The sequence below is a fragment of the Myripristis murdjan genome, chromosome 8 (assembly GCF_902150065.1).
Source record: "Myripristis murdjan chromosome 8, fMyrMur1.1, whole genome shotgun sequence".
Taxonomy (NCBI): Eukaryota; Metazoa; Chordata; class Actinopteri; order Holocentriformes; family Holocentridae; genus Myripristis; species Myripristis murdjan.
Genome location: NC_043987.1, coordinates 27,288,954 through 27,410,849, shown reverse-complemented (window position 1 = coordinate 27,410,849; position 121,896 = coordinate 27,288,954). Strand labels below are relative to the sequence as shown.

General features: G+C 43.7%; 2 protein-coding genes across 3 annotated transcripts; one reads left to right on the top strand and one right to left on the bottom strand.

The window, feature by feature from the left end:
* Positions 1 to 4,387: 4,387 nt before the first annotated feature.
* On the top strand, positions 4,388 to 72,795 carry mybpc2a (myosin binding protein Ca). Of its 2 annotated transcripts, none has more exons than XM_030058956.1 (29): positions 4,388 to 4,462; positions 20,439 to 20,474; positions 20,677 to 20,685; positions 36,506 to 36,589; positions 36,729 to 36,877; positions 38,667 to 38,784; positions 39,023 to 39,071; positions 44,993 to 45,049; positions 45,143 to 45,312; positions 45,561 to 45,693; positions 47,178 to 47,302; positions 50,783 to 50,888; positions 52,518 to 52,687; positions 55,328 to 55,493; positions 55,956 to 56,062; positions 56,222 to 56,251; positions 57,882 to 58,021; positions 58,275 to 58,434; positions 59,759 to 59,863; positions 60,027 to 60,215; positions 60,356 to 60,490; positions 61,396 to 61,563; positions 62,149 to 62,237; positions 64,387 to 64,582; positions 65,785 to 65,924; positions 68,727 to 68,886; positions 71,220 to 71,356; positions 71,796 to 71,982; positions 72,453 to 72,795. In XM_030058956.1, exons 1-29 carry the CDS (start codon positions 4,441 to 4,443, stop codon positions 72,485 to 72,487), a joined length of 3,372 nt encoding a protein of 1,123 aa, XP_029914816.1. In that variant the 5' UTR covers positions 4,388 to 4,440; the 3' UTR covers positions 72,488 to 72,795. The 2 variants fall into 2 exon arrangements, with proteins under 2 accessions (XP_029914816.1, XP_029914817.1); XM_030058957.1 differs by lacking the exons at positions 4,388 to 4,462; positions 20,439 to 20,474; positions 20,677 to 20,685 and adding exons at positions 27,083 to 27,130; positions 33,172 to 33,192; positions 33,489 to 33,506.
* Positions 72,796 to 105,408: 32,613 nt separating this feature from the next.
* On the bottom strand, positions 105,409 to 110,061 carry lrrc4ba (leucine rich repeat containing 4Ba). Its single transcript, XM_030058439.1, has 2 exons — positions 109,816 to 110,061; positions 105,409 to 107,462 (listed from the first exon to the last, which is right to left on the bottom strand). Exons 1-2 carry the CDS (start codon positions 110,059 to 110,061, stop codon positions 105,498 to 105,500), a joined length of 2,211 nt encoding a protein of 736 aa, XP_029914299.1. The 3' UTR covers positions 105,409 to 105,497.
* Between the last annotated feature and the right edge of the window lie 11,835 nt (positions 110,062 to 121,896).

Sequence of the window (121,896 nt, the reverse complement as noted above, 5' to 3'; positions counted from 1 at the left end):
AGTCTCAGCTCTTTCAGCGTGTCCGAGTGTGACTGTTGTCGGCCAGATTCACATCGAGTTTGTCAGCCACGAGAAAAACCGGCAAAACTGGGCTGAATGTGTGTGGTGTGACTCACTCCGGCATACAGAGGCCTTCAAATTATGCCGTTTTTAAGTGTTAATTACAGCATCACGCCAATCAGTGCAACATTTTTAAAAGCCTGAGAGGAATATGCCCATCATTAAATACTTCCCCAGACTAAAGCAAGACGTTCGATACCATTTTCACCTCTTTACGTCTTGTGGTTCAGCTCCAGTGGGTAGCATTTCATGTTAGCTTAGCATAAACACTTGAAGTCTATGGGAGTCATTAGCCTAGCTCCATCAAAGTGTCTTGGCATACAAAAAAGTTGTTCCTCCTGTATCCCCAGACGTGTACTTCAAATCTACATGACCCACTGTGTAAATTAGACAGCTTCGGAGTTGCTGTAAGGTTTATTTTTTCACTTTGACAGAGCTAGGCTAACGACTCCCATAGACTTTGAGTGTTTATGCTAAGCTAACATGAAATGCTACCCACTGGAGCTGAACCACAAGACGTAAAGAGGTGAAAATGGTACCAAACATCTTGTCTCAGTCTGGGGAAGTTGGAACAAGGGATTTTTGCCAAAAACATTGGACAGCACCTTTAACCCAGTGGCAAAATGTGATATCCCTCAAATTTTTGTGAATGTCAGATAGGCGATGTAGTCGCTGTGGCCAAGTTTCAAAGCTTGAAATGTGCCCTTTTATTATAGAACCTCAATCTGATCAATCAGTGCAGTTTTTTTTTTTCATTGAACACAGGAACACTGAAGCAACACGTATCATCCCTCCGAGGCGTGTTAAAATTAAACCAATGGTGTGTGAGATGTCATTTGAGATATGATTTCATGTGGTCAGAAAAACCAGCGCTATTAATCACCCGTCAGAGTCGGATTTCCCATGTCAAAACGTCTCAACTCTTTACCTTCTGAAGTATCTGCTGATGCTGGTGAAGCACACGAGCGGCGACGCCCCGATCAGCGCGCCTCCATGTCGGAGCAGATATAAAAAACACGGTTATTCATCTGATCAGCATGCCACACTAAGCATAGAAGGACATTTGTGCACATGAGCAAAAAGAGACAGGAACATTTTGTGGTAAATGCTGACTTTTCGATATACAGTTCCGCGAACACAGGGGGGGCACGGTGTTATTTTCTGTCCGGTTTCTTCATTGACGTCTTCGGAGAAATGAGGGGAGAGAAAGCCCGGTGAGAGCGCGTCCTCTGTGTTTTCCACACACTGTGATGGAGGGATGGTAATTTAATTTTTCTTTGAAAACCACAGGAGCTGCAATCAGGTGCCATCCATAAGTGACAAAGGTACTTCGCACTGTGCTGCATCAGGCTGAAGCAGAAAACAACCAATAGCCCAAAATCTTATTAAGATGTATTGATGGGACTGGGCATGAAAACAACTCGAGGTGCTCCTGACACTTTGGCGGGGAGGGCAAAAGTTTGTCAGATTTGCACGGGGCGGGGCTGGAGCTGGCCCAAATCAGAATTAAAAAACACTTATGGAGCCTCCTTTTTATCTGAAGATGATTTATTTGATCATAAACCTACAGATGGGTAATATGGACAAAATCAAATGTCACAATATCTTTGACTGAATACCTTGACATTAATACTGTAGGGATGACTGTGTGTGCTCTACTAAGATAAATACACACAAGATTTTGATAAATAGTCATTAGTAATGTGGATATGACAATCAAGCAGAAAATTGCATCCCTTTACTGAAATGCAGCCTTTAAAACCAATATTATAACGTCCAAATCCCAGATAATATCGAGTCTTGTATTGCGATATTGTTAAAATAATCAATACATCGCCTAGCTCTCGCACCACAAGATAAATTACAAAGGCACCAAAGTGTATTATCATTTTCATTTTCATCATTGTCGATGTCAGTAGTTTGCATCTTTATTCCAGAGGACAGTTTTTGGTTTCACATGGATGATTTCTCAGGGACGCCCGTGTCACTATCTTGACTCAAAAGCGGTCAAACTTAAAGATGCTGAATATTGGCGCAAAACATCAACTTATGGGCCGATTCAATTCAAACACATCGGCGGGGTGTGTGCACGCTATCAGAATTTTCCCTTGCGATGGTAAAGATGGATTTGATTTGATTTGACTATTGTTATCTGTATCAGCCTTCAGTAAAATCCTGTTTTGACTGAACTCGCATTTTAGATGGGTCCCTTCCACCAGCTTAATGAGGTGAAGACGGAGAGTAGGTGCTCCGCTTGGCTTTAACTGAGTGTTTAAACCCAGACGGCCCGACAAATGAGAGCGTTAAAAGACTCTGGTGTCATCCTTTACAGTGACTCACTGGATCATGTAGGACAACCATAGCTATTATGCTATATCCGCTTAATGTCCAATGCATGAATTATTTAAACCTATTCAAAGAGTTCAGTCATAGTATAAATCACTTGGCCCAAAGTTTTGCCCATATGATTTATCGCCGACGAGCTGTGGATGTATGAAAAAGACTTATAAAAGCTAGAATATGCCGTAGGCCTGAAGCCACTCCACATCTTTGTGTCCTGTCCAAGCACCCCTTCAGTATCTTCCTCGAGGGTAGTTTGTTCTCCTTGAACATCTGAATCTCAAGTTGCACTTGCTTAAAATAGCTGTTCCTCAATCTCTTTCTATCTTTCTGACTTAAGTTCTTTCTCCCACATTAAAGTTCAAAAGAGCGTTTATTGTTGTAGCCAAGGTTGTTTCTGTCTGCGCAGTTTGGGCGGACAGAAAACTTGTCCGGTGGCAGCAGCCTTGTGTAATGAGTCCGCACGCATCCTGATTTACAATGCAGAGAGGCCAGAATAGATTGGGCTACTGTGTACAGAGGGCTAAGTGTGATGTGAAAAGCTGACTAAATGCATCATTTAAGACCCATACAATGCCTCTCTGTGGCCTGCACAGGGCTCAGAAGTCAGACGTAATGCTGACCACACACCTTCACCCAGACAGGGGATTCTGGATCCAACACATTTTCTCCACGGGGAAAATACACGGTGTTTTCACACAATCACCCCTGTCACAGGCTGTGATTTAAAGTGCTGTTTAAGACCCAGAGATTTTCATCCGCACATTTGTCTCTTCAGTGGGACTGGATCCACTGACTTCTGCTGCCGCTTCCCAACCCAAATCATCATTTTGCAAACAAAAAGCTAACACTGCCGCACATGTTAAATATGTAGCTGGCTGTTCGGTGACTAGATGACTGGAGCTGGGGAGGGAGGGTTGGAAAAATGTGCCAAGAAATGTCTTTTTTCATGTACAAACAAATGTCATGAATTATTTTGAAGGAATTAGGAAAACGCCATTCACTCCTCCCATAGACAATCTTTTTTTTTTTTTTTTTTAAATCCAGAAGTCTAAAAAACACTAAAAAATTAGAGAGAAGTGACGTCATGACTTCGGAGGCCTTTGGGCATTTGTAAAACACACTGTCCCACACATGACCAATGGAAGAAGAATGAGGCCCACAACTGTTTGTACATGCAATTAAATACATACTTGTGTTGTCCATATTAGCATATCCCTGCTGTGCCGACCTAATCTTACAGCATAATGATTAAATTATTCAACAACACATGCATGATAAATCCTTTGTTGGGGCATGTGTGTGTGTGTCTGTGTGTGCATTAGTTCATGTGTGTGTTGGGTTGGAAACTATAGCACTCCAAGAACTTATGAGGTCAGAGACCTCTTTCTGCTGTCTTTGACCTTGTTCCTCTCATGCCTGGCAGAGGGCTCCCAGCCCCATAAAACACAGCCTGTTGACAGCCACAGCTACTGGAGAACAAATGGGATTGTCATAACCTAGGAAACATTGGGCTGCTGCTTTGCTCTCATTTTCATTTTTCCCCCCCTCGTCCTGTTCTGTCAGAAAGATATTTTAAATGTTGTTTCGGGCCAAAGTCATACACAAAACACGTCTGAGCCAGTCGGGCCTCTCCAGCGCCAATCAAGTTGTCAGTCAGCGCCGATCGCCAGTTCGTTAATGTTGCGGCTCCAGGTCCTAACGAGTTAATCGGTTGGCAGGTTTTCCCGAGGGGCCGTGCGCTTCGTTACGGCACTGAACCCACTTCACCTCTGTGGTGTCTTCCTCTCCTCCTCGTCATTACCCTTCCCTTCTCTCCTCAGAGCTCTGCAGCTCTTTCCAAGGTTTCAAGTGACAGCCGCTCTGTCACCCTTCCTTCCTTGTCCCATCCCACTGTGGGTGGGGGAAGAGAAAGAGAGAGAGAGGGGGGGTGGTTGTTGGGGTGATAAAAAGGCAAGAAGGTGGGTAAAGCAGGCAGATCCACAGACAAAAAGGGAGGAAGACGCGTTTTTAGAGGAAACATTATAGACAGAAACAGACATGCCTGAGCCCCAGAAGCCAGGTAAGCACGTCCGACCTGTGCAATGATGGTACCATTTCACTGATCCAAACCCCTTTTGGGAGCGGACGTCGTTTGATTTTGTGAGATGTCTGGTTGACTGGAGAAGACTGATAGGCGCTAGCAATAAATTTCTCAATCCCAGAAAACATACTTGCAGCATTTCATTTAGAAAACCCGTTCTGTCTGTAGGTCAGATGAAATGTCTGAGGTTTGGATGAATGAGGATGTGTAGTAAAGTCTTCTCCACTTTCCAGACTCTCCTCTTGAACCAGAGCCTTTCTGAAAAGAGCATTAGTAGATTGATTAGACTTTGACAGTTGTAACAAAGCACTGTAACTCTAAGATGTGTTTGGGGGAAACAGCAGTCAAGGAGGAGAGTTAACTCGGTCAATTTCAGTCAACAGCTACAGCTGTGCAGTGGCTGCTGCTCACAACAGCTGGAAACACTGCGAACAAATGATGTTGCACACAAATCGGCCTAAAAAACAGTCGAGCTCTTGTTGCTATTCAGTCACATTCAACTGAATCAGTATTTGCACACATCAACTTCACTCATCAAAGGCGAACATTTGTGATTTCACTTTGAAGCAAAATTGGAGCTGACAATGAAATTATCACTGAGATTAGACTTTTATGAAGTGTAGCTTTTCACAAAATTAGCCTTTTTTCTGCCCCCTTTGTAATGCTAATGGTTATTGACAAGAAAGTGTGATCACGTCTTCATTTCGCTCTCAGCCTGCGCCCATAAATTCACTTTGGCTGCCAACGCTCTCGATCTCTGTCTTGGCTCCCTTGTTTCTAGCTGAGAGGGAAACTTCTCCATGTTAACAAATGAAGGCTGAAACTCCCTGAGACAGTTTTTATTTTTTTTAACAAACAAATACATATGATGTTTTAAGAGGGAGAAAATGATCTGTTCTGTTTTTATTGTTTGTTTATGATCTGTTATTCACTTTATTAGATAAAACAGGTGTAAGCAAAAATGAAATGAGACTAACGAAACTGAAAGAAATGTCTGAAAATGCTGAAAAAGGTGTGGAGGCAGTTAATGATGATAGAATAGATAGGCTGTGTGCGCGGCACTAAGACACAAATCTGCATTTGGGGTTGATTGTGCTGAGCAAGGCAAGAATTAGTTTAATGAAGAGCCAGAAGTGAGCACGGCTCTTAAATAAGGCTCAAGGTTAGATATGTATAGCCTAGACAACACTATTGCAAAGTGATAACTGAATAAATGAAATACCCAAAATAATTATTAATAACGGTAAATCTGTTTCATGTACTCATCAAGTGCTTTTTGCTTTTTATTTACAAGTGTTTATATGTGCTCTGTCAGCAGCATATCGTAATCTTGATGAATGCTCGCTTTAACCTTTGATAACCTGAGCACTGAAACTTAGACCGTGCGATCATGGAACATTGCATCGCAATATCCCGAAATGGACCGCTTGTGCTGTATGTCGTAATGTTTGTGTATCTGTTATGGAGGGCTCTGAAGTATGCCCCGCTGTCTTTTCAACAGTAACCTTAAAGCTCTATAAATCACCCGGCTGCTTGAAATCTGAGAAACGAATGCTCCGACGGCAAAGGAGTGAGGACAGGAGGCAGGGAGGAGTTAACAGATGAAAGCGGCGAGATGAGCCAGATGATTTGTTAGAGGGACCTCTGCCAAGCCAGGTGTAACTACCTTGCATCGTATCTCTCCACCTCAGACACCTAATCTATCTGACCCTGATTGCCTTCCTCATTCTGTTACGCTGCCTCCCTCCCTCCCTCACCCGGCGTACATCTGCCTCGGCCGGTTCCAGGCTGCGGTCCTGTAGGAAGTTCATCACTGTTCACCCGCTGCTGGCGTGCGGAAACCTCGTAGCTCCCGTTTGGGTGACTTTTCATGTTTCAATTCAGCTGAAGGATTACATGCCTCTCTGTGGGCTGAGAAAATTCCACAGGCCTTGGGCTTAAGAAACTCTTTCAAAACCCCACTCAGTGATGCACGGCTGCCAAGCTGCAAAACAAGGCTGTTCTTCTTAGATTCGGACGAGTTGACACTTTGGAAATGCAAGGGCTCTCACCTGACACAGATCATGTGTGCTCATATGTTTGGGTATTTTACGAAAGGTTCAGTGGCTCGTGTAGAGATCTGAAATCGCTCTTTCTTAGCAATGCCTCAGCCTTCCTTTTTTAATCCTCTATCACCAAGTAATTCCATCCCAGCATCTGTACGTCTCACCAACGTGGAGCCAGTAAAGGATCCTGACGTCATGTGGATCATATTCCTATCACCACATTACTACCTTCCGTCATACTCCTCTTGTTCATGCGTTTCCACCCATCCCGAGCGGCTGCCCCTGCTTTGAACTCTCGGTTTCGGGGCGCCTCTGCCCCTGTCGATCAGCTGGTCGTAGCTCATGCAAGCTCGGCCCGTGGTGATGTGCTCGCCGCGGTTACGACTGTCTGGTACTCAAGAACCGCTTGGGATCTCTACGAAGCACGTACCCCAATAAACAGTCTTAAGAATAGTTCTGCTGCTTGGGAACAAGACCGTGGCCTTGAGGATCCATGAAGGGGAAGATGCCTCTGCAGGGGGAATCTGTCGACGCGGTTAACCCGGGGATGACCCGGCTTTTAGTGCGACACGATCACCCTGTCCATCTCTCACTTTTATTGTTTGATAAACCGGTGGACTCTTCGGCATGAGTCAATTATAAACCGAACCTCATGTGCCAGTCTCGATGCTGGCAGATGCAGGAAGCTGACGGTGGTATGCTGGCGCTGCTCCACCGCTGCGGGACTACAGAAATAATAACACAATTCCTAATTAAGTGTAATGCTGCTAGAGGCCAGCATCTTTACACAGCCCTGCTCCCCGGAGAAAGACGCTGGGCAACAAGACGTCCGGGGGAAAACCCACTTCCTTGTTTCAAGAGGGCACTCATTGATTAGTGGAAGGTTACAACCTCTTCCTTCACCCTTTAGGCGGCGGGGCAGAGACAAGCAGGCGTCCTGTGACCCTCCACCCCCTCCCTCCCCCTCACTTTCTCACAACTGGCCCCGTGTAGCGTTACCTCATACCGAAGCCGTCATCACGTCCCTGTGGGTGCGCACCCGTCCCTTGATGGATTACAGACAGATGCAGAGTCAAGCGTCCGCACCGGAACGGCTTACAAAGAGAGTGTGAAAAGTTAACCGAGCCCTGATGTGTTATTAACTAAGACTTTCTAAACGCACCCAAAGCGTTGCGCAGTGGATCCACAGCCTGAATGTGTTCATTTATCCTCTACTCTAAAGGCTTCCTCTGTGATTTGAGAGAGGCCTTGGCCTATTTTGAGCGCAGCTATGTTGATGCGAGTTGCAAGACAAAAGGAGATGAATGGAAAGCTGAGGTGGCTGACAGCTTAATACGGTATTTAAACCTGCCTTTGTTTACTGAATACCACTGATTCCTCATCCCTAAATTAGAGCTGCAGTTACCAAATGTTTTCTTAGGTTAAGACTGCTTTGTTCACATGATAATAATTCATTCATGCAGTCAGGAAAGTTAACAGCAATAAGCATAAAATCTCGTCCCCAGTTTCACACTGTTCCTCTGCCCGGCCCCATTATCATATCCGTTCCTTTCTCCTCCTCTGGTCATCCATAAATCTTCATCCTCACACAAGTGGTGGAGGGGAGAGAAGAAGAAGGGAGGAGGCGGAGGATGTGTGAGGAAGACATCACTGGTGGAATGCATACAAGCCATAATTCTTATCATTATCGCTATAAACCAGTGTTATATACGACCACGCCATCCCTCACATTCCCTCCACAGCCTTGCGTGTCTAATCCTTCAGTCCCACACCACAACAGGCTTAATGCATGACCGTTAAAGCACACATACAGTCTAAATAACACAGGGATGTCAGCACCTTTAAAGCTGCATCAGCTTGTCTCAGCGGGAGAACCATCATTAGTGACCTTTCTCTTTGAAGAAAGGTCTTCCCAGAAGTGAAATCACGATAAAATAGAGGCAGAAAAGTTTTTTTTCCTTCCCTTCTGACTGACATATCATCACATAAACTTATAGTTGCAACCCTCTAGCAATAATGAATCAACACAGAATGGCTACCAAACATCTCGTGAACCTCTGATGAAGCCAAAAATAACTCAAGACCCACATGTCATGAACACCGGTGCTGTCCTTCAGTGTTGACTGAAGATATTCAAAATATTTTCACACGTTCAAGAATAGCCCATTCTCTTCTAGCATTTGTTATTTCATACATTGCCTGCAAATATGGCAAGGTCTTGCATTTGTCACACATCCTCACTCTTAAACATTATTTAATCCCCATAAATCCCTAATAAATACATTTAAATAAATAAATGAATGAATAAATAAATAAATAAATAGGACTGGAGTGGCAATTTTTACCAATCATTGCCATTTGTAATAATTTTATCACCTCACAGCTATGCAGATTATTCCCTTTCCATTGCTTTTTATCGAAGATACGGTGTAAAACCAATCTTTATTGCGCAAAATGATTAAAATCCTATCAGTTATCCCTGAAAGCTGTTAAATCCTCACATGACCACTAGACTGAGACAAGCTGGCTACCCAGTGGTTAAATGCCCGTAAACACATATTTGTTATTTACTGGGTTTGAATAGTCTCTTTCAACCACTGTCTCAATCTGCTGCACGCCAGAAAATAAGGCAGAGTGTCCTAAAATAACCTATTTTTCACTAACCTGCTGTATCCAATCATCAATACCTCCAGTTTGCAAGGCGTAAACCCAAACCCAGTTTAATAAACAGCTCACACCCCTGATGCACAAACACAGTGCTCCAGTAAAAAAAAAAAAAAAAAAAAGGAAGTATCCATGATTGCTATAAGTTAGGAATGATTTCAGACAGAATATATTCCTGTTTTATTATCATTTTATTATACAACAGTACACAAGGTTATCCTAGACGAATGCTGGTGATAAAAGTTTTGTGGAAATCGGCCAACTTATAGCTGAACTTGTAGCTACTCTAAAGTTAAATGGTATAATTTTAAATGAAAAATACAGTAGCTGAGTATGAAACGTTTGGTGTAGATTTTTTTTTTTTTCCTGGAGATGTGACATAAAATATAATGTTTTGAACTACTACGATCAGTTTTGAGTGAAGTGGCGGTGCTGTGTGATGAGAGCCTGTGTAGGCCTTAAGCTAAAAAAAAAAAAATCACTACACAGCAGATGATTGCATGGTTGCTCACCTGAAAATGTTTTTTTTTTTTTTTTTTTGCTTTAATTAGGTTTCTTCTTATGCAACAGACGGCTGTAGAAGCAACTGCTGAGCTTCTGTGACGGTCCTCTGGAAAAAAAGAAAAAAAAAAACGTTAATGAGTTCTGATCCAAAAAACATGAATGGTGCAGGCGATGACTTTAATAATATATATTCCATCACCACTGGCAGAACGTCAGCAGGCTAAAGCAAAAAAAAAAGGAAAAAAAAAAAGTGGGTCATCCAAAATTGCAAACACCTTCCCAGATGCATTCCTGAATGGTCGGTCCATTTAAAATTGAGTGCACTTGTCCATCAGATGAAATAACCAACTCGCTGACAGTTGCAGTTACAGCTGAAAGGCCACAGTCGAGATGTAAATTGACATTTGGACGGTCCAAATTAACAGCCGCTGGAAGTTTCGCTACAATTGCTTCAGTCTACCTCAAGAAATACAGTGGGAGTTTATCTTAAATGGAGGTGAATGGAACAGAAAGGAGGAAAGTCCAGCCGCATTCTGTGCAACGCTCACGCCGAGGTTTCAGAGGATTGGCTGAGGTTCAAGGCTTAGAGGAGGATGTAGATGAACCGATCGACGGACTGGGGACAAAAAAAAATATTTGGGTGGCTTCTGAGGAAAAGAAAGCCAGCCTCTGTTGAATGAATAAATGAATTTTATTTATTTTATGTCTCGTCTTGCGACCTATTGCTTATGGGATTATAAGACAAATCATTACTATCACTTTCACTAACTGATGGCTGCCAGGTAAACACATTTTACACATAAAAAGACATTTCAGCAGCACTTGCATCACGTAAGCCAAGTCAGATATCAGTTCGGATCTGGGTTTTCACACCTATCGAATAACGTTAATTGCAAATCACGGTATAAAAGACATTAAAACACAAGGTGAATCTGGCTCCCAGTTTCATTCGGATCACAGTAATTACAGATCTGCCTGTGCTCTGTTAGTGGTCATTGTAATTTATTTAAAGTTGGAGAGAGGATCTTTAGATATTTTAGATGTGTCTCTTAAAGGTGGGACCTTGTCAAGTAGCATTCCAAGTTGACCAAGTTGCTATTAAAAATAAAAATGATAATAATGACAGTAATAATAATCAAAAATCACTGACTGAAGTTTAAATGAATGATTGTGAATTCAGATCAAAACCACAACCACTTAATGATCGATATTTGGTCTTGCTTTGACTTCGCATTATGATTTAGTTATCGACAACTTTTTTTAAAGATTTTTTTTTTGGCATTTCACTTTATTTTGATATTGACAGTAAAGTGAGAGACGGGAACCAGGAGAGCAACTTTTGAGCATAAGGAAATGGAAATAAGACTTGAAATGAAATGGTGCGAACTGGATCTTTGAGAGGCGTTGAGGTGGGCGGTACATTCGTTTATGTGTTTCGAGAAAAACCTCGCTTACTGTAATACACGAGGCAGACTGACGCATTTGTTTTGACACGATCTGAGTCGCCTTCACGAGCACAGAAACTACTGGAATATCCGTTCTTGTGACACTGGATTTACAACATCTGTTACTAATCTGCGTGTCGTGCTCCTACTTTACTGTCACTCCGAGTTTATCCCCTTACTTTCTCCTCGCCGCCCTCCCCCCCCTGCGGTGAGGTGACGTTCTGCTCGGTATGTATCTTTAAGTCATATCATCAGGATTGTCAAATTAACTTGGCAAATGACTGAGTTCTAGAGAAAGAGCAGAGGCTTAAGTGTACCCCAATACTGCCGACAGCATCACCCTTCATCCTCATCATAAAATGGTGAAACTCCATCAGTCACGCTCTGCCCCCAGCATGGATGCCAGCCAAGTGCCAATAATACCATTGATACTCATCCTCATGCTCGGCGTTATAAATAGAGTGTTTGAATATTAATCTTCCCTTTATATCCCTCTGCCAATATGCCCCCTTGGATCTATATTTGAATAATATGCAAATAAAAACACATCTCTTTCACACTATCGTATATTTTAAGTACAGTAGCGGCTTGGCCATGTATGAACGTGGAGCATAATAAAAGAATCGGCCGCTTTTAAAGGTGTTTAATTGTACTGACAAATACCCATATAAATTAGAGCATGCTAAAGTTTCAATTATACAACCGTTTCCCAGAAGCCGAGCTGCTCCAGAGGCAGAAATAATCTCATTGCTCGAGAGAGAGAGAGAGAGAGGAGGTGGAACCGAACAACCTCGGTTTCTCAGAGCACAACTTAACTAAATGATGAACTAAATGACTTCTGTTCTATGTAAGAACGTCAGCTAGCTAGCTTCCCGAGGTTTCCACAGACAAATCTGGCCAACAATTTGTGTGTTTTGCACTCCGGCGTCATTGCTAGACGTAGAAATCACCGCTGTTGATCGTGATAGCACAGATAGTTAGACTGATGACGCTTCCACTCATGGATCAAGGTTGTCTATGTTGATGTGGATCTGTAAACATTAGTTCATAACTGGTCATGATATTATCCTTTGGAGAAATGAAAGCACCATCCTGCTATATGATGCAGCCCACGGTTGAAGCGTTTCGTTATCAATAAGCACTGATTTCTGATTTCTTCTTCACGTTCTTTAATTCGCTTTCAAAAGCTCTCTAACTTGACAGTACCCATGTATAGGCTGGCATGGCGAGTTTTTACTTGGCAGGGTTACATAACCTAAATAACTAAGTATGGCTAGATTGCATTAATTTGGTTTCCTAGTTAATATTAATTAGCTGCTCTCTTACTGCTCGATTTCCCTGGGCTTCAGTCTAATGTCACTTTATTGAGTTGAGCGTCCTTGCGGGGAACGATCAAGTTACTCTTGAGGTTCCTTCTTGGCCAAGTCACCATCCAGTGCATCTTTGGCTGGCAAGTAAACATCTGTGATTTTTTTATTTATCCTCCTTTTCTTTTGTTTTTGGCCATTGGACATCCTATCGAACACATCAGGACGGGGACAACAACACAAAAGATTGCAAGAGTTTAAATTCGGCCTGAGTGAGATGATTTCTGCAACCGGAGCGGGTCTAATTGGGAGAAATATTTGATTAACCTAAACTCCAATCTGCTAACACGGGCCTACATGTGCACAGCTGATTTCCCTTGCTAACATACATTCTGCCTTGGTCTTAGAGTTTCACTGGTGGCTGGCAGACTTGCATGTCATGTGCAGCGGGGGCAGGAGGGGCGGGGGAAGGGGTGTAAAAAGGGCACCAGGCAGCCACAACACAATATGTGCATAGGGGACACGTTACCAGCAATTGGTCTAATGCCCCTGCAGCCCCGCAGAGGCGTCCACGCCGGCCCCGCTCTCTAGTTAACACGTCTACTGTTGCCATAGCTCACGGTTGTAGACACGCGCAAGTGACTAAATGTATTCAGCAGACCACCTACATGCATTGAGCAGACACACCGGTCTCTTAGTTTAAAGAGACAGCCGGCCAGCATCTAGCATTGAAAATACATATACATATATACACAGACAATTAGTGACTGACCCGAAGCCTGTTTTAGCTTTTGGTCAGTCAGCGAGGAAAACAAGAGAAAGGAAAGATTTTGAAGATTGAAATTCTTGGCTGGAGCTGACTCCTTCGGCTTATCCAACTATCCAACGAGCGGGAGACGTACGAAGGGAAGGAAGACGGGGAAATGTCAAGAGAGATTAACTAAGAACATTCCACAGAGGTTACCCTTCAAAAGGAAAAGGAGAGAGAGAGAGAGAGAGAGAGAGAGACAGAGAGAGAGAGAGGGAGTTTGTGAGGTGTGAAGGATGAGCACCAATCCCCAGGAATTGTGTACATGTGCTCATTGCTCGTCATTTATCAGTCATTACGAAACACATTACGGTCAACAGTTTTACTTAATACTCTCTCAGTTTTAATGCCGAGCAGGTCAGAAACAATACGACACAGTTTGCCTGCTCTGAGCAATAATCTCTGACATTTTCATGTGAATAAGTGTTCCTGTCGTGGATTAATATATCCCAGCAGAGATTAAAATTTACCCAGTTCATGAAATCCTTTGGTACACGGGAAGCAATGCTTTCCGTGTTTTCTTTTCGTGTGGAATACACTGAAGATAGACCAGGTACCGTCAGCACAGGCACAGACAGCCGAAAATGACTGAGAAGACAAAGCAAAGAGCGCCACCTACAGAAACTCAAACTTCATCTGCAGGAAATCCGAGGAGAACGATGTCTCCGCGGTCCTGGACGCACAGATTTACAGGTGATCGATGGAAAACGCAGTGCAAAAACAGCCGTGAATACTCAGAGCCAGTTAAAATACATGAAAACATGAAATAACATACTTTTTAAACACAGTAGGCTACAGCTAGGACTTGGTAATGAATATGAAAACTGTTCTCTGGCAAAAAATTAAAAAAATGAAGTTAAGTGACTTCTATCACTGCAAAAACTCAAAATCTTACCAAGATTATTTGTCTTATTTCAAGTCAAAAATGTCTTATTTCTAGTCAAAATATCTCATTACACTTAAAATAAGACATGATCACCTCAGAAGTAAATTGTTTTTAGACAATTGTCTCTTGTTTCAAGTGAAAATTTGCTTGAAACAAGTGAAAATTTGCTTGTTTCATTGGCAAAATGTGTTTCTTGTTTCTAGCTAATTTTCACTTATTTCAAGTGAATTTTCACTTTTCCCACTGGCAAATTTTGCCAATGAAACAAGCAAATTTTCAGTGAATTTTCACTTGAAACAAGTGAAAATTGTCTAAAAACAATTTACCTCTGAGGTGATCATGTCTTATTTTAAGTGTAATGAGATATTTTGACTTGAAATAAGACATTTTTGACTTGAAATAAGACAAATAATCTTGGTAAGATTTTGCGTTTTTAAATAGCAAATAACACTGAGGTGGTGGCTGGTGTTCAAGAGACAAAATCCACATTAGGAATCTGGCCGGGTTTTTTAAGCAGCTAATCTTTGCTTTATATTACCGAACATTAGCTAATATTAGTGTTTTGTAACCTTAACCCCGACTTTTTCCTAACCTTAACGGAGTATTTTTAGCGCTACCTCGCTAGCTAGAAAGCTAACATTTGTTAGCGAACGTTAGCTCGCTCAGAAACCGTCGTGGTCGGGGGACTTCTTAATCCTTCAAAAAGGGCCTTTACTAAGTTTTTGAAAACAAGTGTTGGACTCTTTTGAAGGCTAACAAGAAGTCGGGTGAGTTTATCGTCAATAAAGCTAGCAGCGAGGTTGTGGTATGTAAGGTTATAAATGATGGGTATCAACATTTTAGTAAACCTGGGTTGAAAAATACCAAACTTATCTTTTAAGTAATATATATATTTTAATTGGTATCTTTAACAGTAGAAGCTCATCGTAAAGTTGAATGCAATCTGACTTGAAAAGAGGTCTGCAAATACATATAGATTTACAAGTTTTTTCAGATTTGTCCATTATAGTGTCAAAAATAACTGACATCTGTAGATAAATCACTCAACTATAACTGAAGGTAAGTAAAAATCATTCATAAGAAAATGTGTTTTTCAAATAAATATTTTACATTTTTCTTAGAGGTTTTCTTCTTAACAGCTGAAAGGACCGCAAAAACAAAAACCTGTATATGAGAACCACAGGTGGGCTCACATGTTGTTGTACCTTGAAATAACTTTTAGTCATAAACTTGGAGAGTTCTTCAAAAACGAAAAAGTCGTTTCTGCCGCAGCATCCTTTGGTCGTGATGTCAGCCTTTTCCGTTTCTGCCATCGCTCATGAAACAGTGTTTTTTGGAGTCCAAGAGTAAATGTCAGGTTAAAAAAATATCTTCAATTATTCAGAGCCACTGGGCCGACAATCAAACTGTAGCAGTGCCGTGCATTTTTACTTAAATATATATATCACTGTGTAATTCTATATGTATATGTGGAGCGTTTCATGCTGTTTAGTGGTTGCTTACACCCTAAGCGCCTTACACAGTTGAGAATGCATAATTTTTTTCGTATGGGCGGCCCCGGTGAGAAACAAATCCCCAACCCAGGCTGTGCTCTCCCAACTCAGCTTTAAAGGGCAATGTAAATCTATTGTATACCTAAAAAAAAATCCCTTTTATCACTCTCTTTAGCTTTTATTCTACTTCTTTTCCCAGCACTTAGTTCTTACATGATCATTTTATGGCAATATTGTAAGGGCATTAACGCTCTTGAGAGTTTAAAATGGTATTAGTGATAAGCTTTGTGCATATTTGCCATCACAGGGAAAAACACAGCCTATAATTAAGCATGCACAGAGGAACGAGTGATGTGTATATTTAAAGGGAGTTTTGACAGGAACAGGGGTCACGGAGACCAAAGTAAATAAAATACTCATCTCTTCTTTTGAGATATATTTATCTCAGCCTCACGGTTTCTAACAGATGTTTCCGAAATGATTTGTTAAATATAAACCCAGTATCCAGCTTCAGCACTACCCAATCTGAAGAACCCAATCCTCAGGCTCTTAGCGAGAGGCTTCACACCATCATTGACCCCTGTTGACCTCTGTCATTCTTCCTCTCTTACCCCGCTGCAGTTTTAACCTCACCCTCTCCCTTTCCTCTCTATCCTGCTCAACTCTTTTTCTTCAGAAGAAAGTGGGAATCAGATTAAAGTAGGACAAAGAAACAGCGGGACAGAAAAGTGCTGAGAGTAGGGATTTGCATTAAGTGAAAAGGAAGAAGGAATGGAGACCGCAAGAGACATTATCCATTTAAGAGATACCTCCAAGACAGGGAAACAGAAGATGCTATGGAGTAGAATTATGTAGGTCAGAGAAGACTTGTCAGTAAAGCGTGGATGAGAACGGGGGATGGATCCACACAGTCAAAGTGTCCGTCAGCCGCGCATTACCTTTAGCATTAGCGCTGAGGTTCAAGGGTCAGAGTTGTCCTGGGTTGACTTAGCGCCGTGCTTAGAGCTTTTCCAGTGGAGCGGGACACACGGAGGCAGACGGGGCCGGCCCGTGATGCACAGAGTGCTGACAGCAACCCGAGAGAAGCCTCGGTAAACTGAGCTGAAGGAGAAACAGGTCGCCTGTGGATAATTGCAGCAAAAAAAAAAAAAAAAAAAAAAAAAAAAAGTGTTTTCCAAAGCTGCAGCGGGCTAGAATTTTCTATAAAATTACACCCGCCTTCTCTGCCTAAATGGAAAAGTGGGACTACGGCACAGAAGAACGTGCCATCCTCACTAATTAAGACGCTGCAGCTTTGCCCCAGCTGCTCAAATGAAATTTGAGTGTCAGACACTTTCTCCACCTCCTGGAAATAGATGAAATGTTTTCATCACGGACATTATCTTCAAATTAATTCTGACCAAAATCTCATCGATTTATTTATTCTGGTGCATCTCACACCTTGCCGCTCGGGTGATGAAGCTCTCCGGTCCAGACCTGAGAGACACAAGGGACACTCTCAAAGTCGACCACAAAAGCACTCAAAGCTCGTTTTTTTTAACACTTTCAGCTCTGGAATGGCAACACAAATAAAAACTCTATCTATAACATCAGCGAACGAGCAAAGACAGCTGGGGTCTGTCTCAAATTCAAACCCTTTCACACCCTTCCTTTATTAGGCACCTATTCTGGACAAAACTTTGCATATATTTAACAAGGAACCTAACAATGACACGCAGACTTCCATGCAATGCAAATCAAGCCTCTGGCAAAACTAGAATGTAAAAAACTAAAATGCAAGTTATGTTACAGTATGATTAGCGTTTTTGGCTTGCCGCATGGCCTTATGGGATATCCTGTGTTTTGAAGGAACCACGTGACGAGGATGTGCCGAGTGCTTCCTGCAGTTGAGCGCTCATATTTCCTTAAGAGGCTGTAGTTCCTAAAAATGCTGCTTCATTGCAACTGAGACAGACCCTGGATCTTATGCCTGTCTTCTCCCTTAGATTCCCATTTTTATTTTATCTATTTATTTATTTTTTATTATAAAGCATTACAGACTGGTTCATCTGCCACTCACTGCCATTTGTAGCCGCCAACATGTAAAATTGCTCAGTGTGGCCTCGCATTTTTCAGCTTTCTTTTGTACGGCGTTTCTGATGTTATGTAATCATTTGCATTTTGTGTCTAATCAGCTCCATAAACTCGTTCACCAGGGATGCAGTGAAATTCTTAAGCAGAGCCTCGATAGCCACTGTAAACGGTATGTCTAAATGGAAAAAATAGGCAAAAGCTTATACATTTATTTATGAAAGGATGATCCTGATAACGTGTATAAAATTCCTGTGTAATCATCCATAGAGGAGGCAGTGGTGACCTTCAAGTACTTTTGTGGAAACTCAATTTACTGCGCACAAAAATGTTGCTGGAAGTAATAGAGGGAAATGCATTGTGATTGCTGAGAATCCAGCTATCTTGCATCTTTGCACTGACACAGCACCGTGCCCCAGGGCAAAAACATCTTATACCTTCTGTTTGTTCACATCCCAGCTAGCCTGTGATGTTTTGTCATCAGATTTTCAAGTCATGATGTAAAAAAGAGGTTGTCAGGTAGAGTGAGAATCAGGCAATTTCTCCCCCTAGCACAAATCAGCAATTCTAATCCGGCACTTCAAGGTGTTTTTCCAGGTTATCATGTGGCCAAAATATTTATTTTATTCATTTAATATTTAGGAGCAGTCATTGGTGTCTTCTGAGACTGCAGCAGGAGTTGAGTTTGACTGTGTGTGTGTGTGTGTGTGTGTGAGACTTATTCAGCTTTTCAGCACATGTATTTGCACGTTAACATAAAAACGAATCACAGGTACAAGCTTTTGTTGGAACTAGTTTAACATCCCTTCTCCTTAAACTCACAGAAGCTATTATTAAGCCCTCTAAAAACCCGGTGATTATTCAGGTTTTGAAACCAAGAAAAAGATCCTGTACGTGCCATTATCAAGCAAGAATAAGCAGCAATGCACAAGATGCTTGCAGGGTAATTATTGGCATTTGTCTTAAATGTTTTAGCAATGCAAAATATGAAAGGCGGTGTTGACATCAGACCAGGGATTTGGCGGTTATTGAAATCCTTTCATATGAAATTTCCTGCTCAAGGAAAAGTGATATTCCTTCTGGAACAGCGAGACTCCAGTGGGGCCGCTCTTCCAGCATACACTTTTGAGTTTCAGAACATTTTGGTAAAATGCCTATATTATTAATCAGACATATCTGAAAGCAGTACAGGGCTGTTTCCATGGAGATTTTATGACATTTACTAAGCACCTCAGTTGTCTCTCTGGGTGAAGGTTGTTTCTCCTTTCTCCCCACACTATGGCATGATGAGTCAGAGAGAAAATCCTTCTAAGCAGAACAAGACCTTGTCATCAAGGTAAACTGTGACCCACTTTCCTGTCATTCCGGGCTGGGACTTGATGCAAAGGCAGAAACCCGTCCTGAAGAAAGTGTTTACTGCCTGGTGCGTCACCGACTCGCTCTTGGATGGAAGACTATGGGGGCAATGCAGAACTAAAGCTACGTTTTTGCTGAGAGGCGTTAACAGATCGCTGCCTGAAAAACAAACCTTATCCAAAATAGACGTGTTGCCCCCCTCCCCTCCCCTCCCCCCTCTGTGTGCCACACAGTGTGCCAGCCTTGAGCATAAGCAGAGTGCCAGGGCCAAGCCTTGATATCTTAGATTCACTGTTAAGTAGACTCATGGGACTTCAGTTCTGCAGCGTCAGTTGTGGCTTGTTGGTGGTGGTTTGGGAGACATGATGGTTGTCACGACGATGTCCACATTCATTTCTGCGGCTGAGCCTTTAATACACCCTGCTGACTCCAGATTCCCGGCTAAGTAAGCCAATGAAACCTTTTTTTTTGTTGACACTTGAAACAGAGGCTCTAAACGAGGGCACAGACCTCTGAAATTTTTGAAATGGGCGGTTAAGACGTGAATGCTGCCAAAGTTAAATTATCACTGTGCAGCTGTGTGCTTTAGTTTGTCTGGCAGACAGAAACTCATTCCTAATCTGCTATCTCATTAGACACCCTTGAGCTTCTAAAGTAACCTAGATCTGGGATCCTGGAACTTTGATGTACTTATCCTATCAAAAGCATTTTTGTCTTCAGGCCGCCCCTTTCAGAATTTTTTAAGCCCAATTATTCCTCATGATCTCTGAAAAACTTACTTATATTTATCTCAGCCTCACTGTTTCTATAAACCATGCCTCATTTGAATCATGCTCTATTCCCTTGCTGAAATCCAATATTCTCTCTTTTGCCAGAGGCAAACCCTGCAGAAATCGGTAAGAGGTGCACAAAGCAAGGTTGCCTGAATGCAGTTCCCCTCTGTGGATACTTGTGAATGTGTGTTTATGTTATTGGAATGAAACTGTTTATTTAAACGTGTATATTTTGTGCATAATGTGTGTTTATAAAGGAGCATTTCTTTCTGATTTCCATTTGTCTGAGAAGGACACAGACTGTTTTTCTGCTGAGTGGTTCCACAGGTTCACCCAAAACATTTTTGTGCACAGCAAAAATATATATTTAGAAAACAAACCATCGCAGATCACAGGACTGAAGAGGAAATACTGTCATTGCTGTGCAGAAATTATTTCAGGCGTTGTCTTGTGAGGATTCAGATGATAAGATGTGATTCTTGAAACAGTGCAGTGAGTCTCAGCTCTGAAGCAGCTACTATCCAGACGCTGTGCTGCTGGTGCTGCATGATATGGAATAATGAGGATGTAAAAATTAATTTGCATAATTGTTGTTTAATTGCAGAAGCCAAGGGCGATAAGGCTGCAGCAGCCCCTGCTGGTAAGTCTCTTCATGACATCTAATCCAAGCCCACAAGCTGTGCTCCTGAAATCCAATTTATACTATTGAGTTACACACACAATAATCAGCTATTATGCGGTTAAACTATAATAACCATCGAAAAACAAATATTTTAATATAAGCATCTCATAAAGATGATTTAATGTTCTAACAGATGTTTCTTATTTTGCTCTTTTTTCAGACAATAAGGGTAAGAAAAACACACTGCGGTGATTTGCATGTGTGTGTGTTTCTCCTGTAGATCAGGTGAACGTGTCTGTCGACTGTCATCATCATCATCATCCTCATCCCAAAATAATGACTAATGTCTTTCCCTTCATTCAGAGAAGCTGGCGGAGGAGGAGGGTAAGGCTCTGAGATGAAATAAGCACAGAAGTGATCTTCTGTGGTGATGGGACTGAGCGTGGAGATGCATGATCCTCACTGTGTCTGTCACTGCTAGTCTGGCACACACACACACACACACACACACGCACACACACACAGCTCACTCATACCCACACATACATTCATACACCCACTGTTAGTGCAGCAGTGATTTATTTTAAGTGTTTGTTCGCTCTCCTATTGAGGACGGCTTCTAAGTTTTCATGCCAGAGTGTTTAAAGGCAGTGCAGGTTTTCTTTTATTTGTGGGTAAGCACATGTGAGTGTGTGTGTGTGTGTGTGTGTGTGTGTGTGTGTGTGTGTGTGCCTGTGTCTTTGAATTTCTTATTTTAGCCTGGGTACACTTAATTCTGCGAATGCATACAGTACATGCAAATTAATTTTTCACATTTGTCCCTCAGCTACCATAATAAAAGTGTCTTGTTAGCAGTGTTAGACTTCTCGTTTATACCTGTGTAAGTGCTGCCGGCTACGGCTGAGGGCCAGTTTGCAGCGAGATAACATGTCAACGTTGCCAATGCAATTTTAGCTCCCCGTGAAAAGTTATAAAAGTTCCTCGCATTGTGACAAGCAGGGATGCATTGCAGGGAAATCCATGAAAACCCATGAAAACTCAGATTACCACTTTTTAAATGCTCAGAACGGGCTAACATAATTTCTAAAACCTGAAAGATAGTATAATGAAATATATCTGCAAAATATAGAATAGAATAGATGTAAACTCACTATGTATAATTTTTTATAAATTTTCCCTGTGGCAGGCCCTGATGCCTAATTTCACAGTTCACGCTAGGTATGTACCCGAACCTGAATACGATATTTGGAAGTACACAAATAATGCTTTGATCCCGAAAAGTTTTTCTGTCCGAAGTTTCTCCTCATTATTCGGGAGCTTTTTTCTAAAGGAAAAAAAAAACGTTTGGATGTGTGTTTTGAGCTTGACTTTGAGCCAATTACAAGAGATTAAAACAAAACGTAACAAAAAACATGTTGGTGCGTGTTTTGAGCCAATCACACCCATCACGTGATGCACTGTGGCCCAAAAAGCATTTTTCTCATAGACAATAAAGGGAAAAGAAGCGGCTATAAAATGGTGGATACATTTTTTTGAGTGTCACAGCCCCCGCGAAACGACTCGTTTCACCAGCAGACTTTGATCCATTCAGTCCGATTACGTTTGGAAAGTCTAGAAGAGCCGCACGATTAAATGATTTTATTCCCGTTCTAGTTAGCCGAGAGCTAAACTGGAAGTTAGCCGGCTAGCTCGGCGGAAGTCTCTAGTGTGCCCACTTCCGGTTTCTTCCTGAATCCGAATAACAAATCTGAAGTTTTTTTTAAAAAGCCCAAATCCAAACCCAAATAGAAATAGTGCAATGACTGTACACCCCTAGTTCACGCTGTGCCAAACTGAAGTATGACACTGTAAACGATAATAGCGTTCTTTAAGAAAAAGAAAAATTATCCGGTAACACTTTACAATAAGAGTACAACAATTAACGTTAGTTAACATTAGTTAATGCCGTAATGGTTAATTAACTGTTAGTTAATGATTATCATGGCATTTACTAATGTTAATAATATCTACAATAACCCTTAAATAACATATAAATTAATACCTTAGCATGAACAGCATTAGTAAATGATTCTTAGACACATTAGTTCATGGTTAGTTAACTGTTACTTAATGTTTATTACCTGTTACTTAATGTTTATTACGGCATTAACTAACGTTAATTGTTGTACTCTTATTGTAAGGTTTTACCAAAATATATCTATAGAATATCTGTAGACCTTTCACCTTTGACACTTTGCATAGGCTCTATGTATAATGAAATATATCTGCAAAATATAGCATAGAATAGAATAGAATTGAATAGAACAGAATAGATGTATACTCACTATGTATAATTTTAATAGTTTTTCTGTGGCAGGCCCTGATGCCTAATTTCACAGTTAACATTGTGCTGAAATATGATACTGTAAATGATAATAGCATTCTTTAAGAAAAAGAAAAATAATCCTCTGAAAATAGAGTTAGAACTTAAAGGAAAAATAGTCTATATTAATATTTTAGCTCTTTAAAAAACAGCTCTTGATGATTTAAAAAATCTATCTAAAACATTAATAATAAACGTCAGATTCTGATGTCAGTCCCCTGTATCAGAGAGAAAAAGCTTCTTTGGAGACTCACTGCCATTCGACAGTCACATGAGGTGAAATCCATCATGCAGCACACAGAGAGACCAGTTTCTCCACCAGCCATCGACTCAATAGACCAGGATGCAATGCAGCCACAGGACAAGCTGTGTTTTTCCAGCGAGTCTCACTATTCCCGGCTGGAGACGCGCACTCTCCTGCTCTTAATTTATCATTATTGCAGTTTCTCTCCCCGCCTACACGTGCAACCCACCGGCTTAATGCAACAAGCCTGCGCCTGTTCTCTGTGGGCTGCTGACAAGCATGCTGGGAAATGTAGGAAACCACTCGCCGAGGTGGAAGTAGACGGCGTGGGTGGAGGGGAAGTGGGCGCAACAAAGAAGTAATTTACAACACTTCATTACAAAAATAACTCGTGGAATGCTCTGAGCTTTGCAGACGGATGATACATAACGGTGTGAGGGGAGCGGATTGGATTTTGGGTGTGGATGGATTTTTCATTTAAGGCTTTGTATTGTCTTGTATTGTATTTTCAGCGTTGTGCGCTGAGCTAATGGGCAGCCTCGAATTGTTTTCTTGTAGATCATAACAGGGGGATCTGAGTAAAATATCAATATTACCCCACAGAATATAGTGTTTTCATTATATACACCACAGCACTCAGGCACTTAATGTTAATCAGTGGCTGAGGTAGAGCAGCTGTTGTGGTTACATAAAAGTAAGAAGAGCCAGAGCAGTAATACCAACCCTCTCATCGCCAGTGACATGCAGCTCATTGAAGAGTGATGCCATAATTAGTTAGAGCTAAATAAGACAAACTATAGTGTGTGTTTTTACGTGTCGGTGTTTCCTCAGGGTTGCAGCCTCATGTTGACGAGGTAAACAGGGACGTTTCCTTTGAAAATACGTGACTCCAGCAGCGCCGAGATGTTTTGTGACAGTTTAATTGCAGCTTGATTCAGATTGACAGTGTTTATGCTGTTTCATCGAGCGCGCGTTCATCATCGTGTCATCGGGGCTGTGAAAATGGTTTATTCCCTTTAATTGTGATTCTCAGAAAACTAGAAGGATCTTTTTTTTTTTTTTTTATGGGAAAACAAGTAGAGGTGTGATGACACAGGTCGTCTCTTTGGCCAATCAGAAACCAGTAGTCAGTGTGTGTGTGTGTGTGTGTGTGTGTGTGTGTGTGTGTGTGTGTGTGTGTGTACGCACCTAGTAGCATAACTATGGTCTGAAAAATGGGGAGGTTTTGGGGTGTTTTTCATAATGTTTCATAATTTTTCCATAATTTCAAACTCATGTCCTGCATTTTTACTCAGCTCAACTAGCAGACATCGCTTAAGACTAAAGGCCTGTTTCCACCAGAATGTTCCTGGTAGTATTTGGGGGGCAGGAGCTGCTACAGGAACGTGCTCTCGCTCGGCCCTCTCACCTGCCGTGTCTCCACTGAGAGGGCCAGGGTTGCCAGATCTGTGAGACAAAAGCAGCCAAACAGCAACTCAAAACCCGCCCAACCGGGTATAAAAACGGCCCAAAAATGAGCCTAATACCAGAACTCAAAATATGCCCATAAAAATCCATATATGTTGCTTTTAAAGTCCAACAGCATTGCTATAATTGCAAAATGCACTATAATATCTATAAAATAACATCATAAACAGTAAAGGCAATTTCCCCGGCAAAGGCAATTGAAAATCATTTCAGCTCACCTGTTAAACTGCTGGCTGTCTCCAACATAAAAAAGAACGGGAAAAAACTCCATGAACTTGAACTATTTACAGCGCTGTCCAGTTTCTTTTTAGACATGTTGAGATCCCTCGCCCTGGTCCCTGTCATACAGAACTGTATTGAACAAGGCCAGCATCTCTCTGGTGGGCTCAAACTCGTGGCAGCAGATTTCATTAGTCATTCAAAATATAAATCTTTATTCATAGGCATTATTCATCATCTGTATGCCACAGGTCTGCCCAAGCCCAACCCGCGGCAACACTTAAAAAGTAGCCCAATTTGGCGGAAAAAACGCGGACTTGGCAACCCTGGAGAGGGCCGGGTAGGAGGAAGGTTCCTGTAAAGTTACCAGGCGGTTGCACGACCATGACCGGGGCATCAAAATGCGTATTGTTAAAAAAGCCTGTTGCTAGCGTTACCTAACGTCCACTAAAGCTAACGTTAGCGCCCCTAAAAATGCCGGCTAAAAGTGTGTTGTTAGCGTTATCTAGCACGTTAGCGTTAGCTTGGTAGTGTTGGCCGTGTTGCTAGGGACGCCTGCTTTCTGTTGACATCACATCGCGCCGTGAGTAAACCCAGGAGTTTTTCGGGGCCGCTCAGAGTCCCTACCCTGAGGCAGGGCCGTTTTTTAGCCCCTGTAAAGGTTCCTGAACTCTCTCTTTCAGGGTAGTTCCGGCGGTGGAGACACGCGACAACGGCCACGGCCCCGTAAAATTAACGGGCCTAATACTTTATCAGTGTTGCCAACTCCTCAGTAAGGAAAGTAGCTATTGGCTGTCCTAAAAGTCGCTAGAAGTCGCCAAATGACATCATCGCCTAATTTGCATAATCGGCAATTTGCACGTGATTGTAATGGACGCTGCAGGAGAGGAATAACATCGTAGGAGAGTGAAAAAATGAGTAAAAAACATCCTAAATATGTTTTAGAACTACAAATTTACGGGAAGGGCGGGACCAACAGCGGCTTTGCGCATGCGCGATTCATCTGCTGCCTGGCCGCGGAGTGGTGGGTCTCCTCTCTGCTCCTCTCCTGACGCGCGGCTCGAGGCTGTGACCACCTGTGAGGACTTTGGGGCGGGAACTGCAGAGGAATGATACGTGCTTTCATGTCAGTCTCCAAAATACCAGAAGTCTCCAGTAACACCAGGAAAAGTCGCTAGATTTGTCGCTAGTCGCTTTTGAGAAAAAAAGTCGCCATGGGGAGTTGGAAAGTCGCCAGATTTAGCGAGAAAGTCGCCAAGTTGGCAACACTGCACTTTATATGTGCCACATTTCTGTAGCTGTGTCCCAATTCAGGGTCTGCATCCTTCGAAGTCCGGGTCAACCGAAGCATCCTCCCCCGTCAACTAACGGCAACGAAATGGGACGGTCTAGCCTTCGGAGTATTTCCTGGTTGCGTAACCGCCGTTACCGCCGTTTCCATGACAACAAACTCCGGAGACCGAAATATAACGTTTCTTTCTGTCAGACAAGACAGAACAGGGGTTTTGGCTTAACATATATGGCGTTGGATGTTCAAATGAGTAAAAAACGAATATTTATAATGTGAAATCTGAACTTTTCTCAGAACTTTGCGTGCTGCTGAACTTTTCAGCAGCACGCAAAGCATTTTGGGATACGGGAGGCCGAGAAGGATAGTCGCGGTGCAGCCTCCGAATCGGCTACCAACGGCTGGAAAGGAGGCCGCATTTGAAGTGCGCATTTGAAGGATCCTTCGGCTTTGGATGAATTGGGACAGGCCCTCCCGCAGTGTTGTGACGTAACTGGCCTTCAGATGTGGACTTCGAAGGATGCAGACCCTGTATTGGGACACAGCTTATATTTCTATACATTCTGTTTCTTTATAGATAAAAATAATATCAGAAATCAGAAATACTTCATTGATCCCTGAGGGTTAGTTGCAGTTGCTCAAATTCTCAAAAGAAGAATGTATATATCAGCATAAGATATAAGAGATAATTAGAAGAAATAAAAAAAAAGATAGAAGAAATTTAAAAATATGCGCATTAGAAATTTGCTTTAAAAAATGCATATTTATTGAACTATAATGGAGGAAACATTTATTCCTTTTTGGCATGCAATTTTTTAAAAGTGCACCCAGCGATCAAGGTGAGGGTTGGAGGGCAAAATACAAATTTTGAAAAAATAAGAGGGATATGTCACCCTGTTGCTCACCGAAATTACACCTGTGTGTGTGTGTGTGTGTGTGTGTGTTTGTGTGTGTTTATGGAGACTTCTGCATTGCTGTTATTTGCACTGACAAAAGCCCCATTTGTTATGGAGCTTTGGCGCCAAAGAGAGTTACAGCGCAAGACTCCACACTCGGTGCACGGCAGGAAGCTCATACGGGATGAACACAACCAGGTGAAGCTTTTTCCTCGATGCAGGTACACGTTCAGCCGTCTGCCGAGGCCGAGCAGCTGGCTCAATTCAAATTAGCAGCACTGTGTGAACTCGTCTTTGAGAAGTATATAGTGAATAATTGTGCACATTTATGGGGTCAGTGTTTGATTCTTTGTTGTTTAGTTTATGCTTCCCTGCCTTTGGAGCAAACCCTGTGTATCACACCCAGATCCTATGGCAGAAAAAACACAGTCTGTTGTCACGCTCGCTAAAACCAACATTCACAGGTTTGTCCTTCATTTCTCTACATCAAACAGTTTAAAACTTTGGTCATACGTGAACTTCCGTTTCCCCAAACATTGAAGTATGGATCTACTGTATTACGTGCAAAACGCAAGAACTGCTGATGACAGCCCGGCACACAAAGCGTCTATTTTAAGCGCTCTTTATTTTTAAAAACACAAAATCTGCTCCTGACAAACCTTGACAACTGATAATTTCACTCACTTTAACCATACAGTATGTTGTTTTTATTTTGATATCTTGAGAGGCAAAGAAAGAGAGTGAGAGCGTCTGTGAAGTGTTTGTGTGTAGTGTGTGTGTGTGTGTGTGTGTGTGTGTGATTCTCAGCCAGGGTGCCGTACAGTGATCTACAGTTGTTTTTTTTTATTATTATTATTCAAATGCGGAGAAAATCATTGTCAATCAAAACCTCTTACATTCCCTTCATTAAAATTCAACGCAATTAGCTTATAATCAAACTTTGTTCTCCAAATGGATGATATTTGGGTCAAGTCCAGCGGCTCATAGCGCTCTCCAGCCCTGCCGTCAGCACAATGCCTGAAACGTGCAAACGGAAATGGACACACTGGACGAGCGTGTGAGGTTTTGTTTGACATTTCCCGGTGATTTGTTGCATTCGGGGCTTTTGTTGTTTCGTCAGCGGGTTTCTGATCGCCACAAGAGCCGGAACAGCTGAGCCACATCATGATTGATTAGATGGGTGTGATCGTTTCTGTTTTCACCTCTACTTAAGAGTTTTATTTCCATTCTGTGTAATGTAGGATGAAAAAAATTGCTTTTTGTGTGTGTGTGTGTGTGTGTGTGTGAGAAAAAAATCCTGACCTTTCGAGTCCAAGCTGTAGCTGGAGCCGGTAATTGTCTGTGGGCGTATATAGTGCAGTATGGTGCAGCATGCATATCATACATGAGTGTGTGTCATGTGTATGAACGGGCTGAGCTAAATCGAAGCGTGTGTTGTAGCACAGCAGGGTTATTTGTTGGCAAGCATCCGAACATGTCTGTGTGTGTGTTTGTACATGTGTGTGTGTGAGTTTTGGGTGTTTTCTGTAGCGCCGGCAGCATGGAGAGAGTAATGAGTCTCTTGAGTGTAAAATGTATCCTGAAGTATGTAAAGATGGATTCAGCGGAGTCAATGGATAATCAGTGTTTCACTCTTGTTGTTCCTTAAAACAAGTTACCAAAAAAAAAAAAAAAAAAAAAAAAAAAACTGCTGGTGGGATGAGATAATCCCACTTATTTCAAGTGCAGTTTCACTTGTTTCAGGCTTTTTTTTTTTTGTTGGTTTAATTATGTAGAGACAAGGCAGAATAAGGCAGATCAGCCCCCTAGGATTAAGAAAGTAACACTTGATTCTAGAAAATTCTGGAAACAAGTGGGATTATCATTGGAAACAAGTGGGATTATCTAATCCCGCTGGCAGATTTGTGAGTTTGTCAGTCTAGTTTGGTCTCTGGTGCAATCTGTGGGATTAAAAGTCACTGCCACCAGTGACGAAGCAAACTGCAGTAGAAGGTAAGGGCTAGAGACGTGTGTGTGTGTGTGTGTGTGTGTGTGTATGGCTGCTGCCAGTCTTAATGTGGTGTTCACTGTGAGTCTTTCATAGCAGGTAGAACTTGTAGAAATATATATGTGTGTGTGTGTGTGTGTGTGTCTGTGTGTGTGTGTACAACACAGAGACAAAGTGGCTACACTAATATTGCAACTAATTTCCTCTCAATTTGTGTCCTTAACGTCAAAATCAAAGCATTTAATGTCGCAGTTAAAAACAAGTTTCCCTGTACAATGAAATTCTTGCTTCGCCTTTTACTCTCACTGCCGTTATCGAGGAAAGAAAAATGGGAATTCAAGAAAAACAAATATATAAAAAATCATCAGGGATAAAAAGAAAATAAATAAAATTTCCAAAGAATACGATGTGTAATATACAACAGACAGCATTCAGCCTCATGGCACTTCATGAAATAATAATTTAATCTATAGATTCGTGTCCATGAGCTTTACTTTTCACGGCGATGGACATGAATTTATTTTGTGTCCACAAGCATGAATTTTCTTTTACGGCTAAATTCCAGGAGCTTCAGCCAACAAAACAACTTTGTTAAGGTTAGCAAAAGGTCATGGTTAAGGTTAGGGTAAAGAAATGGGCTAACACTATGAAACTGAACATTAGTGCGTAATATAGTAGGCTATATATGGTGACTAAATAGTTTATCTGTGCAGAGTTCTATGTACAGACTATATAGACAGGCCCGTTTTGACTTCTCAGCAACAGTTTTACGCAAATATTGTGTAAGTGTGTATAAAATATGCGGTAGTAGCTTAGAGGTCAAGGTCAGCTTACCTCATTTCACTCTTGTTCATATTCAAAAAGTAAAAAACGGCTCAGTTGAAACTGGAAATTCACGACACAGAGCTGATTGCATCTTGTGAATAATTGACTGGCATGCACTAAAGCTATTGTATGTCCATTCAAATTCACTCACACTCAAAGTGCGACTGCTGGCCGACTGGTACGGAGCCGGTGTCTGCGGTCAGGAGAAGAGCAGCCAGACGAGACGATTTACCTGTATGACTGCACACCTGCCTTTAAGATCAACGCACAACACGGATCAGTCGTACAAACTACAAAGAAAGCAACAGCAGAAGTGAACGCGGCTGCTGCTGCTGCTCCGTGCCGTCAGCCTTCATTTCGTCCGGCTTCAAATCGAACGCACAAGCTCTGACGATACATGAAAGGAAAAAAACTTGCATCTCTGTCTATATTTATTAGCCTCACACGAGCTCAACTTCACTACAAAACAAGCAGCGTAAAAAAAACAAACTGGTGACAAAAACATTCTTTCTGTCCCTCCGCTGTCGCAAATGCAGATCAGAGTTTAAACGGTGAGGACTCCCTCTTTTTTTTTTTTTTTTTTGGTTTACCTGTAAGGAACACGATGCAGCTTTCAACCAATCGCTGACCTCCACTGTACTTGGATATACACTCACCTAAAGGATAATTAGGAACACCTGTTAAATTTCTCGGGAATGCAATTATCTAATCAACCAATCACATGGCAGCGGCTTCAGTGCATTTAGGGTGTAGTCCTGGTCAAGACGATCTCCTGAACTCCAAACTGAATGTCAGAATGGGAAAGAAAGGTGATCCAAGCAACTCTGAGCGTGGCATGGTCGTTGGTGCTGAGTATTTCATAATCTGCTCAGTTACTGGGATTTTCACGCACAACCATTTCTAGGGTTTACAAAGAACGGTCTGAAAAAGGAAAAAAAAAAACATCCAGTATGCGGCAGTCCTGTGGGCAAAAATGCCTCGTTGATGCCAGAGGTCAGAGGAGAACGAGCCGACTGATTCAAGCTGATAGAAGATCAACTTTGATTCAGATAACTACTCGTTACAACCGAGGCATGCAGCAAAGCATTTGTGAAGCCACAACAGACACAACCTTGAGGCGGATGGGCTACACCAGCAGAAGACCCCACCGGGTACCACTGATCTTCACTAAAAATAGGAAAATGAGGCTACAGTTTGCATGAGATCACCAAATTGCATAGTTGAAGACTGGAAAAATGTTGCCTGGTCTGATGAGTCTCGATTTCTGTTGAGACATTCAGATGGTAGAGTCAGACTAAACAGAATGCGAACATGGATCCGTCATGCCTTGTTAGCACCGTGCAGGCTGCTGGTGGTGGTGTAACGGTGTGGGGGATGTTTTCTTGGCACACTTTAGGCCCCTTAGCACCAACTGGGCATCGTTTAAACACCACAGCCTACCTGAGCATTGTTTCTGACCATGTCCATCCCTTTATGACCACCATGCACCCATCCTCTGATGGCTACTTCCAGCAGGATAATGCACCATGTCACAAAGCTCGAATCAGTTCAAGTTGGTTTCTTGAACATGACAATGGGTTCGCTGTACTAAAATGGCCCCCGACAGTCACCAGATCTCAACCCAAGAGAACATCTTTGGGATGTGGTGGAACGGGAGCTTCATGCCCTGGATGTGCATCCCACGAATCTCCATCAACTGAAAGATGCCGTCCCATCAATGTGGGCCAACATTTCTAAAGAATGCTTCCAGCACCTCGTTGAATCAGTGCCACGAAGAATTAAGGCACTTCTGAAGGCTAAAGAGGGTCAAACACGGCATCAGTACGGTGTTCCTAATAATCCTTTAGGTGAGTGTACGGGAGACCAGGGATGATAGTGACACTTTTTGTTTGAGCAAGTGTAACTCAGTGGTTCTTTGTGCTAGAGATCTCAAATTTTGACATGTGGTACCCATATTTGTCTGCTATAAATGACATACACTTGGACTTCTACTACACCATCACAGATTATGTAAATTAATGTCAAATACAAAGAGGTATGTTGTTACAACCTACACCAGTACCAGGGTGAGTTGTAACACTACTTAAGGATGGATGTAACAATTAAATTGTTATGCTTAAAAAAGATCCACACTAATAAATGTATGGAAGCACATTAATGAATAATAAAGAAGGTACCATAAACTTGTAAGATTACAAAATAATAATAATAAAATAAATAAAAAGTATAAGTTAAATACAATAAAATAAATAAATAAACTGGTGTGTGTTGTGTGTGTGTTTTGTAGCCTGAAACAGGTTAATGTGAAAAAGCATTTGAACACCTGGAGATCTGTGGAAAAATCAACAAACCACTTCTGAACAGTGTGGTGCAAAGCTGCACTAAGTACTTAGTAAGTACTAAAAGGCATTTGAACAGTTGAACTTTCTATTGAACAATAAACAAAACACTTTTTAAAGTGCAGAAGTACTTAGTAAGTAACTATTAACTAGGCAAACTGGCTAAGGCATAATACATATGTTTAATTAGACAGGTGAAGAACCGTTACAACCCTCCCCATGCCAGGCGGCCATTAAAAAGCTAACCATTATTAGCATTTAGCTTTAATGCAACACATCAAATTAAACTAGAGAAACTACTACTTGAGCTTATGTAAGTAAAACAATTTTATCTACAACACAATGGACACTATGCAAAAAATATTTGTGATGAAAATTTTTACTTTCTTACCTGAAAAATCGTTTTTTGGCTCCAGAACAGACAGTTTTCAACTCAGAGACATGAGGCTTCACCAGTGAGCTCAGTTTGTAAGTGGGCATGGACTGTATTGATGACATCACCACAGCTCGTTTCTGATTGGTCAAACTGAGAGTGTTACAACTATCCCTTTGTTACAACCATCCCCGGTCTCCCCTACTTGGAAAAAATAGTTCCTTTTAAGGGCCTCAAATGTGAATAGATGGAGTTGCCTCAGCTTAACAACCATAAAGTCTTACAGGACAGTTTTTAAATTTTTTTAACATGAGTGGTGGTGATTTGGAGCGAGTTCGCCTTGACTACTAAACCTACCATACAAACACCACACAAGGTCGGTCCTTTACAGGGGAACAATAGTCATTTCATTTTAGTGACTCAGAAGGTGCTCGAGCAGAACAGAAGAGAAGCTGCTGCGTTCACCGAGCGCGAGACGGCGACAAAATTTGTCATCTTTGCTTTGAAATTTGTCAAGTTGTTGTTTCCTTTTATGACTTTGGGAGTGGGAGAACCTAGACAACAAAACAGGGAATCAATGCAGTAAAACTCCGAGAGGCCTATTTAACCGGCGTTCATTCTGTTGTGCTTTATTTCCATTAATATTTTAAAAATATTATATTATTAAAAATGGCGGCTTTTCACCTGTAAATTCTCATGTCGTTCTCATTGACAGAGATGCCGCCTGCTGCAGAGGGTAAGCGCTTGCCTGGCTGAATGGTTTTCTGTGTGTGTGTGTGTGTCTGTGTGTATGTGTGTTCATCTGAGCTCTATTCATTTAATTGTAAAGATCAATTTTTCTCTTAAATTATTAATATCATTAATAGAGCCACAGCTGGCTGAGGAGGATAAGCGTCAGTTTGTCATAATTGTGTGTGTGTGTGTGTGTGTGTGTGTGTGCGCCTTATGTATGTGTATGTATGAAATGCTTGCATTATATTTGCATTACCACTCATTTGCTCTGCTTAACCTGTGCTTATTCTTCATTAACAGATGCCCAGCCTGCTGTAGGTAAGCGCTTTGCTTTACAGGTTTGTCGTGTGTGTGTGTGTGTGTGTGTGTGTGTGTGTGTGTGTGTGTGTGTGTGTGTGTGTGTGTGTGTGTGTGTGTGTGTGCGTTGTTCCAGCTTGAAGAAATTACGGGTGTCTCAGTGGATAGGCTTATATATTTAGTTTTATCCAATCACCGTTATACAGTTTTTTTCTTTCATAATCACATGCACACACACACACACACACACACACACACACACACACACACATCTCTGCAGTGTAAATGTGCTTCCCGTCACAGTCGGAGGAGGCCACAGCAGCACTTTGGGGTGTGTTTAACCCGTCATCATCCACAGCACTAACTTCACTTCACCGCTTGTTTCTTTTCACTCAGCGAACGAGCCGAGGGACGGTAAGGAACACACACAACACACACACACACTCTCGCTTTGTGTGCGTCGTCGTGTGTTACTGAGCACGGCGTCGACGTCACGTTGGGCTGACAGTCTGAAGCTACGCCTCACTGAACTCTGGGATTGCTCTGGCAATCACAGTTTATTCACTCAGGAGGTGAATTATTGATTGATGATCTCTGTGATCAGTCTTGCAGAGATCTGCCGTAATGATCTGATATAGTGATTTGGTTTAAAAAAAAAAAAAAAAAAAAGTCTTGCAGGTTATTGGCCACCATGCACTCTTCTCAGGATCATGTCCTCAAAGCATCTGAGAGAAATATTAAATATTAAATATTAAATATACTTGAAACTTTATTGATACTTCTTTTTTACGGCCAATTAAAATGGACAAAACAGCTGTTCTCAACAATATTTTTCTTTTTTATTATTATTATTAGCTATTTTTTTTTTTAAACGATTAGTTTTAGGGCTAAAGCATAATATTTTTCTTATTTTGCGCACTGGCATCATGTTTGAGCTTGAGAGGATAAAGGTGAACTGATATGTTTTGGTTTGATCAATGACAAAACGATATATACTGTGTGTATCTATGCTGGGTATATATCATGATCTGTGTGTATGAGTGGGTCTGCTAAGTCGTGGCCTACTGACATGTCAGCATAAGACTGTGCTGATTGATTTTTCATTACTTTTTATTTGCAATATGGTCACCGTGCCCTTCCTTCCTGTACATGTTGAGTCCACGAGATGAAATATGAGGCACATGAGGGACGTGAGATATTATCTCTTCTGTCTGGCATTGCACTGATGATGTATTAGAGATGTATTGAATAAGTAAAAGCCGTGAAATTATACTCGTGTTTCATCATCCGAGATGAAGAACAAGAATTTTTAAGAGCCATAAAACTGATCCGGCTGGGGATGGAAATCTATTCTAGGCTAGTAATACATTCAGAGGCTAGTAATACTCAGTCTGGGGCTAGTTTTCTTCATGGTGGTGTGATGCAGACTGTCCCGAATGACCAAAATGAGAACGGGGACTGCGGAGGGGTTACACTCAATTAAACCCTGCAGGCTGTTCTCCAAAATCCTTAAGTTCCACTCTCCGAGCCAAGGACAATGTCTGGAGTTAATTTCACCCGGCGACTCGAGTCCCACAGTGCAGCGAGTGTCCAGCGTAACAGTGTAAGAGTGTAAACAGTCAAAAATGTCCCCCGGGTGCCATTCCAGGATCAGCTTCACCCACTTAACATTCTAACCAAAACCCCCTAAATCATCCCGAACATCTGAACTTGGATCTGTCTTCAGGGGCACTTTTGATTAAAAGATCAAATTAACTGAGCCCATAAAAGCCGAGAGGGAGGGAGAGGTGCCGACGCTGCGGCTCTCTGGATTTATGGAGGCGGATGACCTTACTTGACACCTGACCCTGGATCCATTTTCTCGACAACTGCTCTCGTCCAGTGGATTTCTACTCAGGGTCCCGCTCGCTCGACTTGATTGGTGGTCCGATGTGCCTTTATCTTTCCCCCGCTGCTTGTTCGTAAACCCTTTAGTTTTCCTCAAGAAACCGTGACTGACTCAGAAGGTGAGAGAAGTGAGAGAAACTGTTTATGTACGTGATGTACAATTAACAATCGCCAGAGTTCTCCATAATTAAAGTGATTTCTAAACTTGATTGCTGAAGACGTAACTCATTAACAGTTTTGTGTTTTGGGGAAGAAAAAAAAACACACACGATATGTTAATTAGGGCTGGAGAAGGAAAAAGATGTGTTTCTTTGAGTGTGAGAGCACGTTGATCTAACGTGTGAGTGTTCCTCACCTGAAGTCAAGATTATCATAGGGCCAATTAACGCTTGTCTTTAACAGCACAGCACAGATACTGTACAGACTGACGTGTTCCCCCCGCTTTCTCTTTCTTTTTTCCCTCTGATGCAGAATTGCCTCCCGATGGTAAGAGAAATGAATACGTTAGTTGTCTTTGTGAAGCATATCCGCTGACAAGCAAACACCTTACAGAGGTTACATCAATTCTCTTTCAAAAGAAACAAGGAAACGGATAAAAGAGCAGCTCATTTTTATAGCCTAGATAAGAGCAGCGTACGGCCTCAGCACTTGCTCTGTCAGTGTGGCAGGAGATTGCACAAAGTCAGCCCTAATGTTATGTCTTCAGAGGTGATTTGAGCAGTTTCCTTATTCCCCCGGGGGCAGCCAGTTTCAGAGGCTCCTTGGCTCCTGTCACAGTGTCCTGAATGGCTCAGGCACTGTAACTGCAAAGACATCATGCTTTTGCCTCTGTTTCTCAGTTTCAGTGCCAGATAACCATATATTACCAATAGATACACAAGTTCGCAGGGTGGAGTGTCAATAGAAGATCCCTTGATTCTAGCACCAAACACGTAAGGGTTCCCAAACACCCAGCAAATCAGCGATTCATCATAAACGCCACAAGATTTAAGGAGACTGGATTTGGTGGTTTGCTTGGTCCATTTGTCCCGTGTTTGTCGTCTACTCTGTGTTGCATCTTTGATGAGCGGTGATCGGAGCGTGTTTTTCTCGCTCTAATTTGACCCCTGTGACTCCTCTAACACCCATCACAGAGAATTTACCAGGAGAGGAGCCTCAGCTGTCGGAGCTGACCGGCCTGTTCGTGCAGAAACCGGAGACCGTCACGGCAATAAAAGGTCTGACAAAAATCATCATAAAAATCCTGAGTTATATCCAAAATGAGAGGCACGGGCCACTAAACGCCCTCTTCGAGTTGGAGTGTGTGCAGTTCATCAATTTTAGTTAATTACTGTGTCACATCCTTGTAAATGGCAGGCAAGGACATCACCTTTGTGGCTAAAGTAGATTCCTCCAACCTGACGAGGAAGCCCGGCATGAAGTGGCTGAAGGGGAAGTGGCTCGACTTGGGCAGCAAAGCCGGAAAGCACCTGCAATTCAAAGAGACCTACGACAGGAACACCAAGGTGTGTGTGTGTGTGTGTGTGTGTGTCTTTCTTTGCATAAATGCATGTTATATTCAATGCTACATTGAGTTTTTCCATTTTTTAATGGGGTATGACCAGTATGGGTTTTTGATAGCCAGTGTGATTACTGCTACAGCCTAATCTCATAAAATTTTGTGAAACGAGCACAAAGATTATTTTCCCATTTCACAAATTCAATTAAGTGACAATAGCATGGAGCATGCATGCCATTTTCCCCTGTAAATCGGGAAAATAAGGTTATTTTTGGTTTGCATCAAGGTTATGATTAGGATTAGTCAACTAAAAGAGTTTGGTCAAGGTTAGGGAAAGACTTTAGCCACGTTAATAAGAAAAAACTTCACTCCAAGTAGAAATCCTCCTGTATGAGTCGGGAATCAGACATGGGCATCGGAGTTGAAGGAAAACTTCCACACCCTCACTTTAGTTGCACCACAATATTTCAGGATCAAACTACTGTGTCTAGTTGTGCCTCCATAACGTAATGCTTTCCTGGTGGGAAAACGTAAAACAGCCTCTCATGTTTTATATGTGGAGCACATACTGTATTTGCATTTTGATTATACTGACCCCAATACCAAATTCAATTCAGTCAAAATGAAATTAGATCATTTGAGTTGATTCTGGTTGAGGGTGACCCCCCAGATCAGGGATTTTCAAACGTTTTCACGTTCATTAAGGTGTGGGACCCCCATGTGAAGCAGTTTTGCTCTTGGGACTCTGATTCGAAAAGGTAATTTGGTTTGTGTTAGGTATAAAAAAAAAAAAAAATTTCATATGCCATAGTTGAATACTGGCAAATAGATTCAAAGTGACGAGATTAAAACATAATGTTAAAGTAATCGCTCATATAATTTGATTGTGTTTTAACAGTTCAGTGAATTAAAAACAACCAAAATAGCTTTCCATGTAATATGTTACCCCCATGCTCATGGCGTGGTGGAAGAACATTTCACATAAATTAATCAGGGCCAGTGTTTTTGAATCAGTGTGCATCCATTTGTCATCCATCATACAGTGGCATAACTTCTGAACGGATACGTGGATTTCCACCAAATTTGGTGGGAAGGTTAGTCTTAGTTGACGGGAGAAGTACTTAACTTTTCACACCTCTTGACCAAAAATGGGTGTGGAAAGTGACCATGGCATATCATAAAAAACATTCACACTTCGCAAAACTTTGAGCGCAACACCACAAAAATTTGATGCAATGTTTGTCCTGGTTTAAGCAACAAAAAACTTACTTCTCACACTGTTTAAGCCATGCCCGCTTCCTCCCAGGCCATTCCCACTTATGTTTTTTTTGCAGTCAGAGGCAGAGATTTGTGGGTGTCCTCTGACTTGGCGTGTAGCTGCCAACAAGTTGGCTAACACGAGGCCACGCCCACTTCTGGTTCTGCTTTTTATTACAGCTTCGGGACCAGAGGCATCAGCTGCACAGAGTATCATTCATTCATTTGTTTATCTGCTCATCTCACATCATGAGTGGACGAAAAACTCTCCACCAACAAGGTTTTTTACCCCCAGCTGTCTCACATGGTTACTTATCAGTTCTTCTCGCTGTAATCAAACAGCATCTTATCCGTCACATCAGAGGTATTGTCTTGATCCATTAGCAAACCAATACATCGGTCTAACCAGACTGTGCAGGCACTACACCCCGTGTGTATGTGTGTTCCCATATTTGCAGGTGCATGTGTGTGTGTGTGTGTGTGTGTGTGTTGATTTAATTGCGGTGTTCCTATCCCATCATCTCCTCCTTCTCTGTCAGATCTACACTTACGAGATGAGCATCATCAAAGTGGTGGATGCAGACGCAGGTGGCTATCGCTGCGAGGTCACCTCCAAAGACAAGTGCGACAGCTGCACATTCGAAGTCTCCGTGGAGGGTAGGTCTGCAGACAGACACTTAATCACATTATTGTCATCTTCCATTCAGCGGATCCACCATTACTACGTAACTGGCTTTGTCAGCCAATAACTCAGCGAGTGCGATACACATTAGATCCTATCATTTAGTGGCTTAGCGAGGTCATCAGTCCATTATTCCTTTGCCGGTCAGCCTGCTGTGTAATGAATTAACCTAGCCGAGCTCTCACCGGTCTTTCTCCTTCTGTCTGGTTTTAGCTGTACAAGAGGAGCAGCAGGCCAACATCCTGGAGGCGTTTAAGCGATCGTGAGTGTCAGTGTCAGCGAGGGTCTATTCAACATGTCACCCGTCGCACCGTCTCCCATATGCTCCTCTGTAGATCGCTGCCTCTGGGCATCTGTCAGTCTCGACGTGTATCTCTGCCTGTGTGTCTGTCTATCCCTCAGTTGTCGCTGACTTTGTAAGAGTCAGTCTGTCTAGCATAGCTTTCTCACTCTGTCACGTCTCGGCGCGTCTGCCGTCTTGGTGTTTCGCTTCACCTGGAGTCCCTCATGGCTCCGAGTCTTTTGTGTTTCGTCACATGTCTCGGTGACAGTCTCCGAAGGGACTGTTTCTGTTTTATATGTATGCGTTTTTCTCACTCTGTCTGTTTCTGACTCTCACTCCGTGTTTGTGTGAACTGTACCTATGCATGTTTCATGTGAGTGTCTATATCTGTGTTGTTGTTTTTTTTTTTTTTTTTTTCTCGGCGCTCTCAGCCCGTCCTTACTTTCCATATGTGTTCTCTGAGAGCGCAAACTCAGGTGAGGCATTCACACTGACACCTCGGGTCTCCATATTTTTTAATCGCTGTTTAAAATATAATCTCCTTCCCTTATTAGAAGTCAAGCCGAGCGGCGGAGGTAAGATGAGAAACACAACATGCAAAAAGACGGTGTCATATTGTGTTTTAGACAGGATGTCGGTGTGTTTATTTGCAGAGTGCTGATGAGGGAGAGAGAGGCAGAGCGGCTGATGTGATAAATGAAAAGGGAAAAGTTGGTTAAATGTGAATCACGCTGCTGAATAGATAATGGACGAATGTGTTCAGCGCCTCGTAATGTGGAGGCCAAGAAGCTCAGCAACCCGGCATCCATCAGGAAGCAAATATAGAGAATTTTGTCTCCTTCGGGACCCTCATCTGTGTGATTCTCATCCTGTGGGTTGCCTTCATCGGTTCTGACTCCACTCTTGGAGACGCACACCCCCTGTTCACCCATCGTGTCTCTGGAGTTTTCATTCCAGGCCGCAGTTTGTTTCATGTCTGAAATAGCCCAAGTTCTCCTTCACATGCCCCAGGCATATTTGGCTATTTTTTCGTCTTCATTTTGTCACTTTACTGTCTGGTAGGCCAACTGAAGAGGCTTCAAAGGGAACCAGTGCTTTTTCTATGGATTACATACAGTGTACCTGCAGCTGCTGAGCGTGTGTAAGGGACGGGCGATGCCACTGATTTTCTTTTGGATCCAATACCAAGTCAGACCAGGGCTAGTATACGTTTAATCACCATCTTATATACATAAAATGGAGAAATACTTGTGATATATGCTGTGAAAATGGGTAAATACAAACATAAAAACACAGGTTTGAAGGCTGTGACATTTGTATTAAACAGTACATTTTACACTTCTTTGTTTTCTGTTCAGTCACAGTAATTGTAAAACATGTTCAATTCTTTAACATCAACAAATTTTCAGTTATATTATTCAACTTTTCAAGAGTTATTATTCATATTGAGTCTAAACATTATTTTTCAGTTGACTGAAACAACTCCACATGAGGTTTAAGTTTCTGTGTTACAGCAGAGCAGCAGCACGTGTGTGTCTCTGACAGTGAGTGTGTGTCTTTTGGCGTGGAGGGTGTGTACACTGTGCACACTGAACACACAGGGAGGGAGAGGGTGGAAGGAAAAGTAGTTCCATTTTTTTTTCTCCTTAATTTTTCCAACATAAGATGCACATTCAACCCTATGAAAACTTTATATATTACAATGGCTGGTATCGATGGCTGGTATCGATATGATAAAAGGAAACTTCAGGATCAGAAGTGTCGATATTTTATTATCGATCCACCCATTTCGTGTGTGTGTGTGTGTGTGTGTGTGTGTGTTTGTGTGTGTATGTGTGTGTGTGTCACATTGTCTGAGGATGAGTTACAATACATTTTGGGGGTCATGGACACAGAGGACCGGTTTGCATAAAAAAAAAAAAATAAATAAAAAACGCAAGAAAAATGAAGAGAAAAGAATGCATTTCACCGTTGCTATGGCAACATGTGACATCACGACTTTTTTCGCAACCAGATTATTGTCGCTTTTTAAAATCTTAAATCATAAAACTCTGGATGATCAGACATCACCAGGATTAATCTCATTATTTGTCCCGCCCCTTCTCTTTTGTGAGAAGCTCGCTCGTTGTAAAACCGACAGCGACGAGCGCCGGGCAAAGCGCGCTAAAAATCGGAGATGCTGTCTGTGTCCACGGCCCGTGTGTGAACATGTTTGAACCTTCCCTTAGTTTGCATTCATATTGTCTTTGCTGCAACACTATTTGTACATTTGTGTGTTCACACCTTGCAGAGTAATGTAAAGTGAGTGTACATATTTTTACTTAATGTCCCACTAATGTTACATAAAGGGAAGTGCCAAAATAAAGGAAACAAGCGTCTTAGGGTGTGAACACACACTGCGTTTATTTACGGAGGCCCTGCCAAGATAGTCCAGTAATTTTAGGCCAAAATTGGGGTCAACCTAGGACAAATTGCAAGAGAAGCAAACTCAACTGATTTTGTATCCTCAGTTTGTCCTGAGTGAGGGGAAAAAAGTCCCAAGGAATCCCATTGGTGGAAAGTTTTGAAAATCACCTATTTATGACCACATATTACCAAAAAACAGTTTTTGACACACAGGGGAAAGGGGCTCAAAATTTTACTTCGTGTTCACACCCTTAGATAGGTGCTGGACTATCCGAAAAGCTTCAGGGAACCTTGGGACGGGTTGTACCGCAGTCTGAAACTCTACCGGTGGGTCGCAACACTTTTCTTCCACGAGAAATCCCGTCATTCGGGGATTTGACGGAGGTGGAAAAGACCGTCGCAGGTGCCGCTCCAGAATCTCCCTTAAGTGCTGAAGCGGGTTGAAATCTGCTGACCTTCATGGTGCACGGCTCTTTTCATGCTCACCCGACCGTTCAGTGATCACTTCTGCCCCGTGGATGAGATCATTATTGTCCTGGAAGATTCTGCTCCCGTGGCGATAGGAAGGATAACATGAGTGACTGTTATCCTTGGATGAACCATTCATCCATAAGAGGTGCATGATCACTCAGACGGACTTTGTATTTATTGGCATTTACCTTTCAGTGGAGCTGAGCCATGCCAGGAAAATGCACTCCACGCCGTAACAGAGCTGCCAGAACCATTCACAGTGGAAAACAACAAGCTCTCCAGCCTGTAGACATTTATTGGCGTGTGCCACACATAGCACTTGTCAGCTTGTTGAGAACAGAGTGAATGATGACTCATGACCATGTGACCGCCTTTTCCACCACTTCACTTGAAAAGGTGCATTTTATAGGTGTAACAAGCGCTCGGGTTTATGCACCGCGGACCAGCCACGGCGTGCCTCTTGGTGAAGTTTTCAAAAGATTATTCTAAATGAAACTGGATGCTCAGAGCCTTTGAAACAGATCAACCACTTCAGAGTCGGTTGTCTGCTTTTATTTGCATCGCGAGCCGCTTCACAGACAGATGCTGCACAGGCAAAGGGCTCTCGGCTTCTGTCTACAGTTTCCATGATGCCTTTGCCTCAGAATTTCAAATCAAATAATACCAAATCAAATTGCAATTATTATTATTATTATTTTTATAGATATTGTGATTGTGATACGATTCGCAATTTTAGTGGGAGTTAATATTTTTGCATCCTAAATTTAATTTTCACCGAAAAACAAATAAAAACTATTCAGATGATTTGGATGTGATTTTGGCAAACATGTTTTCTTAGATCTGGGGAAGATGATTTGTAAGCCAGGGCATCTCTGTAGCACCACTATACTTACATTCATTGACCACGTTTACATGCACACCTTATTCCTGTATTATTCGGATTATCCGCAATATTCCGGTGGAGCACGAGTCATGTAAACACACCGAACCCGATTAAGGTCATATTCCAGTTGGAGGAAATTCAGAATCAGACCCCTGGCATACCAGAATATTGTGCCATGTAAACACCTTAATCGGAAAATCCTCTGTACCAGAGTATTCAGTTACTGTCTGCGCATGCTCGATTCGCAAGGGATCCTTGGGCATCTTTGTTGCTATGGTTACTGCAAGCGGGGAGCACAACATGGCGAAAAGCAGCAAGAGCCAGGAGACTGCAGTCTGCCTTCAGCTAATGAAAGACTTAAATATCATGGAGTATATTGATGGGAGAAAACACAGAAATAGCGACTTCTTCTTCTGCTGCTGCTGTATTTCCGGCAGACCCGACACCTATAGGCGTACTGCTGCCCCCCGCAGGTTGAGTGTCGCATTACATACGCCGAAACACGGGAACATGCCAAGTAACATGTAAACAGAATATTCCAGTTGCTGCAGCGCATATAAACACCTTATTCAGAAAGTTACCTCAACCAGAATATTGACCTGAATCGGAATATGGTGTGCATGTAAACGTACTCATTATGGCATTTTGTCACACGTTTTACCTTTAGCAAAAAAAATAGAACTTTAAAAATATAACATTTTGCTTATCTGTTGAGCCCTACCTTCATATCAGTATCACCTCAGCCACTATACATTAAAAAAGAGCAACAGTCGCATTTAAACTGGGATATGGGTATATATGTCATTTTTAGGGCATATATGCAATATGGAGCATGATACATGGGTTATGATCCAACACATATCACAATACACTGCAGTACTCCACAGAACTGGATGACACTGTGTAGAGCTTAAAATACAATCTAGTGCATAACACCCTGGCTAGACTATTCAAATGTACAACATTTTATTTGATCAATTGGATGACAAAGTCACTCAGAACAATTAAAGTCAAATAATATTCCAGTTTATTAAAACAGGATTTGTACAATGCACTAAAATGTAGGTGTCATAAAGTCATCATGAAAATGCTTAAACAATATAACAATATATATCTGTGAGTGCATATAAATACATAATATGTATGCATATATATGTACAAACACATATATATATCCATACTAGGGTTTAAAGAATTGATACAACATTGCAGGGGTGAAAAAGTGATACTCAGTTGTATCAATAGTGTGTGTGATGATATGTTGTGTGATGAATAGTGTGTGTGATGATATGTTGTTGCTTTATTGTCTTAAAATCCAATCATCAAGGACTGGCATGATAATAACTGGCATCAAGGTGTTTTTTTTTTTTTTTTTTTTTTTCACTGTTTGTCACTGGGATTTCTTTTCTGAGCTGTGGTATAAATAAACAGTTGGACCTGCCTGTGATTTTCATACGTGGCCCTAAGAATAGTACACAAGTCATGCACTTCATTATCTCAGGGATTACTTCCATGTGGCAGCCTGTGTTTTTTTTCCCCCCCTCTTATTTACTTGTGTTTCCTTTATTTTGGCAGATACTTGTATTCCCTGTGATACATGTGCTTATTTGTGTTTGAACAGTATCTATTGCCGACATGATTATTCTCTGCCAAGCGTGCTCATATGTACCTGTCTGTTGTGAATGTAGGGCATAATGGTAGCTCGTAGTCTTCATCAAACGCTCTGCTCTGTGTTCTTACTCATTCATCCTATTTTTATGTCCAAAACAGAGGGAAAAAAAGGTAAGCTTTCTCCACAGGCATTAATTCATTAGAGCCCCACTTTATGTTGTTGTGTTTGCTTGTGTTGTCTTTGTTGGTTTTGTAATTGTCTCTTGTAATTCCAGTGCCTATTTATAGATCTGTGTACTGTGGAAGAATAGGGGTGTATTTCTGAATGTATTTTTTCGCTACTGCTGTTCCTCACTCTGTAATGGTATTTCACCAGTTTTGTAAACAGTGCAGGCTTTTCTTTTTTTTTTCTTTTTTGTTTTTTTCCAAATGTACCATGACGTTTAGACAGAGGAACATTAAAATGGTTTCAGAGTTGTTTATGGTTGAACTAATCCTCCAATTCTTTTGCTTTTTCTCTCGAACCCAGTGGTGATGCAGGTGAGGACGCCGGCGATCTGGACTTCAGTGCCCTCCTCAAGAAAAGGTAAGACGGATACCACTATGATGAGATGCACCATGTTGTCCACTTTAACACCCAGATGGATCCTCACTCTTTGATTTGATCTGACACACACAGGGAGAAGAAACAAGAGGGTCCTAAAGAGGAAGTGGATGTGTGGGAAATCCTGAAGGCGGCCAAGCCCTGCGACTACGAGAAGATTGCCTTTGAGTATGGCATCACAGACCTCAGGGGCATGCTGAAGAGGCTGAAGAAGATGAAGAAGGTGGAGCCCAAGAAGAGTGACGGTGAGGAGGGAGAGAGGAGACAGGAGAAGGGTTACTGGGCGAAAAGCAGACTCTGCACTAGGAGTGAGGCAGCAGGCAGGAAACGAGAGCTCTATAATGGAGTGGGTTGTAAATACCAAGAGCGTTTAAAGGCCTCCGGGGATGACAGGTGGAATATATGTTAGCATATGCTTCCCTCTGGTTGGCATCTGCGGAACGGGCACTGAAACAGCGGGTACGGCATACTAACGGAAGAACTTCCTTGTCAGCTTTCCTGAAGAAACTGGACCCAGCCTACTCGGTGGACAAAGGCAAGAAGATCCAGCTGACCGTGGACGTGGCCGACCCCAACGCTCAGGTCAAGTGGCTCAAGAACGGACAGGAAATCAAACCATCAGCCAAGTGAGCCACCTAACTAACTAACCGAGGGCGGGTTTTCTGTGTGCATGTGCAGTGTATTGAACCACGGTAACCCCATGTGTGTTTGGATCTTAAACCAGTGTGAAGACAAATGTTTCACAGTGTTGAAGTGTAGTCAGGACGAGGATTTACCCCAAAAAAAGTACATTTTATAGTTGAACGTAACAAAAACGTGATGCAAGGAGTGTATGTAAGCAATGTGGCAGAGCTTCCAGTGAGGCTTTTACACTTTTGGTGTGCCTCATGTAGACTTGACGCCGAGTTGAGATTCTTGAACAAGAACGCGACCGTTTTCAAATGAAAATACGCAGCAAATAGTATGAAAAATGCATGGCTTTAGTGCTACTGTTTAACACTGATGCAGCTAGGATACATTTTTTTTAAAGACCGATACTGATTCAGATTATTTTTTAAAAATTGTTATGCAAAAAATATGCAAGATCAGAAGAGTCCCCTTAGCAGAGTGCAGATCTCTGCCAGGTGTATCTCAAAACTTGGGAGAGCCTCATCAACCAATTATTTTGTCAAACACTTTTCAAATTACAAATTGCATGAAGGCTCAAATGCAAACTGCCTGATTCAAACATAATACAGTGCACTATGGAAAATATACCAGAAAACTCCCAAAACCCTCTCAGGTTTAGTTTTCTCTTGTTCTCCTTGTATCTGTTGGCTCAAGAGCTATTTCTGGTTGTTTGCTAGAGGTCATTTGGCTTTCAGCAGAGCCCACATTTCAAAAAGAAACTCATGCACACACACACACACACACACACACTCTGCACACAGCAATGGCCGTTGTACACATAATGTTTTGCAGTCGTGAATCATCATATTTTAACTCCCCGCTTGTCAACAGATTACACCGGCCTCTGACACTTTTTACGGTGTTTTTCTCCCGTGTGTCTGCTCTGTGCTCTGTTGACTTCCTTCCTCAGCAGTGTGTTTTATAAAATCAAAAATCAAGCACATTCTGGATTTTTTAACCCACGATCGGAGCAAACACGGCCACAATGGGATAAAAAACAAAACAAAACAACATGACTCTGATAGGACGAGCAGTGTGTGAAGACAGAGAGAGAGAGAGAGGGAGAGAATAGCAGCAGTAAAAAAAAAAAATGTGTGTGTGTTGGTGGCTTTGATGTTTGTCACCATGTCAGTACATTAACATCACTAAGATATGCAGTGTGTTCAGAGTGTGTGTGTGTGTGTGTGTGTGTGTGTGTGTGTAGGGGGGTGTTCAGCACTCAAGGTCCCAACAAGATGAGTTTGCGGACTCTTTGTCTTTAGTCTGTAAATGTGAGTCACTCAAGTGAAGCTTTTGTCCTCAGGCCTTCTGTGTCTGTGGCAGGATGGATTGAAAGCTGTTGTTCATTATTCTCTCTCTCTCTCTCTCTCTCTCTCTCTCTTTCTCTCTCTCTCTCTCTCTGTCCTCATACTTGTGACCTGCATCATACCTGTGTTTCCAGGTATGTGTTTGAGAGCGTGGGCAACAAGCGGACACTCACCATCAACAAGTGCAACCTGTCAGATGACGCAGCGTACGAGTGTGTGGTGGGAGAGGAGAAGTGCTTCACCGAGGTTTTTGTCAAAGGTACATGACTCATTGTCTTTGGAGGGATCCTTCTTTCGAGAGGGAGAGTTTTTTTTCTGCTCGGTTTAGCAATCGCTTGTCATTGGAGCGTTGTGAAGCTTGACAGCTCTGTTCTCTCCTTGTGTTTGTGTGTGTGTGTGTGTGTGTGTGTGTCATCTGTTTGTTTTCATGGCTTCATGCCACACAGCAGCGTGCTGCGCTCTGTTGTCTGCTCACTAATTTTTAATGGGTATATGCAGGAAGTGAATTTTTGATGTGGTGTTTGTCATGTATCGTTGTTGTGGTACTGTATATATTAATGTGCAATTATGAATATTGGAGTTTGACCGATATTGGTTTTTGAACGCTCAATGTACTGATGTTGCACTGCTTGTATAATGAAGTGAGTAAGCAGTAAAACATCTGTATTAATGCCAAAGCATTAAGTATTAATGCAAAAATTGTTGAATTGGAATTTTATGTAGATAATGTTGTTAGTGTTGTTCAGTTTATAAATTCAAGCTATCAGTTTCCCCCACATTATTGTTCTCGATAGGTTGGAAAAGCCTTTGAAGGATCATTTATTAGGGTTTCCACATGCACAGTCATGATGAAAAGTCATGGAATCTGAAAATGTGTTTTCCAGCTGTGGAAATGTTTTGCAAAATGATCTTATCGCCCTTAAGTTTTGGGAAAGATTTCATAACAATCATAATATAGACAAGCAAAACTAGAACCTGAGAAGGAGAAAATCAAGTTTTTTTTTGGTGTGTTTTTTTTTTTAATTCATCAAAATCAACTCAACTGTATAATTCTGGGGAACACACCAGTCAGAGTCGAGAGACATGGCTGTTGCTTTGAGACATATTTTCTTTCCCCTAGTTATAAAAGTTGCTTTACTCAGTTCAATAGAGAGATCGTTGTGGAAATTTCATATGTAGTGATGGAAAAGTCATGGAAAAGTTTTGGAATTTAATTGGCAAATAGTTGTAGAAACCCTGTTTATAACATGGGATGCTAAAACTCAGCATTAGAATAATCAAAATTAAACTAAACTATAATATACATAGCATATGTTTGCAGAATGAAAACAGAACATTACATTACAGTCTATTCAGGTTAAGGGCTTCCTATAGACAAGTGCAGCAGTGGACATCAGACATTGGCCCATATCAGTCTAACTCTCATGTTTATATCTGGTAGTTTTCGGTATGTTTGGGTGTGAGAGGTTTTAATGGATGTAATTGGGTCCATACCTGAAATATTAATCCCATCCTTTACTCCATGTGCTCACGACTGCTCATTCTGCTTTTACATTATCAGAGACCACAGAGGACGATAAGCTCTCACCTCAGACACTCTTCCAGTACGGCTGCAGTGTGTGTTTGTGTGTGTGTGGATGAGGGTAATAAGTTTACTTAAAAAAAAAAAAGAAAAGAAAAGAGAGGTCCCTGTTGCTTTGGCAAACATCTTGATCGGTACGTTTTATTGTTGATTTATTTTGACATTAGAGAAGGCAGTGGGGTGTTCAGCGGATGGCAGCTAGTCATAACTAGCAGTCACAGTATTTTAAACAAGACATAAAGTACCTCGGCAAACGCCCGGGCTTTTGCAGCGCGGCGCTACGAAGCGAGTCTCCTGTGAATGTTGTGTTGCTACCAGCGCGGCATCAAATTCAGCGCAGTGTAACAAAACTTTGTGAAATGAGTAGAAACTCTGAAATGCGGATTATTTGTTGTGGGGATGAACAGTGTGAAAATTGCATTCCTCCACCATGAAATGATTATGTGACAAAGCCAGGATGGAGTTAAAGAAAAAAAAAGAGTTAAAGGTAAAAGTATGCAGCCATCCACCACCACAACAACACACTTTCAACCAAACCACACCACTTCAAGGTCACACTTAGCCCTGTCACAATTACTACATCATCGTAATTAATTGTAATTATTTAAGGTGCTATCATTAGGGTTCATAAACATATTTCCATTCAAGTGTCTAGGTGATTTTAAGCCAGTGTTAGAAATGTTACAACAAAACAAAACAGAAAACAAATCAGGTGCATTTCCATCAGCTGGTCGGAGGAACATTTTTTTTTTCTCCCTTTAGCCATGAAGCATCGCTCAAAATGAGACCGATGTTCACTCACGCAAGCACATGCATGTGCCGAGCTCTGCGCTGAGCTGCGTAGGCACATGCATGCTTAGTCACACACACACACACACACACACACACACACTCACACATACAGTGTGCACATAAAATGCCTGGATAGAAACAGCTGTGCATTTCCCTGTTGCAATTTAGGTTTGAAAAATTACATAAAGCATACTTGTCCATTAATCAGCATTGTGTTGAGACATTTTCTCATTACATTATGTAGGCCTACACCATAGTTTTCACACAAATGAAAAGGGAGAGCCCAATAACTTTGTAAGATTTGCAATAAATAAATAAATAAATAAATAAATAAGAAATTGCTTGTAAATTGAAATTATTTATATGACATTTATTTATCAGCTAAAATTTCATGATTGTTACAGTCAAACTACTTCCAATATCTGGCTGTTTTTCCCTTCACGTAATCCTTTATTGGTGGGAAAAGTATTGCTCTCACTTTTCATGTTCAGAGCAGCGTTCTTGCATTTTTTAGACGCTGTGCTCGTTTCACAAAACACGGTGAGACCCGCTGGTCAGACTGTCCATGTTACAGTGCTGCTGTGACTCAGGCTCAGGGAGTCGCTGGGCCATTTGAGGCTGAAGAGAATATGGAGGGTCCAAAGGGGGACTGGATGCTGACGATGACAAATAGCTGCGGCTAGCAGAGCATCAAGCATCACACAATGTGACTCCCACTACCTCTGGAGACCTGAAGTACCCTCCACCTGCGCCGCGAGAGTGTTGTGGTGAAGTGGCGTTTGACGCTTCAGGACTGTTGTCGTGCTCTGGTGGGCATCCTATCAAATCCCAGAGTGGGCTGTTGCATGTCCCATATGTTCGTCTTTTTGTCAACCACCATTCATCAACAGAGGTGGGAAGACCACTGGAATAGGTGGCTCAAGTAGAGGTGCTGCTACTTTTACTCGAGCCAGAGTACTTGTCAAGAAACCTGTCAAATACAACAACGGTAGCAGAAATGACGAGGATTGTGCGCCTGTTCCAAATTGTCCCAGCTACAAAATTCAACCTATTATCTGCCCTGGTGTGCTCCATGCAAATCATTTCATTGTACAAACTAATCAGAAAAAACAGCAATACTCATTCTGCTCAAGTCCAGATGCTTTCCACCTGTGTTCCTCTTACTCCACCTCAGTACGTCCACCGTTCCTCCTCTGTCCTCGCTCTCCTCCGCGGTCAGAGTGACTGTGATGATTCCGCGTGTGAAAGGTTTTACACTGCGACGCACTTCTCGAGCGGTTCAGTGTATCGCAGTGCAAGCTGAGTGACCTCTGGTGTTTTGAGTCGGACGAGGTTTGACACTGAAGCCTGCCGTTTTGTCCTCAGAGCCCCCGGTCACCATCACCAAGCTGCTGGACGACGTCCACACCGTGGTGGGTGAGAAAGTCGAGTTTGAGGTGGAGGTGTCTGAGGAAGGAGCCAATGTCAAATGGTAAGGTTTGATCCTCCCAAAAATCAGATCATCAGGAAACAGATGAGCCATTCAGTACGTCTGTGTAGTGTGCTATTCACTGCACTCATCCAGGATGTGTTGTTCATATCAACATTTATGCACTTATTACGGCTACTCCTGTATACATGGATAGTAGGAGTGAGGAAAAATTCAATTCACTTAAGTATCAAGTGATTTCTTTCTTTTTTCTTTTTCTTTTCTTTTTTACATATTTTTTTAATTGATTTTCTCATTACTGAATCGATTTAAAGATATTGGTTTCATATGAAACTAGACTCCCTAAAGAACCCGTTGGTACCAAGCTTGTCATGCTAGGTTGTCGACAAGGCAACTAAATAAAGCTCCAAAGTTTAGCCATTTTCAGAGTGGTCCCTTGACCTCTGACCTCCAGATATCTGAATGAAAATAGCTTCTCTGGGCAGCCACGGGTCTCCCCTTTGCAGACAAGCCCACCTTATTCTAATCCCATACAGTTTGGGGCACAAATTATGCAGCTTTTGCATGCAGTACAAATGTGTTCTTGTGGCCTGTTGTAAAATGGTGTATTTGTGCATAATGGAGCCTAAACTGGGGTCTTGGAGTTGCATCAACTGAGTTTGACTGGAAAGCTGAGACTCCTGTGGATTCAGTGAGCCCAGTTATATTCATGTGCGGTGATGTTAGCCCCCATATCAGGACCATTTCATTGTAGTGAGAGCATTTTTCAAACTTGACGTCAGTGTATAAGTTGTGAGCTTTATGGAACTTATCCTCAAACTAGAGGATAATTAAAAAAAAAAAAAAAATCACGATAAATTGAATCACAATACTTAAGAATCACAATAGTTTTCTGAGTCCATGGAAAGCAAGCGTTATCAGACTACTGTATGTGAAACACTAATTAAAAGTGCTTACGGCTCTTGTAGGCATAACCCATCTACTGTATGTTTTTTTCAGGTTTTTTCAGGTTTTATTGTACCAACTGTACATGCATACAGATACTCTGTAATTACCCAGGAAACTTAATCCATGTGTGAGCTGACTCAATGCAAACCTTACATTCCTGCAGTAACATCGACCTGGATAAGCTCGTGTTCAAAATATGAATAATTCAGATAAGATTTCCAGGCAATATTGATTTTAGCCTCGATAATGAGGCATGTATACATCTTATGATTCTCACGGCTTGGCTGTAGCATGAAATTTTCTCAATATCCTGTTTTTCATGCGTATGGATCTGTTTTCATGTTATAGGTCCTGATGTGGTTTTTAAACTATTATCTAGTTAGGAAACTGGGAGATGTCAGGTCAACCTAAATGGGATATGCCAATTGCATTCATAAATTAAACATGCCTCAGAATGTCAGTAATTTTAGGATATGCAAACGTTTTTTTCTTCACTGTTGCATAAAGGGCAACTTTTAATTTTAATAATTATGTTGAAAATTACCCCTAATGAACATCCACTGGTACCCAAAAGTGCAGCATCCTTGCATCCTATTTTAAAGGGGCCCATTTCTCCTGTTGGATAATGCCCGAACACTGTAGTTGTGCAAAACATTGTAGGCATGTCCATCACCTGTGTGTGTGTGTGTGTGTGTCTCGGAATATGTTTTCTCTTCTCCCCAGGATGAAAGATGGAGTTGAGTTGACTAGAGAGACAGCGGGCTCTAAGTACAGGTTTAAGAAGGACGGCACGAGGCACATTCTGATTATAAATGAGGCCACCAAAGAGGACATAGGGATGTACCAAGCCCTCACCAACGGCGGGGAGTCGAAGGCGGAGCTGGAGGTTGAAGGTACAGTTTCTCCAGTCAGGATAAAGACCCGTGTTGAGCTCCTGAACACACAAACAGGTGGAAAGCAAGGAAGGAGGACACATGCAGCACGTACTAGTGTTAAATCTTCAACAAAAGGTCGACTTACAATGATTCAAGTCAAACAAACAATATGTACAATCTATATCAATCAATCAAAAATGACACTTACATTATAAGGAATTCAGGGAGGGAGAATCTTGTAACATGCCACATTAGCCTGGATCCAGATCCGCGAATCACACGTTCACTTTAAAAAGTGTCGAGTGATTCTGCAGGTCCGGTGTCGCTCAACTCCAAAAACCAACCGAGCCAATCAGCAGGCACATTATCTGATTTGATATGCGCTAATAAGGAATATAAGGAATAAATGCCAGAACAGATATTAAAACAGTGAATTAAAAGGTTACTATATATACAGTAACCTTTTAATTCACTGTTATATAGTAACCTTTTAATTCACTGTTTAAATATCTCCTCTGGCATTTATTCCTTATATTCCTTATTAGCGCATATCAAATCAGATAATGTGTGATATGCATGTGTAAACAGAATAATTCAAAGAACTTGTGATTTTTTTCTTGTCTTTGTGTGTGTAATCAACTTGTGAATTTTTATAGTGATATCTGAAAGTAAAATTTTGAACCCCTTTCCCCTGTGTGTTAAAAACAGTGTTTTTTGGTATTATATGGTCATAAATAGGTGATTTTCAAAACTTTCCACCAATGGGATTCCTTGGGAATTTTTTTTTCCCTCACTCAGGACAAACTGAGGATACAAAATCAGTTGAGTTTGCTTCTCTTGCAATTTGTCCTAGGTTGACCCCAATTTGGGCCTAAAATTACTGGACTAATAGCAAATAAACTAACACGCGAAAATGGATGATGAAATACCCCCTTGATTAACAAATTAATTTTACATAGAGGGCATGTCTTCTCAACGGTTTTTACTTCACTTCATCTTAAAACCCCGACAAAACCAGCGTGTTGGCATGGCGACGCATCGGTGTTGACGTTAAAATGACCTTAGGTCCGGGCAGACACGTCATTCTCTAGTGACTGGTTGGGGAAAACTTAGATTTTACCGCAGGCAAAGTCAGACTGAAGATGGAAATGGACTAGAACAGGTAGACGGTTCAGTCTTGATATCAAATCCTCCCACAAACAGTTTAAACTAGAGAGATGTTCAATGGAAAAAAAGGGATCTTCCAATGTAAATGCAATGAAAATTAACAAGACCAATAACTTAAAACACCAGGCCTGTAAGTGTTTCTACTACAGGCGTTGCAGCTGTATCAGTTCAACGAGGACCTAATGAAAAACCTACAGTGTCTCAGACACTATAGACAAGCCTGATAAGTCATATTTTATTTAATTCAACAGTATTATTACTTCATTTATCACTCCCTGGGAGCAGTAATTTGCTACACCACTTGTTATATTGCTTTTATCTGACACCCACAAAATTTGGCAGTTGTGCTCTGTGAGAAATTAGGACACCTCGGCTGCTTGTGCGTTTCTGCGCGAACGACCGTGGAAACCAAATAATGTTAATGTCCAATGGTTTTGTCATTCTCACTCTCTCTATGAAAAAAAAAAAAAAAAAAAAATCAAGGCACTTCCACTCTGAGAAAGTAAAGTTTTCCGCCATTTCCTCATCTAACTGGCAAGGTGGCAGTGATTATAGTTTTTAGACGGACAATTTAGCTGCGACCAAATATATTCAGTGTGATAACGAAAGCAACAATTTATTCTTTGGCGGGTGTCATCCTGAAATTGGGCCAGTAGCCTAACATTACTGTCAACACGCGACTGTACACTGTCAGAAATGGGGGTACAGTAGGAGTCCATCTCTGGCTCCTAAGGTACAATCTACACAAATGTCCCCCCCTAAGGCTAATAACTACACCTCAAGATAATTATGTGTAACCTTTTTCAGAGACAAATAGGTGCATATATGCTCCCAAGCAGTAAAAGCGACATATTATGTCCCATTTAAATAAATATCATATATAATAAATACCTAAATAAATAAATAAATTGGGTAAAATATCACTTTAATGTAGATTTTAACTTGCACCCAATGTCAACGGTACATAAGCAGTACCACGGAGCACGGTTTCTCAAATGGGGGTATGCGTACCCCCAGGGGTACACTGGAGCACTGCAGATTTTTTTTTTTAAAGTTAATTAAAAAATTGCAGTCATTATTAGCTTATGCTGTAATAAGTTCAATAAAAATGTAAATGTACTACGTCGTCAAGCGATTATGTTCGTTCACTGTGTTCGGGAAGTGAAAAAAGTGAAGAAGAAGAAGCAAAAACTGGCCTTAAAAAAGTATTATCTGTATCAGGTTACTTCAGACACTGATTGAGCTGGATTAGATTGGACTTTGAGCTTTTTTTTTTTTTTTCTTGCACTGGTCATGTGGTACTCGACTGAAAAAGATATTTCACAGAGCTGCCCCAGTGCCAAGCTGTTTTACCCTTAAAGGGACGACTTTGTGCTTTATTTTCTGAGCGTGTACCGAGTTACACAACACCAGTCAACACTGATCAGAGCCCCGCATGCCTTGTATTTTAAATAAATAAATAAATAAGATATGTGCTGCATGTGTCTTCAGAGAAGGAGCTGGAGGTTCTGCAGAGCATCGCTGATCTGACGGTGAAGGCCTCGGAGCAGGCCATGTTCAAGTGTGAAGTCTCCGACGACAAAGTGACCGGGAAGTGGTTCAAGGACGGCGTCGAAGTCCAACCCAGCAGTCGCATCAAAATGTCACACATCGGAAGGTACCGCATCAGATGACTGAATTAGCCATACTCACACACACACACACACACACACACAGAGAAAAATGTTTGCATGCACAGGATTCACACATCAGCACAGAAAGCATTGTCTCTGCAATTGCATCTCCACAAAGGCTGAACAAGGTTTTGGTGGATATTTGGCTCTTTTTTGGGAGAGACTGCAGTCTGAAAAGCTCTGACAGCAAAACACACACACACACACACACACACAACATAACATACACACCCCTGGGGTTTCTGTCAGTAATCCCTCCATTAGAGCAGCCTATGGCAGGAGATATGCCAAGGCAACGGCGGTCACACAAGGTGAAAGCCATTTAGTATGTTTCTCACTCCGCGATATTGCATTATGGAGTATGTTGCCAGGGAAACCGTGTTTTGCATAATTGTGGGTCACGATGAGTGTTGTCTCCTTGGTAACATCTGGTAACGTGTCCCCAGGACCCACAAGCTTACGATTGATGACGTGAAGCCCGAGGATGCTGGAGATTATACCTTTGTTCCCGACGGCTACGCTCTTAATCTCTCCGCAAAACTCAACTTCCTGGGTGAGACAGACAGACAAAACAAAAACAACACGAAACAAAACAAAACAAAACAAAACACCGTGTACTTGATGGATTTGCCGAACATAAAGCAAGTCATCTCCGAGTTTGAATAATGCTGATTCATGTGCTCTGCTTTGTTTTTCCCTCTTTTCCCCCCAGAAATCAAGATCGACTATGTTCCCCGCCAAGGTAAGAGTGCCGTTTGGGGCAGAAGTACTTCAACTTTTTTTTTTTTTTATTGACTGCACTGTATCACTAAAGCCCCCTGTATTTCCCATTCTCCTGCAATACGACCAAGCGATCCGTTTGCTGATTTATCGGGCGAATACTGATATGTTACTAAACCTCGAATATCAGACGGTGAGTTATTATCATGATTACCCAAGGTGATACGAGGCAGGTTTTCCCCCTTTTCTTATTCATCAGATTCAAAGATGCCAGTCTTTAAAATCTGCAGCAGAACCAGCCCAGCCAACTTTGCCTAAAAATAATAATAATTTCTTTAACAGTCAAAAGTCAAATGAACACGATCAAAGCACTCACCTTAAAAGTTGCAATGCACACAACAGGTAAAAACAACACCAGCACCATTTTGCACCGTTACTTATTAACTATGAAAATGTGAAACGATGGCATTTGCTTCTGCAGGAGCTGTAAGTCCGTCTTATTTCAACTTTTTGTTTTTTAACCCTCCTGTTATGTTTGGGGTCAGTTTGACCCCAGCCAGTGTTTAACGTCTCTAAATAAATGATGTTGATGCTTCATATTTAATGAGTTTTTTTTTAAGGAGTTTTCCTAATGTAATGGGCACTACCGGGTAAACATGAAATTCACATGATGATGTTTTCAATGTCCTGTACACACTTTGTAACACATCGGCTATAAATAACAAAAATCTGTGCTTAGAAATAATATAAAGCCATTAAAACACCAAAAATTAATATTTCTTTCCAATTTTAGGTCAATCAGTGAGATTTTATGGTGATTTGCATATTTTTCCATTGTGGCGTAATAGGAATACTGGATGTATTTAATTATAGTATAATTAATTATAAAAATTTTGTGGAGGTTTAAACTGCTGCGGTCATATTGACCCCAAACCTAAAAGATGTTCGTAAATTTGAGCATAACAGGAGGGTTAAGGAATCGTTTTTTTTATTCTTGCACTCCATTTTTTAAGTAGACTGCTCATAATCCCAAATAAACTCCGGTTGATGTCTTAGCTAGCCAACGTGCAAACCAAGACGTGGAAATAACTGAACATTAGGAACTAAAAAACCAAAATGATAACACGAACGGCCTAAAAATCCAGTATCTATGAGCGGTGAATCAGAAACCGCAGCATTCAGTAGAGAAAAAATGTTCGGTACGCAGGTTTGTGCCTTTGCCTTTTTGACCTTTCTCGACTTGCTGTGATTCAGATTTTTCCTGAAGTCACGATGCGTCTTGTCCCTGATTGAGTCAGTTCGGCCCTGAAACTTACGTCAGGCGAACGCAGACGGCAGGTTTTGTATGAGCAGCATGTCATCCACAGGTGCTGCTGCAGCTTTTTTCATGTTTTTCTATTTAAAAAAAAAAAAAAACAAGAGAGAAAAGGACGAGATAAATTCAACAACACAAACCAAAAATAAGTGACAATTCTGTAATGGATTTGAGATACCAATTATACTGCTGCTGGTATCTGCCTTCAAAAAAAAACCCATATTACTCTAACTCTAATGACAGCCGGCCCTTTCCTTTCCCTGTGATCCTCCTCCTCCTCCTCCTCCTCCTCCTCCTCCTAATCTTCCTCCTCCTCCTCCTCCTCCTCCTCTAACAGATCCTCCCAAAATCCACCTGGACACGAGCGGCGGCGGCAATAAGAACACGATTGTCGTCGTGGCTGGAAACAAACTCCGCTTTGACGTGGAGATCTCCGGAGAGCCGGCGCCCACCGTGTGCTGGATGAGAGGAGACCAAGTGAGGACACACACACACACACGCACACACACACACACACACACACAGAAGATTTTCACCGTTTACGTCACTATAAATTCACACACATCACTATTTTTGGGGGCATCCGTCGCCATTCACAGTGTGCAAACATTAGTCACTGGACAGCTGACTCACTGTGTTTTTGTGCATCACATTATCTTTAAGTATCATTTATCATTATATCTCCTCCTCTCTCTCTCTCTCTGTCTCTCTCTCTCTCTCTCTCTCCCAGGTGATAGCGGAGGCTGAGGGCAGAGTTCGGGTGGAAACGAGGAAGACCCTGAGCAGCTTCGTCATCGAGGGGGCGGAGAGAAGCGACGAGGGCAAATACAACATCAGCGTGATCAACCCCGCCGGAGAGGACAAGGCCGAGCTCTTTGTCAAGATCGTGGGTCAGTGGCGCTCTGTCAATTTCTCTTTTCTTTTTTTTTTTTCTTTTTTTTGCTTCATTTCCTCTCCCACTCTTCCGCTCTAGATATTCAACCCAGACCTTTGACAGACACACACACACACACACACACACGGGCACTTACAGAGCACAGCTGACAGCAGTCTCTTTTAATTCCGGTCAGCACTACAAATAGTTAAATCAATATTATCGCATCGCCAATATTGGCTTCTTTTTCTTTTTTTTTTTTTTCCAATAAAAAAAAAACAAACAGAAATCAGTCAGTGAAGTGTCCTCCGTCTCTGCTGTGACGCCTGAGATGCATCACTGCAGAGATGCGGATGATGATTCAGACGATTACGTGTATCTACTGAATAACTAATCAATGCCGCCCTAGCTGTGTGTGTGTGAGGCATTTACCTTGAATTGGTCCTAACGCAACAACTTTAACTGAATCAACACAAGCAAGCGTGATTATTTAAGATTTAATCCGATTCTTATGGGTCTGAAGTGTTAGTGTGAGTGTCACAAGGCCTAAACGCTGCGTGCGTCCGGAAAAGATACTTGGTCAATATGGTCGAAATGAAAGATATTAAATATTAATGCAGGATTTAATGATTAGATAGCATCAATTCAGAATTATTGATGTCGGTACTGGTTGTTAAATCCTTAGCATTTTTACAGTAAGGCTGAATGATACGGTGAGAAAAAAAATCAAACTGGTATTATTTTGACATATGTTGCAATTCATGATTCATGATTTTAGTTGGAATGCATCATAATTTTAATTTCCCCTAAAAACACTATTAAAATGTTGAAAATGAGATTTTTTTTTAATGGTTTTTGTACCAAACAAACGTATTTTCTTACATCTGGAGAACACAATTTGTAGACCAGGGAGTCTCTGTAGCATCGTAATAAATTTATAATGTTTTTTTTTTTATATTTTAACTTCGATCTGGATATTGCACTGAGACATATTCCGATATCAATAATATTTAAATTAATTTTGTGCAGCCCTATGTGACACGGCTGACATCATGATTTTACATTTAGGTCATGGACACACTAGAAACACAAGGTTTGAATGTCGCTGTGTTTTTTCTGTTTTTTTTTTTTTTTTCCCTGCTCAGCACTGCCTCTCCATGCCCATCCCTTCTCTAAAAAGCACATCTGCATGTTTTCTCACATACTGTACTGCCTCCAAAAAAAAAAAAAATAAAAACCCTCCCTCACACTCTCACACATTCCCGCCTTGTCTCGTTTCTCTCTCTGCTTTGCCTCTCCTCTCCTCTCCTTCCATCTCCAACTGTAACCTGTCTCTCCAGATGTGCCCAACCCTCCTGAGAATGTCAAATGCACGTCAGTTGGCGAGGACTGTGCCACGATCACATGGGACCCGCCTGCGTTTGACGGCGGAGTTCCCGTTAAAGGTACACACTCGCAACATCTGAGGTTCACATCTGATGTCTGCCTCCCAGGAGAAAGAGACGCACATTTTGGAATCCGCACTGTTTGTCACACTGCGGTGTTTTTTTGTTTTTTTTATCCTCCTTTTCGAATGACCTCTCCATGCGCCGATATCGCTTCCTCCAGGGTATCTGATGGAGAGGAAGAAAGTGGGCTCGGCCAGATGGACGAAACTCAACTTTGACGTTTATGAGTCCACCACGTACGAGGCGAAGAAGATGATTGAAGGCGTGCTTTATGAGATGAGAGTCTTCGCCGTCAACGGCATTGGCATCTCGCAGCCCAGTGGAAACTCAAAGCCCTTCATGCCCATTGGTGCGTTGCCATTTGTCATTAGCAGAATGGTTAATTAGCAGCGGCTTTTCGCACAGTGCTCATTTTGAGACAGCTTAACCCCACCTCCCATCCCATTTACACTGGGTATTAACGCATTAATTAGCCCCTCTCTCCTTCAGCCCCCACCAGCGAGCCCATTCGCCTCACGGTGGACGATGTGACCGACACTACCTGCGCGCTCAAGTGGCGTCCTCCAGAAAGGATCGGAGCGGGCGGCATCAGCGGCTACATCATCGAGTACTGCAAAGAAGGAAGTAAATACACACACACACACACACACGCACGCGGCGTTCGACGACAATATCAGCACGTGAATTCCAATTAAGGACGCACTGATTGCTTGATTGCTTGCAGGCAGTTATTGTGAGGAGTTGCGTACTTGTAATTGTGTTTTAATGTGACAAATAATTCGAAATTGAACGTTTAAAAATGATGTTTAACTAAAAAAGACAAGCCGCGGATCGGGCGTGGCGAGTCAGGCTTTTTAACCCCCCATGTTATGTTCACATTTTTGAACATCTTTTATGTTTGGGGTCAATTTGACCCCAGCAGTTTAAACTTCCACAAAATTATTATAATTAAAATTGTTACCAAAGTTTATGTGTCAAGTACTTTATGTTTCTTTGTTGACGACCTAAATAGCCCTTTAAATAAAACATAACTCCCCCCCACCCCTCCACACATTTATACATCCAGTATTCCTATTACGCGACAATGGAAAAATATTCAAATCACATTGAATATTCTCATTGATTGATCTAAAATTGGAAAGAAATATAAATTTTTGGTGTTTTAATGGCTTTATATTATTTCTAAGTAACGATTTTTGTTATTTATAACCAATGCGTTACAAAGTGTGTACAGGACATTGAAAACATATCATCATGTCAGTTTCATCTTTACCCGGTAGTACCCATTACATTAGGAACACTCATTAAACATGAAGCAAAAAAAAATATGTTAATCATTTATTTAGAGACGTGAAACATTGGCTGGGGTCAAATTGACTCCAAACATAATAGGAGGGTTAAAAACTGACAATCAGGATCAGTCAAAATAAATTTAACCAGAGCATCACTAATTCTGATTAGTTTCTTAAGATGATCCTCTAAAAATCTGATTTTCTGATCTGTTTCCTGCTTTCCCTGCTTCCCCTCAGCTGATCAGTGGGTGCAGGCCAACCAGGAGCCGGTGGAAAAGAACCAGTATCGGGTGAAGGACCTCCCAGTGGGAGAGAAGATGCTCTTCAGAGTTGTGGCTGTCAACATGGCCGGACGCAGCCCCCCCGCCACCCTGGGGCAGGCCGTCACCATCAGAGAGATCATGGGTCAGAGACATGCGCCGCACATTCGACCAACATAAACATATTGGACACATTGAACTAATATCTCACAGTGTAAAATGTGCAAGAGCCACAAACTGCTGTAAATTACCTGATAAACCCACACCTGTTAGATTAAATATTAATGCACCGGCAACAAAAACAAAACAAAAAAACAAAAAAAACACCAATATTTACTATGTCGCTTAGCAACCATGTTGTTTAGCGGCTGCTCAAGAACAATATTGCAAGACAGAAAAAAAAATTAATTATCATGCTCAACAGTGCCTCTTAGCTATTGTAAAATCAGTAAAAACCACAACTTCCTTCTTGTCGTTTACTGCTTAATCACACACTTCATCTGAGAGGGAACAATTTCACTCTGTGCATCTTTTTATATTGAAACTGTATTTCTGGATTTTCACACCAGTGTGCATGCACGTTCATACTGTACACACACACACACACACACACACACACACACCTTTCTGAGCGTAGATTCTGTAGATTGTACATATGTGCGCTCTCTCACACACCACCCACTCCTCTGCAGCCGACTCATCCTTTCCTTCTCTGTCTGCCGCCCCACAGAGAACCCAAAGATCCGCTTGCCTCGCAATCTGAGAACCAAACTCATCAGGACGGTGGGCGAGAAGGTCAACTTGGTCATCCCCTTCCAGGTTAGAGAGAGAGAGTCCCGCCGGGCTGTGGCTGCAGCTCCTCGCTTCACGTGCCGAGTTTCGAGCACACACACGCCGGATTCAGATTTTGCAGCGGCGGAGCAAACGCGGTTCTGTCGAGCGTGCACAGTACAAGTTGCTTAAAGATTATTAGGTCACTTTTTCTTGGCCCCGTATTGAACGGTGGTATCAAACATTTAGAGCTCTTTGGTTCAGCTTATTTGAAGAGTGGAGAACAAGGCAGCGGAGTTGGACGCGTGCCTGAAAACCACTCCCCGATCCACACGAAGTGGGTCGTCGCAGGGGGCTTTCAAGTGAACCCTGGAGTGGTGTGTTTGAAGTAAGAACACAAACCGGACTCAAAGATGGGAAAACAGCCAAGAGATGCCACATTTCATGGAGCTTATTAGCCGGTTTTCATTTACAGTTTCCCATATTTTTCTTTAATCTGTCTAAATGCACTGTGCATGTGTGTTTTTCCATAATTAAAGTATCTAAATAAATGCGTCATAGAGCCTCAGGGCTGTGATCAGATAAGACGCTTTTTTTTCCCTGCTGCTCAAATGCAAAGCACAGCTGTGTGCTTTGCTAGCAACACAGCAAGCGAGAACAGCGCAAAGGGCACAGGGATTGTTCCCTCATTTGACAACAACTTGCAAGCTGCCTAATTGGCAACACCCAGCTACCCCCGAGTAACAAAGGGAAAACACTGTTGAAATAAAGATGGACAAGAGAGAGTTTGCGGTGGCTGCGCTTGCTCTTGAACAAGAGGATGTGGAGCCCATTCTGAAGCAGGATGTGGGTACATGAAGTCCTCCTGGAGGAACAGAGCACCCACCGCCTTATCGTCTTGCTCAGGAGTTAGAAAGAGCCTGTTCTTAAAGCTTTTTTTTTTTTCCACGCTGATATCACCCTGTAATCCACAAAGGCAAAGTGAGGCATGTTGAAGTGGAGCAGGAGCGCCTCAAAACACAACGTGCAGAAAATATGGTGACCAAACCGTTGAAATCAACAGGGAAAATGCATTAGAGACGGTTTGATGATAGGAGATGATGAAGGATTTGGACCAACGAAACCCCTCGAATGTTCTGCTGTAAATATATTTGTCAAATTATGACTCATAAATTGTTTTCTGGCTGTAGTGCCATGCAAAAAAATATATATATATTCCACTCACCAAGGCTTGTACTTGGGGCTGCGCTAGCACCAGCCCCAGGAAACAGCAAGATTATGATATTCTGCTTTGCGGCATCCCTTGTTGTCATGGTTACTGTGAGCAGTCATGCCAGGCCGAGATATAGAGCCATAGATATTCTGGTAACACTTTACAATAAGAGTACAACAATTAACGTTAGTTAATGCCGTAATGGTTAATTAACTGTTAGTTAATGATTATTATGGCATTTACTAATGTTAATAATATCTACAATAACCCTTAAATAGCATATAAATTAATACCTTAGCATGAACAGCATTAGTACATGATTCTTACCCACATTAGTTAACGGTTACTTAACTGTTACTTAATGTTTATTACCTGTTACTTAATGTTTATTACGGCATTAATTAACATTAATTGTTGTACTCTTATTGTAAAGTGTTACAGATATTCTTTTAAAAATGCATAGATTTTCATCTAACATTCGTGGCGTTACTGTTTTTGAGCTCTTGCCCCAGAACTCGTATGAACCGTGTGAAATCTGAGAGTGTGATTGGCTGTCAGATGCCATCAGTGATTTAAGTTTTCCCACTGCAGATTACACTGTCTCCTGCAAACTGTCTCTGGCATAAACATGTTCAAATAAAAAATAAATAAAAAAATAAAAAATAAAATAAAAAAAAAAAGCGCCCAGTGTCATCAAGCTGTACGACTCACATGGTGCCTTAATAATCAGATTCAGTTTGTTACGGTACACTTGCCTGTTGGGATTCAGAGAAACAGCCACAGTCACATTGCTTTGCTGCTGTGTGTATTTGTGTGTTAGCAGTGTGAAACCCAATAGAGAGAATCTGCAACTTATTCCACCTCTGCAAGCTATTGCAACTTATTTCACTTCTGGATGAAAATATATATATATATATATTTTTTTTTTTTCTCAGAGACTCTTTTTCCCACTGAATATTTCCCTCCATTTTAATGCCTCTGCAGGGGAAGCCTCGCCCCGTGGTGACCTGGCTGAAGGACGGCGTGCCCCTGGAGGACAAGACGGTCGGGACTCGAACCAGCGACCTGGACTCCATCCTCTTCATCCGCTCGGCAGAGAGAGCCCACTCCGGCAGATACACGCTGTCCGTTCAGATTGAGAACATGTCGGACAGCGCCGACCTGTACATCCAGATTGTAGGTGAGTCCTCGGCCCGTGGGGCACGTGCACACGCCCCGTTACATGCTCCCTCATTAGGATTAGAGACCACCCCGCACGCTTCACACTTCACACTTCACACGGCACCGCTAATAACCTGTTTGGAAGGGGGGGGGCCGGATGATGGCATGAACCCAAATCTGTGACATGTCACGCGTTTTTTTTTTTTTTTTTTTTTTTTTTCTAATTTGATGATAATTCCTAATTTCATACTCCCAGGGATCTGTGACTCAAAGTAGCGAATCATCAAAGCGCTGATTCCTCTCTCCCTCGCATAATCCTGGCTCCTGCACTGCCACTGTGGCCGCCAGCTCATTCCTCGGCTTTCCGCTCGGCTCCCCGGGTCAGGGTGCCGGGGGTGGATTATTCGGCAGGGCTCCGCTGGGATTATTTGCGCGTAGATTAAGGTTCTGGAGTTTGGAGGGCCACTCTTGTCACTTCCTCGGCTGATGAGAAGTGGCGGCTCTTGTGATCAGACGCCCCGGCCGCTCTGTCACAACGCGGGTTGAGCGGGAGCCGGCGCGGGGAGGGATTACCGCTCGCTGTGTTTGTACTGTACCTCACCGCTCCCTCCGTGTGAGAGGGCACGCCAGAGCCAGATTAATGACAAATGCATTACTATGCCGTACAGTATTTCTGTTCCGCCCTGCACCGTGTGGGACTGAGCACAAAGGAGGATCGATGTTAAACATACTGTACTCTGCCGCTCTGTAATCCAGACAGCCACAGCACGCCGCCTCTCCCTTTGTGTCTGTTCCCCGTCTGCACTGTGTTTCTAGTAATGTATGCAGCTATCACTTCCTCTCCTTGAACCCCTCGTCTCCTGCTCGGCTAATCTGTCAATCTTCGCCAATCTCCACCTCTTGAGTGTCGATTTCTTTCCCTCTGTGGAACTTTCCTTCTCCAGATCTATTTATCTATCCCTCTCTCTCTCTCTCTCTCACTCCCTCTCAAAGCTTGCCTACATTTCTACCAAGACAGAGTGAGTTATCTCAACCAGCAATGCGTGTGTGGAGCTCTTTTCATTCTCCCGTCCCCTCTCACTTGGATTATCTCATTTTCTGCTCCTGATTGTCTAATCAGGCCGTCTTGTTCACAGTCGCACACAAATTCTCAAAACTCTATCTCAGCTGTGTGTCTCTCTCTCTCTCTCTCTCTCTCTCTCACACACACAAATCCTCCAGAGAAGCCCGGTCCTCCCATTGATGTGCACGTCACAGACGTTTGGGGTTTCAATGCCGCGCTGGAGTGGAAGCCGCCCAAAGACAACGGCAACTGCGAAATCATCGGCTACACCATCCAGAAGGCCGACATGAAGACCAAGGTAAGCTTGGCCGAAGGACGCGGCCTGCAGGTGTGTATTTCACACACCCCGGGCACCTGTGGTGGATGATCCCAGCTCTTGAGCGACAGTGGCTGAGAACAGCTGATTGCTCTAATTGGGTAAACTGATCGTCTCGACAAAACTGAAAAACAGAAAAACAGAAAACAGAAATATTTCACCTCTCGTATCGTCTGCATTATTGGGAAACTGCAAGCTTCCACAGTGAAAAATATGTAGACATTGTTTTGTAACTGGTGCAGTACACCAGACAAAAAAAAAAAAAAAATGATGTAAACTGGCTGCAGTTGTCCCTACTGGAAAATACGACAACACACACTGCACACCAACATCTCACCAACCTCCTTCTGTCTCGCGGAGATTGTTCCAGAACAGTGATCAAGTTCAAATGTTTTACAGTCGTTTCAATTTAAGACAGCGATTGCAAAAGTTGATAAATTACGAAAGAAAAAAAAACACAGTCAAAATGTAAATAGCGTGTATGTTATCATATTTTTGCACGGTTGAAGTAACAGCAGTGCAGGGATTCCTCCTCCGTCTCCATCAGCAAACAATTCTCACACTAACTCCCGGCTCTACTTGAAATTAATGACCAGCGGCCGCTCACAGCGATGAAGCGGCTGCCTGTGTGCGTTCGCTCCAGTCAGCCACAGAACGAGGCCGCTCTGCTGGGCGTCTTCAGCGGCTGAGCGAAGCCTCTGCCTCGGCCTCCTTCACTTCTCTACTTGGTTCAGACCGCCAGCCCAAATCCATTTTTTTGGCATATCCAGATTGTATCCAGATTGTTTTTTTTTTTAGATTTTCTGGACACCAAAAGCCCATTTGGAGGTGATTTGAACTGTAATTCCATGCACTGGCTGCTCAAATAAGGTTTCACACTGCAAAAAACGCAAAATCTTACCAAGATTATTTGTCTTATTTCAAGTCAAAAATGTCTTATTTCTAGTCAAAATATCTCATTACACTTAAAATAAGACATGATCACCTCAGAAGTAAATTGTTTTTAGACAATTTTCACTTGTTTCAAGTGAAAATTTACTTGAAACAAGTGAAAATTTGCTTGTTTCATTGGCAAAATTTGCCAGTGGAAAATTCACTGAAATAAGTGAAAATTAGCTAGAAACAAGAAACAAATTTTGCCAATGAAACAAGCAAATTTTCACTTGTTTCAAGTAAATTTTCACTTGAAACAAGAGACAGTTGTCTAAAAACAAGTTACTTCTGAGGTGGTCATGTCTTATTTTAAGTGTAATGAGATATTTTGACTAGTAATAAGAAATTTTTTACTTGAAATAAGACAAATTATCTTGGTAAGATTTTGAGTTTTTGCAGTGCAGACGGTCTTTTGCATCACTCGCAGAGCAACACACAACAGCGACGTCAAATCCAGATGGAGGTGCATCAGAGCGGCTGAGTGGCATCGCGATGTCCCGGCCTCCTCTGTCGCTGAGTTTTCCCGGTGCAGCAGAGGAGCGCTATCACTTGGAGGGCGAGATGATGGATCTCCATTTCTCATTCTTCCAAACTGGAACAGCGTGTCACCAGCGCACACAGTGTTATGGACGCCGTTACCTCAGCAACCCATGCAGATAGGTCGGTGATGTCTGGACACACAAATCCGATCTTATCACTTTCAAATAACAGTGTGGACGGTCTGTCATAAAGATCTGATTTGAGAAAAAAAATCAGATTTGCCTGCAGTGTGAGGAAAGCTGTAGCTCCTGTGAGCAGGATGCCGGCTCAGGTACAGCAGGTGGTCTCAGGTCGCCTTAAAAATTGCATGAAGCAGCAAAAGAAATCCCAGCTAGTGGGACGAGCTCGAGACACAAAATATTTATGTGTGTGTGTTTTTTTTTTTTTTTTACAATTGTACAACCCACAATAGTACAATAAAGTTTAGGCTGCAAATCAGTGAAATGTGCCTTTAATTTCTGGGAATTTCTTGCATGTGAAATGAATGTTTTGCCACTGATATATTGAATACTGTGTCACGATAATCTCGGCTTGCTTGCTAGCTAACCGTAGTGTGTGGTCATAAACATCTTGGTTTTTTTTTTGAAGAAGAAGAACAAGAAGAAGAAGAAGGAGAAGAAGAAGAAGAAGAAGAAGAAGAAGAAGAGAGGAGACAGGCGAAAGACAAGACAGTTTACCTTGGAAGCGAAAAACTTAATTGAAAACAAAAAATAAATAAAAATAAATAAATAAATAAATAAATAAGCAAAAATTTAAAAAACTGAAAAATACAAAACCATAATAACTCTCACACTTGGTCACTTGCTGGAAATTTAGAAGAAGCTCTGTCTTGGGCACAGAATTCCTAAGCTCGTTCATTTAGATGCTTTTTTATGTTTCAATTTGTTGCTATGGTTACACAGTTTAGTTAGGAGCTCGTGTGAATTTATCCACCGTGTCAGACAATTCACTTTTATTCCTGACATCACAGAGCTGACCTACATCCACACTCTGCACGTCCACAACACACATCTTTTTCTGGTATCTCTTCCTCCCCTGCTCAGTTGTTCATACGTCGCCACTCGATGCATATAACCAGCTCTCCAGTAGATCTCCATGACGACAGCGGGCTTAATTACCGGGAGATTTGTGACACGGTTGCAAAGTATTTATGTACCTTCATAGTCGAAAGGTGCGATGACTCAACAGGTAATGGAAACTCGATCTCGAGCAGAAGACCACGACTATAACCCTCCTTAAACCTCTGCTTCTCTCTCTCTCTCTCTCGCTGTGTCTCCCTATGTCTCTCCACCCCTCTCTCTCTCTCATCAGGAATGGTTCACGGTCTATGAGCACAACCGCAGGCCCAGCTGCACTGTGTCTGACCTGGTCATGGGGAACGAGTATTCCTTTCGAGTGTTCAGCGAAAACATCTGTGGCCTCAGCGACTCGGTCGGCATCAGCAAGAACACCGCCGTCATCGCCAAAACAGGTAATGAAATCCCCCGCAGAGCGCCGCCGACTGTAACGTGACAATATCGTTTTGGATGCCAAGGAACGTCCGATGCATGCCGAGCGCTGCGTTGTGCTCCGTTAAAACAGAAAGTGAATCTGCACTGCAAAAACTCAAAATCTTACCAAGATTATTTGTCTTATTTCAAGTAAAAAATGTCTTATTTCTAGTCAAAATATCTCATTACACTTAAAATAAGACATGATCACCTCAGAAGTAAATTGTTTTTAGACACTGGCAAAATTTGCCAGTGGAAAAAGTGAAAATTCACTTGAAATAAGGGAAAATTAGCTAGAAACAAGAAACAAAATTTGCCAATGAAACAAGCAAATTTTCACTTGTTTCAAGCAAATTTTCACTTGAAACAAGAGACAATTGTCTAAAAACAAGTTACTTCTGAGGTGATCATGTCTTATTTTAAGTGTAATGAGATATTTTGACTAGAAATAAGACAAATAATCTTGGTAAGATTTTGCGTTTTTGCAGTGTGTAACCTGTGAACGTTAGCTTATAACAAGGTTAAGACACTGAACACGGGAAGTATTCCAGTGTGTAATCTGTTTACTGTCAAAATAGTAATCAGATTACACATGCATGTCATTAATTGTTGTATTACTTGTACATGTTTAAAGGGGGAATCAATTCATACTGTGCAATTACGCTAGACACAAACATCTTTTGACACCAAATAAGTTAAATAAGGGTTAACACTGGCCGCAGACGATGTAAACAGCTAGGTTGGGGAAATGAACACCTGCCAGCAGCCAAATGCTGTGGTTGCTGCGTTTGCTTACTCCAGTAGAAAGTCTGGCAGCCGACCAGCCAAATCTCTTTTGTGTTCTGAGGAGCAATCTCACCGGCGAGACTTCAGGAGTTATGAAGCAAAAATCAGCGTCTTGCCATGGAAATTCTCACGTCAACCTCCACACTGGGAGAAATCACTGATTTAATGGCATGTGATGTGGAACTCAGAGGCAAAATAATCCCAAAGCAGCCGATAGTAATCAGATTACAAAACTGAGCACCCCAATGGACATTCATCACAAGCCTGAGGAGGTAACGGGATTCTTTAACTGACTGAAAGAGATTTACTAAATCACGAGTATAATTTTAAAAAAAAACAGCCAAACAGGTTAGAATACAAGATGAAAATTTGCCTTGACAGTATTGCACAACATAGACATACCCCTTAAACCTTGAGTTTCCCCTTAAATTTCCCTTTAAGTGGCTTAAAAGTTAGGGGGGGAAAAAAAACTTTTGAGCAAAGTATTTAAGGCGAAGACGCCATTGTTTTATGCCTGCAGCATTACAGCCAATACAAACGGCTTAGATGTCTTGTGCAACATTTAATACACATCTTTTAATTCTGCAGGACGCATATTTGGGATTTTTGGAAACCTTTGGATCTCCACTTGAATTTAAAGTAAAGCTCTGGGGGTTTGAACAAAACACAAAGAGATCACGAACCCACCGATGAGACCAGCGGGGTTTAAGTGTGTAAAACACCTAATACTTATTTGGACTTATTGTATATTGTTGTATATTGTACATAGGTTGTATATTGTATATAGGAGTGTTATACAGTTGTCCCTCGCTATAACGCGGTTCACCTTTCGCAGCCTCGCAGTTTCGTGGATTTTTTTGGAGCAATTTTGCATGCTTTTTTTTTTTTTTTTTTTTTTTTACAGCGCATTGTGTTCTGCGTCCTGATTGGCTAAGGGACTGTAGACCATTGTCAATCAATCTCCTCCATGCCGGGAGGTTTTGATCTTTGGTTTCATTCTGTAAAACTGGACTTATTTTTCTACGAAGGTTTGAACTTTGAGAGTGTTTAAACAAGAGAGAAAAGTGAGAAAATGTTAATGCCTGTCTGAGAAAAGTGTATAAAGTGTGTAGTGAGGGGTTTTACAGCCTTAAAACATCTATAATAATTGTAAAAAAATAAAGCTGACTACTTCGCGGATTTCGCCTATTGCGGGTTATTTTTAGAACGTAACTCCCGCGATAAACGAGGGACCACTGTATATGCTTTCTATTTTATTTTTATTTTATTTTTTTATCTATTTTATTCTTATCTATTTTTTACTTGCACAGTGCTGGAGTTGTTGCAATTGCATTTCACTGCTGCTGTACCCGTACATCATGCATGTGACGGATAAAAATCTTGAATCTTGAATCTAATAGAGATCTAAAAGAGAATATACTGTGGATTCGCGTTTAACCTATAATTTTCATTTTGGGTTGAGGAGGCTAATTGCACTTAAGATAAATGGTAGACGGCTAAACCACGCAACGCTCTTCTGTCCGTCCAGGGCTGACGTATAACCCGGCGCCGTTCAAAGAGAAAGACAGGAGCAGCTCCCCCAAGTTCATCACGCCCCTGGTGGACAGGTCCGTGGTCGCAGGCTACAGCGCCGCCATCAGCTGCGCCGTCCGCGGCTACCCCAAGGTATTTACGCCCGTGCGCGGCGAGCGGGGGCGCATCAGAGGCGCCGCGCTGCAGACTTCATGTTTTGTTTGAGCGAGCGTGAGAGTTTTGAGAGTCAAACAGTGCGGAGAGAGGATTTTGATGCCTTGACAGCGGGAGTGTATTTTTATGTCTGGAGCTAGAACAAGAGGTGGAGCAGAAAGATCTTTTGAACATGCATTTTTTTTTTTTTTTATTTATCCCAGCGAATCGGTAAAGATTTGTCAAGCCCAAATGTTGACCTAATTTCACCTCTCCTTCTTTCCTCCTCCCTCTGTTCTCCTCTCCTCTCAACAATTCCCTGCTCTGTTTATGCGCTCCCTCCTCCACCCGTCTCTGCCTGTTTCCCTCGTCTTCCTCCATCCAACGTTTTCCTCGCCGCCGCCGCCACCGCCACCACGTCCCCCGCCGCCTCTCCCAGCCCAAGATCATCTGGATGAAGAACAAAATGATCATCGGCGAGGACCCCAAGTTCCTGATGCAGAACAACCAGGGCGTGTTGACCCTGAACATCCGCAAGCCGAGCCTGTTCGACACGGGGAAGTACACCTGCCGGGCCGTCAACGACCTCGGCGAGGACGAGGTGGAGTGCAAGCTGGAGGTCCGAGGTACGCCGTCCAAAAACCACGCTTCCCAGAATGCAGTAGCTCCAAACGAGGGAGAGAGAGAGAGAGAGAGAGAGAGAGAGAGAGAGAGAGCTGTTCTGGGTCAGGGGAGGTTTCTCGCTCTTTGACGGTTTGACAGTCCTCAATAAAAAAAAAAAAACGCCGGCATGACAAATCTCCAGCTTCTCAGCCCCTCCGACTGATCTCTTGTTGCGAGGTTTCGCAGCACAAGAGGGATACAAGTTGGAAATTCCAGTCTCTCTCTCTCTCTCTCTCTCTCTCTCTCTCTCTCTCGCGCGCGCTGAATATAAATCACCTTATTGTATTTGTCAGTCAGAGTTTTCGGAGCCATGGATGACTCTGAGAGCGGTAGTTTCTGTAAATAGGATGATCTACTAGCCTCTCATGCTGATTTAAATTTCTCTCTCTCTCTTTTTTTTTTTTTTTTGCTTCCTCCCTCCTTTTCTTCCCAGCCGTACAAGAGAAAGGAGAGGAGGAGAAGAAATGAGCGACAACACGCAACAGCGGAGGATACAGTCGAACAGGAATCGTAATGGATTATGTGTAACGGGATAGTCATGAATAAATATGATTAGAATAGATCATTGGTGAAGCTCTAAAGCCCCCCCTCCCTCCGCACCCACCCCTCCACACCTCCATGTATGCTTTCCTCTCACCGCTGCTATGACGAATGCTACATCAGTAATGTACCATAAATTATTACAGCAAGCTGCCGCCTTGTCACAGCCTAATTGAGAGTAGCTAGCGTGCGCTGTTACTGTTACCGCATGCAGACGGATCCCCTGTTATCTGTGAAGCCGACCTGTCACTGAACACACTTATAAAGCAGCCGTTCATCCATTATGGCTCCCGTGTCGTCTGTTTTGGTGTGTTGGACGTTTTTATAGGCGGGGACGAATTTATAGCGCCGAAACCATCGCGGTGTGACCGAGCGGCCGGCCGAGCGCCCCGGGATGTCAGGCGCAGGATGTGACCCCTGTCTGTCGGCCTCCGGGACGGCTGAACGAAGGGGTGACCATCAACCCAACCCAGGTAGGCATGGCCGATATCGTGGAGCCACCGGGATTAGAGAGGTTCTTCCACACCTGCACTGCGAAAAGTCCAAATCTTACCAAGATTATTTGTCTTATTTCAAGTCAAAATGTCTTATTTCTAGTCAAAATATCTCATTACACTTAAAATAAGTCATGATCAGCTCAGAAGTAACTTTTGCCAATGGAACAAGCAAATTTTTACTTGTGACACAAGTGAAAATTGTCTAAAGACAAGTAATGATCATGACTTATTTTAAGTGTAATGAGATATTTTGACTAGAAATAAGACATTTTTACTTGAAATAAGACAAATAATCTTGGTAAGATTTGGACTTTTTGCAGTGTGCTGCATCCTTCACTCACACACACACACACACACATGGAGGGGCAGGTGCAAACATGTAATCACCGACTCACTCACACACACACTCGCCCTCCCTCCCGCTCGCTCGCTCGCTCTCACACACTCTCACATACAGGTGGACCTTCCCTCCTCGTGGCGCGACCTACACGCCGAGGCCTTTACAGATACACGGCTCCTCGCGCGCACGCGCAAACACAAACGCGCACACCGAATCAGGGTCTCATTAGCATCGCACACCAGAGACTAATTAATGCACCCATCAACACTGCCCTAATTAGCTCTCCCACGTCATTACTGAGCAAACGAATTACCGCTAATTTACACACCCGCAAAACAAACACAGCGCCGTCTCTACTGGGAGAGTCCGCCGCGGCTCGCCTCGCACACCAAATTAAAGCCGCGCCGATGTGCTGCAGCCCGAACCGGGGTCCCTGGTGAACCTGTGAGCCCCCCCACCACCAACACCCCCACCACCCGACTCCAACCATCTGACGGCAAGATTTGAAAAAGATCAAATCGGAGACAAAAGCAGAAGCGCGACTTTTGAGTGAGCACATCAAATAGCTCGAGGACTCGGCGTGTGTGTTGTGTGTGTGTTTTCCCCCGGGATAAATAAATCAGCCTCCTCATGAGATAAGAGGGCATTTCATTCTCCGGGCCCGTCCCACAGTGGCTGCATCGCCCCCCCACACACACACACCCCTCCATCCCTCCCCCCGGGTCCCTTGTCTCTCCAGCAGAGGGGGGTAAGAGCACAGTGACAGAGACCATGACTGACCATCATGAGGGTCGGAGGTGTAATTGTGAGTGGCAGGTTATTAAGAGCTATTACATCACCGGTGCATCGTCGACTGAGGCTGCAAACCCGGAGGCCTCCGCAATGTGCCGGGCCTAAATCCGGACTCCTGACGCCCGTCCCGAGACATTCAGCGCTCACGCTCAGAACAATTGCGGATTGCAGCTCTCCCTTTACGTTGCGGCGTGTTGTTAAAGTCGGGTTGAAACAGGGTGAGGGTATGAATGCCCATATAAAGCAGGGAAAATCCTCCAGACACCTGAAAGTAGGCCACGATTGGCTGTTTGGTTCGCACAGCAGACCTGCAGTGCAGCACAAAGCTTAAATTTCGAACCCCACCAAGCAGTAAATGATTCTGCCAGTGTGTGCGTGTGCGCGCGTGCGTGTGTGTGTGTGTGTGTGTGTGCGTGCATCTCTGTGCATGTCTTATTTGTGGATTATGTGTGATGTTGATATAATCTTATTGTCAGTTAACCTGAGACGCGGGGTTGGTGTGTTGCTCTCGCTGATTGACACATGAAAGAGGCGCTGAAGATACGCCGCATGCTACCTCGTGTGGAAGTTTGCGGGAAGGAAAAAAAACAAAAAAAAAACATCATTCTTCAGAAAACAGCATGTAGCCCCCGATCCTCCACCTGAGCCGTACCCTCTGCTCGCTCGCTCTCAAGCGATGATCTGTTGCTAAGCAATCAAACTAATTGTATCTACCGGCGCATCATCCGCAAGCCTTGAGAAACTTTCAAAAACACGAGAAAGTGCCGGGTACACAATACTACTGTCGGCGTTGATGCGTGCCGCTCTCCTTCACAGTTTCGGGAAGCTTCAAGATGTGAGACGGTTAAAAAAAAAAAAAAAAAAATAATAATAATAATCATAATAACAGAGCATTTTGTTTTCCCCTCGTTCTCTGTGACACACCTTTAGGCTCTTTAAGTTTGTGATTTCTGAATGAATAATTAATGCGGAGAGCGCGGCGCAGGCGGCCCGGGAGTGAATCGCAGGCTTTGGCGCAATGTATCCGCGCTGCCGTCTTCCCAATATTAGAACAGGACCTGACAAAAAGAGAGAGTGACGAGACAGCGAAAGGTATAGGGTGCACTACCGGATGTGTGTGTGTGTGTGTGTGTGTGTGTGTGGGAGAGAGAGAGAGAGTGTGTGTGCTCAAGAGAAAGACAGACAGAGATACCAGAGAGACAGAAACAGACCTCCTGAAACAGTAGGTTGGAGAGAACTATAATTATGCAAGTAATTATACATGAAATCACAGACTTGGAGTGAGGGAGGAAGAGATAGAGAAAGAGAGGAAGAGCACTGGAGGGTAAAGAGCCTGGCAGTGAGTCTCATCCGTGTAATTACAGTATAAGGACTAAATGAAACAGAGGGAGAACACGTATCATATAGAACCATCCACTGGCTTTCTCTGCACTGCACTCGGTGGATCTGCACCTAATTTAGACTGTATCTACACCGCCATTAAGTTTAACCACACACACACACACACACACATCGCATTTTCCTCTACATGTTCCTGTGTGCTATTTTTTGTTGCTATGGTTCGTTCCGTTGAATATCAGTGTGACTTATTCCCTGTGTCATTTTGTTCACTGATTGAAAACCAAACCATCTCTGAACTCATAATGAGCTCAGCTGACTTGGGTGTGTGTGTGTGTGTGTGTGTGTGTGTGTGTGTGTGTGCGTGTGTGTGTGAGTGTGTGTGTTCTTGTGTCCTCACGAGCTTCAAATGTTATCACAAGGACAGAATGAGGAGGAAAATCCTTGGCTGGCTCTCACTTGGGGCGCAAACGAGCATTCAAGTAAACGAGCACTCGTTAAACACACTGTGATTGATTACTTTTTTTTTTTATTATTATTTTTTTAAGTTTTGTAAGCGGCGTTTCCCATTCATAGACTTTACCTGGGCGGGATTTTAAACTTTTAATTTTTTTTTCTCATCAAAATTTGTTAAATCCACTTCACATTCGAGAGCTGGGACACACAGACCAAGACCAGTAGCACTGAATCCCGTCTGTTTCAAAGCACACTGTCCCCTTAGAGCGTTTGTACGTTTATACAGCAGCTTAATATGACCTGTAGCCACTGTTAGCTCCACCTGCACAATCTAATACAATCCAACACAACTGTTCTACCATAAAGTTTCTTTTCCTGCTGCCTATAATGCTCAGATTTTCTTGTTGTCACGGTAATAGAGGTGTTCATTCACTTCTATGTTTGTTATTGAGCTCATAGTTAGTGCTGCTGTTGGACTGGACTGCATTTTACTGAGAGGTGTTTCCACTATTCTGTCCCCCCTCATGTATATAAAATAGGGAGGACAAAAAATTAGAAACACCTCTCAATATAATGCAGTCCAGTACAAGACCTCTGCAAACTACAACCTCAATAATAAACACAGAATTAAATTTACACATTCTCCACAACGTCGACACAAACTGAACATTATAAACTTTGTTAAAAAGTAGAATTTATGCCAGAGCTGCTGTATTGAACTGTGTTAGTTTGTACAGGTGGACGTGATAAAGTGGACGCTGAGTGTACAGTTTGTTTTAAAGTGAAGCAACCTCTAGTGGTCCTGTAAATAACAACACTGGTTATGTATTAAGGGAGCGACAAAGTCCATCTAAGGAGGCTGGTGGGGTGGCCGAGGGCTCAGCGCTTTGCTAGTTTATGTTAGCCAATGTTACTTAACCTCTTCCTAAGCTTAACCATGACTTTTTACCGAAGTAGTTTTAGTGACTAGTGAACTTAAAGCTCTCAAGCCGGCTCGCTCAGGAAGCGCTCCTGTTGTTGGTTTCGCTCGTTTATACTCACCACTAAATACAGACATGGACGACCTCTCTGCTTGTGCCTCTTTGTAGCAGGTCCATTATCACGACCTCGTCAGTCATCTCCACGTTTGACGACGCCCCAAAGGTTTCGACTCTGAGCTGCCCTCTAGTGGATTTTATTGATTAACATCCCACGCAAATAGAAAGGACGCATGGAAATATGTGGGCAGCGACGGTTGCATCGTTTGAAATGGACGCATTTATTTATGTACATAATATAAATGAGCCTTTAGAGGGTTGGAGTGAATGAACTCTCTTGTTTGTGCGGGCTTGAAGGACGAGTTTCATGCTCTCCTGCGTTGGTGAGGGTATTTATAAACAGTAACTTGACACTTCTCACTGAGATGTGTGTGTGGTCCAACACTCAGAGACCTAACAGGAGTGCAGGGACTTGATTCTACCTCGCACAACATTATCCGTTTAGGTAAGGAGAAATAATCAATCCATAATCCACAGCAAAGCATACATTACATAATTTAGGTGTGCGGCTAAAGGATAACACACACAAGTGAGTGCGGATAACGAAAGCTGTTGGGTGAAACTTCTGTTTTGGGCATGGATCAAAAATACTAGGCTGTACTTTGACCTGACGTAGTAGAATCAGAGGCAAATAAATGAAATTTTTTATTAAAGCATCAGTATATTCGCCATAACACACTATCTTTAACATTATTTTTGATAGGATGGATTGTGTCATAAAATAAAGCTTTAATCCACAGATCGTGAGAAAAAAGCGGACAAAATTTTAAAAAAAGGTGTCCACAAAAAGATTGCACAAAATTCAAGCGGCTGCCTTGGGGTTAAGATTAGAATTGGGATTAGGTTAGATTAGGACAGCAGTTCCTCACACCGGCCCCATCTCCGGTTTCGGTAGCAGAGGCAGCTTGCAGGTAGAGAGTCGGGGTACTTTCAGGTTAGAGTGTAAAAGCATAACTCCAATCATTTTCAACTTGGATCACATTTTCCCAACATGTCTCACCGCACTGATCCGTTCGGAGCAAAATCTCAACCGTAGCTTTTCTCGCTCCTTACTTGCCCGGCTGTGCAGCTTTCCAAAACAATACCAGTAACCCCGAACGCGCCCCAAAGTGTGTGTCTCTCTCAACACATTGATTGCTCTCTCTGCAGTGAAAAATTTTATATTTAGTTTACCTGACCCGACAACTTTCACTGTTTATTTTTTTCCCGTTTCTTTGCGCAGTGGGGAATAAGTGTGAAAGCCGCAGCCGAGGCAGCATCAGAACCGCACAAGAAAGACATGTAGCGCTCGACATGTGTGAGTGTTACAGCTGCACAGACAGGGGTGAGGGCTGAACGCAGTCAACAGAGGGTAACATGTTTCCCTGCGTGCACATACATGTTTGTGGGTGTTTATGCGCACAAACGAGCTGCAAATTGTTTCTAAATCCATCTGCACGGCGTGAAGAGGAACCGTCTGGAAACTCATGACAACTTATGCAAAATACTGACAGGTTACATCAGCAAAAAGAGGAACGGCGGCCTCGCAGACTGGCGTTCCGCGGTATTTCCGAGCCCAGCGGACGCGTAAGCTGATGTGACGGGTCGTCTTTTGACCTTTTTTTTTTTTACCAAATCGGGACAGGCTTTTGTTTGGAGAAAGCCAAAGGAAGCGTTGAATCCGCTCGAGGGAGAAACTGGAGTTCGGCGAGGAAAGGAAAGGAGGAAAGGGAGCAAGAGAAGGGAAGCAGGACGGTTGTTTCCTTATTTTATCGCCATTTGAAACATGAGATATCCAGTTACACAATGACCGCCATATTCAAAATGAACTGAGAGTGTTATGCTATAATAACAGTGAAGGTGCACAATACACTAAATGCAGTTTATTGTGCATTTTAGGGCTTTTTCGGTTTGTAATAATAGTGTATGTTTTTTGGTTTTGGCAGTATTTTTAGAACAGGCTTGGGAGAGAAAACAAGATGGTCAATATCTCATTAATGTTTAAAAGAAGAGCGGTGTTTGATTTTTTTTTTTTTTTTTTTTTTTACCCTTTATCAAATGTTATAAATATAGTGCTTTTACATGGGAGGGGAATTTAACAACGTGAATATATCAAAGTCAATATTTTTAAGGGTAAAAAAAAAACAACTAATATTGTATTTTATCATTGCAAGAAAAGAATCATGCCAAAACATTTCCGAATCTGTGTCTTAATATATGACAGCTGGTTAATTGACAGTTGTCAGCTGATTAGAACTGGATGCTGTGTTTAAAAAAAAAAAAAAAAAAACTTCCTGACAGAGACAGACGAGGACAAAAAAAAAAAAAAAAAGGGACTTTGACGGACTTTGACCCTGACCGTCCAGATCCCAACCTGAACGCTGTCACACACACAGCATGAACACACACCAGGCCCCAAACACCACCACCTGTCCGCATCTGAACAACATTACGCCCACACAGTGAGGCCAGCTGTTTTTAACATAAAGCATCATCATCATCATCATCATCATCATACATACATACATACATCATAAGAGCAGCCTGAGATCCAAAAATAAACAAACAGATAAACCAACCACCACCAGAGACATATGTTCATTCTTAACTGACTGACTGAATTCTTAAAAGATGACATTTTCTGTATTTTAGGGCTCACATTTTGCTTACACGTGTAATTTATTTCTATTTTTTTTTTTTTTTTTTTTTTTTTTTTTTAAAAACATTGGGTAACTTATTTTGCATTTTTGTTTAAATCCTGTGCTATTATGTCATGGCAGAAAGTTTTGGATCAACAGAGGAATCAGATGGTCGAGACACAGGTACAGTGGTGGAAAAAAGTTTTCGGACACCCTTAAAATTTTACACAATCTCAAATATTATCATGAAATATTTGTGGAAAAATCTTTTTTGTGTTTCAAAAGGTGTGGCTGCATTAGACAGACACAAACAAAGACAAATTATATATATTTTTTTAAATTTTTTTTTGTTGCCTGGCCTCCTGTGTACCCTCACATTAGTAGGAGGAAGATAAAGCTGGAAACTGGACTCATCTGACCACAGAATCTTCTTCCAGTTCCTGGCTGTCCAGTTCTTGTGTGCCTGGGCCCAACGACGCCGGGCTAGCCTCACTCTCTCATTGATCAGGGGCTTCTTGATAGCCTTGTAGGACCTTAAGCCGTGATCTAAAAGTCGGCCACGTACAGTGCGGGTGGAACACTGGACACCAGTTTGGTTTGACCTCTGCTGCTGAAGCTCCTGTGATGTCATTCGGCGGTTTTGCCTGCACATGCGGATCAGGATACGGTCATTTCTTGCTGAAGAAACCCTTGGACGCCCAGATCTTGGTTTGTCTTCCAAGCTGTTGGTTCGTCTGTATTTCTGCAGAGTGGATCCAACTGCTGAAGGACTGCATCTGCACTTCCTGGCTGAGAATCTTTATCTTCAGGCGTGTTTCCTGCGTTAGGTTCCTTGTTTTAGCCATTTTTGTGTCTGAAGAACTTTCAAATGTGCTGGCTTTATATAGACACCAAGCTTGGCAACAAAAATTGTGTCTTTTAATTAAAAGAACGACCTTCATCACTGGTACCAAAATGACCCAATACTCAAAATTTCTTATGTATTTTTATGGAACCAATCAATTTTAAGTTTTTAATGGCTTTTTTTAGGATTTGTTTAGTATTTCGGCTGTGACTGTACTAAAAGAAATTGCACTTGAAGACCTAAGAGTGATTCTTAATGCAATATTTCACAAATGCATGGGATGTCCGAAAACTTTTTTCCACCACGGTATCAGATGGGGAATCTCTTTATTCACAGCGGCCCTACTAACAACGTAGATCAGAGACAATTCTTCCCAAAAGCCCCCATTACAGATGATGCTATCCCTTTTCATACCCTGTTTGTGTGTGTGTGTGTTGTCTATGCATTGTTTGGACAGTTTCTCATGACATTCTGGCAGACCGAACTTCCCGATAATGGGAAGCTATCTCTGATTACTCAGCACTATGAGTGTGTGTGTGGTGTGCCTGCCTTTTTCCCTGAATCTCCAGATGTTTTTCCCCCCTCATGTTGTTGACCTATACTTGTCCTGTTCGGCGCCAGTACAGGTCACAACGACCTCACACTCTCCCTGGCGCCCGAGCCGGGACGTGACCTGACCTGCATCTTGAACCCTGTCACTCCTCTACAGTTTGAATTCCTGTAGTTTACGGGACAAAAAGTAACTTCTCTCAAATTCTACTATTCTCTCTCTGATGATGTTTTTAGGGCATTAACGTTGTACGAGGCTAAGTACACTGCAAAAACTCAAAATCTTACCAAGATTATTTGTCTTATTTCAAGTCAAAAATGTCTTATTATTAGTCAAAATATCTCATTACACTTAAAATAAGACATGATCACCTCAGAAGTAACTTGTTTTTAGACAATTGTCTCTTGTTTCAAGTGAAAATTTGCTTGAAACAAGTGAAAATTTGCTTGTTTCATTGGCAAAAATTTGTTTCTTGTTTCTAATTTTCACTTATTTCAAGTGAATTTTCACTTTTTCCACTGGCAAATTTGGCCAATGAAACAAGCAAATTTTGTGTTGTGAAAATTGTCTAAAAACAATTTACTTCTGAGGTGATCATGTCTTATTTTACGTGTGATGAGATATTTTGACTAGAAATAAGACATTTTTGACTTGAAATAAGACAAATCATCTTGGTAAGATTTTGCGTTTTTGCAGTGTAATGTTATGTCCTGGTGGGTAGAATTGGCTATGAGTAACACAAAATGTTAAGTAATCATTTTCCTTATTAAAAAAAAAAAAAAGGCAACTGCTCAAAGTGGCCGGCCAACTTCTCTCCTGCCTCTCATTCGGCTCCAGCAGCAGCTGCTCGCTAAACTAACTCCCTCTCATCTGCTGAAGCGTCTCCAGTCTCCTCTGCAGGACGAGCCGTGGCAGCCCAGGCAGCGAGCGGGTCGGGGCTTTGCAGCATCTGACTGCAGATCTCTCCAGATATTTATTTTCTGTCTTGGTTTTTCTGCTCCTCGTTTTCCCTTTTTATTCCGCTTCTCTGTTATCTCAGCTTTCCGCAATGACACTGCTGACTTACTTCCCCGCTCCGTCTCTGCCAAACGCGTCTGAGAGAGGAGGAGATCCACTCACAGTCAAAGGTTCCCAGAAAGAAAGGAAAAAAAAAGTCAATGCCACTCAGTCTCATTGCAGAAAATACAACCCCTGATGCAGTGATAGGGCTGCAAAGGGGGCGGACAATTTCCAGGGTAAATTTCCAGAAGCTTTCCATGGGACGTTAAGCCGGGGGAGTTTTGGAAATATCCCAAATTGGAAACTTTTCATGGGAAGTGATGGGAAATGTCCCGTTCAGAATGCAAAATCAAAGCGTCTTCTCTCACGCTTCTCAAACCTCAGCATTTTTCTGCGGTTTTGCTCTCGGCTCTGCTGTGCAGGATTCTAGAAATGATCTGTGCGTGTGATGAGGAATGCACCGTGCGGGGCAGAAATCCAACTGAATCTGATTGGATTGGCGCAAGATGTTTTTCTTTTTTTTTTCTTTTTTTTTTTCCAACTACATTTAAGTTCCCCGTTATAGGCTAACAATTGCTAGAGGCTGCAGTTTTGCAAATTTCCAGTTTGTTCCCGTTAATTCCCACAGAAAGTCTGAAAATATCTGCAATTTTGCAACCCTGTTCAGTGAAGACCATGCCACAGTGCATTTGTGTGTGTGTTTTTTTTTCTCATCTGTTATTTTCATTTGAATTTTGATTAACTTTGCAGTAAGACAGAGTGCCTTCTACATTTTTTGATGGAGACTACAGGATGTGTTTTGATCTTGATGGATATTTGCTGAGGTTTCCTGTTGTGCCTCGACAGCGGCGGCCTGTCGTGGCTGTCAGGAGTCGGCGCAAGAGCCTCTCCTCCTCTGTTTTCCCGTCTGCCCCGCTCGGCACCTTCAAGAGCGAGTTTCACCAACGACAAAAATGAAGTCTAACTCCGTCCACGGCCACAACCGGCGGATCTAAACCACCGAACACCAAGGCTTTATAAATGGCAAATAGGCTGCATTCACACGGCACTTTCCGAGCCCGCCGACCACTCAAGGCGCTTTAAACAACGCACGCCTCACGTCCAGCCGCTCAGGAGAGATTTCCACCTCCTTTCACTCCCTCAAAAGAAACGAGAAGCTTCCAGGATCCAAAAAAATACAGTCCAGGATGACAGGACTGAGGCTGCTCTGACGACTGAGGCGAAGGGCGGCGCCACTCCTTATTAGCTACTTGATATTCAGATTTTTGGTGTGGGTGTTTCTGTTATTTTGTCAATGCCCCCCCACCCCTGAATGTGTTCATTTTGCTCTCTCTGCATGTGTTTGATCCTAATATCCTCACCTCTGCCGGCTCCTCATCATTCGCTCCCATTGGAAGTTTGTCTCCTTAGTCTGTCACCGGCTGGATCTGTCTGCACTGTGAGCCCCCTCCACCCTCCACACACACACACACACACACACCCTCCTCCACCATCCTACAACTCCCCAGAGGAGAAGAAACTGCCAGCACTACCTACTAATCTCTGCACTTTGGGAGATAGGTCTTTTTTCTCATGGGCTCCTCAGCAACGGAAAACCCTCGCTGCTGAATTAGATTTGCTTACTCGTCCTCACCCATCTTCAAAGGACTCCGATAACTGAATATACCTTTTATTCATTTCACGGCGCTGTAATTGTTTTTTTTTTTTTTTTTTTTTTTTTTTTTCTCCCCACTGAGCAAATCCTGAGCAGGTCTTTGGGGAATAGACTTATGTATACTGCTGTGCTTTCATCTGCATTATGTTTAGTAATAGTATTATTATTTTAGGGTATTGTTTTTGGTCTTTTTTTTTTTTTCTTTTTTTTCCTCGGTGTTTGTTATATTTTTCTGCTGTTGCCAAGGTTTTTTTTTTTTGTTTTTTTTTTTCCCTTTTTTTGCTTCCCTCCTCTGATTTTGGGGACAGTCTTGCGCTTTTAGGTGAGCGGGACTCATCTGCTATCACAGACCGTAGAGGAGCGCCTTGAGGTCTTTTCATTAAAACAATTACGCTAATTTCACTTTACTTGCGAAAGAAAAAAAAATGGAAATGCTTTATTTTAAGGAATTCAGGCGTGGAAAAAAGAGCAAACGGGGGGAAAAAAGTGTGTGTGTGGAAAAAAAAAAAACAAAAGGATAAAAGTAAGAGAGAAGATAAGCCTGACATAATACATTAAGATTGCCATGATTCAAGCAGAAATGTTATTAATGCTTTATAAATGTTCCATGGCTTTTTTTGTGTGTGTGTGACAAAGGCAATAGGGGCAATGCAACATTAAAGCGATGCAGAAATGTCTCCGCGCGTATCTACACTTCCTCCTTTATCATTAATGATGGAATTCATTTTATCTGCTCAGTTTCATGTAGAGAGTGATGTTATTAGTTTCCCTGTGCTTGTATGACCACAGCCTTACAATTAGATCTTTGAGATAAAATCAAAGCCTACTGACGCATCAGAGCAGTGGCGAGATATCACTTATTACCGACGGATCTAAAATAGGACAGATTCAATTTCACAGTTATGACAGATACCCCCCCACCCCTCCCCACCCTTTCTTTTTTAAATTTTTTACTTTTTTTTTTTTTTCTTTGGATTCGCGAGTCAAGTCACACAAAGCGATGTTTGCCGCGTCTCTGCAGCGGACATCTTCGCGCGTCACTCGTCTCGGTCGCTCTTGTCACATTTAAAGGCCTGGCGTTTAAAGAAACCGCTCTTGTCATCTAGCTCGAAAAAAAAAAAAAAACATTCAATATAAAACACTTTTTTTTTTTTTTTACTGGCTCCGAGGAGTGGGAGTCGGATCCAGCATGAAATCCAGTCAAGCTGCGCCGGCCTGCCTTTGCTAAGCGAAAGGTAAACTTTTACGTTCGCAGAGGAACCGCTGTGTAATTAAGTACAGACTGCATGTTCTTGGCCGTCCCGTGCGTTCCTGTCTTATCTGAAGTGGGATCTATCAGAGCTGCTAAATGAGGCAGTAAATATGTTTGACTAGACCGTCGGTGGCAGGAGCCATTTGGACTAAAATGCCGACGCTTTATGTGCTCCTGCGTCCTGGTTAAGCGAGCATCGCCTGTCACCGGAACAAAGTATTCAGCCCCTCACACTAAAACGTGCACCGCCGTATATCTGCGGTGCACGATTAGGCTTTAGTGGCCGTCTCCCTACAGCTGCAGCTTCTTGGAGAGCCGGGGCGCCGCCAGGAATTTTGGGCCCCATGAAAAAAAAATATATGGGGCATTCTACCGAAAGTGTCCAAAATGCGGCCGGCAATATTTTAAAATTTTGTATGTTTTATTCCCCCAAATTTTTCCTTATATATATTGAAACATATCTAAAGGCCACATATGTAGTAAAAGAACTGTCAATCTTTATATTGTATTTTCACAATGTTTTGCAATGTTTTACCTCTCCCAAAATTTGTCACGACCGAAACATATATTGAATTATGCTAAAAAAGATATTATATCAACATAATATATATATATATATTTACTCGATGATGGTTTAATAATTTTATATTAGTTTTTACCTATTTTTTGGGGCCCCTGTCAAGCAAGGGCTAACTTTTCCCCCATATACGGCGCCCCTGTTGGAGAGCGGCCTCCTGTCGCCCCTGTAGCTGCAGCAGTCCCAGGCCGAGCCAGGAGGGGGCTGATGGGCCTGGACCCTGGAGGATTCATGACTCCCCTCAGCCAGTCAGTCAGTCAGTCAGTCAGTCAGCCAGTCAGTCAGTTTGTTCAGCTTCACTCCGGTTCACATCATCAGGCTGCATCCCAGGGGAGGAGTCAAAAGTTTGACAGGCAGGCGTGTTGCTGAAACACTTGAGAGGACAATCTCAAGGTAAGGAGTGGAGGAGGATTAGGCTCTCACACACTTAATCATGTTTGGTTCTTGCAGAGTGCACACACACACACGCACACACACACACACACACACACAGATGTTGCCACATGCACACAAATCCATGCATGTGCAGCCGGTGCACACACACACTTGGACGGGCACAGCCGCTGCACACACCAAGTTCACCGTCGCCGCCATCCATCACACGCACGTCCAGGTGACGCCGCGGCGTTGTTTATACGGAAGAAGAAGAGGAGGAGGAGAGAGAGAGAAAGAGAGAGAGAGTAAAGATAGCACCGGGGAGAGGGAGAGGGAGAAAAAAAAAAAAGAGAAAGAGGTAGAGCGAGGGGACGGGTGCAGCAGTTTTGAAAGCGTTTGGCTCCGTTCAAATAGTTGCCATGGTTTCGAGATGTTTCCATGGAAATGCTAGCTGCCAATAAAATGAATTTGAGGAGGATCTCTGCAGCAGCAGGTTGGCAGGAAGGTGAGAGAGCGACGGTGTGTGTGTGTGTGTGTGTGTGTGTGTGGTGGTGGGGGGTGGGGGAGGGGGGGTAGCAGAGGAGGGAGGGGACGGGGGGGACACTCACCCATCTTTCCTAATACACCAGTTACTTGTTGACGGTGTGTGTGTGTGTGTGTGTGTGTGTGTGTGTGTGTGTGTGTGTGTGTGTGTGTGTGTGTGTGTGTGTGTGTGTGTGTGTGTGTCAGAGGGCGGGTAGGGGGGTTGGGTGGGAATTCGGGGTAATCCGGGTGAGGAAAACACGGCACGGCGGTTTGAAAGCAAAAGGCACCGAGACTATTTCAGTCGGGGCGGGTTGTCATGGCAACCGCGGCCTCACAACACCGGAGAGAAGGTAAATACATAGGAGGCCGGCCGGCCACTGATTAACATGTGTTCGATCTCATTCGCGTCAGTGTGTTTGTGTTTGTGTGTGTGTGTGAAGGTGTGTGTGTGTGTGAGTGTGAGTGAGTGCGCACACGCACGCTCCAAACACACCTTCCACTCCTTCCACTAACTCTCTTTCACGGAAGCGGAGCCGGTTCGGGGAGCTGAATGCATTAGCGGGGTAACTCTGACGCACATGTGTTTCTGTGTGTGTGTGTGTGTGTGTGTGTGTGTGTGTGTGTGTGTGTGTGTGTGTGTGTGTGTGTGTGTGTGTGTGTGTGTACGAGCACGATTTTCGGCGCTCCTTCAAGGGGTAAACAAGGATTTTAATGTGCACGCAGTCGGCGAGCGATGTCTGCCCCCCCATCCGCCCCCCCTCCTTCTTTTGCATCTTCCTCCCCTCTTCCTCTCCTCCCTTGTACCCTTTTGTCTCCCTCTATCTCTTCCTTCGCTCTCTTTTACTCTCTCTCTCTCTCTCCCTCTGAAGGACAGAGGTATTCCCACATTTCTCGGTCGCCATGGTAACGCTGCAGCAAGAAAGAAAGAGAGGCCGCAAGAGGAAGGGGGTGGGGGGTGGGGGGGCTATGGGTGGGTGGGGGGTGAGGTTGGGGATGTGTGAACAGTGCTAATGCTACTTCACTGATCATCGATTGTGTATTTTTTCTGCCTCTCACCCCCTCAATACCCCCCCCCCCCCCCCCCCCCATCCCAACCCCCCCTCGACTCCACATTAATTTCCCTCTTTTCATTTGCCCCGCTCCCTCCTCCAGCCCTCATTACTCTCGCGCTCCGGCCGCCGCGTCCCCCTCTCTCCCCGTGGTTTTAAAAACTCAATCTCCGCACAGTGCTGTCATTGTTATCATTATTATTATTGGGTCATTTAGCAGGCGACGCCGGTATCCACGGCAACCCGGAGAAGTGGCACCGGCGCCTCGGTGAATACCAATATAGACAAGCATCCATCAATATCCCAATGACTCATTATCAGTCTAATGGCGAGGCCGCTCCTGTCAGGCCGCACTATAAATAATGTCGTCTCATTAGGCAGCGCCGCCGCCACCGCGCCATGCGTAAACAGGTTCGCCTGGTGTGGGTGTGGGTGTGCGGCATGGCCCCCCCCCCCCCCTTGTGTGGACAAAGTGTGTCCATGCGTGTCCTGTGTGTGTGTGTTGTCGTGTCAGACTGCAGGGGGCACAAACATTCCTGCGAGCAGCCTAAAGTCGGCCGGCTTCATGCCCAGGCGGAGGCAGCCGAGCCGGGGGGGGGGGCAGACAGCTGCATCGGAGCCTGACGGAGGGGGTTGACTCAATAAACCAGGTAGTGGAGTAAATCAGACGCTCACACCGCCTCGCATAGGTGTGCGCGACTGCAGGCTGTGCCCCCGTGTCTGCTGTCTGCATCCCTATCTGTCGGGCTCTCCTGCGCACGCACACACACACACACACACACACACACACACACACACACACCGGCAATCCTACAGGACCGCAGTGGCTGCTGCCTGTCAGAGCTCCTCTGTAGCTAATCGATGGATTGAGCGCGTTGATGAGAGAGAGAGAGAGAACGAGAGAGAGAGAGAGAGAGAGAGAGAGAGATTCAACCTCCACCCCAGCCTCCTTGCCCCGAGTCGTTAATGCAGCTGCTTTAATCGGTTAGCGCTGCAGCACGGGTGGGTGGGTGGGTGGAAGGTAGGAGGGGGTGGGGTGGGGGGGGGGTGGGGGGCGGAGTGGGACCTGCAATGGCCCGTGTGCAGCTGCAGGTTGCGCGTCTCACATTACACGGATTTTCAAAGCGCACCACGTGTGCATGATCAACTCCCAGCGTGCATCAAGTCCGGTCAATTCACCTTGGGGGAAACAAACACAGCGCCTTTACGTAACCGGGGGAGACAGAGAGCGATGACAGGAGGAAGAATGGGGGGGGCTTTGGGTGTTTGTATCCCAGCCAGCCGGGCCCGTGCAGCTATGATGCATGTCAGCCATGATCCCATGTAAGAGAAGGAACTCTTTAGTCGTGCCGGGCTGCGCGACAAGTCGTGTGATGGGCCCGTCTGCTCCGTGCTGCTCACGCATTCATCACCGCGTCGGGGCCGCTTGTACGGATTGTTTCCCGGTTGTTGTCGCCGCAGCCTGGAATGCCGAGTATCACAGATAATTATCCCAGATAGCAGCGGCGATCCAATCCGGCGCGTCTCATCTCCTCGGTCAGAGTCCTGTCGGGTGTCAGGATGTGAGGAGCTCCATGGAAACGGACGGACGTGAGCGTGCCGCCGGGGTCCAGGACCGGAGCCTGTGATACCGTCATATCACAAGTCAACACGCTGCAGACGCTGCGTACCACAGAGGAGGCTCTGGCACGCCGGCAAAGAGCTGTTTCTGCCACACACTCGCACACGCTGGCGAGTGGACGAGTGTTACGTCGATGCCTCCGCCGGTGTCTGACAGAACATATGCTCGCTCTCAGGGAGAAAAAAGACATCTCTTCATGGATAGCTGTGCATGAAATAGTGTCCCTGGGTAAATCCTTGTTATAAATTACATCTCGTGTTGCTTTCAGGTTTTTTTTTTTCCCTTCTTCTTTCTCTTGTTTTCTTTTCTTTTTTTTTTTTTTTTTTTTTGGTGACCTTCTCCTGGGATGACATATTCTCCGCTCGGTCTAACCGCAAAACTGCTGGTGTCACACGTGCCCTTGTGTGCACGCTGCATGTGGCCCGGGCTGTGGAGGCTTTTCATCATGTTTCGGTGCCCCTAACTGTGCAGAAATATTTCATCACTGTCAGACGGGAAACCTCGTATCTCCCGAATGTCAGCTTTTCGGGAGAGCAAGGGAGCAAGAGACACGGCCTCGTTTTCAGATTGCACCACCGTGGCTTTATTGAGTTTATCTGGTGATTTTTTTTTCTTTTTTCCGAAAGGGGTTTCATAAAACCAATGAGTCATCAACCCGTTCACCGTACTTACACGGCAGCCACTACGCTCTTACATCATGCGCAAATTCTTTAAACAAAAGGCATCATATGTGAGATGACAGGAAAGGAATAATTTAAATATGAAATGTCATCCAGCATCTCGGCCACATTTGTTTAGTTCACCGAGGAGCTGAAAGTAAAATGCACGGGCTGTGACTAACCTTTCGCTGGGCTGGAGAGAAACCTCAGCGAAGAGTTGGTGTTAAATCAGTGAAAATCAGATTTGCAGTAGAGATTCTTTGTTTTGATCCAGTGAGAAAGCAGTGAAATTTTAATTTTTAGGCTACAGATTTTTGCAAGACATGCCTCTGGTTGTTTCGCAAGGCCGGAAGAAGAGGAAAACACCTCAGGATAAAAAAATAATGGTAACACTTTTCAATAACAGTACAACAATGCCATAATAAACATTAAGTAACAGATAATAAACATTAAATAACACGTAATAAACATTAAGTAACAGTTAACTAACCGTTAACTAATGTGTCTAAGAATCATGTACTAATGCTGTTCATGCTAAGGTATTAATTTATATGTTATTTAAGGGTTATTGTAGATATTATTAACATTAGTAAATGCCATAATAATCATTAATTAACAGTTAATTAACCATTACGGCATTAACTAACGTTAACTACAAGGATACAAGGAAGTTTATTGGTCATTATACAACAGGTTGTTTAATGAAATTAAAATGTGGTTCCCTCTTGACGTTAATTGCTGTACTCTTATTGTAAAGTGTTACCAAAATAATTTAAAAAAAATACTGTTTCAAGTAATATATTTGGAATTCAGTTTTATGTCTTTATTTGTTGATGTGGCGAGGAACTTTTTAAGTTTTAAGCTGCGATTATTATTAATTTTTTGTTGGTATTACCTAGTTTAGCGTTAGTTGACCATGACGTTAACATGTCAGTCATGTTTCCAGCCCTAGTTTGATAAGAAATATATATTTTAAAATAAATTAAGTCGATAACACGAGTACTGGCTCTTCCTGCTGTCTCTGTTAAACATATTTAAAACACTAATTTATCGGTAAATGGGCCCCAGAAACGCAGGGCTCCTCATTAGTGCATCAAACTGTGGCAGCTCGGCACTTTTATTAATAAAGTCACAGTTTCATGTTGCTGAGATAAGAAAAAAAAAACAAAAACGTATTATTATTGTTGTTTTAGCCGTCTGTAGTTATATTAACCTTGTTCCTCGGCTTTTTCCCCGCAGAGTAAAAAGCCTGGAAGAGGCTCCCCCCTAATGACACACACGGTCCCCTCGCTGGTCCCTGACGTCTGAATTTGAACAGGAAAGTGCAGCTTGTCAATCGTCCCAATAATCCGTTCAAGTGAAATCAATCGCGGCCTTGAACGTCGCCTCCCACGGCTCCGTATTTCGCCGACCTCTCGTTTTTTTGGCCTCCACGTTTTCCCCCCGGGCAGACGCATCCTGCACGCTGTGCGGAAACTGAAACCCCGAAAATTTCTCGCCAAAAAACGGATGTCCGATGAAATAGAGGAGCTTTCGTCAAGTCCCTGCCTCTCTGCTAAACACACACACACACACACACACACACACACCTGTCCCACTGCGCAATCCATGTATAGATTATAAACCCGATCTGAGTCGATTGCTCCCAGGTGTGCATCGGGTTGTATCCAGCCACTAACACACACACACACACACCATGAAACACAAGACGCGTGTGTGTTAACAGAAACTGGACACTTTGAAGTTGTGTTTCAAACTTCCCAACACCCAGGGTGCAGTGCGCTCCACCCCCCCCCACACCACCCCCACCACCACCAAACCCCCTGCCACAGCTAAATTGTCCGCCTATGGGAAAACACTGAGAAACCCTATTGATTTCCACCGCAGACGACAAAAATAAAGGAACTGGCTGTGCCCTGGCGTGTGACACTGTTCTGTTTTCACGACTCGAGCGTCCCGCCCCGAGCCCGATGGGAGCGTGACGGCTGCCCCGTGAATATGGCGAGTGGCGACGCCCGATCCCGCTTTAATAAAGTGATCAAATGTTGTCGTTGGGGCGTTTTCAGGAGACAACAGCGGTTTGTGCCTCAGCAGTGTGTGCATGTACACATCAACATGCGTGGGTGGGCTGATGCAGCATGCAGATCATGTCATAGGTTGGACGTGTCATCCTGTCTTCACTCACTCTCTCTCTCTCTCTCTCTCTGGCTCTCTGTCTCTCTCCCTCTCCCCTGCAACCTGCTCTCTAATCAATAACTCATCTCTCGACGTCGATTCCCCTCTACCCCCACAGGAAAACAAACGTCCTTCCACAGGACAAACAAAGAGAGAGGAGGAAGGGTGAGGAGGAGGAGGGAGGAGGGAGAGGCGGGCGGATAATTGAGAAAATACTGTAAACCCGATGAAAATGCCAAAACAGCCTGTTGTGTCGAACAGGAGGGACGGAGGGAAAGTGGGGAAGAGGAAGAGGAAGGAAGCGAAGGAGGCGGCGGCGGAAAGGGCGGCGAGGGGGACGGATGATTAGCCCCCGTCGCCAAGGTTACACTTTACAACTGTATCACTGCAGAGCGGGAGAGTGGGGATGATGGGTGGAGGGGTTGGGTGACACGGACTGTTCATCACACAGGACTGAATTAAAGAAGACAGAGGTACCTTTTTTTTTTTTTTTTTTTTCCCCTTTCCTTTCCTTTCCTCCTCCCCGGCTGTGACCTTCACACCGAGAGGACTAACGCCAGCCCCGACCTCCAGACGAAAAAAAAGCGCGAGCTCACCTCCGAGCGCCGGAGCAGAAAAGCCAGAGACAAACGGCGGAGAGGGGAAGAGTGACATGCGACAGGCGGGGGGAGAAATCACTTAGATTCCAGCCAACTGCGAGAATTGGCCTTTTCATGAGGAGAGGAGAGGAGAAGAGAAGAGAGGAGAGGAGGGGAAAAAAAAAAAAGTTCTTGTCATCGTTAGGACCCCATGTCTCCTCCCTCCTCCTCAGTCTCCTCACATACCAAGAATCAATCTTTTCAGTCGCTCTCCTTAGCCCTCCATTAGTTATTTTTTCCTGCACGGTTCACCCCTCCGCCCCTCCACCCCCCTCCGCCTTCCCAACCCTGTAATATCATAAGCATTTGAACCCGAGTGGAGCTCAGACAGAAACAGAGGCTTGTGATTGAGTTGCGTGCTTCACGAGTGCGCGCTCGCCGCTCTACCCTTGAGTCATGCAGATACTCGTGTCGGCGAGGTGAAAATGAGAATTGTTAGGTGGGTTTTTTTTTTTTTGCATAATCTATTCGCTGTGACCGCGCGCTGCACCCGGGATGGCGCATGTGTGTGTGTGTGTGTGTGTGTGCAAACGGAGGTGGTGTGTAGCATCAGCACTTTGAATGGCTACCACGAAAAAAAAAAAAAAAAAAAAAAAACAGAACTTGCATTTTACTTACCTCCAGCTAACCTTCCACCAGCGTGCACTGAAACACACTCCCCCATGTTTTTTTGTTTTTTTCAAGCGATACACACACACACACTTCATGCAATTCATACTTGCACGCTTGCTTTTACATGCATGACACACAAGTTGACATGCAAACGAAGGCGCTGCTTCTTCCCCCGCACACGCTCACACACACCCACACACACACGAGCTGCAGGAGTAATAAATAATATGTAACAGGATTACAATAATCTGATTACAGAAAACTGTCTGTACTTGTAATCCAGGGCAGTTTGGGAAGAAAAAAAAACAAAAAACACAGATGATCGCAGATGCCTTTGAAAGGAAAAGAAATTAGAAAGGAAAGAACGGGCAATTACTTGTTGGGTTACATGTAATTAAAGCCGTTTGAAGCAAAATAGGAATTGTGACAAGACGCAGTCGACCCCGGCAATTACACGCATGGCTAAAATGACAGTCGGGGTTGAAATGACTGTAATCGATGATAATAACACTTCAATTTCCAGTTTGCAAAATTACAAGTTTTACGTTGGACGCGATGTGGCACTTGAAGGGCGACGCAACCCGAGCCGAAATTCCAGTTTCGATTCCTGAAAACAGTTTTTAAAGTTTGGGAATTTGTAATGAGCACACACACACACACACAGAGAGAGGCAAAAATCGTCGTTTCATGTCATCCGCCGTGCTCGGCTGTCAGCGACGTTGCAGCGGAGTTTGGTGTTGGGTTGGGGAAAGCTGCTTCACTGGAAATAGCATCTAACAGTTTGAGGGCGACGTGCCTTTGTTGCTGACAGGCAGCCGGTTAAACGCCGCCGCTCTCACATTAAAACACTTGAATCAAACAATTTACTCCTCAAATGTTACACGGAAATCACTTTTAAGACGAGGGGGGAATCGACGGCGTCCCAGCCATCACCTATCGCGTTTAATCCCGACACCTACACACCTATACACACACACACACACACACAGAGCCAATAATTGTAACCCTGTGTCCGTAGCATGCAGAAGCTGACCTCTTGGCAAACCCCCCCCAGCCTGCATGAGCTGAGTGTTCACCGCAGGCTAAACACCAGCCCACGGACAACACACACACTAAAACACACATAGTAGTGTGCACCCACGTGAATGCAAAGACACACACACACATACACACACATATACAGGCAGACGCCGGGCGCAGGCGTGGGTCAGCTGTTTGGGGTCACGATACACACCCTGCAGCCAGCCGGTCCACAGCCTTTAGCGTCCAATCAGCTTGAACACACTGACACACACACACACACATATACATAAACACGCGCTCTCTAGCATCGACATGGCACAAGTGGTGAAACTGCAAGAGGGAAAGAGGAGAAAGCTCTCCGGGAAAAAAAAAAAAAAAAAAAAAAAAAAAAATAGCAGGGACATGGAAAAACATGCACATAATAAGAAGAAATTTGCTTAAATTCATTCACACATGCAGGCAAAATAACCTGCGGACAAACGGGGGTCCACTGAGGTTCGGTACACATTGTCTTCGACCTTTGTTTTTTCCATTTAGATGATCTAAGTCGATTGGCCTACGGTCCAAAAAAAAAAAAAAATAAGCACCACAATGTCACTTTGAAATTTGTGGAAAAAAACGTTTTTTTTTTTTTTTTTTTTTTTTTATTTCATAAATTTCTCAGTATGGCACATGAACAGAGATTGAATGTTCTGAAAAAGATTTGGCACAGAACCTTGAAGCAGAACAAATCCACCCTCCTCCACACACACACACACACACACTCACTCACACTCTCTGTCACACACACACACACACACCCCCGTGACATGTTTCTCCATTGTTAATGCACACATCCGTGGTGATAACAAGTTAAAACACAGTCTTAAGAAACAATCACAAGAACAACCATAGTCAATATTGCAGAGGAGAAAGAAAAAAAAAAAAAAAAAAAAAAAGCCGAAGCAAACCAAAGAAGCAGATGGAGGCCATGTTTAATTGAACAGAGGGAAGGAAATATCAGAAGCCTTGGTTTTTTTTTTTTGTTTTTGTTGTTTTTTTTTTGTTGTTGTTGTTGGGTTTGTTTTCCATTTTTCCTGAGAGAGGGAATCAGAGGGCGAGGAGGGGGCGGCGGGATGGCATGGGAGAGTGTGTGTGTGTGAGAGGAGGAGGAGGGTGGATTAAGGGGTTAACACAGAATCACATCTTGACATCTAGTTACAGGAGGTGAAAAATGACAGAAAGAAGCGGAGGAGGGAGGGAGGGAGGGAGGAGGGGAGGTTGTTTGAAAGTGAGAGAGGAAGCATGAGGTAGATAGAGAAGAGAGAGCGAGCGGGGGAGGAGGAGGAGGAGGGGAACGGGAGAGGGTTAAGGGGATGAGAAGCACGAGAGGAGAGGAGGAAGGGGAATAATGCGAGGCGTGCTCCTGCAGCGTACGAGTGTGTGTGTGTGTGTGTGTGTGTGTGTGACTCAGAGAGAGAGAGAGAGAGAGAGAGAACCTGTGACAGGCCGTGACTGAGGCTTTAGCTACATTTCCGAGGCGGAGGGTGAGAAAAAGACAGAGGAGCGGGGGAAGTCAGCCATGTTCCTCCTCCTCCTCCTCCTCCTCCTCCTCCTCCTCCTCCCCTGGGTCAGGGACGGAGGAGTCATCCCCCCTCCAGCGCCGGGTGACATATAAGCGCCACACAGCGGCCCTGCCTCCTTCATGTCTTTATCCCCGCCGCACCACAGATACACAAACACGGACACCGCGCGCGCTCAAGGAGGCACGCATGAATATGCATGTGTGTGTGGCCAGTCATGCAAGAATTCCACACACACACACACACACACATGCACGCTCGCATATATAGGACTAAACCCTACCTAGATGGGATAAGGAGTGACAGGATGTCTCTCAGCGTCCTCTGACAGTCATCTTTCATTCCTCCTGTCACCCTCCTCTCTATTCAATCTATCTGTCCTTCTCCATCTATCTCGCCCTCTCTCTCTCTCTCTCTCTCTCTCTTGCTTGTGTTTCTCTCCCTTGTCACTCTATTTCCTTTGGGCTCCGAGGGAGCGAGGGGCGGCCCGGGGCGACAGCGGCTGCTGCTGGCGACGCACGGGGGGAAACGTGGTGCGGAGCCGTCGGCGGTGCGGCGGCGGCGCGGCTCGGGCACATCAGAGGCCGCCGCCTTCGCCAGCCGAACGCCGCTCGTGGCCAACGGCGAGCGTCCGGGTAAAAATATAACGAGTGAGGCGGGTGTCACGTCGACTGCGAGCAGAAATGAGAGCAGACGTGAAATGAGGGTATACCGAGGGCCAGCCCGGGTAAATAAATCAGCACCAATGAGAGACGCGGCGTGCTTCGCTATAGCTGACAAGCAGGGGTGGAGACAAAAAAAAAAAAAAAAAATGCATAAAGTAAAATCAATATCTCCAGTAAAACTTTATTTCGCTATTGATGAATGTTTACAACGGCTTCCTGTTCTCGAGCTCGTCCGCCGGGAGAGCATCGCGGGATGTGATTGGGGGGTTTGGACTGGCGAGGATAATCTGGGTCAGGGCTCCGGCTTTGACCTCATGTCCCGCCGGGCCTCTGTCACCTCGGCTGACAGATTAGGGCTTAGACGGCTCCATCATCCCGACCGTGGGCTCACATGCATGCGGGCTTTCGCCGCCTCCCCGCTGCCCTCCACGCGGTGCGCGAACCAGACCCGCATTTGCACTTCAAAGCGTCGTAATGTACTCCGTGGCCCCTGCCCAGCTTCAAACAAACATCACACACAGCAGAGTGCGATTATGATGCCGAGCCAAGGTGCCCATAAACAGTAAATCTGGGAGCCGGGCTGCTGCAGGAGAGGGGGGGAAATGTGCATTTGGAGACGAGACGGTGAGCTCGTCCTCTGAGAGGAGCACAGCTGCTGGCTCAGCACATCCTTTAATAGTTACGGATGGTTCAGGACATTCCAATACAATTCCCCAAGTCCGCACATCAGAAAACGGGAGGGGAGCTTTCGACGGCGTTCCAGGGCGTGAAGTCGCTCCAGAAGAGCGTTTCCGAATCCCAACACGGCGTGCAACAGCCCAGATTATTCCACAAACCGGAGCCTCGGTTTGAACGCGCAATATGGTTGTTGTCGGGTGAAAACCTTGCATCGCTAAAACGTGAACTTCTCAGGCCCGGAAAGAAACAGACTTGTTTTAAAGCTTGTGGGCTATTCCCTTTTATAGCTTACCCACTGGGTTTTCGAAAAGGGGGTTTCAGAAGCACCACAGATTGCAGAACGGTAGAATAGATCTGAACGCGTAAGGAAACGTGTAATGTTTCGATTGAAGTCCAGATATTAAATCGCCAAAGTTGCGGTTTGCGAGGATTTTCGCAGCACAACAGCGATCCTCTCCTTCATAAAGCATTCATGAGAGAGGCCGTGTTTTAGCGGAGCTCTCGCTTTACTATTCCCATTAACCGGCGCTTTACGATTACACGGGCCGAGAGCGCGTCCCGTTTTACTATTTCAGCGGGCGCGCGGATGTTTCTCAGTCTCCGACCCACAGCCGAGTGACACGGAGGAGATAGTCATCCGGGACGAGGCGCCGCTCATCACTCTCACGTCACAGCCCACACACACACCGACACACACCGCACACCCGGCGTCTCCGCACGACTCCGAGCTCGCAAGTCAACCAAAGTGGACATCTTGCGGCCGGCGATACCGTTACCAAGGAAACAAGGGAAATAAGCCGTGCGCCGAGCTCTGGGTCGTTTGCAAATTGAGGACACCTTCACAGGACATGAAGCCGAGGCGTGACGGGAACGGGTGAGAGGTTGGCGTGTGAATCCCCGCCGTGCTCTCGGACATAAATCGTTTAAGAAAGCCCCCACCTTGATCGATAAATCACTCAGTGTCAGTGTGTGTGTGTGTGTGACGTGTGCATGTCTCCGTGTTTGCACTCCAGTTTGATCAGCAGGCTCGCAGGAGGAGCTGTGTTACAACCGGTGACGCAGAAAAAAACGCCTGCACGCATCTCCTCTCAGGCTTCAGCATAAGCAACATGGCAGTGACAGAATGGCCTACAACAAAAAAAAAAAAAAAAAAAAAAAAAAAAAAAATACAGTGATATCCCGCCGCCTAAACAGGAACAGAAGGATCCAGACATCATCTGAAAACCGGTGGCATCAGAATCCGCCTCAGACCAGCGTGACGGTAATGAAGCCGGCCTCTGACTGCCAAACATCCTGCAGCAGAGGCACAGCGAGGCATGGCGAGGCAGGGCTGGCACCGGAGGGGGGGAGGCGGGGGGGGGGGGGGGGGGGGGGGGGGGGGGGTGGAGGAGGCGCGGGGGGGGAGATCGGTGACACAGTGGCACACAAAAGCACTGCTGCACTTAACAGAATCTCAGCAGCCATCGTCAGCATCACACGAGGAGGCACGCTGCAAGGGTCCGGCTCTAATTTCACGGACTGTCTGATGGGCCGCGTGGAAAAATAACGGCGATAACGAGGCATATAAATTGCAGCGGTTTGATGCTTTTGGCCTCGACAAGGGGGGAGGGGGGGGAGAAAATTAGCGCCGGTGCCTAAGCGCATGCATCATTGACACCAACGCGTATCAATAATGCATCAGGCTCCGCCGTCGCTCCGATGCTATTTTTAAAGGGTCGGGTGACGGAGAAGAAATGAAGCGGCGCGGCGCTCGCGGGGGGCGCGTAGTGCCGGGGCGGACACGTGTGCGCCGCCGCCGCCCTCAGGGACCGCGGGTTTCACCGGCGGGACACTAAAACCTGGTTCTTGAAGGTGACGTTCGTATCTGTGAGTCACAAATATGAGCTGCGTAAGTGAGTACAAAATACGCTCTGGTCACTTGGAAGTCACGAGGCGAATGAACCTGAATTCGCCACCATTCACGTTCAAAGAAATTGAAAAACCGCTCCATCAGACGCTAATTCTGCCGCCGCGCCATGGGCCGGACGGTCTGAAAAATATCCTGAAAACCAGCAGCCACTGGCTCCGAATGCCCACACTGCTCTGAAAACACACACACACACACACACACTCTGGAGTTCAGTTACTGCCGGTGTTATGCCAAGTTTTGCATCCCTTCCAAGAAATGCACCCCCGCCTGTTTACCCAAACCTTAACCCGAGGAAACCCCTGCCTGAACTTATTTTTCAGACTCCTGAGGTTTCGGGATGATTGGACCGGTGGACTTTTCCCCCTATTTTCTGTCTTGTGAATATTTGGCCGGCAAGTTCTCTAAAATTACCATTTCATTCTTTTAACCCCTTCTAATTTGTGTATTAACACCAAATGTGTTCCATTAGTTTAGGCGACGCTGAGCTGAACCGTGAACATTCCCTGTGTTTCTAGTTTAACCCTCTGGTGCATAGCGGTCACTACAGTGGACAGCTGTTTAAACGTCATTTTCTCCTAAATGCAATGGTTTCTATGGTGGAATTGCATATCAGCTGTTCGAATGCTCTCCTCCATTGAGGTTTATGCAGAGACTGTCAGTTCTTGTTGCTGAAAACATATTAATACTAGAATCATGACATGGTAAGACCAGTCCTGCATCCTTAAAGAAGTATGGAGACTCACAAAAGTGTTCATGCCCTAAGAAGAGTAAAAACACATAAGAAAAAAATCTGGACTCAGGCTTTCACAATTTATGCATCAAAGGGTTAAAGGTAAGAGAGGAAAGTGTGTCCAATCATTGACCTGTGCTTCTGCTTGGCTTCTGCCCTCCGACCTGCCAATCACAGCAAATCTGAAGGAAGCTGAGCAGAGTTTGAACGCACGTGGAAAAATTAATTCCATTCCAGTGCGTAAACATGAATGGGTTTATAGTGAGTTTTACAGTATGTAGGTGTACAGTGAGTGTAGCGTCGTTTCACAGAGCAGTGTTTTCCACATTTCATGAACATGAATGATAGTGAAGTGCGGTAGGTTTGCTTTGACACCCCAGTCGAGACGCCCTGTCCTGTAGGGTTTGGTTACAGCGCCACTTTTGCTCGCCTGATCAAATTAAGGGCTTAAAAACCATAAACGATTTTATGTGTTTCCTGTTATAAAAGGATGTTTGGACATTATGCAGGGAAGGATATCAACAGGATATCAGTTTGGGAGAGGAACACCGTTTTTATATGAAGGGTAAAAGCGAGGATGTTTAAAGGTTTGCGAAAGGTTGTATTGGCTGAAATTTGAATTTACACCCACTACACTGCAAAAACTCAAAATCTTACCAAGAATATTTGTCTTATTTCTAGTCAAAATATCTCATTACACTTAAACTAAGAAATGATCACCTTAGAAATAACTTGTTTTTAGACAATTTCCACTTGTTTCAAGTGAATTTTCTCTTGAAACAAGCGCACATATTACTTCTGAGGTGATCATGTCTTATTTTAAGTGTAATGAGATATTTTGACTAGGAATAAGACATTTTTGACTTGAAATAAGACAAATATTCTTGGTAAGATTTTGTGTAGGATGATGTCACTATTTAAGACGCTCTGTTTTACAGGAAGTAGAAGTCATGTGAGGTCATGTGAGGAGGGGACTTGATCACCTGAGCAGGGCATGCGTGAGAGGGTGTGGCCTTGATGACTCGTTTGGCATATCCTGTACAAACTTCAGCTGCTATTACTTGTGATGGGCGACTGTTGATTAAAAAAAAATAATAATAAATAAAAAAATGATATGGGCCTTTAAGAAGAGCAGCCCTGCCCTCTCCTACATCCACAGCCAAACAAACATCACCTTCTGGAAGAAAGAACCGCCCAAACCATTTCATATTTACATTCTCTTAAACTAGACCAACAGGTGTGTGTGTGTGTGTGTGGAAAAGCAATGCAGACAAATGGCACAGTGTGACACGGCCTCATGAGCCTGGATCAGCTGGCGGAAGATGTTAAAGACGTGAGGTCAACGAGAGCCGCCGCAGGACTCGACCCTTGACCCCCCGGCTCGTCGTGTCCGACTGACAAGGTGGTGAAAGAGGCCGAGGACTCGTTCCCCTGAAAGGAGAGGCCGGCCGTGATTGAACACACCTTTGATCGGCCGGGTTTATCCCAATAAGCAGGAAGAGGAGGAGGAGGAGGAGGAGGAGCTGCTTATCCACAAAAAAAAAAAATCCTGTTTTTAATGGAAGTGTCAGTGAGAGGATCATAAAGTAGCCTGAAGCAGAGGGAGACAGACAGAGCTGGTTTAAACTGGGGATTTAAAATGGAGGTCTGACCGCCCCCTCCTCCCTCGCTCCCTCCTTACACAACCTAGCCAGGGTAAGCTCACCTGAACACATCCACACACACACACACACACATCCACACACAGGCTAAACAATTTCGCATCGACAATGGCCTAACATCTTTTGCCATAAACAACGTTCTGCTTCAGATGGCCTGATTTCTTTTGCCTTATACAATACTACAACAGGCATTTCATAATACACACACACACACACACACACACACACAGATATGCACACACACTCATATTCTGGTGTTTTTCACCTATTCCCTGAATGGGTGAATGAGCGGGTCCCTTCCTGCACAGTAAACACAGCATTTCCATTAGAGTGTTGGGAGTGTGTTCAGAGCTCTGTGACTCACACACTGCAGCACTGTGTGACTGTGTGTGTGTGTGTGTGTGCGTGTGTGTCTCCGGCTAAACCGCTGCTCTCTCCAACACTGAGCCTCAATAACACGGCCTCTGGTTTGTGCCACTTCATCGGAGCTATAGGGGCGACGCGACGCTTTCCCAAGTGACGAGCGACTACGGGCGACGGGACGGGCGCGTAATATCCGAGGAATCGGGGGGTAAATAGCTTTTGTAGCCGTCCTCGCTCTGAGCCACTGACGTACGCCAAAGTGACACTCATGTACACACGCACATATGCACCCACATGAATGCATCACGCTCAAGCTTGCCCACACGGTAATTTCTCTGTTATTTGCACACACACACACACACACACACACACACACACAGAGAGAGAGAGAGAGAGGCAGATGAATATGTAAATAACTTGAGAGAGGAGAATATGGATCCCTTGTGTTGGGAAGGAATATGTTAATGACTGGTGCAGGGGATGAGTGTTAATCAAAAGAGGATGGTGCGTAAATGCGCGGTGCACTGGCGATGCAAATCGCATGTATGAGGGGATAGTTGCATGTAAATCACATGATTCACCGGTGGAGCGTCAGCAGTGTAAGGAATACAGTGGCTGGTGTAAACAAATCGAATACATTAGCAAAGGAGCATTATGGTGAGAATTACTGGGATATAAGCCGAGCTGAATGGGGAGGAGGAGGGGGGGGGGTCTTTATGATGAATGTGCACGCACACACACACACATGCACACACATGCACACACATGCACACACACAAATGGGTTTCTATACCGTCTGCTCCCATCTATTTTGCATTGAAACCCAAATCAAGACGCTGTGATAAGGGCTGTCGCAGCGGCAACAGTTGCCAGGGCAACCTGACGGCAGGAAGCTAGGGTTTGGAGGGGGGAGGGGGGAGCAGGAAGGGGAGGAGGAGGAGGAGGGGGGAGGGGGGTGTATTATGTGAGGACATGGGGACAATGAGAGGTGATTTGCTACCGTCGGTGAGGAGCGCTGGCCGGCTCGTGCGGACGCGGCGTCTATAGGAGCGTGATTGACAGGGGGGCCATCGGGCGCCGCGCACGAGGCAACGACGGTGACGCCGTTTGGTGCATTATAGTGTGAGAGTGTGTAGTCATGGCAACGAGGTGTTGACATAGCGCAGTGGCACTCTGAGCGCTGTGATAGCGATGACATTCAGAAAAGCACAGAGCGAGTGTGTGAGTAAGCTTGTAAACCAGGGCAGGGCCTTTCCTGTCCCCCTGTGCAGAAAAAAAATAAATTAAAAAATTAAAAAAAAAAAAAAAAGGACCCGGTGCTGTTGGACCGTTTTCACATTCGCCATGTCTCATCTCAAGCAGAGCCAAAGGGATACAAACAGTGATATTTTCAATTAAAGTCGAGTATAACAAAAAACAAAATAGCCACCAAGTTTCACAGACTTCAATTGCCATTTTATGTGCCAGGTTTTTTAATTTTCAAAGTGACCTCTGCTAACAGAACATCTCTCATAATTATAACCAGTGTAATTAGCTAATTATAATAACAATAACAATATTACAATAAAGATAACACTTGATTTAAAAAAACGGAAAATAATCAAACTAGATAAAAACCCAAAATGAAAAACACTTATCATAATAGTTTTGTTTTTAAAAGAGATCTATAAGGTTCTATATTTTTTTTTTTCGTTTAATTGTCCTTTTTCTTTAGAAAAAATTTCACCCACCGCTATATACTGTACTGTATGTCACCTAAGTCTTTCCGTCTGTTCACTGAATGAGCTTCGCTTACCTTTTAAATGCTTGGCAATGCCTGACGTCCACTTAGCTCCCTGCTGCCATGAAATCCACTCACACACGATAACACTGAGATACAGTTGTGAAATAATCCTCTGCAAAGGAGCAGTCTCCGTCCAAAGGTCCGTGTCTCTGTTTTTAATGCATGATAACATGAGAGGTCCTGACTGCTTGAGACATCAGAGCAGGCGAGTCACTGAGGGCCGGACTGCGGAGGCCATTTTGAGGGCCAGGTACTTCCTGCTGATGCATGTGGAGTTCAATTAGTGGCACGCTGAGTCCGTCCCAGCGCCGTCATCCGTTTTTGCTGAAGAATCCAACAGGATCAGTCATAAAACAACTTCACTTTCATATACAAATGAAAAAAAAAAAAAAAAAAGAAAAAGATGTACTTCTCAGCTATTTGAATACACTCGTAGCAGTAATAATAATCGTCATACTAATGATAATAATGATAACATGACGCGATAATAATACGTATCGTCATTGCGGTATTTATTACATCATGTTGAAACCGAATGTTGAGCAAATCTAGAGCCTCGCCTTTAGAGAGCATGCTGAACTAGCAGCTTTTTAGGAGTATATACAGTGTAATATTGTTTGCCGTTTTCATCATCATATACGATCTTTATGAGACAAATGAAGCTAACACCTGTTATCATTATTACCATTACGATCATTATTATTAGTACTATAGCCATGTTGTATATCAAATGGTGAAGAGCCGCAGTCATATTTAATATTTTTCGCAGTAGAGCATAAAGATCACCCTTCTCCAATGACCCTGTTTATGTAAATGCGACAGGAGAGGGAACACTTTGTGTGGCTACAAAAAAAGTCGCGACCAAAATAAATTCACTCGAAACACTTTGCCAGGTTTCTGTTTCAGCTCCCTCGCTCCGAGCGGAGAAAAGTCGTAACGGAGGGCCACGACAACAGCCGCGTCTTTATATTCTTCAGACGCTGTTGTTTCTCAGCAGAAGCTTGATAAAGATTCTTTATAATTTATTTCTTTGAATGAAAATATATTTATATATAATATGTACTTTCGGTCTCTTTATATCGCTCGTTGTCCTTTTCGCAATGGCATTTCTCTCCTCCCGTGATAACCCGCTCGCTCTCGCTCCTCCTTCAAAGAAGACAGTAGCCAGTCATGTGTGAAAGGGGAGAATGTGAGAAAGTGAGAGTGATGCCACTCTGTAAAAACACAACTGCGGTTTGTCCTCTCTCTCCCTGCAAAGTGCTAGTCTGATACCTGTTTCCTGGACGGGAGGGCTGTGCTGCTCTAATGTGTGTGTCTCCGCTCTGTTTTAGGGCTTCCTGGAAGCCTTGCGCTACTTTGGGACCATCCCGCTCACCCAAACCTGTGTTTGTTATTCGGCGGCTCTGCCAAACACTAATCTGACAACTTCAACAGTGTTCAATGTCCAATATTCTCTCTCTTTCCAAATATATACATGGGTGCTCTGAATGTGTCTGCTGTAATGTGAAGTGATCTGTATACACCTCGTGAAGTTCATTGCACATGTGCATTATTCATAACTTGCCACTCTGATTGTGGACGCTGATGAAAACAGTTGGCTTAGGTTTGTACTTTGGCACAGATCATAGCGCTTTTGATGGGTAATTCTCGATGAATTCTGATGTCTGTGGCCTATATCATTTGTGTGTATGTTTGCGTATGACTTAGTTGAAGTGTATAGGCAGGACTAGTGTTGAGCAGATGTAATGCTCTGTCTACTTTCGTCTTCCTATCTGCTCCTCTCCGTCGACAAACTGACAATACAAAGCAGTGACTCTGTCAAACTCCATATTTCCTGGGATCCGTCCACGAGGACAGTAGGCTACAGTCAGTCTCATGCTCTCTCATATGCTCTCTCTATCTCACTGTCTTCTCCAGCTCCCCCTCCTTACCTCTTGCTTCCCCTCTCACTCTCTCTCAGATTTGAGTCTCTTGCACGTTTTCCTTGGAGCCACTCTTAAAGAGCAGTGGCTCGTTCTGGCCTTTCCCAATAAGGCCCTTCAGAGAACTGTGGAGGCCCAGCTGGGGCAGGGGCACCGGGGAGGGCAGGGAGCCACCTGTGGGCGTTCCCCCACTAGTGGTTGTTGGGCCCTGGGAGCAGGAGATGGGCGTGCTCATGGACTGAGAGCAGGGCGAGGGGTTGTTGTTGTTGTTTAGGCCCACGCCAGTGCCCATGCCCATGCCCAGGCCCATCATGTTGTTGTTGAAGTGATGGGGTTTGTACTGGTAGTGGTTGAGGTGCTCTGACCGGGCCAGGTTGGGCAGGTTGACTATCTCTGGGTGGTGCAGCCTGAGGCTCTGGCCCCCTCCTATCCCGCTGCTTCCGCTCTGTGTCACCGTGGAGCCTCCTGAGATGCCACCGCCGCGACCGCTGGCCCCGGCCCCCAGCTCGTCTTCCACGTTGATGATTTCGATAGCACGGGCAGGCCCGTGGTGTTTATGCAGCTGGTGCTGCTTCCTCAGCTTATAGAACACCACCAGCATCACAGCTGCCATGAAAGTAATGGCTACGAAGCAGCCGATGATGATCTTGGTGGTCTTCATCACGTCGTCCAGGCCCGAGAAGCCTGGCTCAGTGATGGGCACAGTGAAGGTGGGCCGGGTGGCCCGCGGCGAGGAGGACGACCAGCCAGCTGACAAAGAGGAGGCCGTGGTGGGAGCGCCTTCTGGCCACAGGTGGCCAGAGGGAGTGGGGCCAGGGTGAACACGGATGAAGGTCTCGTTGATGGCAATCAGTGCAGAGTCTTCCTCTCCCGTGGACTCTGTTTCCACGGTGACTGTGGTAAAGTAGGTGTAGTTGACACTGACATCAGCGGCCGTGACATTGAGGACGGCGGTGGCGGTGGTATTGCCGGCGGAGTTGGTGACCATGCAGGTGTACTGGCCCGTGTCTCGCAGGGTGACATTTGTGAAGTTGAGTGTGCCGTCATGCAGGACCGATATGCGCACGCGGTACGAGCCGTGGGTCATCAGGGTGCCGTTAGGGGTGATCCAGTTGACAGATGTCATGGAGGTGCCCGTGCGACACTTGAGCTCAGCAGCCATGCCCTCGGTGACATTGAGGTCGGTAGGCGGCTCCACGATGACAGGGGCATAGCAGGTGAAGTGGCTCTGGTCAAGCTCTCCGATGTACCTGCCCTTCAAGCCGGGGGGAGCGTGGCAGCGGGCGCAGCAGGTGGTGTTGCTCGGCACCGTCTCTTTCAACCACCAGCTGAGCCACAGCACATCACAGTTGCACACCCAGGGGTTGTGGTTGAGGTGAACTCTCTCGAGCTGGTGAAGGGGCGTGAACAGGTCGTGGGGCAAGTAGTGCAGGGAGTTGTGGGACAGGTTGAGCTCCTCCAGGTTTTTCAGGTCATCGAAGGCGTTGCGCTCAATCACAGAAACCTGCGAGTGCATGAGCCACAGTTTACGGAGCGACACCAGGCCCTGGAAGGAGCCGGGTCGGATGATCTCCAGCCGGTTCCCGGACAGTTCCAGCTCCTCCAGCCGCACGAGGGCTGTCAGTTTGGGAATGTCCTTCAGCCCGCACATGCCCAGGTTCAAGTACCGTAGGTTGATGAGGCCCACAAAGGCTGCGTCAGAGATGAAATCCAGCTTCTTGAGCTCACCCAGGTCCAGGCGACGCAGCGAGGGCACGCGGTGAAAGGCGTAGCCAGGCAATGTCTCGATGGGGTTGTTGCGCAGCCACAGCTCGCGCAGCTTGCTGAGGTACTCGAAGGCATGTGATGGCACCAGTGTGAGGCGGTTGTCGAAGAGCTCCAGCGTGTTGAGGTTGGGGAGGCCATTGAACGCTCCGACTTCAATCTGACGGATCTGGTTCTTGGAGAGCTGCAGGATCTCGAGGTGCCTTAAGTGCTTGAAAGTGTCTGACTTGATGACCTGGAGGGTAGAGAAAGATAAAATTACTGTCATATAAAGTGATCACACAACAGGTGATCATGCTGTGTGTGTTATAAGAATGAATGTTAATAACTTCTATAATGAAATGTTTTATAATAAGTGAAAAGGAGTGCCTACTTTTCGGCCCACCTAAGAAATGATCTCATATAAAATCCTACAGTAATAATAATTTATTTGAACATAATTTAAACATTTTGAAGATTAAAGTATTGAATTTACAATTGCCTCTTTTGTCACAGTTCATAATTCCAAGTCTAAAATAAAACTCAGGCACAAAATTAATGCAATTTCAAATGTCTAAATAACCAAGCAGTAAAACGTTTTCCCCGTTTCATAAGTGAACAACCAAAAGAGACGTTTTTTTTTTTTTTTTTCTGTGAGAAGACATGTTTCTAGAAATCATGCATGCTACAGGCCCTGGACTGCACAAACTAGCACCAGTGTTATCCAAATGGAGCTCATTTGGCGAGAAGTCAAAGACACACAGCTCGCGAGAGCGACTAAAAGCCCCTTAAATCTCTGACTGTTTGAGACATGTGTGGCCAAAGTCCTCTGTGAGACACGCAGAGACTCCTGGAGTCAGGCCATCGCCTCTTCTGTATGTAGAGCAGGAGCAGGAGGGGGCGATAGGCAAAGAGGGGGAGAGAGGGAGGGGTGGGGATGTTAAGAGGGGGTGGGAGCTGTCAAGGCTTTACTCTCAGGGTACTCAGTGAAGGAAAAAATAAGCCAGAGAATCTAGGATGCCTTCAGGTGTTAAAACATTTTTAGATTTTTAATCATTTCAACTGGGGCTGCAGGATACAACAAACCGAATCGGAATTCGTAGGCTAAGAGCGAAGCGGAATGAATAGTGTTATTATTTCTTTTTTTTTTTTTTTTTCCTTTTTTCCCTTTTTTTTCATGGGAGCAGCATCTCTTAAACCCTCACAGACAAAATCATGTGGATTGATGTCCCATTTATGCTCTGTTAACATCACATGAGGTTTAATAAGATGCTTTCACCAGGGAGCAGGGGATGTCTGTGTTTTAATGTCCTAATGCACCAAACAGGCCAACATGATAGATGGATACACTGCACAAGTATAACAATGTTTAGACAATTTGTTGCTTTTCTTTAGGGGGGGATAAAATATTGTGAAGATTAATTTAAAATCACAAAAGCAATAGCTCAGTCAGCAACATGAGGAGAGGCGCAATTACTTAAAATGTTGTAGCAAAGAGTAAAATCAACCCACTCTGTCTATAAATGCAGAGATTCATGTGCTTTGTATCGATGGTCTGTGGTTAAATGATCTTCCCTTGCAGCTGTAAAGCCACAAATGCTGCCTTGGGACTCCAGATAAATTGGTAATGCATACAAAAGGCAGCATGGTGTCGTGGAAATATACCTTGCTTTCAATTAATCTGAAATCCCCCCAATTCAGCAGAGGTTTAACTGCTTTCTCGCCAATTATCGCCCCTCTCTTCTCTGTCTTTTACTAAAAACCAAAGGTTAAGGAAAAAAACAATAACTTATCAACAGGTTAACCCACAGCTGGCTGTAACAGAACGTATGCTGCCTGTGTGTGTGTGTGTGTGTGTGCACTCTGAATGGTGCATGCACATGTACACATCAACACATCAGTAAACCTAGCCATGTCAATAACTAATATCATTAACTTCAATCGCAATCCATAAAAAAGCATCAGCAGCCACATTATGTTGTGTCAATATGTGGCATTAGTAATTCATGATGTATTGAGAAGTGTGCAGACGGATGTGCTGAAAATGACACATCCACTGCTAATATTTTTTTCTATATGATTTATGCAGTGTGATGGTTTATAATACATAGTAATAAAAAAAAAAAAAAAAAAAAAAAAAAAAAACAGTGTTTGTAAAGCATGACCTCCAGTCACCGATCACCATGTGGGAAACAACAACCACTATACAAAACAATAATGTTTTCTGCTTTTTTCTCATTTTATTTTATTTTTATATCAGATTGATGCGATGATGCAACTTTAAGTAGGCCTTAAAAGATTGATAGACTCTATTCTAAAAGAAAAAAAGCAACATTTATCCTCCCTTTACATAGATATTCTCTAAAAGGTACTGTCTATGTGTTCATATGTTTTCACTAAGTAATATGTCTCTATGTATAGCTTTTGGCATTTTATATTTTTTATTTTGGGTTTACAATATTGCCTTTTACAAAACGTGCCCTTTATGTTTTTTTTTTGTTTGTTTGTTTTTTTCTCATTTCTGAAATGCAGGACACAAATCAGGCTTGACTTGATTTGATTCGACTTTCCTTGCAAAGGGAAAAGGCCTCGTCGAGGAAAACATTTACCTGTATTGAGTTCTCCTGCAGGTTGAGGTATCGCGTGTTGACTGATATGCTCTCGGGCACCCTCTCCAGATTTTGCCTGGTGCAGATGACTCGGCTGGCCTGGTTGGAGCAGGTGCAGTGGGACGGGCAGGAGGAGGCGGCTCCCACCAGCTCCGGCCCAGGTAGGAGGAGCCGCAGTAGCAGCTGGGCCAACAGAAAGAGGAAGGGGGAAGGGCCGGGAAGGCAGGTCAGCGTGGCGATGCGCATGGCAACTGGGACATGACCCTGCTCTTTAATCCGAAGGTACACGTGAGTTGACTCCACGCCGGTGGATCCGCGAGAAAAGGTTTATTTTCCCTTTGGTCCTCCAGTGGCAATTTGTTCTTTCTAATTCCGCATCCTCGGAGATGTTTTTTGTCCTCTGCCGATCTCTGTGTTTTTTCCTCTTGTTTTTTGAACATAGAAATATGCAGATAAACAGATGTTATTCCCTTTTTTTCTCGAATTGTCTGGGGATTTGAGCGAGGCTTTTTGAGAAGTACGAGGAACCCAGGAGCTACTGTGGAAGAACAAAAGAGAGAGAGAGAGAGAGACAGAGAGAGAGAGAGAGAGAGAGACGATATTAAAGACAGAGTACAGACTGTGCTTCATGTTTTCACCAACAGAGAATGAATAGGACAAATAATAGGTAGACATCTACAGTATAGCTTATCATGGGAGGGATTGTCAAAACATCTTTGTGAAGCTTTAGAACTTCTGTGTCACTGCTCATATCAAATCCCACATAATCCCTGAGCAGACATTTTGTCAGAAATCAAATCCTTGCACCCAGGGCAGGTGGAAGCGGATTTCTTTAATTAATGGTTAGAGGTGGTGCTACTGAAACACGGAACAGACAATCAAAGTAAGTGTCTAAACTGGGACAACGGGGTATTTCTGTCTTTAAAGGGCCTACGCGCGGCGTTTCAACGTGGGGGAAAAAAAAAATCGTTAACGCGTTCATTTTGAGACATTAGTGTAATTACCGTAAACAAATGAGACCATCGCCATGACAACTCGCGTCCTTTTTTTTTTTTTTTTTTTTTTTTTTTTAACGCTGCATTTCTGCGGCGTGCCAGCGGGTTTGCATTTGGTGAGAAAGCTGCTGAGTTGCTTTACAGCGGGCGCTGAAGCAATCGATGAGTCACTAAGTCAAGTGACAGAAAATCACTTCTAATTGCAATAATCGATCAATTCATTTTTGGGTCATTTACCAAGTAAAAAAAAAGCCAAACATCTGTCGAGTCCAGCTTCACTGCGGTCACTCAGATGTGAGGATTTGCCTGCTTTCCCCGGTTCTTGTCATAAAATGAATACTTTGGGTTTTTTCTCGCTGCTGGTCGGAAGACCTATTTGACACTTCATCGACTAAATAATCAAGTGATTAATCGAAAGAATAATCCAGAATGAAACTAATGGCTGCAGGATTATTTGTGGCACCAAACAGAAGACCTTAGGCTCCTCCAGCACTCACAGAGCTAAGGCTCGCAGAGTTCACCCACCATGCGCGAAGATGGAAGAGGTGAAACTCGGCCTGGAAAATGAGGCGCAACAGGCAGCAACGTCTCTGTGACGGACGGCAACGGGATTTGTGGGAAATGTAGTCTTCATTTTGAGAAACATCGGCGACAACAACCCCGCCGTTGTGTCAGACAGAGGCCACCAGTCATCTCCACCATGGCCTCATTTGTTTACAGCAATTACAGCGAGGTGTGACGCTTAATTTGACGGTAATATATTGATGTTTCGAAAATACAACAACTTTAATCAAGCCGATAGTTAGTCATCAAAGCCGGGTATTATTGCAGGTCACACTACAATAATAATAAGACAGGGAGTCCAGTATGCAAATCCCACTCGGTTGCACTGGCGTCGATGTCGGCGGAGGGATGGAAATGTTAATTCTGTGTCTGCACTCGCACAGCTCCGCGCGCTCCAGGGGCCTGAGAGCGGTGGCGAATGGCGCAGTCCACATTAACGCTAATAGACGGCCGGGCCGAGTCGGGCCCCACCGGCCTGGAGAGGCGCACGCGACCCGTCTTTCCACCTCCGCAGGTTATTTAGACCCCAACAACCTTAAATAAGGGCATCCGGCAATCTAGAGACGGTTATTAATGATGATGGTTGTAATGATGGGACTCTGACACGCAAACTCATTTGACACGCTGAGCATTCTCACTTGGCACGGTAAGAAAGGAGATGAGGGGGGAGAGGGAGAAGGAGAAGGAGAGAGAGAGAGGGATTATTAATCTGATAGATGACTGTATGGCTGCAGGCAGAGAAGGGAATTATCAACACTACAGTAATAGATGAATACTGAACAGCTGCAGAGAGAGGGGCCGGAGAGAGAGAGAGAGAGAGAGAGAGAGAAGATGGAGATGGAGATAGATGGAGGGAAGGTTGAGTGAAAGGGATGATGAGGGATAAAGACCCAGAGAGAGGTATAAATAGTGGGAAGAGCAGAAAAGAGATCAGTAGTAAAAGAAAGATAAAAAAAAAAAAAAGTGGAAGAGGGAATGTAAGGAGGGAGAGAAGAAGAGGCATTAATATTAATCATCTCTCACTCAGAGAGAGGGAGAGAGAGAGAGAGAGAGAGAGAGGGAAAGAAGAGGCAGGGGGGCTCAATAGAGAGATGAATATAAAAGAGACAGAGATGGAAGGAGGGGAACGACAACACGGAGACGCATATAAAACAGAGAGTGACGGAGAGACGGAGGCGAAAGACAATACGGGAGGATGAATATGAAACAGGTGGGGATGCGGCGAGAGAGAGAGAGAGAGAGGAGGAGAGGAGGGAAAGGTTTCTCTCTGGAGCGCTGGATGAGTTGGGAGGTGGGAGGGAGGCGGGGGGGGGCAGGTGGGGGGCGGGGCAAGGCGGATCAATAATGCGTTCGCCGTAGTGCAATGACATTAAAACACACACACAAGGACACCGTGATAAATCATATCGGCGGCACCATCTTTGGCCAACGTGGGGGGGGGGGGGGGGGGGGGACAGGACGCCGCCGTCGCCGCCGGCAACCGCAACTCAAACAGCAACTGCAACACTCAGCAGCGACGCAACACTCCCTCACGGTGGCTCCTGCCCTACAATCATTCCCTCTCTCTCTCTCTCTCTCTGTCTGTTCTCTCGCTGCATCTTAACATGCAGCAGCGGCGGCGGCGGCGGCGGCGGCGGCGGTGGCGGCGGCAGCGCCCGATGGATAAAGAGGCACTCAGGTGTTATTTTTGGAACGACTCTCACCTTTTATTTTAATTTGCAGCCAGCGACTTTCTCTCTCTCTCTCTCTCTCTCTTTTTTTTTTTTTTTTTTTTTTTTTTTTTCTTGTGCGAGAAGTAAGTGCCAGAGCTATTTCAAGGGAGATGGCATCTGAGCAGGAAGTCTGGAGGTGCAAACGGGAGCTAGGCAGCTCAGATGTTGGGGAGGTGGGCGGGTGGAGGTGGGAGGGTGGGGTTTTGGGATGGGGGGGGGGTGAGACTAGTTGGAGCTGACAGCCGGTTCGGGGTTGGTTGATTGTGCTCTGCCTCGCCGCCGTCACTCTCCACGTGTTGCGACAGCGTCTACCTGCGACTCGGCCTCCTCATCCTCCCTCTCGCTCCTTCCCTCGACATCTCCCGTTTCCCGTCTCCCGTCCCCTCGAATCAAAGTAATGAAAAGTCTCTTCCTCTCAATTGTGAGCTCATCTCAACCTCGCCGCCCCCCCCCACCCCCCCCCCCCCCTCCCTCCTCTTCCTGCTGCCGCTAATGCAGCTTCCTAGGGCCTCCGTTCCCCCCCCCCCCCCCCCCCGTGCGGAGCGAGCGCCGTGGTGTCCGGCGAGAGGGGTAAACGCGGCGCTGACCTCGCAGTTTGATGAAAGATTAACCCGGTACACTGATGCATATTAACCCTTAACCCCCCCCACCACGCACACACACACACACACATGCACACACACACCACCACCACCACCACCACCCTTTCCTTCTTTCTCTCTCAGCCCCACAGAAACACACTGCAGCTTCCTTCCCCTTTTTTCGCTCTGTCACTCTCTGACTCTCCCTCTCTCTCTCTCTCTCTGCATTCAAATCTTAGCCAACAGAGTTACCATGGTTACCTATTCACCACAGTCTCCCTCTCCGTCCAGCTGTATCCCACCAATTTCAGATCCAACACCCCCTCCCTCTCCCTCTCCCCCTCACACACACACACATACACACACACACAGACACACACGCACACACACACTCCGCCTCCATCATTAGCACCCTAAACACACTCATACACAAATGGTGCAACCAAAACCTGCGCGGATGACATCGACACCTCAAACAGCACCGCGCTCCGCTCCTCCTCGCGCCGGCGATGAGGCTGTGATGCAGAGAGACTTACGATGAATGCAAGAGTAGACTAAGCCTCGATTCCCACAGCGTTAGAGAGAGCAAGAGCCGGAGTCAAAGTGCCTTCACCGTGTGTGTGAACCCGGATGATGCAGTGGTAAATATCAGATAGAGAGGTGGGGAAGACCAGGGCCTGTGGTCGGTGATTAACACCCACCGATATGACAAAAATGAATAGTAATGGCAGAAAAACACATTAAAGGAGCGGTAAACTGAAATATCGTGAAAACCTCATAAAACTGTGAGAATCTGAGGTCCGTTCTATGCGGAGAGAGGCCATTTTTGATCGACTCCTCCTGAGTCAAACCGTCAGTTTTTGCTTTGGATTAAAAGCTATTTTCACGAGTGGAACAATCCAACCTCCGTTTTTTTTTTTATTCCTCCCGCCCCAAGTTTGACTGACTCTTCAAACGCACCTGTTCTCCACCAGGCTCACCGAATATTAACTCAAATTTTTTTGCTGTTCGAATGAATGAATATGAATATGAATGAATGAATGAATGAATGAATGAATATGTTTGTTTCGATGACAGCAGCACAACAAATTAAACATAATTAAAGAATTAAAGAGAATGAACATGGCTGGTCGAAAAGGGTTTTCGGCTGAAGCAAAAGCTTTATGGCTGACAAACCCTTGTACACTGCAAAAACTCAAAATCTTACCAAGATTATTTGTCTTATTTCAAATCAAAAATGTCTTATTACTAGTCAAAATATCTCATAACACTTAAAATAAGACATGATCACCTCAGAAGTAAATTGTTTTTAGACAATTTTCACTTGTTTCAAGTGAAAATTAGCTAGAAACAAGAAACAAACTTTGCCAATGAAACAAGCAAATTTTCACTTGAAACAAGAGACAGATATTTTGACTAGAAATAATACAAATAATCTTGGTAAGATTTTGCGTTTTTGCAGTGTAATCAATTTCATTTCTTTACACAGATAAGATATTAATTTTACTGTTTACATATACATACATGCATAAGTGTGTACCTGAGTGCACATACAGTACATACAGTACATGCCAGCTGTCATACAAAAAAGCATACATACCGACATACATACTCTTTTTTTTGTTGTTGTTGTTACGCAACCAGTATCCAAAATACTCACTAAACAAAAAAGCCAAAAATCTCAATTTTTTCAAAGAATAAATTATAAGGCATCTGTAATTTTTTTATGATTTTGATCATTTGCTGTTATCAGCATTTTCTATTTTGTATTTATGAAATATCTTATTTTTAAACATTGTTTTTAAATGGACAACATTTTTGCTCTGTTTGATATTATTGGGTAAGCTGTTCCAAAGCTTCACTCCACAGATATGCACATACTCTTCAGTGTTTAACTTCCCTCTCCCTCTTAAGTTATAGCCTCCCTCTCTTTCTTCAAACATTTTTTGTATATTTCTTGGAAGTAGGTTGTGCTTTGCTTTATACACAAGTTGCGTAGTTTTACAATCCACAATTCCTGGATGTAAACTCAACATTTCACCCCGGATTATTTTGCCAGTCGACTGCTGTAGGAGGCGAGGGCGGGCGAAGCGCTTCGATCTGAGGTGGAGCTTTAGCTAGCAAAGGCAACAGTCAGCTCCGCTACAGCAAACCCCCAAAAGTTTACGTTTTCGGTAAATGACCTGTACAATAATGTTAGCTGACAGCTCTTTCGGTTCTAACCAGTGTTGGGACCAATTATTTATATAAACTAATAAGTTACAATTACTAATTGCTTCTGTAAAAAAGTAATTTTGATTACTACTCAATTACTGCTGCAGAAGAGTAATTCAGTTACTGGGGAAAGTAATTTTAATGATTACTTTTTTTCTTTTCTTAAATCCTCTTATTAATGCACATATTTTTGCATTGCTGTTGCAGTGTGGACATCGCTGTCAAATTTCATCTATCATTGTCAGTGTTGGGCACGTTACTTTGAAAAAGTAATTCATTACAGTTTAAAGTAGTGATGCCAGCTTGTCCGGATGGGGAATTGAACCCCCGGTCTTCTGTATGGCAGGTAGAGATACTATCTGCTCTACCGTCGGGGAACACATGTGCTTTTGTGATTTGTGCTCAGTCATTCTGCATGCATGTTGATAAGTTACAAAAAACTGCAAAGTCTGAACGGTTTGAAAATTGACACACGGCTTTTTCTCCACAAGACGCACATTTTTTGAATAGGATAATAAAATAATAATAAGTATTAGTAGTAAGTAACGGCGCATTTTATTGTCAGTAACGGTAACGGCGTTGTAACGGGGAAAACAGTAATTTCTTTTATTACTCGTTACTGATAAAAGTAACGCCATTTCTTTGTAACGCCGTTACTTTGTAACGCCGTTACTCCCATCACTGGTTCTAACAAGCGGGATTTTTTTTCTCTTTGCTGGACAGCTGGTTGGTCTTCACCAGGGTCCAGACAATATCGTTATTCAAATGGATGGATTGCTTTAGAAAATGCAGAAATTAAACTTAAAATTTTTATTAAAGTTGTTGACTTTTAGGAACAATCTAATCGTGGTGAATGATGAAGATAACACTCAAGAATAAGGGTCTACCATGCCCTTAAATTATTGTTTTATTCCCCTTAAAAGGCCCTTTCACTGACTTTCATGTGACTTGCTGTGATGTTCACTATGAATTTAATGGCTCGTAGTTTTATTTCAGCATTAAAAGGCGGGTAAACTACTCCGGCAAATAAAAAGCGAGGCTGACTCAAGTTAAGTTGGTTTGCCTGCAGTGACAGGACCGTCATGCAAACCTTTAAGCAGAAAGACACCGCTTAAGGTTCATTTTTTTGGACACCAGCCAAGCGGACAAAATGGCAGCGCGGGCAGGAGAAGCCGGCGATCGTAAATAGAGTATATTCATGATGAATGACCTGTGAAGCAGATGGTCAGATAGAAACTTTTCTGACTGATAGATGGAAGGAGCGAGAGACATGACAGATCGCCAGAAAGAGAGGCTGACAGGCCGGGCGAACAGACAGGAGCGCACTCCCTCTCTCCAGCGCGCTGTCTTCAGATCAGCGTGAAGGCCCATCAATAATGACTCCGCACACACCAAGATGGCAGCTCGCACGGCCGCGAAAAAGAGCTCATCATGTCCGTTGTGTGCGGTGGGAATAGAGCCCTGACCTCTCCTGATCGCGGTGACACCTCGCCGGTCGGGGTTGTGCCTGCGAGGCCGTGAGAGCGAGCGAAATCCGCTCCTCCACACCTCAATTTCAGAGACACGGAAGTGATTTAAAATAATAACCTGAGACAGATTTTTATCTGGACCGGGGGACAGCCGGTTCACTCAGTGATGGTGCGGGTCCACGCCGTGTGTTTGCATGATAAAACCCACTTCTTTTCTTTAGCTTTTGATACCATGTAGGATTTATGATTTTATGATTTATGATTTTATGTGTGCATGTTTTTTTTTTGTTTTTTTTTTCTTTTATGCTGTGTGGGCAGTGCATTTTACATTATTTTATTCTATTAAAATTATAATTGTATTATTATTTTATTTTATTTTTATTTTATTATTTTATTTTAATATTTGTATATATTTTATTTATTCTATCCTATTTTGTTTTATTATTTTATTATTATTATTATCATTATTATTATTTACTTTATCTGATTTTATTTTAATTGATCTTATCTTATTTTATCGTGTTATCCCACTGTGTTTTTTACCTTTTTATTCTGCTTTTGTTGTGTTATTTTGTGGTGTTTTATCTTGCTGTGCAGCACTTTGGAAACCTTGTGTTTGTTAAATTGTGCTATATAAATAAAGTGGATTGGATTGGATTGGATAACGGCTGGGACTAATGTGTGGCTGATATTTGGGTTCGCTGCAGCCGATCCTGTTCTTTCACTGCAAATCATCCCTCTGATACGATGAAAAGTCAGTTTGATGACTGTTTCTGACTGATTAATGTTACACTGTTTACTAATGAGCTAATTGTAATGCTAAAGTTTGTGATTGGGTTCTGCAGAAATGCATGAGTGTGTTTTATTTTTATTATTATCCTGGGTTCCAGTGGAGAGCCTCAGTGCCGCATGCTGACCTAAATGCTGTTTAAGAGGCTTTTCCGCTGTGACAAAAGTAAAATTCTGGGGGGAAACACCGAGTACTTTGAGGACAGAGGAATTTTTAGCACCAAAACGACCAAATCGAAACCTTCTGGATATCAGCACAGAGTATCAAACGGAGAAGAGAAGTCGGTATCAGCGTTCAAATCAAATCTCAGATCAGCGCAATGTTAGATAAACTGGTAAAAACCGGATTCTGACAAAACTGATCCTATAACAGGGAAGTGTGAACGCGGTCTGGCTGCTGTAGACTGGCATGGAGGCCGCACAGGCCGGTGAGGAGGAGGGCGAGCGCGGGAACCCGGATCAGCCTCCTCCCTCGCTCCCTCCGATCCTTCTGTCTCCCACTTGAGTATGAACGCCGAGAGCGAGGAGTGAGAGCGAGGAGTGGGACGTCTCCTCACAATTGCAGGACTGACCCAATCTTTGCACCTTGAGGCGCTGCTGAGGGGCGAAGTCTCAGGGGGGGGAGGGAAGTGAAATCCTTTCGGTGAACTGAGGATCCCTCCGCAGACTTGTAGATGTTTCTGCTGCCATTTTAAAAGAAGGTTGAGGGGAGCTCTGCTGCCTGGAAAATAGACTCCAAAATCGTCCATTTGTCCCTGGCAGCAGATGAATGCATGGTTCCTCACCTAAAATAATCCTGGCTACACTGACTGGCTATACTGAGCTAGCGATTTTAAGTTTGAAAATGTACAAATCGATAATCAAACCATGTCAGCGTGATGCACGTGGAGCCAATAATCAGCTGGTTAGTTTTTGCTCTTATCCTGTAAAAAGGCCAAGCTGACAAACAGACTGATCTCCCTGCAAAAACTCTGCGTGTCCCTTTAAATGCCGGATCCACCCGGTCCTTATTCCTCAGTGCCATTTGAATTTTTATTCACCCCCGCGAGTTAAATGCATTTTTATCACAAAGCGCCACACCGAATCAGTCTCATCTCGCTGATTCTTGTTAAAAGGGAGCGGGACGGACCACAATACAATAAAATAAGAGTCTGCGATGAGGTCTATCGCTTTCCAAGACGTTAATTTCTTCCAGGCCGAGGCAGAGCCGCTCTATCACAAGTGTGATCTCCGAGCGGCACAGCTCATGAGGAGCAGACAAATTTAGGATATGATAAATCAGCACTAATATGATTACCCCCGGTGTCTGCTGGTTAACATAAAACAACCACTCTATTTTCACTTAGCAGGCGTTCTCAGGCCTGGAATCTTTTGTTTGTTCCAACAAGGGAAAAAGCAGCTCATGCAGAATAACATCAACCGAGGCCAACCCAAAAATAAACCATGCTACTTAGGCAACAACAACAACAAAAAAAAAAACCCTCAAAACACTCTATATATTCAATATATTACAGGGGAAACGCACTTCATTTGTCACTGTTTCGCCATCCTCACACAGTCCAATGGTAATCCCTGCCATGGAGACAGTTTCACCATAATCAACCCGCTATAATCTTATCCAGACTTCGCACAGTCTGCTGCGATTCGGCATTAATTTTTAGCCCAATCTGCTCATCTCAGCCTCATTTTTTCCCCTTCACACTGCACTCAGCTCAGCCCCGTCCCGCTCCCAGGGTAGTCTATCACACTTAAAGCTTACACTCTTCACAGGCACTTATAAACATTTAAAGCATTTGAATAACCGCCAGGCAAAATTGACTTTGGGATGAAAGACCAGGGGCTTTTACAGAAATGAAAAGGGGAATTCTGCATCGGGACGGAGGGGTGGGGGGGAGAGAGAGAGAGAGAAAAAGCCCCGATTTAATGGAAAACAAAAATAACAAAAAAAGGGCAGTCTTATTATGAAGATAGAGCCGAGTCACGCATGGGGGATTTTATTTGGAGGAGGGGGGGCGGGGACGGGTATGACAGAAGTATAATTGTGAAGAGTTTGTTAAATGGCGAGCGGCGGGGGGGACACCACTGTGTTTTATTGAGCTGGATTCAATGGGACAGAGGAAGCCCTAACCCCCCCTCCCCCTCCATAACCCCCACCCTCCCCAACCTCACCCCACCACCCACCCACTTCCTTCCCTCTGTCTCCTTTCCCATCCTCCCCCACCATGTCTGCCCTCCCACACCCCCTGGCACTAAAAGAAAGCCGGACGAGCGCTGGCCTTGCTGGTGAATGAAGCCCTGACGTCACTTGCCCACACACACACACACACACACACACACGGTGTAAGCAGTGTGACTAATAGACTTCCTTTGTGTTGCCTCTGTAATACCTGATTTATGTGTGGTTCCCCCCGTCGCCCCCCCCCCAGGATATTGAAATCCTCTGAGCGGGGTTCAACGCGTTATACAGGTGAATCGATGACGCCTGTCGATACCTCGCTGCCACGACGACGATGTAAGGGCGAGTGTTATGGCAGCACGCTACCAGATTCGGGTGAAAACACTACCATTGCACTTGAAATTGATTTTTTTTTTTCCCCTCCACCTGATATCACACACCGCGTTTTTTTTTTTTTTACCTCCCCCCCCACAGGTTTCGAGTTGCATGGAAACATGTCTGAGTCCGCCTGCCACCGGCTCAGGCCATGTTTGACAGGTGATGTCGTTAAGTGGACGGTGCTGTGGGATTGGGATGGAGTGTCACCGCGGAAACGAGCCCGGATGCATCATGAAGGGTTGGATAGATGGATAGATAGATAGATACTTTATTCATCCCGGAGGAAATTCGCAGTTTTTCAGCAGTATCCACAGATTACAGATTAAATAAATAAAAAATAAAGAATAAGATCTAAGTACAACACACTAGAGATCTAGGTACAACAGTGTGCAAAAAACCGTGTGCATAGGTGTATAAAATGTGCATAGATGTAGGTCAATGTGCAAATTTAGAAGAAATATACAGTATACACAGATGATAAATAGCAGTAAGCAATATAAACACTATAAACAAGGAATATAAAAAAATAGAAATATGAACAATTTAAACAGCAGAGAGGGTTAGGGGGGTTCGTTCACCGGGATACGATGCCACACAGACACATGGCGTGCCGCGCTCCAATACGAGTCCCCGGATGTGTTTTAATATCATAATGTCCTGAACGCAGGCGTGCATGAATACACATAAACCCTCGTGAGCCATCGTGGAGCGGTGACGAGTACGAAGTAAGTGTCAGTGGAGCTCTCCGCTGCCATGGAAACGCTTTGAACTGACAGCGGACAATGACTTTTTCACCTTGTTGGCAAATTTGCCATGTCATAATGTTCACCTTTTTCACAATAAAGGACAAAAAAAAAAAAAAAAAAAAAAAAAAGCAAAATAAATAAATAAATAAATAAATGTATGCCTGTGCTGGCGTATAGATAAATATTCCAGCGCTGGAATATTGATTAGCTGATTGACCGAGAAGTATCGGATACTAATTCTGATAACTGAAGTCATAAATATGCCAAACATTTCCTGGTTGCAGCTTCACAAATCCTAAAATTTTGTCTCTTTGCCTCTGTGTCTTATCATCATAAAAGAAAATCTAAGCGAGCAAATCAAAGAGCAACTTTAAAACTTAATTTGAGCTGTGATTACTTATAATGGGTATTTTTTTTTTTTTTACAATTAATAGAGGTAATGAATAATTGACTAATC

Excerpts from the sequence above, each read along its gene's own strand:
- mybpc2a (XM_030058956.1), top strand. The coding sequence starts at position 4,441 with ATGCCTGAGCCCCAGAAGCCAG. Across the intron at positions 36,590-36,728 it reads GACCGTCACGGCAATAAAAG|GCAAGGACATCACCTTTGTG; the intron begins GTCTGACAAAAA and ends TGTAAATGGCAG. Across the intron at positions 45,313-45,560 it reads GGAGCCCAAGAAGAGTGACG|CTTTCCTGAAGAAACTGGAC; the intron begins GTGAGGAGGGAG and ends CTTCCTTGTCAG.
- lrrc4ba (XM_030058439.1), bottom strand. The coding sequence starts at position 110,061 with ATGCGCATCGCCACGCTGACCTGCCTTCCCGGCCCTTCCCCCTTCCTC. Across the intron at positions 107,463-109,815 it reads TGCAGGAGAACTCAATACAG|GTCATCAAGTCAGACACTTT; the intron begins GTAAATGTTTTC and ends TCTACCCTCCAG.